Below are 144179 nucleotides of genomic sequence, written 5' to 3' on the forward strand. Positions count from 1 at the left end.
GTTCAGTGTGCACAGACTGAAGAGAAGGAAAGGAGGCTCTGTATGAGCAGCCCCAGCTGTTTCCCCTGTTAATGCCAATGTGAATCTAAAGCAAGTCCATCTGTGTGTGGGGTGTTCTGCATCCCCTTGAATTCACTGCCCTCCCAGTCAAAGTCTGAATGAAAGTCCTGTTGGAGAACAGACTCTCCAGTGTTAAAGGACATCTTAACCAATTGCCTCCCTCAAGTTGTGATGTTTAAATGTTCTTTAACATCCTTCCTGCTGCTGGAAAAGCTTTTCTTGGGCAGTAAAGCTTGCTCTTGTTCTTTTTTAAATGATGCTTAGGATTTCTTTTGAATGGCCACGTGCAATATAAATCATAGCCATGTAGAAATGTTCCTGACCTGCAATAAAATTAAAAAACTATGGATATGAAGAAGTGTAGTATGTAAAATACATATTTCTTTCTTGGATTCAGAACCATTATTTTAAGTTGCTTCATAGTCCATGGTATTGTGGAATTTCCATACCTACATCAATAAATACACTAAGGTAGGTCATTCCTTCATGTATATGTTTGTGAGATATAGATGTGTGGAAAGGAGCAAGAGCAAAGTCTTGTCCCTGTATACTTGATAGAAAAACTCTCATGGATTTATTTATTTGTTTTGAGAACCATGCTTTGATTTCAGTAATTTCACTGAAATTTAGAAGCAGCAGGTCCGTGCTGAGCTGCATACAAGTTTTCAGTGCTTTTCTGTTCTGTTACCTGTCATTGCAGGGTCCTCAGAGACTTTAAGTTATGGAGCTTCCTGTTTTGCAGACTGTCCAGGTGAGTAAAACAAGACTGTATTCAGGCTTTTTATATGATAAGGAAAGAGGAATTTGAAAACTTCCACAGGGATGTTGTATTCTGAGAAGAATGATACTTATGTCTGAGAATCAGCATTCATGGAAGTAGCAGAGAAGTTCCACTAAGGTTTAGCAGGCCCACACCTGCCTGAAGTTTACATTCTGTGAACTCTGAAAAACTCCGAAGCATTAGAGCTGAGCAGAGGACTAAGCCAGTGTGGGACTAAGCCCAGCTATGGGCATGAAGAGCAGATCTATTTCATCTTGCTGTTGTGAAGGTCCTGCTTTGCTGCTCTCTGAAAGGTGTCAAAAGAGCACTGCACTGTAAATGCATTACATTCCTTTTCTGCCCTCGGAAATTAACCTCATGCCTTGAAGGAAATTGTGAGGTTATGTGCTTGGGAGAGGGGGAAGTCTTTTCACCCTCCCTACAGGAGCTATGGCCAGTGTGCAAGGTGCTTTCAGAAACCCAGTTCTTTCAATTTTAAGTCCAAGTGGGAAGGGAACAGTCTGAATATCCAGCCCTTTGCTTAGCTGATTTCAGTGGCTGAAAGATTAAAAGGTAGAAAAAAAATAGAGAGAAGGGAAAGTTTAGTAGGCTAACCCCTCCCCCCTGCTCCTCCCCACCATTTTTTTTTTGTTTGTTTGTTTATTTCCTAGGACACAATGCATCGTACTTCCCCAAAAGAGCTAGATACAGTTACAGGTATTCAGCAGTCACCAACACATTCCTGCAGGGAAATATTTACAAAAGCAGTGGCATCTCTCTGGAGAGCACAGTGATTATTGAAGTATTGGGGAATTGCCAGATGGTTTTGAAAGTAAGTATTGTCATAATTTTCTGAGTGATTGGGATGAGCTGATGTGGAATCATATTTTTCTTTGGGATTATTGCTACATTTAAAACATTTGTTTTTCTTGTAATTAAAAGCCAGTTCAATTCTGGATCTCATCATTAGAGTTGCAGTATTGCTTTGATGCACCACAACTTGAAATTAGGCATTTGCTTGTTTTAAAAGCCAGGTTAAGCAAATAATTGTTTTCTAAGTGGCACAACAGTTTCACTGTTCTGTTGCATGAAGTGCAGAACTGGAGATAAAGCCAGTCCTTGAAAGGAACGTGGTTTATTTTAAAGCACTTCCCAGCAAGCATTATAAAGAGAATTTGAGAAACTTGTATGATGTGTTGGATTGGTGCCATTCCTAGCCCAGTGTAAAATTCAGTCTTGTAACACTCCATTCATCACAACAGGAGATCTGTCTCTCAGTGACAAGAGCAACAGGGCAGTTTCAAGTTGCAGAGCTTCTCCTGGGGTGAGCCCTGTGGTAGGTCATGTGGAGAATTACAGTACTTTAGAACTACAGGGGCAGCAGGGAAAATAAACTTCGCAGCTGCCTGGCTTTTCCTTCAGGTTAACAGAGGGGATGATTCATTGGTTTTGCTGGGGGGGTTGACACATATCTGCTAAATACACATATACCTGAGGCCAACAAAGAATAGGATAGTTATCCTTGTCCTAGGACATGGATAAAAATTAACTGGTCAGTGGTTTGACAATGAAAGGGATATAATAGTGCTGTATAAAATCAGTTTAATAGTAAGTGAAACTTCTTCACAGAAGAAGTTTCTGGAAACTGCCTCAGATATGCCACCTGAAGATGGGGCTAATGCAGTTCTGTTGCAACACCGAGCCTTTGTTCATGGTCTGTGACATTCTGTGTAGATATCCTGATGTGATAAAGTCCACAAGTTCCTCTTAACAATGAAATATATTGCCTATAATCTTTGCTCCTAGGTGAAAGACGTGCAGATTAAGAAAAGTTTTGCATCCAGACTGGAGTCTCTGAAGGAAATGGACAGTCTAAGGTAGAAAACCTCCTAATCTGCCCTGGTTTTTGAGTTTTTTTTAAGCTATATGATTTAGCAGCAGCTTGACTGGACATTGTTCACTCTGCTTCATACTCTGTTTAGTTTTAGGGTTTCTTTTGATTTTTTTTTTTTTTTTTTTAAAGCAAGGATCCAGATACAAGCACCATAAGCAAAAAAGAGAGATATTTGGTCCAAACAGGTTTTTCTTCAACCTAATTGTCATCCCTTTGTATGTAAAACCATTTGGACAGTAGACAGTTCAAATTATTCTGAGTACAAATCACCAGGCCTCTAGCAGCACGTATGGATCACAGCTCTTAGAGCTACAGATGTTACTTCTACAGACTCTTGATTTTTGCAGTACATTTCAGAAGTTCTTGGTTTGGAAGATTCTCATAAGGCAAAACATTGTGGTTTTTTCTTCCAGGATATTTGAATTGCATTTATTTGTCCAATGAGATTTTTGTCCTTTTATGTTTTTGGGTTTAGTAGCTCATTCATAACATATGTCAGTGTGTTTCTCACTGACTTGCCAAGGTATAGTCTCCAGTGTAGATGGCTATACAAAAAGATCTCCTCAAACTATGGAAGTCTGGAATTTTCCCAGAGAGCTGATGCTTCTTGTGTCATCAAAAAAAAAAGCAGTTCTGTTGTCTGATTAAGCTCAGCCTTGTAACCTTCCTCTTTGTCCTGCCACTTGGATTCTCAGCCTTTAAACAACACTGAGAGCTGAGGTAATTGACTCAATTCAAAGAGTCAAAAAGAGCAAGCTTGGAGTAAATGCATTCCTTTTTATATTCATCAGGAAGAACTTTGTGTTCTCTCTATGGACAGTGGTATCAGAGTTCAAATGATTGTACGGGCACATCTTCTGTGAAGTTATTTGTAGGATTTTCATAGCAGTAAGAGCAGTTGTGTATTGTTCTTTGCAGAGAAGCCAAAAGAGAGGTAGCAAAGAAAGCATTCAGTGAGGCTTGGCTATTCAAAATAACTATTCAGACAAGTAAGCCTTATTAGCATTTGCCTCAGCCTATTGTGAATATACAGTAGTCTAGCTTGTCCTCTGAACATGCATGTAATTTCCACAGATAGTAGCAAAACCAGGCACAGTTGCCTAGGAGTTCAGAAACCCTTATCCTATGCGCCCAGTCTCTCCTGGAAAGACTTAATCCAGATGTTGGTGTATTAAAATCTTATCTCTTACTTTGTGACCTGATTGATTAGATGAATAGTTAGCTCCCCAGTTAATGTGCAGATGAACTGACTAGCTCCCTGTATGGGAGCTGACCACTGGGCTACTGCAGAATTCTTCCTTTGGATGGTTTATTTTTCCCCATATAGAGGAAAAATATATGATTAAAGTATGTTATATTAGGAGCAAAAATCAATGTTAAAAAGTGATCTCTTGGAAAGGTAGAAAACGCTGTACTCTCAATCTGGGATAGCAAAAGCAATTAGGAAGTGTAGTGACAGCAGAGATTGAGGAATCAATCTCGGATAGAGCTCTGCACACCTAGCAGAGCAGGAAATTATGGGTTAATTGGAAAGCGGTTGTTCTTGTGTGCATCACAGCTGAAGAGGCATGATGCAGTTACTTTGCAATTCAGACATTCTAAAGGCACCCTGAATCTTTAAATGGAATTTCTCTCTTAATTAAACAAGAATCATTGCCATTAAGTACATTTACTTGTAAATAATCTGCCAGGACTGCTTTTATTAAGTGTTACAGTTATGTTGAGGGTGCTGTGATTATCTTGAGAGGATTTGGTTTTAGGGTTTCACAGGGTTTTTTTAAGGACTTCTTGGGTCAGGGGGAATTTATGAAGAATAGAGGCTTACTATAAAGAGTGGAGATACAGAATTAGATCCATTGTGGAGGAGCAGCTTTGTTGAGGAGAATCTGAGTCTAGTCTTAAAGTGACTTGCACTCTTTAAAGCAAGAAATTATAAACTCTTTTATTGCAGGGAAATACTAGAACAGCATCCTCTTCATTTTTCTTTCCACGATGGGAAAGTTCTAAAGCTCTGTCCTGTGAGGAGTGAACAGACCTGGGCGCTGAACATCAAGCGAGGCATTCTGAGTGTCCTGCAGACAGTGCAAGAATTCCTTGCTGGTGCTGTCGTTGAGGAGGTGAGACTGTCAGTCGTGCTCTGAGGTGACTCTTAGCTCTTTGTACATGTTAAGTCTATTTCATATAAATAAAGGGTTTTGCCACTTGGTTCAGCTGACAGTGGCAGTGATCTGATTGCTTTTTGTAGTAAATGTTCTAAAATTATCTATAACTTGCATTCTTGTTGAGGCTTGGAATCTACTACTTGGTTACCTGAGTTCTACTGCTAGGGCTTTACCTGTTCTCTGGAGGAAATACAATAGTCACAATTCATGATTATTTTTTGTTATTTTTTTCATTAATTTCAGGAGGTTTTAAGATCAGGGTTCTCAGAGCTCTTTGCAATTATTTCAATTAAACTCAATTTCTGCTGTGTTACACTGAAACAATAGTCCAGCATACCCTGCTGTCACCTGTATGTTTGCATGGGTTCAGCTGACACACCTCAGGGGCTGCTGTGAAGACCTGTCTCTAGACTGACCTTCAGCGTGATGTGCACTGCCTCATTCTCAGGCTACTGCTGCATGTCAGTACTTAAAGAGATGTTCTGCAGTAAGGCTTGGCACACCCATTTGTAGTTGAAGTTACTCTGCCTAGTAATGCTCTTCTGAATTAATGCTTCCCTGCATGCCCACAAAATCTTAAATGAAAAAGCATATGTTTGTAAATGATCTGATTCAGAATAACACAGTGAAATTACACAAACCAATAGACCCTGGCTACTATGAAGTTCGACCAAGGTCTTTAAAATTATATGCCTTTTCATGGCTTTGTGGCAAAGCCGGTGTTCTGCAAGGGAGAATTTAGGTCTCTGTTGTTATTACAAAAACAGTAATTATTAAAACTAATTGCAATAACCTATACTACCTCCTTGTATTGTATGTGTGCATGTGTGATTCAAGAGTGTATATTTGTTACTAGGTGGATGTCCTGGGAATATGCCCAACTAGGTATCAGCAAAAGGGGCCCATTCTTGTAAAGACAAAGGACCTAAACCTCTGCTCCCATCGCTCTTCTGGTTTGACTTCTGTGCAGTCGGTTGTTCTTCCTCACGTGTCGGTAAGTTTTGGGGAATGACACTGACTCTTCCACAGGGCCTTTTGACTTATTTGAAAAGTGCATCTGCCCAAACTTGAGTTCTTAGGAAAGAAATGGTGAATATTATTCTCCCTGTTATTCATAGTATCTGTTTTAATTCAAATTTGCTTTGTAGTTGATGATTATATATAGTATATATATATATAAATATATATATATATATTTATAGTATAAATGCAAGAGGTTTTTAGGCACCTGGATTAAACTCATTAAAATATGTTATACAGGTAAACAAAGGTAGACTGTGGGAGGAATAGCGAGATGTGGGTAAGAAAAAATACATGAGGAAAATAAAATTATTATTTGTAGAAAACTTTGGAAAGATAGAAGTTTTGCCAGACTTACAGCTTTCCACTGTTGAGAGCAAATACAGTCAATATTTGTATCTTGTGGTATTTTTTTAGGTGAATATTACCTGTTTCTTGTATTGTACTAGATAGTGGTAATTTACCAGCCTTTTGCTTTTTTCTACTTTGCTTACCAAAGATCTGCATAACATTGAGGCTTTGTGAACTGAAATGAATTGACACTATTTGACTCTGACAGTTAATAACAATTGTTTTTCTGTGATGAAAAACTAGGCCAAAATAAGGAGTGCATTAACCACAGGCTGGGCACTGTCAGAGGAATAGACAAGAGACTTTTCACTGTCCCAGAACTGGATTTGTCTGTGAAGGTGGGAGAGCAAGGATTGGATAGGCTAGCATAGGTCATCAAGAATCTTCCTGAAGTATCTGTTCTTCTCAGTCTGAACAGCAGATCCTGTCTTCCCAGCTGGAATGTGTTCAGAGCATTAAGGATGGAGTCCTGGAGGAGGCCAAATGCACTGAGTCCGACCGTGTGACGCTGTTCCCTCACCAGGGCAGCGGGGCAGAGACACAGACACAGTCTTCTCTCAAACTCTTGCAAGTGCAAACAGAGACACTCTACAATAAAGGTAACTATGTTTCTGCTAAAGCAAAGCAAATTTATTTCCTAGAAAAATGTTGTGGCTTTGTCTTGCCTGTGAGAACTCTTTGCACCTATGATTCGTACCTTTAATGTATTAAATTGTTTTAAAGTAGGTGTTTTTACAGGCTGGGCCGAGCTGTCCCTTCTTCGAGGGCTTGGGCCTGCCATTACAAAACTGTGTGGATCTTCAAAACTGGGTGGGTCTCCAAAAGTGACAATCCGTAATGGCCAGCTCCTGTTTATCTACTTTACATACCTAGTGCCCTTGTATGTAGAGCATCAGCCTTCCCATGTCTGTGGACAATTCCTACTTTTTATACAAATGGAGCCTGAATAATTGCAAGTCCTAATGGAACTAAGGACATGCCTTGTCTGAGAACTGTTTCAATTTTTGCTGCTTCTTTGCTCTGTGTGTTTCTCTAGGAAAACAATTTTACTGAAGTTAACAGGTGGCTTGCCTGAGGAATGATTTCAAAGTTGAACTCTAAATACTGAGAAACATTTTTTTCTTTGTCTGTTTCTAAGTAGTTGTTTGGTTCTTTTTTTAAAGGAACCCCCAAATTTCCAGGACACTTTGTTTATAATTCTACCAACATAAGATGATAGGATTCTTCCTCAGGAAGAGGTTCAGAGCCAAGCCATTTATTTTTCTTGGCACCTAGATCTCCTGTTGATTTTTTGGGTGGTTGAAGTGTGGGACAAGTGATTAGATGACATTGGAAAAGGTGATGAATGTAAAGTAGCAGGGCCATACTGAGAGACATATCGATGGAAAATAGGGCTTTTTTTCATGTGTATCTTTGTCTTGTTTCTGTGACTCTTTCTTTTGGGTCACACTTGTCTTTATCCTGTTATGTTCTTAAATTCAAGCTGACTGCAGGCATTCATATTTATCCCTTGGCTGTACTGAGCCTAGAGAGACTCTTAAAGAGAGAAATAAAGCCTCAGAGAGAAACTTTCCCCTTGCATATAAGGGTGAGCCATAGCAAATGGCCAGCAACCACCAGAGATCTGATTTTTTTCTTTATGTTCCTTTCTCCAGGGGACTCTGAGGATCTGTATGTGACCAATATTCTCTATGAAAGGGAGGTAACTGAGAGGGAGATCACTGGGGGAGAAGTGACTGAACTGGTGTGGAAGCTTTGCTTAGCACACAGTGCAAGTTATGAGGTAAGCTGTACACACAACCTCTGCTTCCTTGTGAGGCTCTGTGGGGGCTGAGAATTCTCCTGCACAGATAAGAGGTGGCCAGGAGAGCAGCAATTTTGAAACACTGAAGCCTTCCATTGTTTTGGGCATTTTAAAATGTGGAATTAGAGAAAATGGTTTGAGGTGTTGTTTTCTTATAAAAGCAGTAAATCACACTGAGGAGTCAAACCATCCTGTAACCCCTGAATATTAGGCAAAAGCAATTTTGAATTATATTCTAAAATAATCTGAAAGAAAATGTCCCAAATTTTTATTTTGCTGTGAAAAAACCAAAAACATAAAAAGTGTCTGGTTTGGGTTGTCACTGGCAGTTTTGATACTTTATTGTAAAACACCATTTTTACAGCTTTAGTGTGAGATACTACTGCTGGTAGTGCTGTTGTTTCCATGCTTATTGGAGTTGTGCTGTCCTTATATTGCCTCATCCCCTCAAAACAGTTTGCATGTGAAACCCTTGCCTCTGGGTCTTGGCTGGTAGGTTCCTTGTGCTTCTGATGGACTCTGCTAATAACCATCATCTTTTCTGGGGATGCTGCTTGAGTCCAGAGGGAATCTCTGCCCCCTAGACCATTTTCATTGATGAAGGCTGCTAAGATAGGGTGGAATCTTCTGGTCATGTGGAACAGGCAGTGGCTTAAATACTTTCTATGATGACCATCATTTTACATGAGGGTCTGCCTGTCTCCTTAGCTCACTTAGGTCTTGTATTTTTTGTTGATACTGGCAGCAACTGAATCAGTAATTGTCACTGTGTTTGAAATGAAGATCCCTATCTCTGTGAAATTCAGAGGTTATCAAGAATACCTGTTATGTGCAATACAGAAAGATCAACAGATGATTGTGCTTAACCATTGTTCACCTGAGATCAACCGAGGGCAAAGAGAGGACACTTCATATCCCATTATCCTTCAAATAGAGTGATTCTTGCTGGTAGTGATGTTCCTACAGAGAAAAATAAGGAAAAAAAAAAAAAGTTCATGTGAAAACAGAACACACTCTTTGAGTGATTTTTGGTCAGGATATTACTAGAAAACAAGTATGGTCTAATGGGAAAGGCACTAAACAGGGCATTGGTGCCTCCATGAATTTGCCACTGATGAGTTTAATCAGCTCATTCCTGATATATTCCCTGTCCTCTGATGTCTTGTTAGATTGTTTGTACTTTGGAGCAAGGTGATTTCCTGTGCAGAGGGGCTGAGATCTCTCCTGTAAATGCACATAGGTACAAGTGATGTTAACAGAACACTTCAGACCCAGCATAGAAGGCACTCACCTTCCTTTGTTTAGATTAAGTCCCATGTCAAAGAACGAAGCTCTGCCTGTCTTTCCCCTGGGCTGTACATAGATACTGGGGGATGGAGTAGAGGCTTTATGGGGACTGCAGAGAAGTGCAGTGCTGGATTCCAGCTCTGCAGTGATATCTTGGGTGTGTTCACCTTTCTCTTAGCATCACCTGTGATTCATGAGCACAGGTGGGCCTTCATGTTTTGTGTGTGAGACTTCAGGGGAAGGCACAGGGTGGAGCAGGATAAGTCACAGCTGCTGAAGCCAGCACCTTCAGTCAGCTGTGATAAATTCCAACCCCCGACTTTACTCCCAATCTGTTAAACCGTGATCGTGATCGTAGTCTGACCTGGTACCACAGCCTGACAAAGGCCTTGGCACCAGGCTGAGGAGAAAGCAGTAGGTGGCCTTTGTGGGTGCTGGAATACTTGGGATAGACTTCTGTCTCTGAGTTATAAGCGGGTCTGCCATTTCTTTTAGCTGCATGCTGTGGGGACTGCAGCTATGGAGGGCTAAGAGAGCCATATAATAATGGTTGGTGCTAATATAGAATAAAAGCGGCCTCTTTGGGAATGATAATTCTTAACTCCATGTGGTTGTCAGTGTTACAGCAGTATGAAATGGCATTTAGGCCCAGGCTAGAGGGCCACATACTGCCTGGAAAATGTTGAAAAAAGAAATTACTGCAGCAGACCTGAGAAACTTTCTCTAAATCCTGCCTTCTATGGAACACTCTTAATTCAGTGTCTTTGAAAGAATGGTAGATGATTTTTCCCAGTAACAGTGGGATGTCACTTCTGCCTCCAAAGAGGCTTACTGGCTTCATGTGTGGGAAATTTGTTTTGTAAATCACTAAGATTAGCACAAGTGGCTGCTGTCTGTGCCACTGCCTAAAAGAGAGGTGAATTATTCATCATGTGCCCATCCCATCCCAGGGTTTGATTGGTTGTCAACCATTTTCACTGTTTCAGGGTGTTCTTTCTGTGTGACAAGACATTTCAAAGAGAATCTTTATCATCCCTCATTTCAACCAGTAAAATGTCCTTTGGGCCAGGAAAGAAGTTATGGGAATGCCCAGAGCGTTGCTTGGGAGACTGCTGCGCTGTTCTGCATGTATAGCTTGTTTGTCCCCTTATTGTTTGACTCTGAATGAGGTGAGATTATGCATTTCTTTCAGGACACAAAACCAAGAATAAATGGAAGGGAAAATCTTCAACTCCAGGGAAAACAGTGAAGGGATGAGAAAATGGAGGTGGAGACTGTGTCATTTCCAAGGAAGCAAAGTTGTTGTTTAATTTTTTAATGCTATTATGAGACAAGATTGAATTTCAATGTGGATGTAGATTAGCTAATGGACCATTAAGTGAACAAGCTGCATACTGACAAAGAATGGAAAAAGGGATGGGGAGAAGGGACCCTCTCTTGAGAGAGGCTGGAGAAAAGCCTGTCACACCACTTCTTCTGGGGCTGCATTTCCAGTGGCTGGTTGGGTTTTGGTGCTTGGTCAGTAGCTCTGGTGAATGTGGCTGTGTATACACTGAGCAATGTGGGCAAGAGTCAGATTTGCTTTGCCTTGCTCCTGAACCCCAGTCTGGCCCAAAAAAAGTTTACTTTCAGGGCATGATCTTTCATGTTTTGGTTGTTTTGTTGTTTTTTTTTTTCTCCTGGCAAGGCATTCTAATTGCTTGCTTCTACCTAGTTGCTTTTTTTAAAATATGGCAGGTCTGCAGGTAGAAGGAAAAGCAAGCTTCTATGTAGAATAAAAGCCAGGCTTTCTTATGTTTCTTTCAGAGGTGGGCATGGAAGTCAGATTTGAATGTAGTTTGTTATTATGATACTCCAAAAGAGGAATTTGCAATGACAGCTCAATTTCAATGCAGCTGACCTTAAAAAAATGAAAACAGCCCACCTGGTCAGACAGTTCATTCTAAAGCTTTATTATTGGAAAGTAAAAATAGCTGTTTCTCTGCAAAATTTTGCACGAAGTTGTTAGATGGGAGCTTGTCTAGTCAGCAGGTGTGAAGCAGAATGAAGTCAGTCTATAGTCTAGAATTGTATCACCTGAAAGAACATCAGTCTGTCAGTTTTATCTTGAACTGTGCTGCAGGCTCCAGCTGATGGGCCACCTGGGCTCAGCAGCAGCTGTACAAACAACTCCTTGTGATGAGATCTGTGAGGGTCCCCAGCCCCCCAGTCATACTGCCCACAGTGGATTTGCCTGTGGAAAAACGCACATAAGGCCCACACTTTAGAAAGGCTTTTAAAAAATTACATAAAGCACAGTTCTCTGAATATTTTATTGACCATAAAATGTAATATATTTCACCAGCTCCATAATGTCCAGGTTTGTAATTTCTTTTTAAAATAGACCTTAATGGTAATGATGGGATGGAGTGGAAGAGAAGGGAATGCATGTGGATCTATCTGAATTTTAGCTATGGAATTATAAATTTTAACAGAATTAATACATAAGTGGGGCTTCACATACGAGAACAAATTTTAATTTGATGAAATTAATGTATTATTTCTAAAAAGAATATAAATCCCAAAAGAATAAAAACATAAACTATATATGTGTTGGATCTGACAAATTACTCCCTCAGCCTGTCAAACAAAACAGTAAGAAATTACTCAGACTTCTTACTGAAAGACAGCTTCTTGTTACTGAAAATGTCTTGGCAGTCTTAAAATCAAATGCTGGCACTGGGTTATTCCATGTTTTCATTGTTTTTGGAGTAGCTCCTGGAAGGAAGGTCAGGAAGTCAAAGCAGGTCTCTCCCCAAACCTTTGGAAATGTGACTTAGTGGAATTGGACTTTGTATGATTTTTACATGAAGAAAAATGTTTTCTTTGGGACCAGAAATTTAGTCCTATATCTAAGCCTTTCACATCTGAGGTGAATAAAGCATTGAAGTGAATCTGACATGGACCATGTTTAAAACTTACACATTATAAAATTTGATTAAAATGAATACACGAGATACTGTATTGAACATTCTGCTAATTTTTCGAGTAATGAGACCTATCTTCTTTCTTGAACTTTGGATCAGGTCTCAGAGGAACACATTAATGTGCTATATAGCCTTTAAAATACCAGGTAAAACAGCTGCTGTATGATGTAGCAGTTCCTCTTAGCGAGAGAGAACAGCTCGTCTGCCTCCATGTTTCCAGCCAGTCTTGTGCTGCCTGCAGAGGTAAGGGCAGTTATCCTGGGCTTTTCTCCAGTAAGATGCAATAATTTCTCACAGCCCAAGGGTTCTCAAGGGAAACTTCTAAGTGTTGCCCAAACTTCAGTGAAATGATCTTTCGCATAAACCTAAGATTAATATACAGTTAGCTTGACTATTGTTTCATTTGCGTCAAAGCCATGTCAGCAGTTCTGGTCATAAATCAGGATCTTGCTATACAAACTCACAGAAGATTATAACTTTCTCTTCTGGATTGTACCCACAGTGTTGCATTTTGGTTTATTATTCATTTGTATGCCAGTGGTGTGCATGGTGGTTGCTGAGCACTCTTGTCTGAGGGACTGACTGACATGTAGAGCAAAAGCCCTTCTCCATATGTGTTTGCAGTCTGGAGAGAAAAGCAAGTGAGGGAAGGAATGTAAAGACATGGTGGAGAAAGGAGGGTTTACTCCCAGGTTACATGGTAAATCAGTGGCAATGCCTGTATAACCTCTTGTGCTCTGTTCTCTGAAGCTGGTTTCTACACAGCAGGAATATTACAGTTGTGCTTGTGCACTTACAGACTGCAGACCTTTTCATGACTCTCGTGTTTGAACTTCGACGTCTTTCTCTTGAGGCCTTAAGAGCACTATGGCAAAGATCTTCATTTAAGTGCAGAGACAACTGGTAAGGCTCCTTTAGTAATTGCATTCAAAAATATACAGGAAAAAAATGTTTTGCAAATATTTAAAATAGTAAATGTTTTAAGTCTGTGCCCAAATGTTGGATTTAAATTTGGAGCATTTTAAAGGAATAATTTGTATTGCAGATCTTGTTTATGTAGCAGAGGGATAATATTGTCTCCTTACGGAATGAATGTTATGTGCAAAATAGACTTTCTTGTCCCATGCCTATTCCCATTGCCAGACTTCCTGTTTCCAAAGCAAAGTGAATGGGAAACCTGAGTCATGGCTTGGATGGAAATCAGTTCTGCTGGTTTTAAGCTTATGTTGCCATTTGTTATGAAGAAGCTTAACCTGGATCTGTACCTTCAATGCCCTTTGTAGTCGTGGATGAGAGGAGACAGATGTTAGGCTGGGAGTATGGATGTGGTGGAGCTGCATCTTTCAGTAGCAGCTGGATCTCAAGGTGGTTTATACCGACTGTAGAACCATGGCTTTAAAGATCAAGGCCCTACTCCTCTGCAGTCAGGAGCAGTTCTGATCCAGTGGTTTGAGACTATCAGAAATACTAATCCAGTATTATTAAAATCAGTACTAAATTTTTCTCCCTTCACAAAAATGAAAACAATGAAACAATTCTTTTACTTGGTTTCAGTACAAAATGTCATCAGCTTGTTTGAAATTAATCTAATGCCAGGTTTTATGTTTGCAACAATATCTTTACTTGATGCAAAAGGGGGAAATTTTGTTTTAGGTTAGGTTTATTCTCATTCTTTGAGAAATAGTCATGCTAATGTTCTTCAGTATTAGACAGTAATTAAACTATTCTTCCTCTTTTATATTAACTTTAGGCTGATTTTACTCAGGACATGGTTGTTAAGTTTAGGAGTGAAAAAGAATCCCATGCAGACTACTCTGTGATGCTTTCATGCCATTTATTTTAACTGCTTTCTAGATAATGCAAAAGTGTCCTTCCATCAGTATAGAAGGCAGGTATAGAATATTTACAGAGGGACTCTTAAGAGCCGAAATGTGTATGGTCTGCTGGTGTAAGCTTTCCCCTTAGATAAGGTCTAAAAAAGCACAGGAAGTAAAAGCTAGGCAATTCTGGTTTAATATTTTAATTTGTTACAGGTGAAATGAAACAAAAAAACCACCTTAATAAAAAATCAGGGCTTTAAGGTACCTCAGTCTTTAGAAGTCAAACCTGGGATATGATGTGGCTTAATTTTCAGAGAAAGCAACTGAGTATTTTCTTGAAAATCTGGTTAGATACAGTTCTTGAAACACCAGTGCACTTCCATCACATCCTGGCTGAGGCATATTTCCGTAAGGCCACTAAACCAAAAGATAATACTGATTTCTGTGAAATCTGGCATTTGCTAAGCCACTGGACTTTTATTTACTTTGAAAGAAGCCCAGCATCAATGTATTTGTTATGTGATTCTTGAGTATTTTGTCATTTTAGATTTGCTGTACTTTTTTCTTGTGTTACAGGCAACCATTAATAGATGCTCTCCCATCTTGTGCTACAGAGGCATGTGTTGTCCTAATGAAAGACCTCATAGCTTCTGCAGAAGTTGAGGAAGACAAAGTAGAATATTTCTTCTGGTCATTTACATTCATTTCTAATCCCACCTCAGGCATGATTGAATCTCTTGCTGTGAGTGGATGTTGCTTTTTCTTTTTTAATTTGTAATGAATCTAGGTGGCTCATAATTTTTGTATTTTACAGTAACAGTCTTTTTCACAGATTCGTACAAAGCTCTGTCCAGGTAATTTTGTTGAGATTGAGTTTTAGTATGTAAATATTTTGATACATTTATTATCTGTGGTATGTTACAATAGTCATTCTCATGACTTTTCTGAAACACCTTGCTCTTTTTGTACTTGTTTACAGCCTTTGCTGAAGTCACCTAGAGCAAGCCAGAGCTGCTTCTTGGGAGTAACTGCTCTTGTACATAGGTTTTGTTCAGCTCACAGCTCCTGTGATCATGTACCTGCTGTGCAGAGTGTGATGAGGACTCTTGGGAAATTTTTGGAAGGAAACTGTACTGTGCAAGATTCAGAACATCTCAGCAAGGTATTGGTTATACAGAAGCATATGATATAGTGCTTTCTGTTCCCTTTATGATCTAGAACGTGTTTGATGAAAATGGTATTAATTGGATTTCCAGAAAGCTATGAATACAAGCTCAGTGAATGAATATTCCTTGCTAGAACAGGCCGATAAAATTTTGTAATCCAACAAGTATGACCTATCAGTATGGGTGTTCTTGTGTGTGGAAATAAGGAAAAGTCTTGGGTTTCCTTATGAAGCAAACTTCATACTGTTGATCAGTATGAAGAACACCCAGCTGTTGACAAATTACCATTTTAATTTAGCTATTGTGTGCAGAACTCCATGTTGAATCACTAAAAGGTCTAAATACCTGTGATCAAAAGGGACAAAATATCAAAGAACTTGAGAAAATTTTCCTGTACATAGAATTTGTGACTTTTTCTTTTCTGTTGCAATGCAGGCTTTTAAAAATGTTTTTTAATTCCCCCAGGTCTAAGTCAGGTTCTTCTCACAAGTGCCACATGGCATTAGAATAGAACAGGGGTCCATATGTGTCTTGTCCTCCCAGTAAAGCCAGAGTATAGGTGGTACAGTAGGGGCTGCAGTAAGCTCTCCAAATGACCAGTAATCATTTTAAACAGAGTTTTGCACAGAAAATGTTAGTGCCATAAAATTCAATGTACAGCAGACAGCACATGGAGAGCTTTCTGTTCTACCTTGATTTGCATTTACAGATGCAGCTGGTGTTGAAAGCCATCGGAAATGCGGGGCTAGCAGCAGCTTCGCTGGCTCCTGCTTTGAGCTCGTGTGCTTCCCTGAAGAGTCATCCCGTGGAAATTCGCCTCGCTGCTGTCCAAGCCTTCCGGCGCATTCCCTGCTCTGTCAGGGTACGTGGTTTACTGCCAGAGGTGACTGATGGCTTCCTGGCACTGCTAGAGATTTGGGAGTTTTGGTATAGTTACAAACCATGCAAACAGATAAGGAACAAGTGTAGACGTGTTCCAGCAGAGCCCCCTCTGCTGTTGGAGAAGAGGGTAGAACCACCCAGATGAGCAGTCCTATAATGTGCTTTGCTGCGGTTGAGGTAACACATCCAGTGACTGGGGCAGTGTTTGTGACTTCCTAATTAGTCACTTCAGCTGGGTGCCTTATGTCTGGGGGCATTATGGCTGAGAACCCACAGGACTTGATTTTTCCCATAGTCTGTTTCACTGTTTCATTCTCTGATATATAAAGTATTAATGTGAGAAGCTTGTTGTGATTTGCAATAACACTGCAATAGTTACAACATTTTGTTAAATGTTTTAATGGAAGAAAGTTCAAAACTTGTTTATCTCTAATACCTTGATGTTTAAAAGAATGGCAAAGCCAGGAGTGCTGGCCGGGGCAAAGCTGACAGAGATGCTCCAGAAGAACAAGAGGCTCCACATGGACTTGCACTTGGAGAAGCATCTCTCTATGGCTTTCTAGAATTTAATTTCAGCATGGATTGGTCACTTGTTCTGCAGTTATGAAGCTTGGTGTTGCTCGTTAGACGTGTTCAAAGTATCAAGTCTCTATGTTGTCATATACCACATCATTGTCTAGCAAATGAACTGCTGAACTGGGTGGACTGGGGTTGCTAAATGCTAATAAAAATGTTCGTAGTGTCAGTCACCAGTTTCTTAATTCCTGGCAGGTCACTAAAAAGTCATCTTTGTTGATACTGGGGAAATATTGAACAGAATAAATTTGTTGCAGTCCTGCTCTTTGATTGAGACCAGAAGTAATGATCTTAATAGCCTGTGAACAAAACCATGGCCATTGTTGTCTGTGTATTGGCTGTGGCACGTGAGAGATATGATAGACAGGTCTCCCCTGTGGTGGAACAAAACCATCCTTAACAGTTGTGCTGGCAAGGGACGCTCTGCATTGCAGAGTCCTGTATCGATTCGTCAGTATAGGGTTCAAGGTCATAAGGACAGTTTGTTCAGGAAATTCGTGGGTAAGGTAGTATAGACAATATGTACATACATTTGTATCCATGTTACACAAAGGGACTTTGTCAGTTATAAGGCAATAGCTGTAAATATAGCAGTAGCTCTTTGAGAACAAAAACCTACCTGGGCCTGAAAGTGCACGTGAGGTATTTTAGGGGAGTAAATCATAATTGTCTTTATATTTTTATCTTTCTCTCTTAGAATGCTGTATTACTTCAGTTGTATCAAGCAACCAGTGAAGATGTGGAAATAAGAATTGCTGCTTATTATATAGCAATGAAATGTCCACATGAAGAGTTATTTAAACAGGTTCAAAAGACTTTGCTGAAAGAAACATCCAGCCAAGGTCAGCCAAGCATCTACTGAAGTCTTACATGTTCCTAACTGATACTTCAATGTGATATTTACTTTGCAGGTGTAATGGTACCAACCTATATCAATTTTTATTTCGTCTCAATGCTTTGTAGATGGTTTCTAAATGATTGTTTGTATGAGTTTTATTTTGAAACTGCAATAGTGTTAGTTTAGCAATAGTCAGTAAGGACTGACTTTTCATAGATTTAATCCCTTCTACTGTCAGCATTTCATTCACTGAAGGCTCTTGAGAAGGATGTATGGAACAGCTTTGATGCTGAGTGCATTAGAAATACAAATGGATAACTGTAAATTGCATTTTGTTAAGGTGAGAAAGAAGCAGGTGGCAGAAAAAAATATTCCCATATTCTAAAATTATTTCACCACGTTCAGTGAAGAATACCTCTAGACTAGTCCTTTGCATTTACATCTGTCAAGAAGAAGCAAACATGAGAAGGGTATCTAGAAGATTGTTTGCAGGCAGATGAAAGCAGGCTCTGTCTGCACTGTGTCTGGATCCTGGCCAGCTCTGACTTGGAGCTGGTACCTGTTTTCCCAGGATGTTATGTCCGGACCAGTGTATCCTGCAGTGATGGTGAGTCCAGGCTCAGCATTGTGTTCGCCTGCTGATGTGGCTTGTGGTTTGGAGGGCACTCGTTCCTCTCTGTTCAGAGTTCAGACACGGAGAAATTGCATGCACCTCCAAAATCCTGTCAAGGTGTACCCTCAGGGATTCTTCCCTGTGACTCCATGCAGAAAATTTAATTTGTCTGATTTATGAAGGAGCTCTATAAGTCCATCCAAAATGTTGTGTATTTTAAACAATTTAACGCAGTACTCCTGAATATTCTTAATTTCTTTCCCTTGTCTTTTGTTGAGGTGGCAGCTAAATAATTTATATAATAAATGTTTGAATAACAAGTGCTTTTGAAGGCATGGGGCACATGTTAGTTTTCAATTCCAACGTTCAGAAAACAAAATTTGAAACAAAGAAATTGTGTTGAGAAAAATGCAGTTACATCCGTATTCGGTATCTGTGCATTGAACTAGCACTGGAGCCTATTACCTTTTATCTTCAGGAGACAACAAAGCTGCTATTTAAGAACCAGACTCCAGAACATATGGGAAATATTTGCCCCCCACAACACAGCACATACATGGCCAAACTGGGACTCCACAGAATGTCATGCAGGAATACTAATTCTGAATCACAATTGTTCAATTGTATGTGCCTTTTTTTTTTGTTTAAAGTGCTGTTGCAGTAGGTGCATCAGACTGATTTTAACCATGCTGAAAATGAATGAATTCTGTTGTGGCCAGGGGAATGGCTTAGAATTAATGGTGGTATAAATAAATAAAAATATTTCCTGCATCTGTTTTTAAAACTCTTGTAATTTTTCTCTGATTTCCAAATGCATTTTTTTGTTGAATTTTAGTGGGCTCCTTTGTTTGGAGTCATCTCTCTCAGCTCCTGGAGACAGATGATCCATTGAAGGAGCATCTTCGAGATTCTATTCCTGATGAAATCCTTAGCAAAGATTTTGACCGGGAGACATGGAAATACTCCTCATATTCTGATGTCACATTTCACTCAGGTATGTGCAGTTTTAGAACTTAATGCTTTGTAGCATAAGGATTATTAAAATCCCACATGGCTTTTCTGACACTTTACGACTTGCTCCAGAGAACTTTGATTTTTATGACTTTAATACTATCCAAATGTAAGCTTGATTCTGCTGTGACCTTAATTGGAGTATATGAAATGTATTTCCAGCAAAGCAGATACCATACACCTTTGCCTCTTGTGAGAGAGGAGACTAAGAACCAATGAACATTTAAGATTATTTTTGTGAGCATCAACATTTAATTCCTTCCTTAGTTAACTTCCTTTGCAGCAACAGGGGATTGGGATGTTTTTTTGTTCTCCTGATTCATGTGCTGTCCTTGGTATAAGAAAAGAGTCAAACTAGTTCCTTCCTGTTTTACTATCTGTTCATTTGTTTTCAGTGAAAATGCTAGATGATGTTTTTCAGAGTCACGTTTTGATTTTCTGTCCATTTCTTCCAGTGCATTTATGTATCTTATGTATTATAAATAGTTTCCTTTTTGATGTTAGTGAAATAATACCCAGTAATATCCAGTAAATACGGAATTCCAGTAAATGGAAGTTACTTACAGTAATGTCTTTGCTGTATTAAAAAGTTAAAGAGTTTCACCTATTGACAATGTTTCATTCACCATCTTCTTATTGAGTGGAGTAACAGTTTTCCAAAGAATTATGAATTTTGCACAGTGTATGAGAACAGCTGATCCCCAGCTGACAGACATCTGGTATTTTCCATTGCAGCTGGTGCAGGTGCAAATATGGAAGCATCAGTGGTCTTTTCTCCTGCATCTTTTCTACCACGATCAGTCATGACAAATTTGACTGTTCACCTTATGGGACAGGCTATAAATCTCCTGGAGGCAAGTTTATGGATTTTTTAATTGTGGGGGTTTTTTATTCCCCTCCTCAAATGACATTTGGTATATTGAAGTACAAAACATTTTCTGTTTTCCTGTTGCAGTTCCTTTAGCAAAGTGTGCTTTTCACTGCTGTAGCACAGTTGCCTCAGACTGGTGAGTCCTCTGTGCAATGGGCTTAGTCAAAATAAAAGCACTGTCATTCTGCTAGTGCCGTGCACTAGGAAAGTGACTTACACTCAGCTCCTGTTGATTCAAATGAAACATTAAAGTCAGTGCTTCCTGAGACACTGCTCTGGCTCCTGTTTAGGATAGTGAGACTCCTTTTCTTGATGTACAGTGGAAAATGGATTGGCTTGGGTACACCATTCCTTTAATACAGGAGACAGACTCATTTGTACTGAGCTGAAGTCACTGTTCTAGTGCCGTTGAGCATCCAGTGCTTGGGATATTTCAATGACCTGCCTGCAACCTCATAATCTTTAGCTGTGCCTCTGCTGTACCAAGGTAACAATGTGCACGTGAAAGAAAGAATTTAACGTAGCCTTCAGATCTCAAGTTTAAGCTTGCAAGAGAACAAAATATTTTTTTCAGTGTCACATACCATGGATATATGTGTGTTAGTAATTCTGTTTTAAGCAAGCTTCCAGACAGAATCTTGTTTCAGAGCATGAAAAGGGTATGTTAGTGTTTTCCAGCCAAAATACTGTTTTTAACATGCCAAAATAGCAGTAGCCCCTTCTGGCCCTTCATGGTGTAAATAAACCACAGTACCTGAATGAAAAAGGATTTTTATTTTGGACTGAGCTTTACATATCTAATTTTTATGGGAAGATCTAATACTGAAGTATCCAGTATTGAATGCTGAAGGAGGTAGAATGCTAAACTTTGTAGACTACTGTGATCTTGCTTGGTAAATCTTTTCTGTTGGTTGCATCTAGTTGTATATTTGATTTTCTGCTTTAGAACTGGCCATGGCCTGTACGTGTCACTGTTAGGCTTTTCACTGCTGTATGCTTTTCACTAGGTTGGTGTGCGATTGGAGAATGCTGAAACCCTCATAGAGAAGGGTTTTGGGCCGAAATCTGCTACTTTCAGTGACTATTTTTTTGGAAATACTAATGAAGAAAACCACAAGTCAGAAACCCCAGTGGAAACAGCAGAGAAAGTCAAGCAGAGGAACTCGAATTTGAAGCGATACAGCCCTGCTGATCATCTTGTGACAAAGTTTGGCAAGCCAAAGCTGAGAAAAACAAACCAAAATTGTCTTGGTAGAAAATACAGTAAGATGAATGAGTTAGTCAAAAAGGTAACTGAACCTGCAGATCTTGGAAAAATTAATGACATTTCCCAGTCAAACACAGGGCCCCATCTCACACTGGACAACTGCTCTGGATTACTGTGACTCCTTTGCATAAGACACATTTAACTCATTCTGCTCACTTGCAGAGAATTTAACAGCTGCAGAAAATACCGAGCAGCAAAGAGCCAGATCTTTAGTATTTTTCAGATTGTTTTATTGTCTCAAAACAATGACATTCAGCCGTGGGATTATGTTGCCTGTGTTTTGGGCTTCCTCTCATTATTTTGAGCTCTGGTCCCTTTATGCTGATGTGCTTTTGTCTATTGACTGCTGTGCCACTGTAAACAGCCACTTGATGTTGAGTTCCTGAGTCCTGTTGTTTGCAGTCTGACTTCCCAGTTTGATGTCAGATGTTACATTGACCCTTTGTGAATTTACCCATTTTTGGAGAGCGCTATGTTTTATGCACACAACAGGAAAGCTCTGAGAATTGACTTCAATTGTTGATGTATTAGCTGGAAAACTCAGGGACTGTGATTCATTTAGTTTGTCTTAGATCATCTCTCTTCTTGGGACTCATCTTCCTAGGGTTTCTTGTTAGAGAGTAAGCTCATGATCATGTTGTGTTGCTGAGGTATTATAGAATCATTAGGAGAGAAAATGTAAAATTTTTACTTCCTAGCAGTTTATTTAGCAATCAAGACATCCCTAATGTTGTTTTGAGATTGTATTTTTAAAAGCTTCCTCTGTTTGTCGGTGTGTATTGCAATACTTCTCCTTTGCCTGCCATCTTAGGACTGGACATGAGCAGTGTTCATAGTGACATCCAGCTTGTGTGATATGGAGCTGAAGTGTAGCTGGAAAGAACAGCTACTAATCCAGGGTCTTAAGTGGTCTCCAAAGTATTTGAATGTCTCTTTATTAATAGCATAGCCTGCATTGAGGAATTGTTTATTTTGAGTTTGAAAGGAAATTATAACACCATTCCCTTTGATTTCTTTCTTTATCATGGCAGTTCACTGAGAGAACAGTAAGAAAGGAGGCACTGAAATGTGAGCTAAGCATGAAAATCTTTGGAAATGAACTTAGTTTCTTAGATTGCGAAGATTTAAGAAAACAGATGAAACATTATTCCTTAAATCTGGCTGAGTTGGCTGTTAGACTTCTGAAGGTAAAAGGAACCTTTTTTCTATTTGAAAGTAAATATCTTGAGAAACTGCTTTCTGACAGATATGTAAAAGATACAAAATATTACTTGTTTTTTCTCTAAAGTGAACTCTAAAAGACTCCACTGTGTATTTGGTTTAAACAGCATTCAGTACATTAGGCAGACTTGTTCTTTTGTCTAATGGTTCTTAACTCTTGCTTCTCTCATTCAAATCCATTCATGCTTAAGTGCAAATTCTTTTTTTAACTGGGGTAGGACTGGTGTCTGACTCCTGCCATGGCCATATGCAGGCTTTGGGCTGCTTTCTTCTTGATATCCCAAATCAGCTCAGGTAAAAACACTTTCACAATAGATAGATGCAGTCAAAAGTTATATCTGGAAAAGTTCTCGAATGCTCGAATTTTGTTATGCAAAATAGAATTCTGGTTTTTGTTTGTGTTTTTTTCACCACAGGGCCAGGAGGTCCAGTTTAATAAAAGGATGAGTTTGGCTGCTGAACAGTTGCAGTTTCCAGCAATTTCAGGCTTTCCTGTTCAGCTGGCAGTCAATGCCTCAGCAGCAATCAACATGAAAATCAAAGGGAATGCAGATTTCAAACAACAGTCCAATTTCTTTCTAAATGGATATATCAAGCCAAGGTAATAAATGCTGCAAATGTGTCCCTTTCACATATTCCTGATGTAAAGTAGCAATTCCTGAAGTGAAAGTTTTGTGTGAATGCCTACTAATTAATTAGGAGATTCCTGAAGAACAAAAGCAGTCATCAGCCTTCTGCTGAATGGTTGCCATGGTGTAAGGGCAGCAGTGCTTTGCTGTCCTTCCTGTCTGATTTTGAACTCTCTTGCTGTGTTATTCCAGTACTGGTTTAAGCTGACTATTCCACTCTATCCCTAAATCAAACTCCTTTAGGAGTCTGCTTGCATGCAGATGCTTTACCTGTTACAAGTGGATTTTTCTCAGGATCAAACATGCTGTTACAGGTTATGGATGTACAAACCAGTGAATGATTTAATGCTGTTTCCTTTCCTGCCTGTTGTAGCTTTTGTATGTGCTGAATACATTGCTAAACTTCACTAAGGGCTGTACAGACAGAGAGAAACTTGCCCTGTGATACTCAGTTCTCATCGCTTTCCCTTTCTTAGTATTTCATGCTGAAGTCTGGGTTCAAATCCCTTCCTTAGGAGATACAGTAAAACTGTACTTTAATTCATGTTAGAGAGTGTGTGTTGGTGTATGTGCAATCTTTTCAGTTATTTCCTGAAACAAAATAGTTCAATTTATCAAAATATATTTTAATCATAGAATATACTGTGTTACAGCATCAAGAGCTGTGTGTTTATTGAAATGGTTTAAATTAAGTGCTTTAAAAAGAAACTGCATTTCATAGAAGGATATGTACATGAATCTTTCAACAGTGCATTTGTCCAGCTTTCTGTCCAAATGGGAACTGTGGGGACGCTGGGACAAGCTGGTCTAAAGTGGTTAACAGGAATGAGGACATCTACTAGTCTTGATGGGGGAATCCAGGTGAAGAAAGGGAAAGAGTTCAAAGTTTTCTTGAACACTCCAGAAGAATCTATGGACATAATTAATTTCAGGTAAGATTAAGCAAGGGAATCTTCTAAACCAGTTACTGTTAACTTTCTTGAATCAGAGCTTAACTAAAAGGTAGATTGATAGACCAGAAATAGATTTTGTCAGAAAACAAGCTGTTTCAGTCTGACTCATAGTCCAAATCTGCCATTCAGAAGAAAAGGAAGGGGAGATTATTCTTTGAATTTTCTATTATTTTGCCATTAAAACATACATTCATATCAAAGCCTTATAACAAAAGATGGAAATGAATTTTTTGTATTACCCTGTTTTTTCCTACTGAACATCAGTGCTGTTTCTGGAACTTCAGTATCCAAAGAATCTAGATCAGGATATTAAAATGGTGGAGGAAAAGTTTAGCTTTGCTTCCAGAGATGGTATTTAGCAAAACACAGGTGTAATTTGGAATATAGTAATAATAAACATGCCCAAACATTTCTGCTTGGTTTTTAGTTAGGTTCCTTAATGTTAGGTAAAGGTTGCATTGTAACATACAACCTCAACAACTGTCAGGTGTTAAGCAGATTAATTGCTTGTATTAATACAATCTAGGCTTTTTATTTCATTTTATTCTGCTGGCTTTCTCTTTCATTTGGACTTTTAGTTCTGATAGAAGTCCAAGAGAAGACACATTGTAAATGACATGTCAGCATGTCTTGGACATGACAGCGGATGAAGTATTTACAGTTTGTGGATTGCTGCTTCTTCGTGTTTCTCTTGATTTGGGACATCATGGTGCCATAGGATATGCAGTTCAGAAAAGTGCTGAAAGTCTCTGGACTTCACATTTAAACCATTCATTCCCTTTGGGCTCTGGGAAACTTACAGATGTAGTTCTGGTTCAGTCAGCTAGGATGGATGACAGACCATAATGAAAGTCAAAATAGTCACTAACCTGTACTGTGCACTGTTTGAACAAAAGCCTGACTGAAGAGTCTGTTAGATGTTGCATTAACTCTCTTGCTCCCATCAAGTGCAGAGACCATGATTTTTGTATCAGCAGTTTAATGAAGTCCTGGAAGAATGTCAAGACTGGAACAAAACTGATGTCCCTACATAGCCTAACGGGGGAAAATGTATCTAGAAGCCAGGAAGTGAGTGGAGTTGCTATAAGCTGACTATACCAAATTGCTCAGAACAGAGAAATCTAATACTGACTGTAAGGAACGGCAGATGAATCTCAAGATAGTGACAGATTAAACATGAAAACTGTGGATAAAAGTCAGTGATAATTAGTACAAATGTAGACTGACCATTGCAGAACTTCATCTTGTTTTTCACATCTGGGAGAAGGTGGCTTATAACTGAGAATTTTGTTTAAATATTACTATAAATTTAGCATAATTGATTTTAAGTTATTGTTCAAAATTTTTGTTTGTAGCTCTAAACTGTACTTCAGAGTGGTGAATGATACAGAAGATATAGATGTCTTCCAAGACCACACAGAAACCAGGTCTTGCACTAGGGAGGACGGTGAGTTCAGCTATTATGTTTGTCTTAGAAATGCATTCTGAAATATCCGCGACAGATCATTTTTATTCAGTAGTTTCTTTTTTCACATGTTATTTCTAAAAGGTCTACAATGCAATGTTAATTTTCATGTTTTCTTTGTTTGCTGTTCTAATTAAATGTTCAACTGTTGTCTTCCCACCAGTATCTGAGATTATTGGCTGGCAGCTGTGTTCTGAAATGTCCTATCCTGACCCAGACAGTGGTTTGGTTTTCCCCCTTAGTGCACCTTTGAGAGTGGCTGTGACATTAGCTAAGCAAGACAGAGGCCTGCAGCAGTACGTGGTGGAAGCTGTCTATAACTACATTGCTCAGGTACCACTGGCACACTGGACTTCGGCTTTTTAGTTGGTTATTCTGGTGACAGAGTGCTGAATCTCAGTACTGCATATTCAACCCTCTGGATTCCAAGGTCTACGTTATTATTAATTCCATTCCCAATATAGGGGGAAGATACGTTGAACAAAAATTACTGATGCTGATAGTAGGTATATACTCTTTTTGTCTATGAAACAGCACACACAATCTGTTGTCTCAGTGTGAGAGATTGTTTTGTAAATGGTGTGCCAATGAATAACGTGCTTATCTTTTCTTTCTTTCAGGATAATTCATGGATCCCAAGTGAAGCTGTCTTTCACTTCTTCATTGGGACTCCAAAGTCAGCGTTGAAAAGAGATGTTGGTGTTGACCTAAGTTTTAGTGTCCCACAGAAGAAATTCAGAATCCAATTTATACAACCTAAGAAAAAAATTGAGATTGATGGTAGGTTTTTCAACTAAGAGCCTGATTGTCAGCTAATATCAGTTAGGAGAACTTTGTTACAATTAACTGAGAAATATCAGTGTATTTCAGTCACTAATCTAATGCTGAAACTACATTATGATGTGATAGCTGTTCAGTTTACTGCTTTAGGTAGCACCCATTCTCAATGGGGTTTGCATCTAGGTTAAGACTATATTTTGCACAGTTACAGGTTCGGTACCTGGTTCATAAAATCACGTTAGAGAAGAAAGCTGTTACCAGGATTGATGAAATGAAGGCTAAAGGACATGGATTGTTCTGACAACTTTTACATATGCTGAACTTGCCTTGCTGTTTCAGTTTGCTGTGTTCTGTTAGTTATGATATGAAGTTATGTGTTGCTAAATCAATTAAGTACTGACTATGATATTGCCATGCATTATAATAAAAAATAACATTTTAATCACAGTTTAATATAGAACACAAAGTCTAGTTGAGGAAATACAAACTGATAAATTCATGGTAATAATATAGACAACATATTTCAGCTTCTTTGGCATGCTGGTCAAGTGATGTTTTGGGCTGATGTATTCTACCATATCACATATTTAGAATTTTCCACTCCATTTTTATTTTTTTTGATCCCGGTTATTTCCAAATGGATTGCAAGGAAGATTTACCCACACTGTGCAAAGCTTTGTGTGCACAGTGTTCTGAGCTCCTGAAATGTCTTCACAGCACAACACAGTTTACAAATTTTAGCACAGGCCTAAAGGAAGTATATAAATCAGTTCCAGAACTAAGCTGTTTTTGTTGGAGACAGCTTCATTGCCTCTTCTCAATTGTTCTCCTTAGAAAATCCTTTCAAAGTTACTAGTTAATTCAGAGGACACTTTGCAATATACCTTTGCAAATTCTGATCCTAACTTTTTAGCTTTGAGCTAATATTTATTATATTTTTACTATCTCTCTATCTATTGTTCATAACAAGAACGAGTATCATTTCAAGTACAGTTTTATGAAGCATCACTGAACAGTAAAGAAAAAGTAAAGAGTTTTCTTTTTCTCCAAGGGAGAATTGAGTTTTCTAAAAGTTCACGAGTTGGACACCTGGAGCTGATAGTGGATGACCAAGATGTGTATTACATTAAGGTATGTTTGTATTCAATGAGCTCTCATTCTAGGGCGAATAGTTACATAAAAGCACAGAAAAGAAAGGCAATGAAAATACAACTATTGAAAAACAGTTTTGTGAGCAATCCATCAGAGAAGTTACCAGTTCTCCTTATTACATATTTTTGAGATAGACTCAGTGCTAAATTTTAACCTAAATCTCTGTGAGACTGCCAATATTTTCAGTAACACCGTATTAATTTCTGGCCTGGTATTGCAATGTTCGTAGTGATTCCAGTCCTAAAACCAGCAGAAGCTGAAGGAAGTAGCATCTTGCACCAGTTCAGTGTAACTGGAAAAACAAATTCATCCTTCCTTCCCATTATTTATGAATGGGGTGTGGAAGGTTTGTTGTTAGATGTATAGAAAAACATACATTTTCTTCTTCCTCTCATCTCGTTCCTGAAATACCCAAGTCTATACTACTGCTTTCTCAAAACTCAATCAACTTGTCTTGTTGAGGGTCTTGGAGTCGGCTTTTTGATTTATTTGTTTATTCTAGGGAATGACAGATTTTCAGATGCTGAATGGAGAGCAGAGATACATGACCCAGCTGGAGGTAAAGCTGATAAAGCAAAGCAGTCCTATCATTCTGTCAGGAAACATGACTAAACAGCTTGGCAAGAAGATAGCTTTTTCAGCATCTCTGAATAATTTGTTGAAGGATGCTGCATTTATTTCAGGTTAGAAGACAGTAAGTATTTGCCATATAAATGCAAGTTCTGGAGCACTTATTTGTTAGGATTGACTGGTTTTGGACACCTAGTCCTAAAATTCCTTTCAAATCCATAAAGACTGCATTTTAAAATTATTATTCTTCATAAATTAATATGAATATATACATTTCAGAATAAAAGAAATTTTTTTAAAAGTCTGTTTTGAATTACTGAAAAAGATGGAGAAAATAAGATATAAGGAATTACTTAACAAAAACATACCAAAACAATAGCACCTGTTTTTCACTTTTGTTAGTACAAAACAATGCAGAGACACATATTTGTAGCTAAATGTCTCTTAAGACCTGTTGTTCTGAACATCTTGAAGACTTTTTTTCTTGCAAATAAGCTGAGGAAAATACAAGAGAAAGTATCAGAAAGAGAGCCTTAATATTTGTATAACATCAATACATTAAAATTAAAATAATACAGTGGAATAAACCCGTAATTTATTTTATCTCATTTTTGACTGAAGTGTCATAGTGTTACACAGTACTTTCAAATAGAACTGACTTTTAAGGAATGCAGAAGATCAGTTTGTCTTTTGGAAGAGGATCTTTTGGTGAAATTTTCATCGTTAGCTTTCACGTGGATTGCCAGTGCCTACATCAAAGCCAGTTCTGGTCTGATTTCAGACTCCTAGCACCTGAGAACTTGGCTGCACCAGTTTTACTGCTGCAAAGCCACAGCCTTGCTCTGACTTTATGTAGAGGTAACCACCCACGTGTTCACACATTAGGCCTTAATTAATTAAAAGGTCTGTATGTCAAATTTATTTCCTTTGAGAAGCAGCTTTGGCTGGATTCATTTCAGTAAGCTTGAAGCAGGTTGTGGGAAGTGTGGTCTGCAGGAGAGAGTCTGAGCATCCAGCTCTGTGTCTTTTTATCTGTTCACTACACAGGGAGTTCATCATGGTGGGAGAGTATGTAGTATTCCTTTGACTAGCTGAAGTAACTTCAAGTTCTACCACTGCATAACCACTTCTATTCTTTCTGTAGCTTTTCTGGAGAAAAAGGTTGATGATAAGCTGAGACAATACTCGCTGGAAGGGGAGACTCACCTTCCAGGTGTTCTTGGAGTTCATGCCGTCGCTCTTCTCCAGCAGCGTGAGGGTTTGTGGGCTCATGGTCTGCAGATAAAATACGGACTCCTAGGTACACTGAAAAACAGGGAAAGTAAAAGTATTCTGTATTACTCATTTTTCCTACAAGATTTGCCTCTGTGTTTAGAACACTATAGAAAGATTTCAGTTCATTTTTAAACTGTGATCTGTAACCTGGGACAAGTTTCTCTTCTCAGTTGGATAAACTTTACTCTTTGAGTCTGCATATCAAAACAATTCGTTTTTAAAATGGGCTTTTCACAAGCATGTCCAACATTTGATTAAAAATCAGTTTTTCAGTGAGAATTGCTCCTCATTAATTTGTGTTTTCAGATGTTTGCATACATACACTTAATAACAATCAAAAGACTTAAACAGTGTCTTATGATGCCTGGCTATAGCTATGTAATTGTGAAATAAGAGACTTGGAGCATAGTTACACTTTGGTATAAACCCAGTTTGACATCTATTCCACACGAAGTCGTCAGCAAATACTTCCTTGGAGAAGTACTGGATTTTTTGTTTTAAAAAGTTATCCTCATTAGTTGGAACTTCAAATTCCTTGTTTTAATTTCCTTCTCAGTCTCCAGAAGGGCTGGAAGTTCATTATTATTTTTTGTTTCAAATGAAATATCGTGTAATGTCATGATGTTGGGAGTAGGTGGTAACAGAAAATCATCAAATATTGTGAGCTATACCAAGAAAGCTGCAAAGGTTGATCAGGATTAGTTTGTAGTGCTTTTACTTCAACCAGGTAAAATTCTGTTTAAGTAATGAAGTTTGTGCTTTCCTTTGCATTTGTAGGATAAATCAACAAGTTATATAGCTGTAAAAATAGACAAATCTAACTTTGATATTTTGCAAAACAGAAGTCTTGAGGCCAGTGTCAGATTTATACTATTAACATTTTGAAAGATTACTTCTGATTTATTTGAATAGGTAACTTTGTGATTTAACTTGAACAGGAGAGGCAAAAACCCCTTGCCACAAGTGCACTACGCAGCAGAAGGTTCAGGTGGAGACGAGTGCACAGGGCTTGTACAGACTGGAGCTGGGGCATGAGTTCCACTGTGTGCAGGCTCCCACCTACAGCCACAGGGTGGGTACAGCCCCAGGCACTCTGTGCTGGATGCCCGTGCCACTTGTACTCGGGGCTGTCAACATGGACAGAAAGCAGAGTTCACAGCAAAAAGGTGATGCTCTCTTCTTTAGGTTCACCTGGAACATGAAGCGAGTGCATCTTGGATTTCCTCCCAGATGGAAGTGAACTATGGGAAACACTGGGATGAAATAAACAACAAGAAGAAACTGCTGATCAGCCAAGCCTTTAAGAACAGTTCCAGTTCATCTGTAGTCAGCTATTTCATGGAGGTAATAGTGATGGTTGAAAAGTAAGACCTCCACTTCAAATATTTAATAGACAAACTAAGAAGAAATTTTGATTTTTTTTTTTTTTTTTTATTATGACCTTTTTTTTTGTAAATATGATATGTACTAATAATATAGGGCAAGTACCCAGACTTAATAATTTTGAGTTAGGTGAGGTCTTAGCCCAGAGACACTGAGATTGCAGACATTTGCTAGAAGACAAATTTTGCAAATACTGGAAAAGTTTGAGTGTAATTTGGTCTGAGGTTTTTGCGCTGTTAACTCATATAAAATGATTGTAGAGATTTACAAAAGCTGCTTTGCTTGACACAATATAGAAGGAGGTTGCAGGTTATAATAACTGAGAATATTACAGTATTTTTCGTTTTGAATCTCCTGTAGTTGTAACAAATGCATCTTAAAGAAACCTCAGTCTGTAATTGGTGAGCACGCATGAAAATCTATACAGTGAATGGCAAATGTGCAAAAGCAGAAGCTGTGACCTTCCTGCTACTGTGTGTGTATTGACTTAGACACTCCTAAAAACGGAATCTTGTTTTTATTTAAATTTGCTTCACTTCTTTTCCAGTTTACCATGCAAGTCCTGGAAAAACAGGTGAATTATAGAACCCAGCTGCAGCACTTGCACACCTCTCAGGTGTATTTGCAGAGCAGCACCAACTTTGAGGTGCAGTATAATGACCATGTACCATTTGTGGCTGGGTTGCAGTGGAAGGATGCATCCAGAAATGGCCTGAAGAAGTGGGAAGGTGAAGTACCACAAACCATTTCCAGTCTGTGATTAGAAAAGCAGGTGTTTGAAGCTGCTGCCAGGTTTTTCTGAGCAGTTTTGCGTGAGTGCAACAGAATGATAAAGATTTTTGTTGGAAGAGAGAGACCCGGAGGTTGTCCAGCCCAGCTTTCTGCTCCAATCAGGACTGTTTCTAGCAGTAGGTCACATCTGTTGTGGATTTGTCTAGCTAAGTTTTTGAAATCTCCAAGCCTAGCTGGCTGGTCTCTTCCAGCAGTTCCATTTACACTAGTGAAGGACATTAATTTCATTATATACCTCCCAGAGATTTTAGCAATTGGAAAAGGTTGATAGTAGCATTTTAGCTTCATTCTGAAACCCCAGGATCTTATCAGCCTTGTTGTGGAGTTAGAATCCAGGTAGCTTGAAATCTCACGTTTCTGTCAGCTTTAATGTATGTCCTTTGCAGGTGGGTTGAATATAGACAGCCCATGGCTCTATCTGTACACAGCTCACAAACTGCATCAGCCTCAGCATTCTGCTTATTTATTGACATCTGAGCTGACAACTGGAAAAGCTCTCTCCATTAAAGACGTTGTACTGGAACTATTCTATAAAGATCAAGGCAATGAGAAGGAAGGAAAAGTTCACATTTACACACCAGCTACCACATACCTGCAGGTTGGTGACAGGGTGCTTCACAGAGTGTATGGCTTTGGGGACAGGGCTCTGTGCCATCACTACGCCCTGAGTCTATGGTTTCTAAGCTTCCTCGTAATTTATTTTAGACTGTGTTATGCAGTAGAGGTTTAAAACTAATTTCATCATGGTTGCTGTGCATTAAGCAATATGGTAGACTTCTGTCATTATGCAATTGTCTAAATCTTTGACTTATGTTTATGATTAAGGTGTTCTTTTATCAGCTTTTCCTCCTTAGGTCACTACTGCTTCAGGCACAGCATGGAGGAATGTGAGAAACATTCTTGAATGAGAAAAAAGGGGTCATCAACTATTTTCTTCTCAACTATTTAGGTCTTTGTCTCTCCTTGTTTAGAGGAGATAAAATGAACTTTGAGCTCTGTATGGCAATTTTGAATATTTTTATAATGGAAAAGGTGGCACACATTTCTAATAGTTCTTGTAAATGATCATTCTGTCACCTCTGTGCTGTGCTGCTGCACAATGGAATGCTGTCTGTCCTAGCTCAGCCTGACTAATGTCTTTGTTTTTCAGGCATCCACATTTAATCATCTTGGGAGGAATGTTCTGCATAGCTATAGTGAAATGATATCTCTGTGGAATCAGCTTGTGAAGAATGAAATTCATTTGGAAAATAATGAACGAGCCAAACTTCTCTGCTTTAAGATTAAAAGTACAAAACAGGAATTTAACTTCACGGCCAGCTATCAGAGTCTGCCAATGGTGAGAAAAAAAAACAAAAGCAATTTTTTTGACTCAGCACTCTCTTCCTGAAAGATGTTATTGCTAGTGTTGAAACTTAAACCCTTCCAGTCCTGCATCTATTTCTGTCTGTTTTGACAGGCTGCAGTGTAAAACTAGGTTCAAAAAGAAAACAAAAACTTGTGTGGCATAGTTTGGAGTACTTCTCACCTATTTTGGAGGCCAGCTACAGATAGTCAGGGAGGAGAGGGTGAACAGAGACTGTGTGACTAGAAAGGGAGCTGGAGATGTGATTACTCACAATTTGATGCAGATATATGACAGGTGTGGAAGATTCTGCTGTCTTGGAGAATCAGAATCTCTTGCCTGCTAGTGAGCATGGTAACAGCCCAGGTTTATATGCTGTTTTAATCTCTACATCCCTTCCAGTCTTAAAATAATTTTTCCTTTGCTTGATGTCTGCAGCAGAGGAAGGGTAATCAGCAGTTTCTCCTTGAAAGAGGTACTTTGATCAGTTACTTTGGTCCATTCATACCTTGCAGGAAGTCTTAAAAAGTATTTTTCTAAACATAGCATTCTATACTTTGAAAATCCAGTTAGGTTTTTCACGTACCAGAGCTTGCTTATGTTGCAAATAGGTGACACTCAAGTGATACATTAGGGGACATTTGTCTTCTGCTGGAGTCAGTTTTCTACTGATGTCACTTTTAATCCCCTGAGAAATTAATGGAGATCTGGACTGAAACTGTAGCAGAAATGGTTTGATCTGTGAAATGACAGCCTTGCTGCATCCTGTTGAACAATATGGTTTCCATATTGATGTTCCTGAATATGAATGCAGTAAATCTGATGCAACTGTCCTTTCCTGTTCTGGTCTCATGATCTGAGTGCAGCCTAAGACGACAAACTTTTCTGTGGAGATTGTATGGAGAGATTATAAGAGTCTGCCTGTCATACTGCAGTGTGAAGGTCAGATAAAAGAGCTGAAGAAGGAGAAGATGCTCTATCAAAAACGTGCAACCCTCCGTTTCAGGTTTAGTATTCTTATTTCTATCTTTTAAGAATGTTTTGGCCTAATTTAATGAGCATCTTGATGCTCTTAGGAAATGTTCTGGGCTTTACAAAGTGAGAGTGCCACATGCACAAAGTCTGTGCTTTGTCCTGCCTGGCTCTCTGAACTTGCTCAAGCACAGCATCTTCCTGGGCTGGTTATTTGCATCCATTAGCTTTTGGTCTCTTTGTTGAAATGACAGTGAACAAAGTTGTCAAAGGCAACAAGTCATGTGTGCTGTGACATATTTGTTGGCAACTCAGTCATATAGCCTCCTTGCATGAAAACAGCAGGATTTATGGTGTATCCAAACTTGGAAGTGGTGAGAAGTTCCAAAATCCAGATCTGATCCTCTGTGCCATCCATGTGCCTTTTTCCTGGTCCTTAGGCATTAGATAGCCGTTCTAAAGCCAAAGGTATCCTCTTAAAACATTTAACAAATGGTCTTGTTTAGATTTTGGAATATGTTTCCATTTTCTGATGAGAAGGAGTGCACTGCTTCTACATATTGGCTGTCCCTGAAATTTCTCTCTTCATTATCCATTACTAAAAAAGGCCTGAAGGCCTTTTTAAAAATATATGCTCAGACTAGAGACATCTGGATCACCTCTGGGGAAATCTCAGCTTTCTTAATGCATAGCAGGATCAACAGGAGTGCACAGGCTGCCTTAGGAGCCACTGTGCAACTCAGAGATAACTAAAACACTGTGAGGTGTCTTTTCAGTAAAAAATTATGTAAATGAAGAGCTGTATCAGATATTCTAACATGTATAAAGGCAGTCCAGTGTCTGAGTTTATAAAAGTTTGTGCATGTTTCCAAGAGGTCTAAGTAAATGTGCAGAAACATCTAATAAAGTCCATAAAACATTGCACTGAAGTAGTAAACCACTCCAAGAGCTGTGTAGTGCTGAACATCTGTTGCACTGGATCCTTGGCATGTAGATTTTTGTTTGTACAAAAAGCATAAAATGTGGATGGGTGAGATTTTCAAACCTGCCAGGAGCTTTTGGGCACTATCCCTGTTTGAACTGAAGTCTTGGTCATGCAGGTATAGAAGGTGTATGTGCTGGTTGTACATGTCAGAATTTTAGAGCAGCACCTCCTCTGCTCTTCCAGGCCTTTAGCAAATTAAGGATGGAAACGCTATCAAAAATTCTGGTAAGTGTGTGGAGTTTTTTTGAAGTTGTAATTATGCTTTGTAGTTTCTTAAACGTCCTGGTCCTATGTGTTTTACTTCTGTACCTGACACCCTGGTCGTAAATGATACATTTGGAGTTCAAGCTGATCTTTGCATGATTTCTTTTTGTAGTTGTCTATTAAGATCTTTTACACTATGTTTCTTTCTTGTTTTTTTTCCAGGCATCCTTTTAAAGTGCCCTTTCTGCAGAGCTTCCTTCTGCAGGAGACATTTACTGTTGACAAAAAGCAAAAGCACTATTTCATGGAAACAAAAGTTTTGATAAATGGGGTGGAGGAAACAGTTCAGACTCTTATACTTGGTTACCAACCTGAAAACCCTTATGTGAGTTATCCAAGAACTTCCTTTAATCTGACATACCAAAACAGCCTGCAAATGAGTGATTTACTGCATATATCTTATGTTCCTTGCATTTCCTCTCAAACTTCTGTTTAGATTTGTGCTGGCTTAACTCATCCTTATAACTACAAGATGTTCCCCAAAGATGTTGAAATGTGCATTTTAACTCTAAGTCATCAAAATGTGAGTAAATTTCCCATTAAATTCAATTAGGAGATGTTAATTACCTGTTTATTTACACTTCACTGTCTTTTCAGACCTAACTTGCTATAGGTCTTTAGTTCCTCACCACGTAGCTGCTGCAACCAAAATGTTCAGAGGTTGATTATGTCCTTGGACCTCCTTAATTTTGTATAATAATATGTTGTGTAGTAATCTATGATAAGAATACTCTATCCATTATTTTTTTAGAATATTATTATGCATGAATGTTATTAATAATAACCAGTACTGGGATAGAATGGACTCAGGGTTCTCACCCTTATCTAGCTGTATCTATTCTTCTTTCTTACCAAATGTAGCTATTTTTTCTGCTTTTCTTGTTTTTCATTCTGAGCCAAAACATAAAATCTTGCAACTCTTTCATTTCTCGTGATGTGTAGGGATGACTTCTGTGATCTTTCATCATGCACAGGGTTAATACTCAATGCAGTTTGCTTACTCCCATTCTTAACACACAGGTGAAGCATGAGCTTGAGACTATCTTAAAGGTGAATAAGGAAGATGTTCTCAGTTTTCTAGGGAGGTATCAGGACAAATCCAGTGAGGCAGATTTTAGACATCTTTTACACATGGATGTGACACAGTCATTCCAGGTATTAGTGGTTTTAATTTTTGGCATTTTATTTTTTATGTCTTGGTGGCTGTTTTACTGTGTTGTCTTTAGAACTGTAATTGATGCTGGTAAGTGTCCTAATCCAATTGAGTCCTGGTCCTGACAAGGAACTGTAGGTATCTCAGCAGGTCCAATTATGGATCAATAACTTGTATCAATAATACCTTATACGACATACATTGACCTTTTGTTTTCATGCTTTTTTTTACTGCATTTGATTTATTTTTCAGTATCTCGGGATAAAATTGGTAACATTTTATACACACATTTGTTTATACTTATTCTCCACTTCATGCTAGAAGTTCAGACATTAAATCACATGAGGCAATTGGTGGGAATGCAATGTTCTGTTCTGATACTTTACTTTGTCAAATAGCTTGAATTTCCACAAGCAATGGGCCTAAGTGGGGAGCTGTTTTCCAGGCAGACTAAACTGGAACACTTTGACTGCGGTGTAAGTGTAAAAGCCATCATCAACAAGAACATGTCTTCACAGGTCAGTCCCCTGGTAATTACAGTCTTGTTGCTTGAACTTGAAGATTTTGCAATTCATACACTCAATGACTGTAGTGGAGAGGTGTAAATTGTTAGGGAAACAGTTAACTCAGAGTTTGTTCTGGCTAGATAGCTGCGTGTGGTTGGTATAGTTGGCTTATGTTTTGGCTGAAATTCAGAAAACTCTTAAAATTGAGTTAAATTGTACTTAAAATTCAATGTAGCTCACATTTTTTTGTTGAAAGCTCTAGCATGGTGACAGGATAAAGACAGGGAGATCACTTACCCATTAACTTCGCAGACAAAACAGACTCAACTTGGGCAATATTAATTTAATTTATTGCTAAATCAAATTAGAGTTAGATGATGAGAAACAAAGATGAGAATTAAAAACTCCTTTCCCCCTTCACTCCCCTCTCTGCTTTTGTCCAGTCCCAACTTGTTGTCTGCAGTCTCATTGCTCAAACTGATGTTTCAGAATTGTGTATTGTAATCTGAGGTCCTTAATGTCCTGCTCTCCTTTTTCTGTATGTGCAGGCCCAGGCAGTCCTGAAGAGTTATGGTGAAAACAGTGTCAATGGCTCTCTTCACCTTCATTCCAATGGACAGGACATCCTGATGCTGGAGGTTGATGTGAACAGTGAAAACAGGAGGAATGCCAGAATTGTTGAGCTGAGGGCTTTTCTCCATCAGACAGTCCTGACAAACCCAGAATCAGTACAGTTCCGGCTCATGGGCAAAATATTTCCATCAAGGTAGAGAAATCAGAATGTTGGTTAATTGAGGAACTGAGGAGTGTTCTGTGATACAAATTTAAATGTAACTGCTTTCATATGGCTGCAGCAAGGCCACTGAGTAAATGCCAGTTCATGTGTTATCCCTGTCATTGAAATACTTCTGCTCCTTATGCTTTCTAAGTTGGTGTAAGTTGTGTTTATGTGTTCTAGTTGCTTTCCTAGGACTTTGTACAGAGAACTTTGAATGAACAGATGGTGAAAGCTATGCCAGTGGAAAAGGGCACTTCCCAGTGTTTATTATAAGGTTTTTAAGATATTGTAGAAAGCTTTGAGGCGGCAGAGGTGGGAAATAGAAATTTGGCCCTCCCAAGTTTCAGCTGATTTTTCAAATTTTACAAATAGGAAGTGTATAGGGAAGAATTTTGTGTCTGCAGAGGTCCCAGTGTTTACAATTGGATGAGATAAGGAAAATGAGGAAATAAGAGTTAAAGAAATCAGAAGTTACTACAATTTAGATGAAGCACATTAGATTTACTAGCAACACTAAAAATAAGACAAAATATTCCAAGAAGGATATTTCATGTGGTTCTGCAGCTTGCTTACGGTTCTGGGCATCCAGTACTGCACTAATTTGTTTAAATACCAGGGTAAGCTGTTCGAGAGTAATTTATTACAGTTCACTTCACAGGAAGGAAAACAGAACACTTAAAATTTTTGGAGCGAGTATTTGTTTAGGATTTGTTTTACAGGGAGAATACAGAGAAAAATAAACTGTTGAATGTTTCTGGGGAACAGCTAAAAGGATGCAGTCTGTACAGACTTCAGTTGCTGACTGATGGAATGAATCTTAATTCCCTGAGCTATTAGTTTTGTTCTTCCCATGGAGTGGATTTTCACTCAGGTTTTACTCATCATCAGTGTTTCAGAGGGTTCCAGTGTCTAGGAGGGAAATCTAACACTATGAAAACTGGAGTAATTGCCTCACTTTTAGGTATTTTGTGTAGTATACTCGAGTCTAGAAAGTCAGATAGTTCAGTGGATAGTTTGTTGAAGGCAATGTGAAAGCTGTCTCAGTCTTAAAACACTGAAAATTGAGCTTTTTGTTGTTCCAGCAGGTTTCCCCAGAAAGCTGTGATGTGTTTCTCTAACACTGTTCAATTCAGGACCAAGATACAAAGAAATATTGTTGGTTCATTTATCAAACTCAAATGATGGTGGCACTTAGAATTATTTTTTTAAGCTGAATTCTTTATGTTGGTTTTAAATCAGCACCAAAGTGATATTTCATATTGTGACAGAGGGGGACTAGTTTCCAACTCAAACTCTGTCCAACTCTTTCTTTTATTAGGAACCATAACAAAAGCATTCAAGAAATTTAAAGAAAAAGTAGTCCGCCAGTCTTTGAAGCTTTACTGAGGAGTTTTAGAAACATCTTGTGAACAGCATGTGCTGACTGCAAGGCATCACAACACTGGAACAAGTGCCCAGAAAGTCTGTGGAGTCTCCATACTTGGAGATACTCTAAACTTGACCACACACACTCCTGAGCACCCTACTCTCATTGATCCTGCTTTGAGTAATGAGGGGTGTCTTGACAATCCTGAATCAACCATAATAATATCTTACTAGCAATTTTTATGTCTGTCTTTTTAGACTTCTGTTGTCTTCTGAGTTGAATCTTAACGAAAATAGGCTTCACATGGATTTCATGGGAGCCAGGGAGCGAAAAGTTGGTTTTGTTTTGTCCCTAAATGGAAGAGTCCAACACACTTTTACTGGATTACAGGCCATACCTCATCTTCTTTCTCTGGATGGATTACTGAAGTGCAAAAACAACAAACATGATGGTACTCTGTTCCTTTGTGTTTTTTTCTAATCTGCAGCTACCTAAGGAAGCTTCTTAATTTTAGTGTAATCCTTCCTGAGCTGCACAATGTATTCAGCTCTGGTGCCCCAACAGAAGAATAACGTGTGCCTGTCAGGGCAAGTCCAGAGCAGACCACAGAGATGATCAGATGGCTGGAGCACCTCTGCTCTGGAGCTGGGCTGGGAGGGCTGGGGTTGTCAGCCTGGAGAAGAGAAGGTTCCCGGGAGACCTTAGAGCCCCTTCCAGTGCCTAACGAGGCTCCAAGAGAGCTGGAGAGGGACCTTGGACAAGGGCCTGGAGTGAAAGGACAACAGGGAATGGCTTCAGACTGACAGAGGGCAGGGTGAGATTGGATACTAGGAAGAAATTCTTCATTATGAGGATGATCGGAAAATGGAACAGGTTGCCCTGAGAAGCTGTGGCTGCTCCATCCCTGGAATTGTTCAAGGCCAGGTTGAATGGGGCTTTGAACAACCTGGTCTGGTGGAAGGTGTCCCTGTCCATAGCAGAGGGGTTGGAACAAGATGGGTTTTAAGGCCTCTTCCAGCCCAAACTATTCTGTGATTCTGTATAATGCAGAGGAGAGTATTTAGCATGCAAAATGAACCTTGGGTCATGGGGTTGAGGGTACTTTTCAGTGAACAAACACAGTTTATAATTTTTCATATTTTCATGGATTGAAGGAAATAGTGGGTGGCCTCTTTCCTCTTCTGAAATGTGGGAGCTGACTTGAAACCCTTACTCCTTTGAATGGCTCCATGGGTGGAGCAGGTCACTGCTGAGCTCTGGAGGGATTGTTTCGCCTGCAATTACACTAGTAATAAGTCACAGTCCCTCTGTAAATTTTCCTTCATAGGGAGTGCAGTATAGTCCATGGTCTAAGGGCACAAGCAGCTTCGTGAATAAAAAGGAACAGCTGCTAGAAATACTATTATGTAATTTGTTTTAAACACAGACACTCACTAGTAGAGAAACCCTCAATGTGAAACTGATTTGCTCTCTTGATTAGGCAAAATTATCTATTATAACAAATGGAAATTCTTCTGCTTCCTCCCAATATTAAATTGATGGTTAATTTATATATTACTTCTAAAACTCTGGTTATTTTTGTCCCAAGAATCTCTCTCCACAGTAATAATTTCTGCCTGTTTCAGGTAACATCAATCTGATGGTCAACAAAAGACTATATGGACTCCATGTCAGGAACAGGCACGTGTTCGGGAATACCACCGTACACAATATCACTGTTGCCATGTTTCAGAATGGCAGTCAGGCAATCCCAGTGGAGGCAAGACTGAAAGGACACCTGGAACTGAGTAAAGAGAAGAAAAGGGGGCTAGCTAGCTTCCAGGTGGATGAGAAGGCTCTTTCTGTAGATTTTTTCAATGTCTTGGATCGTGGGCACAGCAGAGTCAGTGGGACTTTCACACATAATATCAACTTTTTAAAAAATGCAGGTAGGAAGAAAACTCTGACTTGAAGGTGTGGTGTAACAAGGTGAATTTATCTAAATGACTGCTGACCAGTGGAAATAGATGAGTTGTGTTTGCTCACACTAGAACAAAATGTGATCCAGTCTTAGCAGCATTCTTTTTAATGTTGTTGAGAAAATACAGTAAAATGGACACAGAAATAATTCAAAGAGTTTTGAAATACTTCAGAGTAAATTGTTTCTCTTTTGTATATCTGTGCTCCTGCACAGGATCTAAGTTGACCAGTTCCTCTAAGTATAGTTTTATGCCAAGTGTTGTTTCCTAAGCAAAGCAGTGGGTTTTCATGAACTGGAATTATTAGTAATTTTGCATGGGTTCTTTTGGACAGAATAAATCTGTTCTGAATCTTTTGGACAGCTGATTTCTGGAGTTGGACACAATACCAATTGGTAGATATCCTTTATTAAGAAAAGGAAAATCCTTGATTTCCAAAGTGAATGCCACATTTTAATTTAGCAGTCCCATTTCAATACAATTTTCACCTGGTAGATCATGTCCTTCTATAAATATTAGTAAAGTGATCACATTTTTTTATAAAGGTGTATCTTTTCTTACGAAGAACTACAGAAGGCTTCTTTTGATCTGTAATACATATTCTCTGTATTGGATAATGACAACCCGGAAGTGCTGTGTTGATTTTCCTTCCCTCCCTCCCTGTCAATAGGGTTGCCATTGGAAGGCATCCTTACTGCCACATGTGAGCATGGCACAGGAAATCACACCACTGCCATAGCCCTGCAGAGTGGCAGTGAAAGGATTGCTGCTGTGTTTGGACTGGCCACAGAGCCTCCAAAATCCCAGCTATCTGTGAGCTTAGAGCACAACATCTCAAAGATAAAGAAACATGGGATTCCTTTTTTTGTAGAAGCTGCTGCCTATTATGAGGTAAGAAGAGTTCTGCCTGTGAAAATTTCATTTCTGGGATGACAGTTTGTGTATATATAGTAACTCTAGGCTTTTCCTGTGCACTGTGTGTATTTGTTTTAAAAGCTGCTCTGTTTTTGAGATGTACTAAATTACTGTGTGAAAGAAAGGTGTTGTCTGGCTCCTTGTCATACTGTTGACCTGTCATCTGAGCTCTTGGAGCTGAATCTAGACTAAATGAGATACTACATTCAGTTCTCATTTATCTTTCCCTTATAAATGGGATGTGGACCAGCAGGCCTAAGGTGTGCAACCATCAGGTGTCAGCCTCAGGCCTGCATTGCATCTGGTACTGGATTTAACTGGTCCTGATGTCATCCTTTGGATGGCTGCTAAAGAGGAGAAGGGTGGTTAGCACGGCTTTCCCTTTGAAACTTCCTACCCACTGAAGCACTATGGACCATGATTCTTGGTATGGTGTTGCTTTGCCAGTGCTCTCTCTATCTGCATTTCTGCTATAGATCTGTGAACAACATTACAGCTCTTTGGCATTGCAGATTATCTTTCCATGAAAGAATCCTTTGCTATCTCAGACATCAAGTCACTTGCTAATATTTGGCTGGGTTCAACCACTATGGTAGGGTGAGACACACAGGTATGCAGAGAAAGAATTCTAAACTTCCTTTTAGAAAGAATTCTAAAATTCCTTTGCCTTGCTTTTTAGTAGTGTTACTGCTTTAATTGTTTGTGCCTGAGGGCTCAAATCCTTCAGGGTACTGAATGTTCTCAATCTGTTTTGGAGCCAGAAGAATTAGTGGTGCATTGCATTTAGAAGGTCTGGCATAACACTAAAATCTCTATTAGAAATGAGGCTGCCTTGATGAATTTTCACTTTTATTTTACCAGTGCTGGTGCCCTGACACAAGCTGTGATGTTTAAGCACAGTGAAACAGACTCTGCCTTTCCCATTTGTTGCTGGGATGTTGTTGTTTGTTTCTTTCCATGATTTGATTTCTTCTGTGCACAGAATTTCTCCAGAAAGATTGCTGCAGGGATAACAACCACTGTGGAGACAGAGCAGCTCAAAATTGAAATAGAGAAGAAAATCACTGGCACTGCTATGGAAATTTCTCTTTCATTTCACCATGACGTGAGAGGACTGATGGACATTGTTCCACGTGTACTGGAGGTTTGCAGAAATCCTGCCGAATGTTGTAATATATTTAGTGCACTAAACACTGAACTGTTTATCTTTTTGAAACTGAACTTTAACCTTTAATCTTAAATCTGTGTTTTGGAACCTTCATCCATTTGATCCTTAAAGCAGCCCTGTAACTTGCTCCTTTGAATTTTAGTCCTACCTGCTTTTCTTCGTGCTCTGAATGTGCTTTGTTGACAACGTCAACAGGTTGCTTGCAGTGGAGAATCTGCTAACAAACAACTTTCTGGCCTTTGCAATGGTGCAATTGCATTTCATCATTTTGAGGTACTGGCTTAATTTGTAAACTTTGCTCTCAATAACACAATGTCTTAACTACCATGAAGGGAATCTAAGTATTAAAGTGTAGACATTTAGAACTACCTGGAAGTTTTGTGTGCACTTTCAAATATTTTCACTCCCTTAATTGTTGGTTTGGGTTTTCTTCCTGTTATTTCTAATATGGAACTCTAAAGGCTTTAGGCCATTTCTCCATTTGTTTCTGCATTTATAATTATGTAGGATGAATACAAAATGGTGTAGGAGAACAGTTCTCTTCTATTAATATGGGCTTTTAAAAACAGTATGTGACCTGACAGGAAAGCAAACTTGACAACAGTTTTCTGTAATTTTTCAGACTCCAGCAAGAGTTTCACTGAATGGGTCAATATTTACCAGCAACTTTACTGTCATCTTCTTTGGACATGTTTCTTTTCATGACCTGTTTGCCTGCCTGCAACTCTGTGCCACCACTAACACCCAGCCTCATTTAGAAATCGACTTCCAGCATTCTTTGCCTTCACTTCATTCTTTGGGAATTGCCAGAGAGAACCAACTGAAGATGTCAGCCATGATAAGTGACAAGTACAAGGGCATCCTTGGTATTGTCCTTGGGCCTTGCACTTTGGAAGTTGATGGAGAAGTGAGCCTGGCAAGCAATGAGACAGGATGGATACTTGCTCTTAGAAACAAGTGCATCAGTCTAGAGGTAAGCCCAGTTTGTTTTCTGCATGCCCTTCCAGTCTGTGTATTTCACATCACTGACTCACAGAAAGCTGTCTCCTGACACATTTATGGACAGGCCAATTTTGGTCATTAAAATTGTTCTGGCAGAACAATGAGTCAGAGCACTTGCAGGGGGAAGTGTATTTGAAGATGATAATTTGGAGTAATACAATGGTAGATGTTACTGTTGCCATAAAAATGTTGCTTAATAATAGTTTTTTAATTAAAATAAACTTTTTTCCTAAAATCTAGTGAAAAGCATGTCCTTTTGTTTTGTAATTGTGGAGGTTAAGATTTGTTTCTTCTATATTATTTATGAAAAGGCTATTGTAGGATTTATTCTTCTTCCCCACCCCCTGCCCTTTCCTCCCCATTTTTTTTTCAGGTTTTTCACAGAGAAATTTCTGATTTCTCTATGAAACAAGCCTGTCTTGTATGGTCCTTTCCAAAAGCAGATTGTTTCAGAAAGAAGAAATGCTTTCTCTTGAATTAGAAACAAATTAGGAAGACAGTTGCTTTACCTTGTGTGTTTCAAACAGTGTAATCTTTTCTGTTGCAGAGGATGGGATTGCCTCGTGCTGCAGTCTTGGGGGGCTCATTTCGACAGAACATCTGCAACGTGGGCTTGTTAATGAACCTGCAGTGTGATGGCAGAGCAGTGGATGTGCAGATAGACACCTCCTGCAAGCATGAATATACACTCCAAGGGATGCTCAAGCATTCACTTCCCTGGCTCAGCCAGCTTGGGCTGCCTTTTGAAAACTCTGTCTTGTTCTCTGCAGCCACAGACTCCACCACAGAGGGCATTTTCCTGCTGCAGGCTGGCAGATGCACACTGAGGGCTAGAGGGGATTTCTCTATTCAGAATAAAGCTGACTGGACACTGGAAACAGAAACAGACTGTCAACTTCTGCAGGTAGTTCTGGGAAGCTTTTAAAGAGAGTTTTGGGATCAAATGAAGGCCATGTGGCTTTTAGCTTAAATAACAGTGCTGGAGTGTTGGAAAGGCACTGTAAAGGCACACCTGTCTCACAGCATTAGGCAGAGGCAGTGTCTCACGTCCTGCTCACAGGTGCTCTCTGGAGATTAGCTCAGCCTTTGCTGCCTGTTGCCTTCACAGGCCGACACTGCCCTCTAAGGCTGAACAGCAATATTAGCCTGAACTCTGGCAAAAACAAATTCCCTGGTCTGTGTAGATTATATTAAAATAGAATTTCCTTGATTTTTCCAGTTAGCCCCACTGACTACATTAGAAAGAATTACTATGGGAAAATTAGGGTTTTTTTCTAGATGTTCATAGGCATTTATATTTTGCTTTCAAATCCTCAAATTGAGTAACTTTCTCAACTACAACGTGGCAACATAAAAATAAAAATGACAGGAAAGTTGTAGTGAAGAGGGACTGAAAACCCCTTAAACTATTAAAAATAGTAGAATTTTCAGTGCTTTTAGAAATCCTTTGAAAGAATGAGAAGAAACATTTCATTTGGAATATTGCAGAAGACAAGCTGGAAGTTTAATTATTAAAAAAACCAAAGCTTGTACAACCAGATGCAAGAATGTCTGTTAGGCCTATGATTTTTTTGTATATTAATTTGTTTGAAAATTGAGATTGGTGTAGTCTGAATGAAGCATAGAATGTTCAGTAAACTTTGCCAATCTGAAGAAACAGGTATTTTGTATTTTTGTAAATGTAAAACTTTGTAAAGATACAGAAATTGTGAATTCTGCAGGACAGTCCTTAAATCTTCCATCAGGTCCTATTCAGGAAAAATCACCACCTTTCTTGTAGAGAGGGGGAAAAATGGCAGCATGGAGATTGTAGGTTTTGTCTCTGATATTGTATAATGCAATACACACTTGTCTTAAAGTATTTGTATATTTGTCAAGGATTTTTGTTTAATTCTTGATAGGATCTCAGTTTCCCAACTCAGTCACGGCTCACAGGATCCATTCAGAAAGACAAGTGCCAGGCAGAGCTTCTCTCTGTCCTGGAAACAGAAGGCAAAAGTGCCCATCTTGAAGTGAGAGCAGAGTGCAAGCCAAGGATTACTCTGAAAGTTCAATTCAGGCATGATGTCCCCCAGCTGAAGGAAATCCCAAGGGAAAATGAGCTGTCCATCACTGCATGGAAACACTCAAAATATCTTATTGGAATTGGGATGAAATTGGGAGCCTGTGAGATTCAAATGAATGGGGACTTTGACCCTGAAAAGAACCTTCAGTGGAAAATACTTATAGAAAACCAGTGCCAAACAATTCAGGTATGAAAAAGAATTTCCTTCTTTAATGTTGAATTGTACCTGCTAAAGTCAAAAGAGAATAATCTAAGGATTTCAAGGTTGTAGCAGAGAAGTAATAAAAACATTCTCTTTTGATGCTGCATCTTACTTTTGGAGCCAGTCATTCATATGTTTTTTCATATGGCATAAGCCAAATTTTCTGTTAATCAGTACCTGCAGATAATGCACTTGCTTGTACTAGCTCTGATGTGTTTTCTAAAACATGGTTGAGAATTCTGCAGGGTTTTTATATTCAAGAAATAATGATTATTCAAAGTTGTCTTTGGCTGTATCAGCAGTTACAGTCTCTCAGCAGTCTGAGAAACAAACTTTGAAATAGTTTAAAAATATATGAAGTAAATAGATAATCTTCTAAAATACAGTGTATGGAAAGTTTGAGAGACATGTTATCACAGTATGTGATATCACAGATCTGTGAATTCAATGTGCAAGTCAAGGAAAATCTGAGTATACAAAGATGTGATTCATCTGCCCTTTCCCAAAACCAGAACTGCCATAATAACCTTATGTATACTGTCTGGTTTCATTGAATTTATGGATGCATTGGGCCACTGGGACAATGCCAAACATAGAAGATTAACTAACTTTTCATTTAGGTGGGAAGAGCTGCCACATTGCCCAGTGTTATATTTATGCTGACTCATTTATCAAAAATATTCAGACATATTCAAAATAAAAAAGACAAAATTTATAAAATGTATTAAAAAGCTGTCAAGATTTGTGGAACATCCTGTGGCTATGCTGCCTGATATACTTGATTTTACAGCTAGGTGTTATTAAAGCTACTAGTAGGAATTAAAAGTTTCAGGGGTATGATGTATTTGTGGTTAAGTGGTGGTGAATTTTTAAAATTTTTTCCTTCTTTTACAGGATCTTGGAGCACCAATGAAAATTGATGGTTCAGGCTACCTTTTAATGGATAAAATGAACCTAGATTCACAGACATTGATCACTGTTGATAAAAGTAAATTCCGAGGACTCCTTATACTAAAAGTCACTAATGTGAGTACCCTGCAGGCTGTTGGAGTTTGTGTACAAAGTACTGAGTAATGTACTCTAACCTATTTTATTTGGAACAAATAGTCAAGCTTTAGTAATAAATCCTGGAATAAAAATAAAATAACAAAATCTTTGAAAATTTGGCACCTTCAGTGTGCAGTAACCGATGTATAGGATAATAGGATACAGGCTCTGGCACTTCCTGAATCATTTCCTTGTCATGCTCTTTATGTGTAAATTTTTGTTGCTTGTATTGTACTGTTGGATGTTCCTTATATCACTGTGATTTACCCTGCAAAATAATAGGCAGTGATTATTCAGACATAGCTGTTTGTTTATTCAGTGAGACAGCAGCACAGGAAAGGCTGTGAATCTCTGGCTTCTCTTGCCATCAGAGCAGGAGAGTAGAGAACACACACAAGTATCTGTTTCCTCATGATATTTCACTTTCCTGCCACAACTGGTAACTTTTGCATGTTTCTGTGCCATAGACAAACAACGTAGCTAGTGGGAGGTTAATTAATATTAAATGTAGGACAGACAGATTTCTGGTTTGAGCTCTGTATTGCAGCAAGCTTTGGATTCTACACGTGCTTTGCTATCTATGCTGTGAAATATTAACAGGAAAGGCAAGAGTTGGATGTGGTGCTAACCCATAACATTCAAGGAGCTGCTGACATTGGCATTCCCATGAGGGTGTTACTTGATGTGATATCAGAAAAAACCACTGACTTCTATAAAGGATTTATTCATTTCTGTGTGAACAGCAAGCAGGTAAGTGTCTCCTCCATGTCAGTAATATGTGAAATAGAGGTTGAAGTGAGCTAATTGGCTTGCTAAATATTGTTTCTGCAAACAACCCAAAAGCAATACTCTGCTGGGGCTGGTTTGCTTCTAACGACCTTAATTAAATGAAGGCAGTATCTTTCAGCCACTCCTTCTGTGCAACAAATTTGACATCAGCAATGATCCATGACTCCCATTTGTAAATTATATCAAACCTTCCTTATCAGGTATCTTCACTTGGTGCAGCATATTCCCTCTTATAGTACAAAGTTGTGACTTCTAAAAAAATTAGACAATCTTTCACCATAAAGTTTTCACAGTTTTCATAATTTTATTCTAATGTGTAATTAGCCCAATAATTACATTATTCAGAGAAGTCTCCGTATCAGAGATGTGCCACAGTTAACTTTTGTCATATTTACTTGGACTGAGCAGATTACGGAAGAACTGAATTTTGTCCAGAAGTTGGATGTTGTGTCTCTTAACTACAAACTTGCTCATAACATAGAGACATTGAAGACTTTGCAAATAAAAGACAGGATTGAGTTTCAGGTAGGTTATCAATGGCTGGGGAGACATGATTGTGGAGTCATGCCACGCGGGGAGCAGCAGCTGTGGAAGCGAGATGGCGAAGACCAGCGGCTGTAGATGTGACTTTACGCGCTTGGTGTTTTGGTGAAGGGGGAGTCCAGATGCTCCCTTTGCTCTTGAGGGGAGTGCAGAAGCTCAGTTTGTTCTCATGGGAGAATAGCTTAGACCAGGACTTTCCACAGGCCTGGGGTTGGAGCTTGGCTCCCAGTGTGGAGTGAGAGGAGGGCACTGCATTTGTGTGTCTGACAGAGCTGCAATGTCCCCTGGACACACAGGGCAGAGGGGAGCACTGGTGGGATTTCACTGGATCCTTTCCAAATGGTATTTCCCTCCCAGACTACCTGGCACATTTTTTTATCTGAGAAACACAAGACTTCCAAAAAACCACTTACTGTTTATTAACTATGTAGCTGCTTCAATACCACTAAGGCATGGCCATACTGGAGAATATGCGTTAAATGGTTGAAGTCTAAAATAAAAGGGACATTTGTAACTATGTTGTGTTATAAAATGATAAAAGATGCATTTTTGACACATCTTTGAGATGATACTGTCTCAACCAAAGAAAGAATCCTGACCAGCAGGAGCTTTAAGTTTTACAATTCTGTCTTTTCACAATCTACTTTTGTTGCACACAGACTGTCTTGAACCTCAAAGTGACCAGGAGCTTTAGTTTGAAAGTACTTTATGGCACTCACTTAACAACTCTTGAAGGACAAATCCAGGAGTTTGAAACAAGTACCAACATAACAGGGAACTTCCATCACACTTTGCCATGGCTGCTACAAGCCAGAATCCCATCAACTTTACAGGTAGTTTGGTGGTTTTGTTGTTTTGTTTTGGTTTTTTTAAAAATTACAATTATTGTCCTGGATAATGATGTAATTCAAGCCCGTGGCTTGAATGAAAACTACCATTTCATAAGGTACAGGATGGAAGCTGAGATTTTCTGATATTTAAAAACTGTGGATGGCTAAAACCTGAACTACTGAAATGGAAAATTTCTTCTTGACTGCTTTCTGAATGAGGTTCTTCCATTCTGATTAGGGTTAGTAGACTGGGTATTGTTGATACAGTAACTCTACAGGAGAATAGCTTGAGCACATTGCACCAGGGACTGGAATAGTGCTCCTGTGCTCTTTAATGGGAATTTTATACTTAAAGAAGTATTTCCTTGGGTGCTATTTTCAGGGGAGTATTGGAGTACCTACTATCTGATAAATACTGTCAGTAGGTGTAGGTTAAGTATCTTTTATATAAAGGAAGTTGTGTTTGTAGGATAAAAGAGAACCTCATGAGAATTTGATATAGATCAGTGAGGCTGGCATGGCTTGACATTCATTCGGTTGAATGAGCTTCATACTGGAAAGTCAAGGATGATTAATGAAAGGCCAAGATACGTTTTGTTAATGGACAGGTTTTGACATAAGTATAGACTAAAGAATTTTCTTTCACTTCCATTTTCTCCTGTCTCAAGATTAAATAGTATTTAAATATTGTTTTGAGAACTTGTATCTACATGTCATTTTCTAGGTAGATGTGGTTTTTCAAGGGAGAACCACTACTCAAGAGAGATATGTGCACATTGCAGCTGGAGAAACATCAATAACATACGTAATAAACTCCTATTATGTTGGCCACCAAGTGGATATCTTCTGCCAGAGTGTGCACAGCAGTGAGGTTCTCCAAGCATCTGGCTACCCTAAGGCAATCAACTTGATTCTCAGTTTACAGAAATCAGGTGGGTACCTGCCAGGAATTTTTTTATTCTATAATAGCTCTTTGAGGATGTTTTAGCTGTTCCTTCAACAGCTACAAACTAAGATTTCCTGGTAGTACCTAAAAAGAAGTTTTGTCTTGTTTGTAAGTAAAATTGTCATTCTGAAAGTGTATCTGTGATTAGCTGATGAAGCCAGTCTACCCTCAAAGCTTGCCCTGGCATAAATCCTACCTGCATATCCCTCTTACACTGTGATCAGGTACCTTAAATGCCCCCAGGGGAATACATTCATGTTTGAAGAAAACTCAACAACAGTGAGAGCACCAAAGGGCAGGAATTACTGAGGTTAGCAGGCACTGAATCAATACTAGTGTGAGTGGCATCATCTCCTTGCACCCACTCAGAAAAAAAGCAGCAAGATGAGAGGTTGCTCTCAGGACAGCCACAGTCACCATGTGATTGCATTCATTTCTGTGGGTTTTGTCTTATCATAAAGAATTTGGGGGGGTTTCACATCTCTCATCTCATTTTTATCTTTTTAGCAGTCTCATATTTTCGTTTTCAAAAATGAAAAGCTGGTAGGAAAGTGGGGGAAGGCCTTCAGGTCACGCTCTTTGGACATTGTTGAGTTGCTGTAGCTGGAACCAAAGGAGTCAGTGGAGGTCAGAACAGCTCAGAGCTCTTCCCTGGAAGAGGCTGCTACAGGCCAGGGATGCAGTTGGCTGTATGGATTAGTCAGCTCTAGCTGCACAAACACATTCCTGACAGGAAATGACTTGCCACTTAACACTGGATGTGGGTACACAAGCTCTGTTACCACAAGACTTTGTAAGGACAAAATTCAAGGACATCCAGAAAAACTCTGCCCTTCTTCAACCATAGGCCAAAGTTTTTGTAATGCTGAATGATGACTGTCTTGATGAATGTATTAACCCAAAAGCTGGCTGGATTGATTTTATGCAGGCAGTACTGAAATTTCTCAAAAATTAGCTGCTCAAATTGGCACTGTTTTGTCCCTTCTATATAGAAAACAAAGCCAAGACTATCTGTGAAATCCAATATGACGAGAAAGATGTAGCTGTGACTGTGGATGTTGACACAGACTTTGAACTCTTTGGTATATTTGTGTTCATGGCAGAGGTAAAGCACTCAGTATCACTTTTCCATCACCTGGGACTTCCCTTCTTTTTTAAGGTAACGCACCACAGAACTTTTGCTGTGCTTTGATTCAAGCTGTCACTTGAGGTACGTTTGCATTAATCCAGAACACTTCCAGTGGCCTCAGTAAAATTACTCCAGGTTTATGCAAGTGCAGCTGAGAGCTGACCTGGCCCAATTTATCTGAATCCTAGTTTAACTTAAGTACAAAGCTAGTGGTCTGTTTCCAAGGAACCTGGTCAGGTACCTGAAATCCCTGGTTTCAGGGTTAATCTTTTCAGGAAGGCACATGTTTACTGTCACTTTGCAACCAAAAGGGGTCACAAAAGTAGAAAGAACTTTTGGTAGAAAACAGCTGTCCTTCATATCTAGAGAGCTCCTTGGCTTGGTTAAACCACTCGTAGCACAAATACGTAAAATGCTTCAGTGTTGAATAAACAGAAGTAGATGTATATTCCAAACTACTTGATAGGATCAACAAAGGCTGTACCTGTTTATCCCTTGGGAGAAAGAAGTATTAATTGAAATGTTTCCTTCCCTTTTGAAGGGTAGTACACAGAAAAACACTTCCAAATGATCCACCACCTTCTCTTCAAATAACAGGACATGTAGCTAAGGATGCAAGAGTAAAGGTCAACTTTCCTGAACGTAAACATTAGATCAATATTAAACCTGAATATTAAGTATCAGTGTTTCAAAGGAATATTTAATGCTAGCATTTTATTGAAAGGTATAAGACACTTTCACTGCTTCTTTTCCATTAATATTTAGTGAAATGTCTTTTATCCTCTAAATGTTTGAATGAAAAAAAAAAAATAAAAGCAGAGATGGTAATTCTTGAGGTGCCTTATTCATGTATAAGGTATGAGTATAACCAGGGGACTTCAGAAATTAGTGTTCCCACAGACAGTGTTGATATTGAAGTGTTGTAGACGGCCCTCATCTTTCCCAGAGGGATTCTTTAGCATTTTCAGGATAAAGCTGTAGATGATGCAGCAGCTGTGGGAGGAAGAAAATGCCCTGGAGACAAAAAAAATTGTGGAGCCCCATCTGTTTCTTTAAAAAGAAAAAAAAATGAAGGAGAAAAGGCAATTTCTTTCTAGTATATGAAAAATGAGAGCGGGGGAGACGTAAACAAGAACCAGTAGCTTTAGACTTAAACCAGATAAGGGTACATTGAAAGTAACACTAATATTTGTCAATAATGCAAATGAGTAGCTATGGAAAAATACAAAAAAAAAAAAAAAAAAAAAAGGAAAACCTTTCTTGAGGCTTTTGGTTTACATCTAGGAAGCATCCAGAAGGCCTGTCTGGAAGATAAACTTCAGTCAAGATAATGGTTTTAAGTAAGTCAAATGATGGGTAGAAGTTATGGCATGTGATTTGTTTATTTTCCCCCTCCACAGATAACAATTCAAGAAGTCATGACTGAAAATGAAACCGAAGGAGCTCTGAGGCTGACCTATGAACAACACACAAACTTCTCCTTTTCCATCAGTAGAAAAAAAGACCAGCAAGGGTAAAAGGGTCATTCTGAGCACTATAAAAAAATGTCATTAGGCCACTTTGATTCCATGGAAAACAGTTACTGTATTAATCACCAAATCACTGGTGAAATGGATAACAAAACCTGGGTAAAGTGAGTAGTCACACCAAACAGTCTGTAAACCTCAGGGAGTTTCTAAAGGGCTGCAGACAGATTCCTCCCCTCACAGCTTGGGACATGCTTGTCTCTCTGCCTGCCCACACTGCATCCACGGAGCAGACAGTGGAAGAGTCCATAAAACTCTAGGCCTGAGCCAGACAAGTACTTAAAAATGTAACTTAAGTTGACATAATTGATTAAATTGTTTTGGCACAGTTGAAACTTGTAAAATTATGGAGCCTTGGTTTGCTAAGTTGGTATCATTATGGCTGTATCTGCACAAAACTGTAGGCTTTAAAGGATGTTTAATAGGTTGATATTTTCAGCCTTGGGGTATTTCAGATATTTCTTAAGTTTCTAGCAAAAAACCTTTGCATTGAGAGGTGTTGTAAGTTCTGTTAAAATCTCTGAGAATTGTAAATTCTAAGTTTGTAAACCATGACAGTGCTTCCAAAGTCAGATTCCAACATACCTTTCTCATTTTTAAAAAGCTGAGGCATTTGCTATGGCAAAGTAATTTATGCTCCAGTGGGCTACATTTTGTCCCTGGGATGCATACACAGATTTTTTTATTGAGCTCAGAGGTGGTAATTTTGTGTGAATGCGTCAAAAACTGGGAGCTGGCTGTGTTCAATGGAAGGCACTGCCGTTTGTAACTCTAAAAGCTGTGGCAGACTTGGAGCTAACTCAGATGAACTTGTGCTGCCAGCCAGAGTAGACCTTCTGATACAGTGTTGAACAAAAGTTCATTTCTTCCCTTTAGTGAAGAGTTGAATATAAAAGCACTCCAGACTCATCCCTTCTTTCTACCGTACTTCCCCTGTGCAGCAGAACTGTCTTCTAAGGTAACTATCTGCAAGTAATCCATTGCATACATCACTGCAAAGTATTTTAGGAATCAAGCTGCTTTATTTCTAGTACTAAGATCTCTAACATTTTCGTTATTGTTGAGGATGTTCCTGTATTTAAAGATGTTAACAATCCCAGTTTTTTCTTTTTTCTTTTTTTTTTTTTTTTAATTTAATGGGAACATGAAAAGGTAAATTATGATATGAGTGAAGCAAAAGGCAAACTCCACCTCAGGATGGAAAAAAGGGATTTCAATATTTCAGCAAACCTAACTTTCACTGGAGCCAGCTACACTAATGCCATTGAAGTGGCACAGACCATGGCCCAGGTTGGTACCAGCCAATGATGGCAAAGGCAGGCTGTGACAGGAGGGCACTCAGGGGGTGGCTGCCAAGCAGTGAAGGGCAAACGCAGCTCCTGCTGTGTGAGGTGTTCAGCCCTTGATTTCTCCAGTAGCATGAGCAAACATTTGACTGTGGATTAGTTTGAGTTCATATTTGTTTGCTCCTATAGATGGAGCACACATATAGGATTTATAGGGAATAAGAAAAATAATGTGTTACAAACTGAACAATTGCCAGTTTTTATTATACAGGTATCACACATTTCTTTTTCTAAATATGAAAAGATGTCACAATACCTATTGTTGTTTGTGCTGTCTGCTGGATTTATTCTGTAATAGTGGGACTCTTGATGTTGTAAGAATTGTTCTGTGAGATAAAAGAAAAACTGTATAATAATCAGACTGTTGTAAAGGGAATACTCAGTTGTTTATGTACATTCCATCATTTGCAAAGATGACTTTCTGTAGAAATGAAGACAAGTAGAAATGAATAGTTGCTTGTATGAGAATAGTGGGCTTAGAGTATCATTGTACTAGAACCTATAAAAACACATTCCTACAGACTCCACAGGACTTTGGGGTACCAAAATTACACTTAGGTTTTCAACTTCTCAGAGAACTTGGGGTTTAATGTTTTCCCTCTTTTATTTTTAGTTTAAAATTCTTCCAAGGCAACTTGTATTTATGACAATTTACCAAAAAGGCAACAGAACACGTCTGCTGAGGCACATTGCCCTGTGGGATGGCAAAGAGATAAAGCTAACAGGCACTTACACTGGACTCTTCCCAAAGCTGCCTGGAGGTCATGGCATTCAGGGTAGGTTTCTCAATTCTTTTACAAGTATTCAAAGCAGACTATAAAATAAAATAAACTACATAAATCTGATTTCAAAATACATATTCAAAATGCACGTTCAAAGGGTTTCAATCCTGGTTTCAATTTAGGGCTTCTAAGGTCTTATTTGCTTTAAATTCATTATAGGTCTGGCTGTTAGAAATGTCAACTTCAGAACAGTCTTCCTGCTTTGTGAATATGGAACATAAAATTAAAGTACTGGGTACTGCAGGGAGCACTGGTCACACTGGCTGCTACCTTGAGGTTTTAAACCCTTATGTTGAGGCTTTATGATCTGAAAACAGAGAAGATAACTGCACTTACTGGTTTGAGTGTTGTAGGCTGTTCCCCTTCCAATGTGAGGCCATCTCAGTTTTACACAAATTACTTCCCTGGCTGTTGTTGCTGAAGTTGCTCTGGGTGTAGCTGTCAATCTTTTGATTATTGCAGGTAACTCCTGTTTTGCTGGTAAATAGGGAGAAGGTTCCTGTTTTCACTTACATGTTGGGCAGATATCAGCACACTGAAGTCATTGAGGCTGCTGGGTTGGGGGGTGTGTGTGTATGAGCAGAGACCGTGTTTCCCTGGGAACCAAGGGATGTCCTGCTGCCTGTGGGAAAATGTCCTGGGAATGGTCATGATTCCTGGTGGGAAATCTTACTTGTTTGTTTTCCTTGTAGTGGAACTTCTCCATCCTCTCTCCATCCCTTTTCCATGGTATGCCAGGGTCAACTTATATGTGAAACATTCGGCACGCAGTCACCGGGATGATCTTACTGTTGTTTGGAATGAGAAGGACAAGGTACAGTGGCCCAGAGCAAATAAATGTCAGGAGAATGATAGGAATATCAAGAGTTTTGGGGTTTTCTTAATTAAAAAAGGCACTAAGCAAGTCAGGGAATTCAACTATAAGGCAAACTATCCCCCTTCTTGGATATATACAAAGTTGTGACTATGAAAGATGAGCAGCTGATATTCTTGTAGGAATTATTTTCAGGCCATACTATTTTTTTGTTTGCAGTAACCCCACACCTTGCTGCTTAACCAAAGGTAATGAAATGCATAAACTTCAAAGCACTGGGTAAAGGCCTCTGAGAGTAGGTGGAAAGAACAGCACAAATGTCATGCTTAAAGCAGCTTAGGGACAAAGAAAATCTAAGACAAGTGAGCGAGTGTGAGCATTAGTTGAGATCAAAAAGGATAAAGAACTTGTTGCATGGGTATAATACCCCCACAGAATATTTACCCCCACAGAATAATATTTACCCGCGCAGAAGGGAGTACATACCATACACAGACCTTGCTTAGCATTTTCAACTTTACTAATTCAGTCAAAACTCTTTTGTATTTCATTCTTTCACTCTCCTCTTTATTAGCAAGACTGACAAATATGGAACAGTTGAAACCAGTCTTTGTTTTCTTAAAGTAAGTCAGCAGTATTCTTTAAAAATATAAAAGACAGAACTAGAAGAACTTGGGGTAGGTTGATTTCCGGATGTTAAGTGGGGACAGTTTTCTGACTTGCTGCTAACAGCATCTTGGCTGAGTATTACATTATTTTCTGAATAGTGGAAAGATAGAAGACAATGTATAAAATATGCTACCATACATAAACATAAATGTGCCTGCAAAGAGCCCAGAATTTCTTGATTTCTTTAAAAAGTGTTAAAATTCCAAAATTTACTTTAGCAGTAGGGTTTTTTTACTATTACTTAAATTACCACAACTATTTAAATGCCACCACTATCTAAATTACCACAAAAATATTTTGCTCTCAACAACATAACAGAATTTAGTTCCTAATGAACCAAATGTCTTTTTCTTGTGCTTTAACTTTGTAAGCTGTGTTTAATGACTCTGTGGCAGTGCAGCCTGCAGTGCCTAAAGATAAGACCAAAATTAAGCCTCAACAAACTTAAGCATTGTTCGTGATTTTAGTAAAATACAGAGAATAGTTCTGCTTTGAGCTGTGCTATGCAGAGAATTCAAGTAGCAAGAATTGTCCTAGTTTGAACATTAACTTTCCTCACTACTTCAGAAAGGTCTTTATTGTGCACATAATTATTCTGAGGACAAGGTACAGGGAAATCTTACTGGCTGCATGTTTGAAGTCAGTATGTGAGACGTGTTTTATTTCACAAGTTCCTTTTCCATCTGTTGATATTGATCAGATATCAGTGTCGTCTTCTCTGAAGTTTGGAAGACACTGGACAAGCTACAGAGCCACTGCTGTGCACCCATTTAATTACACTCTGAAGCAACTGGAGGTGCATTCTCTGTCAGAAAGAAGGGGCAGAAAGTACAACCAGCAGGTGAGATCATGAGACTGGGCTGCAAAATACACAGCTGTGATGCTGCATTTACTGTGAGTGTGCCTTTCACCCCTGAGAATTGCAGAACCAGATATCATCCTGAAAAATGTAAAGAGCACCAAGTGCTGTTATTGCCTTGTGTCCAAACCACCAGCACCGTTTCCCTTTTTAAGTATAACTGTTCCTAGCTGACAGTCTTGCACTTTCAGCATTGACCCATTTTGGATGGGAGGAACACAGAAGTGCACAGGAACCAGCCAAGCAATGAAAATGAGGCAAATTTGGTCCATAAAGCAATGAACAAACTCCTAGTTTGCACACACAAGAAAAACAACAACAACAACAAAACCTCACAACAAAACCAAACCAGAAACCCTTTGATACCCCTGTGAAGAAAATGTAAATTTTTGGAGGAATGTAGAAGAAATTGCAACACAAATGTGAAAATGTACATGGCTAGAGAGGCTTTAAAATATAGTTGTGAAGTGCACTTGCAAAGCACATGTAGGGAAAAAGAGGAGGAGGAACTCCACAAACCATCCTTCAAGATCAAATACTACAGTATAATTTCCATCTGACTGCACTGTGTGGATCATTGCAGCTGCTGAGGCTGAAGACTTTCAGCAATAAACTGTGCCAGCTGTGAAGTGTTTGTTCATCTGAAGCCCTTTGGTGCTCAGGGGTGTTTGCACAACACTCAGGATGGTTCCAGAATCGTATTCAGAGGAATAAATTCTCTTGTAGGGTCATTATTGCAGTTGTGCCATTAATTGCTTTGCATGACAGACCCCAGGCAGCTTCCAGAGAGGGTAACAAAAGCCTTCCATGGCCTTGGTTGTGGAAGTGTAGCTTCCCTGTGTTTGTCTCAGGTTTGGAGCTTCCAGGCCACAGATTTCCACTGAGTTTTAACATGGATCTGTCACAGCTTTCACTGTGGCTCTGTTTTCTTCCACTGGATGGGGGTCATTCTGCTGGTTCTAGTCTTGCTGCTGGACAAATCTTTCTCTGCTTTCAGCTGCAGGTCTCAGGAAATGCTGGGCAGCCTGCTCACCTCCAGCTGAGCCTGGAGGATAAATCCAGGATGGACATCACTGCCTGGGGTGGCTGTGTGACACTCACTGCAGGTCAGGTATGAGTTTTGCAGCCTTGGAACGGATGAGTGTAGCCAAATTCCTGTGTTCAGTCCTCACAGAATGACTTTTTTTCTGTACTTGTTACCATATGAAAGCCTTGAAGTCAACCATTTTGTGTCTCAGAGGAAGAAAAATAAACCCTGTGAAAAATTCTGTTTCATGTTGTCAGACATGGTTGTACTTGGGCAGCAGCTTTCCCTGAGGACAGACCTGTCAGCCCCTTAGGTTTCTTGGGAGAGACTGAAGCAGTGTTTTATGGATATAGACCATCCAGAGGTTCTCACAGGGTGTGTTTTTGCCCAGGAAACCTATTGCCCTAGGATATACTGAATACTTCTTTTAAAAAATTACTTATATGTGTCAATTTTTTCCACTTTTCCAGCTTCAGAGAATAGTAAGCATGGAACACCTGCATGCATGTGGGTCTCTCGAGCAAAGACCTACATTATTTAATGAATACCTCGATCTGAACTGGGATGACAAAAAATTCAAACACAATTTCACATATGAGGTAAGAGAAGGCAGTTATTTGTATCTGACAGATACTTGTATCTGTTGACTCACCATTTTCATGGAAGCTGTTCTCAGTAGATGAGAAATTATTTTGATTTTAGAGGTAATGTTGAGTGGATTTTAAGAAAGCTTCTGTAGAGCACCATTTTCGGTGAGATACATTATTTCACTTCACCGTTTACATATCTCTCTACACAGGAAGAAAGCTAAATGGAGGATAGTTAAGAAAGAAAGGGTTCTTACAAACTAGAGGCCTCACCTGTGCAGTAAATTTGCAAACCTTGTAGGACAGGGACCAGTAACAAGGCTGATAAGCCAAAACATTGTCAAGTGGAAATGTTGTTTTGGAAATGTTACATTAAAATCCTGAAGCTACTGGAATAACAAAAGCCAGCCTGGGGATGGGATGAGTGGGTTCCAAGGAGTGTCTAAGATCCTGCTGTCATCTTTTAACTTTGTTTTCTTGGTTCATTGCAGAGAAATCAACTCTTGTATCCTGATAAGTTTCAGTTAGAAGCTGTTCTGGAAAATATTTTCCTGACCCCATGTACCAAACAGAAGATTCTGGGTAAAATAGAAACAAACTACTGCTCTTGCCTGGATTACTATACAAGCTTTGAGTTCTGTGACCTTCCAAATGTAAGTCTGACATAAACACATTGAACTTACTTCACTCTAAATGTAATTGCTCATTTGGAGACTTAGTTTTCCTCAGCTGCAACTCTTCACAAGAATTACCATACTTCTGTAACTTAAACAAATAAATAAACAGTGTCTTTTGAGGGACTGAGGCAGAAAGGCTCTGTTTGCCACTGTAGTGTATTCTATAGGTCCTTTTATGGTTGTAAACCTCACTTCCTCCATGTTCTTTCTTTCCTCTTCCTCTTTCAGAAGTCTTTTAATTTCACGTTTCTGGAGAATATCAAAACAGGCTCATAAGTGATCAAAAAGAAAACTAGAGAGGAGTAAAAGTGCTTTCCTTCCCCTGTGGGTAAAAGTTTGCTGGTTTTTATGATTGCTCTGCTGGTAGTTGATGGATTTTTGAACTGTAACATAACCTTATTTTTCTATTATACACATAAACTGAAGGCCCATCTATGATCTTCCTTAGGCGCATGCTGGACCTCAGAGCTGCTTGTAGAGACTCACAACAAACACAGAACTTGGAACTTGCAATAAATGTTTCTCTCGAGTTTCCAGTGGCTGAAACACATCTTGGTTTCCTTATTTACTGTCAGAGCAGGTCACACTTTGTTAGCAACAGGAAAACTTTTTCCCAGACCAAGGTGTGATAGGACCTGCCTATAATGCAAAGAATGTATATGCAAGCCACTCCAGAAGCAGGTGCCTCTGTATTTTTGGACCACCTCTTCAAAGGCATCATGGTTTAGGCCCAGCTGGAAATTAAGCACCACAGACACTCACTCAACCCCCTCTCTCTCTCCTCCCTGTGGAATGGGGAGGACAATCAAAAGTGAAACTTGTATGTTGAGATAAGAACAGTTTAATAATTGAAAACAAAGTAAAATACAATAATAATAGTTAATACTACTACCAGTAGTAGTAGTAGTGGTAATAACAAAAAGGAAAAACACTAAACAAAGTGATGCACAACACAATTGCTCATCACCTGCTGCCTGATGCCAGACCCCCCTTCCCAAACCCAGATTTGCCCCTTCTGGGTAACTCCCCCCAGTTTATGTACTGGACATGATATTCTGTGGTGTGGAATATACCTTTGGCCAGGTTGGGTCACCTGTCCCAGCTGTGCTTTTGTGCACCTCCTCACTGGCAGAGCAGGAGACAAACGCACATCAAAGTCTCCTTGACTTAGGATAAACACAACTGAGCAAAACACTAAATATCTGTGTATAACCAACCCCATTCCCATTCCAAATCCAAAACTCAGCACTGTGCCAGCTATTGAGAAGAAATTAACTCTATCCCAGTTGAAACCAGGACAATATTCACCTCACCTCCCATGCACCCCCAACTTTATCAAAATGTCTGGCTAGAGTAGCTGAGAAATGTAGGAGCAAAAACATTGGACATTTTAACAAAATACAGTTCTCTTGCAACTGTTCCTCTGGTCTTCAGCTGTAATCACAGAACATGCTTTGTTATAGCACAGAAACTGAAGCTGTAATGAAGACAGTGCTGTGAGGAGCAGGAGGATGTGCTGGTTTCTGAAACTACAAGTTTTGTTTGTGCTGTAATTTCATGAGAAATGTTGTCACTGTACAACTTCTCAGTACTCAAAGTAGAGCCCATTTGTCTGGAAGAATTTGGAATCTTTAACACCTTTTTTGTGCATACTTAGGTAATTGTTTTATCTGGAAAGCACCAGCTCAACAAAGATGACATCATTTTGCAGTCAGAGGGCAGATTCCACCTTGCTGGTCACGGGAGAGATGAGGGGTTGATTGGAGTATCCATAAAGAATCAGAGCACTGCTGATGTGAAGAATTATTCTTTGGAAATTGAAGTGAGTTTCTATTTTATTTTACTTGCACTGGGGTTTGGTTTTTAAAGGCCTGCTGCCATCTATCTCCCAAACGGATCAGGTGCAGGCAGTGACTGTAAAACAGCAGGCAACACAAAACACTCCTGGTTTCTTTAGTGCTGTCTCTAAAGCAGCAGTTAGGCAGTGTCCATGTGGTGTGACCGACATACAAAGGAAAGCACCAACATTAGTTCTTTGCAGAGCTGTCACAAATGTAGTAAGCGTGTTTCTAGTGGAGTGTATCAATTTTAAGAGGCTGTGTGCTGTTATAACTCCCCTTCAGCGTAACTGCTCTGTTGTGTGAGGTATGGGGTTTTCACCTTGTCAGAAGAGGGAAACAAAATACAATGCTTACACAAAGCATCATTTGCCAGAAAAAAGAACTGGCAAAAAAAGAACTAAAAAAGGCACAGAACAGCTCATATGATGCTCATTCCGAGAAAAATATCTTCCTTTTTCTCTACCCCCTTCCCCCAATTTTGCATTTGTTTTTAATTTCCTGTGAAATCAATATGGGGGAGAGGCAGATGGAGACAACAGAGTGAGGCAGAAAACTAATGGGGTCAGCACCATCCAAACTCTTCATTAGCAGGAATGTGGATAGTCAGGCACTGAGACAATAGACCACCCCTTAACAAAATTATTATGATGATTTAATCAGTAACAAATACTAAATTATTTTTCCATGTCTCTCTCTTTAGAGAAGAGGAGATGAAACAAGTATCAGCCGCTCTGCATGAGCTTGCTTTATTCTGTGTTTTGGAATAAACGGCACAAATTAGCAACCTCACAGAAAGCTGACTGGGACATCATGTTTCTTTCATTGCTTTCATTAAAAATTTGTCCACAAGCCTTGTGCTATCCAGTCATTCAGCTCCTGGGCCAGTCACTCTGATGCTTGTGCCTCTCTTAGTGTAACTTCGGCATAGTGCACAAGCACTGGGAAACACTTCCCTCACCACTTACCCTTTTGTGGGAAGCACAGATATTTGAGCACCATCTCTGAACCATCATTAATTCTGTATAGTGGCTTTGAATAAATGTTTTTCCTTTATGGCTGCAGTTAAGAGCCTTTGAAGATATTTCGCTAGGCCTGACAGGAACTGCTGCTTCCTCATCTGTCCAGAGCCAAATCCTGGTGGAGGGGATTATTGATCAGAAAGAGAAAGTAAAAATAGCTGCTTCAAAAGACGAGGAGTGTTTTCAGTACTACATGGGCTATCTGAAAGGTACGTATCTCACTGACAATGCTCTCAGCCACAGGACTTAGTTTTAGGTCATCCTGCAAAGAGCAGGGAGCTGGACATGATGATCCTTATGCATCCCTTCCAACTGGAGCTATTTTGTGACTCCCAGCTATGTGTGTCATTGCTATGAAGAGACAGGAAGAAAGGCCCTGTCTCTAGTGCTGAGCTAGCTCAGTTCATTCAAGCTATGGTCTTTCAGATAAAGAAAAGCTGAAGCTTAAAATTTGTTACAAAGGTCAGTTTGGGAGACATTTTCATATGATTACAATAGATGGTAACAAAAGATAGGATTAATTTCCTTTTGGTTTAGCCATCTTAAAGTTGTATGCCTTAAGACAATCATTACATTCCATATTCAATAAAGGAAATGAGAGGAGGCACCTCCCAAGACTGACTGTAGCACATGCTGGAACAGCTGGGATGTGTGAAGTGGGATGTGTGCAACCACTGGCTGCAGGGGATGGTCTCACAGCAGTCAGCTCTGACTGACAACAGAGAGGTAAAAACGGCTGTTGGTTCAAGTTGTGCCTAATTAGTGTTAGTGAGTTAGGTGAAATGAGCTGCAAGAGGTGGGGCTCATCCACATTTCAGCTACATTACAGTTGAGTGCAAACCAAGTAGATTTGGTGGCATCCCAGTTGTCTCAAACTCGTATTGCTGACAATCCCAGCCGTTGTTTCACTTACGGATTTGCCATCCCACACTTCTGCAGGGGAGTTTCTCTCATGTTCATGTCTTCACCTGTAAGTGCTATGAGGTTTTTGAGATTAGGACCATTAGTTTGTGAATCACTGAAGTCAGAAGTCTGTAGAAATGACTCAACTCAGCTCTCTCAACCCAGATTCTATGTGCACTTTGCCAACCATTTGTTTATGCTCATCAGTGCTTCTGTAGAAATTACTTGTGTGTGTGCTGGGTGGAACTGACAGGCCTTCATTTAAGGGCTGAGCAATTTTGAAACATCCGCAACAAGGGACAGTGAAGACTAAAGTAGAAAAAAAGGCCTGTAAATCAGTGTGACTGAGAGATTTAGATTTACATTAATCCAGTGCTTCCTTTGCAATAGCGAATCTGTATTTGTAATTCATTCACAAGCCACACAGAAGAGGTGGATCAGACCCTGACACTGATCTAATTTTCTCCTGTTTATCTCTTGTGTTTTGGTTTTTTTTCCTCCACACTTAACACACTCCAATTCTGATTGATCACCTAAGTAATTAAAAGCTGGCTTTGAAACAATGCCTGTCAGCGTTGTTCCTGTAAATGAAGTGCTCTTTTCATTACCTAAGGGGATTTGGAAGAAGGAATGGAAGTCAGTGCTTGTTCTGATGGGCAACAAATGGCTGTCATTAACACCTATCTCAGCATCAATGGTGAAAGGCAGGAAAACGTCGGACAAGTGGCTCTAGCAGCCGCTAATGGAAGCTTGAGTTTTCTAGCGCATGGATGTGGAGATCCAGTTCTTAAGGCTGAGGTGAGACCCTTGAGTGGCTGTTAACTGCAGCGTGATTTTCCCAGAATATTATTTGATTTTGTCATTTTGGTGGAGCACCTTCCATGTAGGCTTCAGGTGTGAATCTTGGTGAGTAACCAGGAAAAATTATGCAATTTTTAAATTATTCACGTTGATGGTGAGAATTAAGAAGTTCAGCCATGCCTAGAGATAGAAAATACAGGACCTTCTTCTAAAGGGTGGGTCCTCTGAGGAGGGTAAGGAAATAAAGTGAGAGCAGCAGTAACTGCTCAGCGTGTTGGTTACAAAACTAATGATTAGAATCCTGAATGTACTTTCACTTTTAATAGGGTTTCACATACTCTGTTTGGGGGTTGCTTTTTGCTTTTCATGGTTTGACTTTTCTGTTCCCATGTCTATCCACTGCATAATGCAGAAGTTGTTTCCCTTAAGACGAGGCTACTGTGGCTGTTTACTGGCATTTAAACTAGTACAAACTTTGAATGATTTGGATCCAGCACAAGCAATTTTAAGTTAATGAATTCAAGGTTTTAATAATCTTCTCACAGAACAAGCTTAATGAAATTGGGAGCCTTTTGAAAGCCAAACTGATAGAGAAGATAAAGAAGTTTGATGGAAACCTGTGGAGATTCAGGAGATCAGTAAGTATCTGTACATAATCTGTGAAAACACCATGAAGTGTTCATGCAGTGTTAATTAAACATCATTAAACATCGTTATATTGCCTGCGGCTGTTTTGTTTTGCTCAAACATTTCAATGATTACTCCTGTGCTGACCTGTAACTCATACAGAGACAAAAACCATGTTTTATTGTGGAGATCCTGTATCTCTGCACCAACACTGTGGAGTCATAATTGCCTTGCAATGAAGTCAAAGCTTTGCTTGAGATCACTGTGTGTTTTGAAATTGCTTCTTTTTTGGAACCACTGTAGGTGCAGCATGTTGGTTTCCTGTCTGAAGCAGCTGGCTGGCCTTCAGCGGCCTTGCAAAGGGCAGCAGCATTCCTGCACAGTGTGGGTAGAGCTGTCACCCAGGCGTGGAAGCAAAGTGGCATTGGGCACGTTCTGAGAAGAAAGATCCCACTTTATCTGGAGAAAATTCAAGACATTGTCCAGCAAATGCTGAATGAATTACAAAGTAAGCAAAACAGTGCAAAGCAAGAATAGGGGCAATGTCAGTGCAGGGCAAACCAAACTTGACTGTAAACCATGAAACATACTGAACAGCACAAGGTTTTCTATTTTGATTTAGGAAAAAGTGCTGACCTTGGCTCTCAGTGTACAGAGTGTGAGCCTTGATGCAATAAGCTCTAAAAAGGCTCTCTGTGAGCACCTTTCTAATGAAATCAGTGGTGAGGCTTTTTCTTGGTCATAGGAGGCTGAGTTATACATGATGAGAACAGAGCCCTTAATTCCCAAGCTGAAGTATTTCTGCTAACAGTCCCCTGGCAAGCCTTTCCTCCCAAAGGGCTGTTCATATCCATCCTTGAGTTTTTAATGCTTGTACTAATTGGATTTCACTTGATCTGGTTTTTTCCAAGCCTATCCAGTAGCCACTAATTCACTGTTCAGCTGGACTGTGGCCCATATGGAAACTTTTGAGAAAGGTGGTCAGCTGGAATTTAGCTGCAAGAACCTTCATTTCTCACAAGGGTAAAAACTCACTTTGAGCCACTTAGCTTCAGGCACTTCCCACTCAAAGGCTGGATTTAGTTGATACACCACGCTTGAAATCAGTTGTGACCAAACTGTCCTGTTGCTCAGCAGGTGCAGTTTGTGCAGTACAGCTCTGGTGGAGGCACATTGCAGAGCATCCCTTATGTTCCTTTTGGACAGCAGCAATGCATTTGTAAGGGGGTCAGGGTTAGAGCTAAATGCCTCTTTGAGTTCACAGCTGTGCAATGTGCCTGACTGCCTTGGAAACACAGCTGCCTCTTCCATTTTTCTGTGCCCCTCCTGCACTTATGCTGGAAATTGGGTGGAAACAAACAAGCAAACAGCCACTTTGTACCAAACCAGGAAAGGTTTGTCTCATTAACGTGTTTGCTTCAGAGCCATTAGCAACTTTGAAGGACGCCTACTACGATGTAACCTTGAAGCCACTGGATGAAGTCTGGAAAGAGAAGACAGAAGAGCACATGAAGAAAATCCAGGCTTTCTTGCCCAAGATTTTAAAAGATGTGTGGCTAATGGAATCAATCCAGGTGGCATTAAAGGTTGTGAAAGCAAGCTTGGATATGGTTGGTATAACTCAGTTCTCCATTTTTAATGGTTTGAAAGACAAGGCCCACAAATTTAAGTCTCAGATTTGAACTATGGCTACACAGAAAAGTTAACTATTTTTGTTTATTGAAATAGTGTAGTTATCTTGCCACATAATAAGCCTGTGCACAGCTGATTTACTGTTCTTGCAATATTTGTCCCTGCTTTCAAAGAGTACTTTTCCAGCTAGAGGAGAGGTTGTTTTACTAGTTCTGGTTGAAATCACAGTAGCAGTAATCTGTCATCCATGTAGTTTTTACTTTGCTTCAATAGAGAGGAGGAATTGTGATTCCAATAAACTGTACAAATAAATCTGGGCTCTTCTAGTTGAAATGAAAAGCAAAAAAGATATATCATGAGGCAAATGGATATTAATAAAGATACCAGTCTTTTCCAAGCTACTGAAGCACATTAACTTAGTGAAGCATTGGTATACTTTAAGTAATGTTATTTGGGAAGAATATATTTCTGTCCATTATTTGTTGGTGTTGTGACTAGAGTCTGTCCTCTGGATATTAACCTCTACATGACAAGATGCTGGTCGGCAGGTGACAAATGCAAGAGAGACTAAAGCGGAATTTCACATTTATTTAAAACTCACCTGCAAGTACTGACCCTGCCCTGAAGCCATACTGAAATTTGTTTTATAATCTCTTGACTCTTCAACAGGCTACGCAGCAGGTGCTCAGGTGGGCAGAGGCCATGTTTTCCAGAGCTGTGAGCAAGATTCGGAAGCCCTTGCTGAACCTGTACAGTTTTTCACCCAGGTAACTGGTAACTGGTGTTTTTGCAGGATCCCTGCTCTGGGCAGTGTTCTAAATGGGTATGTGCACAGTTAGTCTTCCTGTCAGTCTGCAGCTGAGGGTTCTGGACAGCCACCCAACCACTCTTTGCTTTGGGCACATCACATCCTAATGTTTATTTCTGTTGGCTGCCAGGCCCTACTGGGCAGCAAACAGGCTATCAGTAACTGATAAGTGGCCTGAGATGGCCTGGGGCAGTGCAGCTCTTGGCCAGAGTAGGGTTGTGTTTTGCTGTTCTAAGCAGACTACAGTTCTTATGAATATTTCACTTCCACATTTCTAATAATAATGCAATAGCATTTCATCAGTTCAGCAGGTAAGGGGTGTTCTCTTCGTATTCTACAGGAACTGTTCCGTGGCAGGAAAACTGCCAGTACTGCCTAAAGCAGACCTGTCCCTGCAGCTGGCAAATGTTACTACTTACCTCATTGGAGAAAAACTAATGAGGCCTCTGCAAGACCTCTACAATCTCAACATCCTTGCAGAGTACTATAGATTCAAACGGAGGATGATGGAGAGCCCCTTTGAACGTAAGCCCTTTCAAAGTGCTGCTTTGTTTTGTACCTGGGTCTATTTCCACTTAATTCTTTATTTTAAAAATCATATTTGGAATAGTAGTTTACATAGAGATGGTTATTAATAATTTTCCTATAAACTTACATAGTCTTTCTTGTAAGACAGTGATGGTATGTGTAAGAGCAACACTCTGGGCAAAGCTGACATGCAGTAACACTGCTCTACTTAATATTCATGCAAATTTTGCAACTTCTTACACTTCTACTCTTGAGACTAGAAGTCAGCAAGTGTCATTTATTGCCTTATCCATATGCTTCTGTGAGTTGATACTACAGTTCAGTGCCAGTCATACCTGTTGGCTCTGTGTCCTGGCAGAGAAGCTTGGAAACTGGTGCCTTGACCTCTGCTGCCTTTAGGATGAGCAAGCTCAGCCCTACCAAAACTTCAGAGACAGTACTGCCTGTAAAAGTATTGCTAAAAGCTAAAGGAATGCACTAACAGTCCCAACTGTCCCTTAAAGAGAATGGCTTTTCCAGAAAACCCTTTTTAATGGTTTCCTCCCCAGAGACAGAGACACAACAGCAGGCTGTGAGAGTAGGTCCTAGTGACCAAATCAGGGGAGTGATGATCAGCAGAATTTCCTGGACTGCAGCTGTTTGATGCACTGTTTTGGAAGGGTCGTTTTTGGAGACAATATTCTTGTTTTTTTCTGCATAAGAATGTATAGTGTGTGTGTTTATAAATATGACTATCAAGTCGTATAATGATAAATCAAGATGAGCTTTGAATCCCAATTCAAGTTTATCGAAGTTTTACAGCACTCAGGTAAATCTATAACAAAAAATAAATAATGAAATTGCTTTGTTTCTGAGAAAGTTTTGTTGCAGAGCAACTACAGTGTAACTAATTAAAATGTAAGTGTAGTAATGTTGGTGTAATAATAAGTTGAGAAATTATTTTAAGAATATGCCAGCAAGAAGCTGTGTGTGTTGCAGTATGCACAGCATTTACTGCTCTGTGGAAAACTCACTGATGTTTCTTCTGAAATGCCATTCTCCAGATCATGCTATGTTAGTGGGGACCAAGCATCTTGTGACTTTTGATGGGAAAATGTATGATTTGGCATCAAAGTGCAGTGTACTTCTTGCCAAGGATTTTGTTCACAATGCTTTCACTGTAATACTAAATGAGGAAACTAGGAACTCAAGATCACTGTATGTGAAGATGAACCAGACTGTGATGAGTATCTACCCACGACTAAAGGTAGGAAGAGCAAGTCAAACATTTTTTATTTTTGGCAGAAATTTTCTTCAACTGACAAAAAAGAAGTTTTTAAAATATTAATTCTCAAAACATAGATCAGAAGCACTCTCAGACAAGGGCTTTAAAGTAACCACTTCTTAAAAAGAAAATACCTCGTCAAAGCAAAACCCTTAACTCAAGGGCTGCCTCTTTGCTCTCTGTGTATGAAAGAAACTTTTCAACTTTCCTCTGACATGGCCTAAAAGAATGGCAGTGAGGGAGGCTTTGTGCTTTCTGCTCTTTTGGAAGTTTAACACAACCCCGTTCTTATTCCCATAATTCTGGACTAAGTTGGCCTCATCCCACATGCAAATCCAGACTGTGTTTGCCTGTGACTTAACTTACACTATGACAGATTTGAAATTGCATTTTCATTTTAAAACAGATATCCAAGATGTATAACTTCTCCTTTACGGAAGAGAACTGCCAAGTACTGGATCAATCCCTTGAAAATAGTACCATGAATTCAAGGCGAGGAACCAACAAAATAGAAATATCTGATCACAAAGGAGTTTCTGTTTCTTGTGACTTTCAGTATGATCTCTGTACTGTCACTCTGGCTGGGTGGCACCACGGTGAGTATCAATCATACAGCTGTTCATAATTTTTGCTATCTCTGAATTATCTGTATGATCAGTAGTACCAGCATCTGTGCAGTCCTTCACTTGTTTTTCTCCATTTATACACACCCTGGAAATGGCCCTAGGCATTCCCAGTAATTGCCATCTAGAGCATGGAACGCACTATTCCAGTAAGAACAACAAGTTCTATTTTACTGTTGATTCAATGCAATAAAGCAGACAGAAAGCAGAGGCAGAGGTACTGCAGTCAGCCCAGCCCCAAACCCCGGCTGAGAGATCTGCTCTAGAGCAGGCTTAGCTTGCCAGACCTGCAAGACAGCTACAGAGGGACGCCCAAAACCTCACAGGCCTTTTGGTATACTTGGAATGCATTCCTATCCATGTACCCCACACTATTCTAAAACTCACCCCCCAAAGATTACCAGAGAATGGATCTGATGTCTTGGTATGCTCAGGAGAAGCCCATGACCAGCTGAGACATGAGATGGCAATGCAGGCTGGGCAGCTTCCCCTCTTCCACACTAGAGCTGAGCCCTGCTGGACAGAATAATCAGAGCCCAGAGACAGCTGCTGTAATTCTCCTGCACCTACTCTGGACAACTCCTATTTTATTCCATTTTAATTTCCTCCCAGGTATTTCAGCTGGGCTTTTTGGTACCAATGATAATGAAGCTGGAAATGAATGGATGGTGCCTAATGGTTCCTTCACTGACAATGTGCAGGAGTTCACACACAGCTGGCAGGTAATGAACTGAGGGGCTTCTGTGTGCAGAGCTCCTGAGCACAGAGGGCAATGTCTGACACACTTGGTTGGCTTAGATGAACTAAAGCTCGATAGTGAAAACAGCAGCACACTGTATTTGTTTTGTGTCTAACCAGGGAAGAGGTTGCACAAATTTGCTAAAAACTGTTCAAGAATTCCCCATAAATAGGCATTGAATATTTTTGGCCTAGGTGGTAAGGTAAAACACAGAGGTGGCTCCTGCTGCTGCTTTCACAAGAAACTGAAGTTGGAGCCAAGTATCTTTGATGTTTTCCTCCTTAAAGCACCTCTTCCTGGAATGCAGGGACGGTGCTATCAGGTCTCGGCCAAATCTGTATGTTCATCACTCAGGCCACAATTTGAAGTTTTCTTTAGAGCTGTTAGTTCTAGGTGGGTATGCTGAGCCTCTTTGTTTTGCTGTAACAATTTTATACCAGTAACATTATACCTCTGCTTACTTCATGTACTCTGTCATCAGCTGAAGATAATCTAAATACACAAACGTGCAGTTGTACAGAACCATTTGTGAATGCAACCAACCAAGAAAAGTAGCCTTAACGTGCTCTCAAGCCATGTTGACAGGATCCTCTAAATCCCTTGTACAAATCTATTACCAAAAAGAAAAGGAAGCAGCATCTTATTACCACAAAGATTTTGTGACTGTTCCATTTATCCTGTTTCACAGAAGATGTCCGAGTTCTGGGAACAGAAATCTCATTTTCTGCTTTATGTCAGTGCTTTACTGTAAAAGAGAGAATTGCTTCAAGTATCTTGTACTACTTCTTGCTGTAGCAGAGATACAGTTCATGAGCTTGCAGCCTATGTTTATGTTAATAATGAGGCAGGATCACAATGTGACTGACCATAGCCACAATTTTCTTAATTGCTAGAAATATTAATTTCTAATACATTCCTAAAAATGGAAAAGTTCCCCAGAGACATTGAACAAAATAGTCCATTAAAAGCAATACATAAGAAATTTAGTGTCATAAAGAAGCAGGGCAGTCCTGAGTGCCCTTCGTTAGGGGCAGAATGGCTGCACTTGCACTACTGATTGGAAGGGTTTACACTGAACTGTAAACTCTGACTGGCTCCTAGGAGCTTTATCCCAGCCTTTGTCACACAGTGACCTTGCAAAGGACATCAGCAGAGCTCCACCATCACAAGGCCAGGGCTGCACAACAGAAGGGGACTGAGTGTCTCACTTCTGCAGGATGAGGGTTAGCACAGATTAAACGGTCAGTTCATTTTCCTTAGTAACTAAAGTAACTACAATTTACACTTGCTTAAAACTTTTTGGTGGTGTAGTTTTGTTGTTTTTTTTTTTTAAAGCCACCTTTACCTTTGACCAACCCAACAAGGATCTGAAGTTTTTTTTCTCCATCAGAAAGAGCTAGTAAAAGCACAACTTTGAAAAGAGAACTAGCCAACTGCCTTCTAAGTCAGCAATTACACAGCAAAATCCTTCAGCGAGTAACAGAATCAATAGGAAAAGGAAACTGGATAATCTGCAAAGTGCCTCTCAACAGTAATGAACAATAAACATTAGAGCACAGTACTGAGCTGCCCATATCTTTCTTCAAACCAGCTCACACTGGATATCTGAAGAACTTGTCCAACCCTGATGTATGTAAAAAAACCCCCAAATCCACCAACTTCCGTAATTCTGTTTTCTCAGGTGAACAAGTGCAGTCTTGCACCAAAGAAAGAGAAGCCATGTCCAATTACAGAGAAGCAAAACATCTGTAAAGTGTTTTTTGAAGAACCACATTCACTTCTTAGGAACTGCTTCAAAGTTGTAAGTAGAACTTCAGCTAGAAGCACTGTCTTAATTATGTGTCATTCTTCCAAGGAAGACACATAACCATTGCAAGGATATAGAAGTTTAGTTGCAGAGAACTTTAGAAGTAATCAAAACAGCAATCCAGATAGAAAAAAAGGTGGTTTTATCATCATAAATATAAAGGGAAGTTTTTGACATCCACAGAGTAGTGGCATGACTGCACTACTCTTTAGGATATAGGTCTAGAATATGGAAACAGAAATAACCTCCTCACTGCTAGGAAGGGAATAAAGGTTTATGAATGGTCCTAAGTAGGCAGGAGCAAGGGGACACAACCCCAACCTCTGGATTTACCTGTAGGTCCCTCTGCTCCCCTAACTCATCCCTTTTTGCCCAGGTGGAGCCCGAGCCATTCTACACCATGTGTACACAGGACACCTGTGACTCCCCAGCCTTGGGGGCTGCCTGCACCATAGCAGCAGCTTTTGTTCATTTGTGCAACCGGAATTTTGTCCCTGTGGAAATCCCTCCACAGTGGTAAGTTTCATTTCTGACTGCATTGCTCCAGTACTTGCATGTCTGCAATTCAAGAACACATGCGAAAACAAAGCTAATGAATGTGACTGTGGGCATGAGCAAAACTGATCCTATTCCCAGAAATGTTCTTCTTGGCTACCTCCCCTTCCTGCTGTTCACTCAGCAGCACACCAGAGCCCAACCACTGCACATTCTGTACTGCCTTTCTTACTTCATCCCAATCTGCTGTGTAAAAGAGGCAGAAGGATACCTGCAGAATACTGTGTGATGTCCCTAGGAGCTTCTCCTCTTGGATACTATTTCTGGTTCCATCTTTTTTTGGTCTGAATAATGCATTTGGGAGTCACATTAACAACAATACATATTATACAGACACAAAATACTCAGAGACATTTTTGTACTTTTCAGCTTCTAATAATGAAATTTGTCTATGTTTTCAACCTCGAATACTCAGATTATCAATACTTGTGTTTTAACGCAGCTGTCAGCCAGACTGCAGTTTTAAGTGGATTCCCAGAATACAGCTAAGGAAGATGAAAAGCCTGAATGGAGCAGTAGCAGTTGCTTCAAATTTTTGTCATTACAATCCTTGCCCACATCTGTAGTTATTGTGCAAATTCATTACAGAGCCTCACGTTTCAGTGAAAGTGCACACACTGCTGCACTGCACATCGCTGCAGAACAGCACAGTTCCTTCTCCAAAAGTCACTGGAGCCATGTGTGCTGCTAACTGGAGTTGCATTATTGATACTCTTGCCCAAGTAGTAACTTACCATATTTTCCATACTTTTACAAGACTGCAGTGGGAACATTTACACCAAATAAATGGCAGGATCATGCAGAAGAGCCAATTATGCTTTTGCTTGAAATGAAGCACTTCTGTGTTTACTCCTTTTATGCTCCATGCTAAGACTTAGCATTATTTATTTGCATTTGTAAACACTACTATCTCAAAAGAGTGAGCTGATGCCTACAAACCCATTTGTAGTATGCCTTAAAAATCTACAATTATTAGCTGATTTCTTACCCATTGAGGAAGGGAGTAGTATTTGTAGATGGGTTTGTTGGCCATAAAATAAAAACCTAAAAAAAGAACACTCACTGTATGTGTAAGTGCATCACATCACACTCCCACATGCTGCAACAACGCCGCATGTCAGTATCTGCCTGAGCTGTTCAGTTCACTCAGCTCCTAAGCAGTAGATGATCAGGACATTTCTGGGTAGCATCCTGTAGGCAGTGAGTGGTTTTAGCTCTCAACATATAAATATGAAATACAGAGACAAATTTTGTTAAATGTGAATCAACACAATATTCAGTATTCAGACAATAAGGTTTGGGAATAGCCTGGTAGCTGAATGATTGAAGTCAGCTAATGCTGCCAGTTTACATTATCTCATTTCTGAGGAAAAAGATTGGAATGAAGGTGGATTACAAGCTCAGTTAATGAGAACACACTATTAAAGAAGCAAAGTACATTGGGGATGTACATGTGAATAAACATATTTGAGAAATACTTCTTCTCTATCTAGCTTATTTTATGTATCCAGTTTTGGACATCATGTTTTACTTAAATTGTGAACGAGTTGAGAACAGTCCTGGGGAAAAAATGGAAGGGCTGAGGAAAGACATGAGTTAAGTCTCTAAATATGTAAACACTCTAAAGAGAAGGAAGTTGAACAGACCAAACTAAGGGAGAATTAGTTTTGACACAGGGAAAGAGTCTGTAATGGTTGGGTTACTCATGCACAGTAACTGATAACCAGCTACGGTGATGAGAGCAAAACAGAAAGTGGCTGTCAGCAGAAATTTCCTTTGCACTATTTCTTAGAAATTCATGCTTATCAAGGATGTTCCACTGAATAGCTGAACTACCCAGACCTCATAAACTTTAGAAATAATGCTGCCCTTTTCCTCCTAAATGTGAATTTATCAAATATGAGAGAACCTCACATCTTTATTTCAGTTTAGCGATCTAAGATAAAACCATATCTAAAAATGCTGGAGTACTTTCCCCACAGTTTTTTGATATCATAAATATATCTGATGCTATTTTCCCTTCATAGATTTTTTGCATTTCATTGTAATGAGAGGTTGCATTACACATGACTTGTACTTTATTTACCTGGACTTCATCTCTTCTTCATTTTCAGCTCGAGCCAGTTCTGAATAGCAGATACCAGCTCGGAAGATGGAAGAACCCTTTCAGCACCCAAAGCAGAACAGTTATTTTAGGTAGACAAGCTAGAGGCAAGAATAGAGAGAGAACAGTAGAAGTGGGAATGCATTAGTGTTAACTGTAAATATCATAAAGTATATATAGTATAAAAGGAAAGCCTTCCACCCAGAACCCCTGAGGGCAAGAGCAATTATTTCAGTACAGAAACTATAATCAACCAAAACAAACTGGACATGAAAGTATCAGTTACTCTAAAAGAATTCTCCCATTCAGTGGCAAAACTGCCTCTCCACAAGCCTTGAACCATAGCACAAATACACTGAAAAGCTGAGACAAGCTCTCTTCCAGCTCAGATTAGTACAAGTGGACTACTTTGTAAAAGCAGCATTATCAGCTTTGAGTCAGCAGAGATGCTGACTTCTTTTTTCTCCAGAAATGAAACTCCACTGTTCAGTGGTTCTGGAGAAAGTTACATTTTTTTTTTTTTTTCCAAGTGCTCCAACGCTTAAGAAGGCTAAGATAGAAATAAGATGGTTAAATAATGGAAAGCAGTTAATAATTTTCTCATTTTTATGCTGGTTGATTTTTCCCTTATTAATGTATACACTGTTAAATGAGAAACAGCCTTCTTGGTTTCTGTGCACCAGTTTCACATGTTCCCTTTGTGTCTTTAGAACCCCCTTGTCAGCAGTCAGTTGATGTGTTGGGAAAAGCTGACCAATACCTACCCCACCCATAAAGTAACATTAAGGTGTTACAGCCATCTCATCTGTCAAATCACTTTCTGTACTGTAGGTCACTTGATCAAAAAATTGCATTACCTTTCTCCACACAGTGCCTGCAATGCAGCTATTCCTTGATAAAAGGTAACACTGCAAAATCCATCCAATGTCTTTGCATAATATGCAAACATTGAAATAACGGTGTTCTGAACTATGACATCATGCTAATAAACATTTGACTGCCTTATTTTTATGCTGGAACACATTTTTATTGATTATTCGTAATAACAAAGTTGTACTGACCTGGAGAGTTGGAACTGGCTGGGTTTGAATGGCTCACAGACAAAATCAGCAGCTGCCTCTTGCCTCATGTACACTGCTTGCAGCTGCACTCACTTTCTGAACACTCACTCTCTAGCTTGATACAAATTAAAACACGATTCCTACACTAGTCAGGAAAAAATCCTGCCATTTTTAGGATTCCCACACACATCAGATGGTGCTGTATAAAACACAGTAGAAATCAAGTCTTCCTCTGTAATAATTTTATACCTGCGCCCTTGTAATGAAACCAAAATTGTATGAAATATTCCTAAAATATTTCATATATTTCTATAATTTATAAAAATATTTATACCAGTTACTGATTAAAAAACCACATTTTCTCTCCAGTCACTGAATGTCACTTCACTGCCCAACTAAGCACACCAAACACCTCTGAAAAGTCTTGAGGTGACAGCTTCAGGAACAAAGAAAAACATCAGCAAGTAGAGGAAAGGATTCAGAAGAGCTCAGTCAGCAATATAGAAATACAGGAATTAATACTGCAGACAGCAACACTGAGCTGGATGCAGACACCAGGTCTCCTACAAGCTGCATATAACTTATCACTGGTGATAAGGAAGCCATTTAACTACGAATAAACATTTTAAACTACAGCCACTTCGCTCAGCCCAGTTGTTCCATCTCTCTGAGCTGTTCCCAGGTTCTGGATGTGCATAGTTCCTGTCTAGATACTCCAGAGAGGCAAGAACTTTAACAGGCCCCCAGACACACCTGAAGTCCTGAAGCTCTGCAGGGGCCAGACCCAGCCCCACTCCTACCCTGGAGCCATGAGCCAGCTGGAGACCCTGCTGACCCTGTGGGCCAGCCCAGACACCCTGCGGATGCAGGGCACCTGCCTGCATACAGGGCATGCACAAGGCACCACTTACATGGAGCAGGGCTAACAGAGCCACCCCTGGGGGCCAGGGAGGAAAAAAACCCCACCAACCCCATAGTTAAATGAAGTGTTCAACATCATGTTCATAATTGGAATTTAGCACTGATTTATAGCTGCCATGAACAAGGTCTTACCTCCATGTTTCTGCACTGGCAGCTGTGCCTTTGCTCCCTGCCAGACTGCTGCTGTTAATGTAAAGGCTAGTGCTCTGTCACAGTTGTTCACCCAATACCTGCCCACAACCACAGCAGTGTCACAGGCCACAGGGTTCTTCAACTGAACTGTGTAAAACCTTTAATGAACCAATGAAACGATCCAGCCAAACAATTTTTAAGTGTGTCTTATTTACTGCATGGTAATGTCTCATCTTGGGAATTAAAAACTGGAGCTAACATATCACCCTCCCACCTAACAGAGGAGAGATGGCAGCTCCTATCAGCAAACACAACAGCCAAGTGACAGACAGGGATGTGGGGAAGCCCATTCCAGATGTACCTGGAGGGAGGGACAGCAGTCTCCCTGCAGGGCACTGTGCCAGCTGTACACAAAACATCCCTCAGGCTGACTGAGACCTTTGTGATTTCTCATGGATGTGAACCTCTGGAAAAGAAACAGCCTGAAAGTATCTGACTGAAGCATTTATCAGGTCAGTCCATCAGCTTCTGTATTTCAAAACTGGCTTTTTTCTCTGCACTAGCCCTGGCTTTATCAGGGCTAAACTTCTAGTACATAACTACTGACAATGCAGCACATTATTGAAGTAATCCAACATGTTTATGCCTCAGATGCAGGTAATGCAGTATATAAACTATGCTGTCATATGGCAAATACATAATGTCCATTTCACGTATCAGGATCTCCCATCACACAACACACAGGAATTTCTCCCTCTGTAACTCCTGCTGTAAGAGCACTTTGAACATACCAGCCCACATCAGCTGTCCTCGCAGAGCACAGGTAAGTTCAGTCATTCTTCCCAGTGTAGTTTTAGTGCCTTCAACTCACCTCCAACATGTTCTTTATACAGAACCCCCAAGGTCTATAAAGTTCACAGAATTTCTGCATACTACACCAAATTAACCCCAAAACAGATGTAACAAGAGCCCAGCTTTGACTTCTTCCTCCTCAACACAGGGCTAGAGAGGCCCCTTATCCTGTAACTTCTCAGTTACATGCTCTGCTGTACAATAGCAACAAAAATCACAAACCCAAGCTCTACTGCAGAAGTTGAGATACAAGGTGAGGAAAAGGGAGAATTTCCAGTACGCAGTAGAGCCCTACAATGCCAAACTGTGGAAATCCAGAGAGAAGACCCTTCAGCCCAGCCTTAAACAGCCACCAACATCCATAAGCAGCCTCTCATTAGGTGAAGCACAGCTGAGCTGTGAGTCAAAGCCATCTCCAGCAGTCTTTTGTTTAGAGCACAACACTCACCCCAGTTACAAGTGTCTTTTGCTTTGAATTCCTAGGAAAATAATTTTTAATATGAACCAGCTGCCAACCAATATGCTGAACACATGGATTATTTCTGAAAGGCTACAGCACTCCACAAGTGGATTTTTTCCAGAACACATTAACCCAGACTACCAAAATTCTTTATCCCTGTATGTTTTGGCATTTCATCAGCAGGATCTCAGAGCACAGGATTTCCACTACCCAGCTGTCTGTGATGTGGTCTGGTTTGGAATACCAAAGTCAAGACTGGAATTGTACTCTGAAATCCAGTCTTTAGTCTGCAATCTTTAAAGGACACTAGCTAGTTTCCACATGCTTTGAAAACCTAATCCCACAATCAAAAAATTGAATTACCACCATGTGATTCTCATCTTAATCTCTGACTGAATGATCTACAATTCATCTCCCCTTCCAATATGCATTCCTAATTAACATAACGCTATTGCTGGACAATACAGTCCCTAATCACAAAGTCATTCCACAGAGATAATGCCAATGCATTCGTCAGGACCCAAATTCTCTTTAGACAAGATAGAAAATAAACAGTAGTAACCTTTCTACTTTTTATAGGTTTCTTGATGTGATTTCATTGTTTGTTTTTTCAGAGGAGAAGGAAAGAAAGATAAGAATAGAATATAATTTAGAATTATTTAAACCGTTAAAAATAGCATACATTAGAAGAAGAAAACCTTCAAAGAGAAAAATGCACTTAGGGACAGAATTCTTGCTTCTGCAGGTAAAAAGTATTTGCATCTTGCACCTGGAGAACCTGTTCCAAGGAATCCTGCATCACATCTTTTCATTAACTTCACTTCACTGGAACAAAGGGGTCATTACCATACCGCTTTCAGTATTTCAGAAACTAGAGAGATATTTTAAGTACAAGACACTGCTAACTGTTACCAAGAAACACCTGTCTTACAAGTAGTTTACAGACACAGTGATTACTGAAAGAAAATACAGGTGAAAACGATTACTTCCAACCACAGTCCAAACGGATTGAAACACGTTTTGCCTTCATGCCACGTTACTGAGTTCACCCTGGTAACACGAGTCCTGTGCAGCCCTTGCTGCCATGAATACATTGCTGTAAAACAACTGCCTCAACACGTGCTCCCACAAACAGCAGCTACACACACAGAAACATACAGCATTTTTAATAGTGTGGAGATCTTACTTAAAACATCAAATAGGTGTTTCTCAAATATGTTGGTATAAAAAGAGACTGTAAGATACGAACACTGTGATTATTATGAGATAAGCACTGGTCCCCACACTTAACTGAGCCCAACTTCTCACTTTGGTTTACTCCAGGAGTGGTTACACAGAATAGTCCAATGTTCTGCACCAAAAAGCAAAAGAAAGCAAATTCTCAGTTCTTCTAGGCAGAAAGTAAAAGTATTAGGGGATGACTCTGTGCAAATCCTCCACTTCAAGGTCCCACATATTCTTATGGACGGGGTTTTCAGAGAGATCTGTCATCTTTACTGCTCGAAGAACGGGCTCAGGACTGCAGGACCGCACCACACCCATGACCATTACATACTTCCCTAAAAAACAAGTAAGCGTTAAATTTAATTAACCTTTGCATTGTCATTTAAATTAATAAACCAGATTACTAAAACCGAGTAAACAGTGTGAATTGAAGATACCAATACTTGTAACACAACTCAAGGAATGAAACTTGCTTAGAACTAAATTTCAGAAAAAGACGTAATTATCTGTACAGCCACTTTCATGGCATATTTAACTACATTGTCACATACGGTAATAGCCAAACAAATACAAGTTTGTCCTGCTGTTTAAGCGGATTGAGGATAGGTCAAAAGACTGAAAATTTAAGCAATGTGCCTATTTTGTACCACAGTTTCTGCAATTCTGCAGACCAACACTTCTCCGTTTGAACTGGCAGTTGTGGTGAAGGGGAGAGAAGGAAAGAAAGAAGGAAAAACAGAAAAGAGAAACAGGAATAGAATCCGTCTCCTTGTTCCGGGCCTCCCGCGCGGGGCCCGGCACGGCCGCCGGGCCTGGCCGGACGGAGGGGATGTGCCGAACCGCGTTAGAGCGGCCACGGGCAGGGACAGAGCCTGCTGCCCGCGGGGATTCCGCCGCCCCACGGTACCTGCGCTCAGGCACGGCCGGCCCTGCGGCACCTGCTCCACGCCCAGCACCGTGAAGGCGCCGCTGCCGTCTTGCAGCCGGGCCGAGCCGCCTTCGGCGCCGCGCTGTACCTCGAGCACGGTGCCCTGCATCCACACGGCCCGCAGGGACAGCGACGCCCGGCCCGCCGCGGTCCGCCGCAGCTCCCACGTCCCGCCCGCGCCTCGCTGCGCCCGCCGCAGTTGCGCCGCCAGCACTTTCACCGGCGGGCCCGGCGCCGGCCCGGCCATGCTGAGGCGCCCGCGGCTGAGGGCGCGCCGCCGCTGGGGGCCGGAAGCGCTCGCCCCGCCCCGCCCCGGCAGCGCCTCGGCGGCAGCGCCTCGGCGGCAGCGCTACAGCTGCGGAGCGGCCGACGGTGAACGGGATGTGCTGTGCGGGCGTGCGGCCCGTGCACGGCAGGGTTGTGTCGGTGCAGATCACAGGCAGTGCCCCCCAGCTGGTTCACCCACCCCATAGCGCTCGACTGCCCAGCGGCTGCACCGTGCACCGGCCCCCCTAGCCACCGCCCCTCACCTGGACAAGGGACCCACAGCCCGGCTGGCCCTTATTTTACCTGATTTCAGTTCAGGATCGGCCCCTTCACGTGCAAAAGACAGTGTGAGATGTCACTGGTGGTGTGTCACAGCGGAGGGTGCTGCTGGCAGTGGCTCGGCCCCACCCCGGCCGCCCGGCCTGCAGGGCCGCCGCTGCGCTCTGCCCCGCTCTGCCTCTGCCCCGCTCTGCCCCTGCCTCTGCCCCGCTCTGCCTCTGCCCCGCTCTGCCTCTGCCCCGCTCTGCCCCTGCCCCGCTCTGCCCCTGCCTCTGCCCCGCTCTGCCCCTGCCCCGCTCTGCCCCTGCCCCGCTCTGCCCCTGCCCCTGCCCCGCTCTGCCTCTGCCCCGCTCTGCCCCTGCCCCGCTCTGCCTCTGCCCCGCTCTGCCCCTGCCCCGCTCTGCCCCTGCCTCTGCCCCGCTCTGCCCCTGCCTCTGCCCCGCTCTGCCTCTGCCCCGCTCTGCCTCTGCCCCGCTCTGCCTCTGCCCCGCTCTGCCCCTGCCTCTGCCCCGCTCTGCCTCTGCCCCGCTCTGCCCCTGCCCCGCTCTGCCCCTGCCCCGCTCTGCCCCTGCCTCTTCCCCGCTCTGCCCCTGCCCCGCTCTGCCCCTGCCCCGCTCTGCCCCTGCCCCTGCCCCGCTCTGCCCCTGCCCCGCGCCCCCGCTGCTGGAACCACCCCGGGCTCCCACCCTGCTTAGCGAGAAAGGGTGCTTGGTGTTTACTTGGAGTTGGTGAAGCTCCTCCGGTTCCGTGACAAAACAGGGAAATGCACATGATGATTTTCCCAGGGATGCTCTTACGGGGAAATCCGGAGATTAATGCACTGAAAGCATGGGCAGATTTAAGATGGGAGACTTTAATTCCAAGGGCTTTACGAATTTATTTGCTGTCTGTTTATAATACAGACAGGCTACTTCACTTCGGTGCAGTCTGAAATTCTTGAAATGTTATGGTTTCTTTTGGGTGGGTGGGTTGACATTTCATTTAGAAAATAAGCCAAGAAATAAGCTAATGAAAAAACGGGAGGATGGAACAAACAAAAGAATCAGGAAAACCAAGGGGATGGGTTCATTACTTTACAAATCCTATTACCAACAAAAGTGCAGAATGGGTAAAAATACACTGACTGCAATCATTCTTCTTTAGAAAAGCTTTTGTTCTCTGTTAAAATAAGCAGTTGCTTTGTTTTAAAAATCTGGTTTTGTCTTGAGTAGCAAAATACATCAAAAGACCTTTTTTTCTACTCACCCATCATGTTGTGAATTATTTATTCAGTATATCTTTTTTTTTCCCAGAGATATTTTCTGTTTAGAGACATTCTGTAAATGGGACTGTATTCTTTTTAGAGTGTAAGGAAGCAGTTAACTTTTTGTTACCACTTACAGTAAGAATAAAACATAATATTGGTAATAACAATAAAAACACTGACATCTAAGCACAATACAGAACCATGTAATCTGGCAATCAAATCATATGGCTTACAGGAATAGAAAGACATTAGATGGTTACTGTATATGAATGCAAGATTTGAGCGAGGCTCACAGGAGAATATTTGTAATTTATGCCCCTAAGCTGCAGTCACTTGACAGCATCAATATTTAGTTTCACATAAAAAAAATTAATTGTGCCAAATATTGATAAAAGTATTGTATTCCTTTTTGTTACTGCATAATAGGAGGGTCTAATGCTTATTAAGCCATTAAATCTACAGATCAAGGCAAGACCCCTACAAGAGTGTAATCTTTAGGAGAGACTAAAAGGTTCCTTGTAAAAGATTTGCCTTCAAGAAACTGTGTTGTAAGAAGGGCAGAAGCACTGGCAACATCAAGAAATGGATTTGTCTTCCTAAACCAGAAAATCCTTGTCTTTCAGTAAAACGCAAAGTTATACTGAATTATCTGCAAAGCTCTTACCCAAGACCTGGTGCAGCTCAGCACAGAGACAGATTCTGCAGCTGCAGGACAAATGTCTGATGCCTCAACAGACTGTTCTGGAGGTGACCCCACAGCAATCATCCTCTGATTTAAGAGTAGGAGAGGAAGCTCAGCACACAGCTGGAAAAGGCACTGAGTTGGTGGCTGCCAGGCTCTAAATTACACTGGATTAGACATGAGCAGATTTTTTGAGATCACGCTGGATGAGAGAGTTTTGGGTTGCATGGACTAAAAAAGAAGGAATCAATCTTCTTCTGCCTGCCACTACAATATGCACCTCACTTCAAAGCAATCTTCAAGGACATTATTCGTCAGGCTGACATGCATGTGAGAGATCACACTGTGGGTAAAAAAATGTCAAGCCGCACCTAGATAACACAGTCCAGATGATAGCAGGAGTCAGGGCTCCCTCCATTAGAAGGGCTCCCTCAATTGCACTGGGACTGTTTTCTTGGTATGATGCCAAGAGAGCTTAGAAAAGAATTCGACCCCAGATCTCTGTGAAAAGAGATTTGCAAAGAAGCAGCAACTTGAAATTTTCTGTCCAGCTCGGACCTCTTCACGCTCCCACTGACAATACTACTTAAAATGGAAGTAATTTCCTGCTTCTCTCCCTAATTTTGGTAAAAGGCTGATAATACACAAGCAGAAAAATCCTTCTTTCCCTTGGTCAGGAAGTCTGATCTTTTACAGCCTTTCATCCTACCCAAAAGAGTTTAACAAAATATCTTCTTTCCAGTCCATTGCCAGTGTGTACAAAGCAGGTTCTTCAATTTTATTTCTGTTTCTCTTTCCTAGTACTGAGAAGTTATGAACTGGATTTCAAACAAATTTTTAATTTTTTTTCCTAAGATTTGGAATCCAAGTAATCATGGGGGTTTTTTTTTAAATTTTATTTTTAGTATTTTTGCAAGCACTTGCTTTAGAAATAGGGCTACCTGGGACCTCCACAGCTGACTGCAAGAGAAGTCACAAAGTGTGGAGCTGAAAAAAATACATGGATCATAATGGTTATGTCTGAATGGCCCACAAATGTGCATAAAACAGATACATTAAAAAACCCCTTGTCTCTGGCAGCCCAGAAACTCAGAGGATTCAACTGTGATGGGGACAGGCCAACATCTCCTCTATTCTGGCATCTCCACCAACACTGGCTGCCCACAGTCACAGAGTAAAGGGATATGATTGAGCCTTTCATATTCTCCTTCAGCAGAAGCAAGCAGCACATGGGAGCTCAGCATCACAGAAGAAAGTTGTGGAAACAATCCTTTGCAATAATGCATTACTCTCTAAGTGATGGGTCTGAGACTGTTTTCCTTTCCCTGGTATTCATATGAAACTTTAACGGAGGACAATTTTTAGCACAACCAGCATCAGGTTTGACCTTCAAGAGATCTGTCCTAATTTAGAGTTATTTTCTTACATTGAACACAGAACTATATGACACAAACAAAAAAAAATTATAAAACTCGATTGTTCCTGGTGTTTGTTTTGTACTGCATAAAAGATGCAATGTGGACATGCATCTGAAGTCTGGAAAAACATCTTCATCCTTCAAGGTTTTTTTTTAGACCACCTCATCATCACTGAATTTAATTAATGATTTGAAATTAATGGATCAATGAGTTGGAATTAATGGATTGGAAGTCAGTCATATTTACATCCCTAACATGAGCTTCAGCTGCTCATAATTTATGCTTTTGGACTGAGCAGTCTGGCAGAGGGATACTAAATTGTGTTCAACCAGGAATTTCTAAAGACCTGGAGCCAGCAAAGTCATCTGCTGGAACAGGAAAACTCTAGGTGCAACCTGCCAAGGTTTTAATTAGGAGGTAGCTCTGAATAAGTGGTATTTTAGATGTGACTGGCCAGGGCAGGTAAATGTAAGTGACAGACATCAGAATTCCACTACTTACAACAAGAAGAAGAATCTGGCCTCTCCCATAGTGTCATCCAGCCAAAACTGCACAGGAGTCACTCTAAGATACGGAGACCTAACTTCTGTGGTAAATACCATCAACTAAAGTGTTAGCAAGGCACCCCCCAGTCCTCTTTTTCCTTGAGACCTAATACAGATGCTCTACATGGCAAGTGAGCTTATGCTTAGTGGAATCAGTAGAGGATTATGGCAAGAGCCTTCCTGCAGCTGCCAGGAGATGCCAGCTGGATCCAGCGTGTGGAAAAGAAAAACAGCATCTCCTCAGAGAGTGGGAAAACCTCAGCTTGGTACAGCCAGCGTTAGCATGAGAAATTATTTCACTGCTCCCACCAGCATGCAAGCTTACTCAGTTCCTGTCACTCACCACACATCCCTGCCACGGAGCCTGCAGGCTGTGAAAAGGGTGATGCTGTCCTGCTTAGCTGACTCATTTCACTTACAAAGAATACTTAGAGAACTCCAGTTGTGTTCTGCAGAAGTGGGTGTCACCTGTTTGTTTCTTCCCATGGTATAAATATGCTGGCATGTAAATCAAATAAATCAGTGTTCTATGGGATAGGACTACGACATGATTAAAGAAAAGAATTAACTAATCAGAGTCTTTACCAGTACTGCTTGCTGCTCTGGAAACAGTCTGCAGAGCTGGCTTCCCGGTGGGCTTATTCAAACTCCTGCACAAGAAAAAAAGAACTCTTTAAACAGGAAATATGAATGGCATCCAAAACATTAGATCTTCATCCTGACTGAAGTCAAGCCAGTAGCTAGGAGAGTTCAGTCACTCAGCCTTTGCGACTGAGTTTCACTTTATAAAAGAATTGAGTATTTAGCAAAAGCTTAACAAGACTGGAGAGTCCCTACAACCAGTCCCTACAGATCACAGTGCCTTCCCTTGACAGCTGCTGCCTTTGCATAAATACACTCTGATTAGCATGGTCAGCATCCCGTTCAGTGATGTGACAGAAGAATAATTTTCCAAAAGAACAGTAAGCAGAAGAGTGGAATTTTACTGCCAAAACCTTAAAATATCAGATATTGTCAAATATCAGACATCTACATAGAAACCAGTAAGGCTGAGAAGGTACAGCCATTCCAGGGCATACATTGGCAGGATTCTGCAATATTCAAGGCCTCTTCAAATATTAATAAAATAAATTTCTGGTGCTTAGTAGGGACAGGCTTTTACTAATAGTCCCATTTTCATGCACACAAGATCTTTCTCAGGTCCAATCAAAAAGACCGTATCTCCTTATGAACCTTATATTGTTTTAACTAAAAATGTCACAGCTACAGCACCACCCAAGGTAATTTCAAATTAATAAAGTGTTAGAACAGAATTGAAAGGAATCCAGAATTTTAATATAACTCAAGAACTTTACACCAGTCTCACATTCAGCACACACATGCATTAATTTAGGAAAAAGCTTTTGGAAGTTAGCATCAAGCTACTTGAAGAGGAAAGTTTGAAGTGAGCATCCAAGAGTTACAGGGAGCCAGAGAGGAGAAAGCCCACACCTCTGTTACTGTGTGAGGTGCTACTCTGCAGTCTTCAGGAGACACACATTTAGGCAGGTTTGGTGGCAGCTGCAGGTTGCACAGCCAAGCAGACCAGACAGCTGTTTCTAATCACTGATAATTCATGTGTAAAGTGAATTGTCCTCACTACTCCCTGTGCTTTGGCCAATGTTTGTTACCTGTATTCCCATGTATTCCCACGTGTCGTGACTGTCCGTAACTAACCAAAGTTTGCTCTGAGATCAGAGGATCTTCACGTAAAATGGCTGCACTTAGTCCTCCATGAAGCTGTGACTAAAGCTTTGTCCATGTGATTGCCCAGTGATGCAGACAAAAAGGATCCTGGACTGGACACAGGGCACCAGCAGCACTGGCATCTTCTTCAGAAAGTGCTTGTGAGCAATGGTGTCCTGACTCACGTGGTGCTGGCAGTAACACGGGAGGGGAGAGGAATGGCCTTGGAGGGGAGGATGCTGCCAAGGGCTCAGTGGGAAGGCCCTGGAACTTGTACTTCAGAAAGCAAAAGCAAAAATCACAGCTGGAGGAACAGCTGGCCTTGTGCTGCTCGGCAGGGGGACACCGGGCATGGATTCACAACAGCTGAATGACTGAAAAAGCAACAACAATATAAAGAGGAAATCAACAGCAGTGAAACTTTGTTTAAAGCTTCTCAACAATAGCACTTACATGTTTTCGTGTACGCAGGTGGACTGGGACCTAAAGGAGCTTGAGTTGTCAGTTGCTTACATTATGGTGTGCATTCTGTAAAGCAAGGTTCAGACCTAGAAGTACTTACAAGCCTGGATCTAGAATGCATTTATTGCCATAGCCCCTACAAATAGCAGCCTGCTCCCCAACTACTGGCATGAGTGAATGAATGGATGAATAAATGTTGGCGTATTAATAGCGGTAATTTTGGATGGAAGTCACATTAGTGTATGGATATACAAGGCCTACCTATCTGTTAGTAGGTCTAAGAGAAGATAGGAAATGTCATGTTAAATCACAGAGTTCTTCCTAAATCAGAACATTCAATGTATAATTGAAGGTGTTTTCACATTCTTAGGTTTCTTTAATTTATTTAAAAAGTCAAAAGACACAAGGTTGCATGAATCAATGGGGAGACATCTCATCAGTTCATTTTAGAAAGACCTCTACAACCCACATGGAAATGTCAAATTTTAAAATACAATTTGACATTAAAATGTCACAAACTGCCTCCACCTCTTCATTTAAGTAATTTTAATCACAGGTTTTAGTTTGTAGTTTGTACGGCACCTTATGCTAAGCACTATGTTGAAACTCTCTAATTTAGACCCATCTCTTTCCACTAAGCCCAGAATATGCAAGGTCCAATATGAATTTAATGGAATGAAGGTCAGAGTCTTATTGCTGGCATTATTGCTGGCATTCACTGTCTTGAACAGCCATCACTGACAACTGATCCATGAGCATCTCAGTACTCAGCTTTTGTTAAGGTAAATACACCTACTGGTGCTCCAAGATTTTAATCAGCTCATTCCAGTGAGACTTTAGAACCTCATGACGGTATGAACTGAACAGGAAAACAACACAAACCAGAGGAACATAGAAAGAAATTGCAAAAAGGATCTACTTCAAGGAAAAATAGTAAAATAACTTTTTATGGACAGGTAAGCTGACCTTTCTACTGAACTAATGGTTGTGTGAAGTCTGCAGTGAGGCAACTGTAAGAACATTTATTTACCTGAATATATTTAAATAGATACTAATGACTGATACAAAAATATTTGATTTTTATAGAAGGCTAGAAGATTGCACATAGCTGTGCAACACAATGGTTGTTTCTGAATGTAGCTCTATTTGGGGGCAGCCCTCCAAACTAAACGAAACTTGGACTTGAAATTCAAATACAACCAAAAAAATGACTCATCAGGGATCCAAAAATATTGGACCCAAAAACTTAGTAAGCTTTCAGCTTGTCATGAAAAGCAGCAATAAATGATAAATGCAGACCCAGTAAACCTTATTTTCAAAACCTGACAAGCCCACAAAACCAGACTTGCAGTAGTGCACTCTATTGCAAAAGCCATCAGTGCTTGTTTGTTCAAAATAGAAACTGTCAATACTTTAAGAGCCAACCAGGAGACATCAGTTCAGTGCAGATGGTGCCTCAGATTCATGCAAATGTCACATAGCACAGAGTGGCTGTGCAGAGCTGGCAGGACACTGTGTGCACATTTTTGGTTGCACCTTTGGAGTTTTGACGTTCCAAACATCAAGCACTTACATGCAAGTAATTTCAAATCTTACACAGGAGCATTTGAAGAGCTGTAGCTCTGCTACAATTTGAACAAATACAAATTTCAGACAACAGACACTTGAGAACGGAAAAGGGCAGCACACAACCTTGAATTTGCAAGGCAAAGCTTGTCAGATCTTGGGCTCCGTTGCCGGTCACAGCTTCATTTATGAGAAATCGTGTAGGATGAAAGTGAAAGGCACATACAAGTTTCTTTTTCTTACCTACAGATATCTCTAGTTTGCCAATGCGTTATCTAGACTCCAAAAGATAACACTGTGATTACTAATAACCATAACAGATGTGGGTTAGGTATTTTCATTTTTGTTGTTTTCATAGATTTTTAAGGCAGAGGGAGACTTAACAGTTGACCCCACTATTTGACACAGACCATTGGTTTATTTGCATTCTGGTACCTCTGGCTCTTCCTTTGCTGGGAACTCAGTGGTGTTTGAGTCCACCCCAGACCACAAGAGCTTCCAGCACTCACCAGTGGAGCTAAGGAGGCTGAAGCACACTCACTATTGCATTTATGCTGCCATTTAATGCAATTGGTTTTACATTCATTTCTGCCAAATGAAATACTTGAGTGAGTATCTGAGGATAGCAAAAATATTCTCCAGGTCCCTTCTTTCCCTCCATCCAGGGTTGTGAACAACAGTTAATCATATTGATGAAGGAATTAATACATTTGGGCAGACATTTTTCAAATGCAACTGGGCTGGCTCCAATCACTCTCCAGTTCCAGTGCTCTTCCCTGCCCGGTAAAATTTAGCATTCAGGTATCTAGGTTAGATTCAGAATATATAATGCGGATAGTTCACAAAACACTGGCTGACCCAGTTAAATAACAGTATATACAGCTCATAAAACCAGTGCTGCTCAGTATCAATCACTGATTCTTCTGTCTGAAGGCTGTATTCCTTGTTTTGAAGGGTACACAGTGCCTTCTGAAAAATGCTACACACCTCAGGCTCCTGTGGTATCAGCCCAAGTAATGGTCACTAGCAACTTACAAAATCAAGGCTGGGAGGAACAGTCCTTATTAAGAAAATCTTTGAAGTTTACAGTCACAGGAGTGTTCATTTAAATAGTGCCACATTTTACTCAAAGCTGGCAGTGTTTGGTGAATGCCCCTTTTGCTTGTGGCAACTTTCCCTTCTGTTTCTTAGAAATGTCATTGTACTACCCTGGGTTCTGGCTGGACACATGATTGTCTGGGGAAACAGAAATTCCAGCCAAAGGAAACAGAACTGAAAGTAACTGGAGAATCTTTCTCATTCATTATTTGATCTGTACAATAGATAGATGCATTTCCTTCTAAAGGCTGCATTTCCCAGATGTAAAACAGTAAAGGTCCTTCCACCGATACTTCCGCAATCTCTGTCACACAGCTGTGGAGTATTGCGAACTCATAACATTTGTAAAGAGTACTTGTCAAGTCAGAAAAGGAGCAGTGCCATGAAATTCTTACTCATAAACTGTGGGGGAAGTTTCTGTCCTTGAATTCCAAGCAATTTTCATGTTTTGCAATGTCCTCAAATTATAGTTTATGGTCTGTAACCTTACACTAAGCTTGGTAAATTCCTGGTACATGAGTGGGAAAGAGTGTGCTATTGTTTATTTTTTCATCAGAAAAGTCACAGATGGATGCCCTAGGAGCAATGCTTTCATCTTTCCTGGTAACTGGCTCTTGCAGGTTCACACTGAAGAACAAGTTTCCATCATGGTTTTCATTTTGCTGGTTTTCATTCACACATTTATATTATCTGTAAATGGCTGGATATATAATGCCTCAACTCAATAGCTCTAAAGTTGTATCTTCATGTTGCAGCTCTGCCTAAATGGGCAGACTGTGCATTTCAGATGGTAAGAAATGAACAGGCTCTGCATGAAAAGGCCTCTGGAAAGAGACACGTTGTGTCCTGGGTCAGTCCTTGTCCTACATCCCACTGAGTGGCAGGAGGGAACGTCTGCTTGTTTTTCCAGCACTTATTACTAAGTGCTACAGCTTGGTTGGGCAGAGTTTGGCCTCTGGAAGCAGTTTAGCTCTGATCATACAAGCACCAGAGCCCTGTGAAGGTGGGATGAGACCCCTAGACTGCAGACTTAGAAACTCTGAGGTGTACCTAAGCATGTCCAAATGCCTCAGCAGGATGGTGCTCCTCCTGTTGCAGAGCTGACTCTGGTTACTGACTGCTTGGGACTGAAGCACTTACTGATACCTTCCCCCCCCCTTCCTCTCTTCTTCCTTCAGTGTGCACAGATCCTGCAATAAAACCTTCTCATTCAGAAGGAGAGGGACCTCTTTATTGCACTGAAATGATAAAGCAACAGATGACTTACACCTGGGAGGTACTGCAGCTGCATTTCACCAGCCAGGAAATGTTGCACAGTCACAAAATGTTGCATACAGGAGAACTGAGACTACTTGTTTTTAACCCTCTGCCCTGTTGGGCATCAGTTTCCAAAGATGGGCTGGGTTCTCTAACTTCCCTAGAACTCAGGGCTAGTTAGATTTCTTTCTGGTTCAAACCTGTTGTTAACTTTAACATTTATTTGGCTACTGCAGCTAAGGCTGAATACTCATTTAACCTCACATGTTGTGCTTACAGTATATTCTAGGAAACTTTAATTAGTTCATGTTTTCATCTGAAATACAATCACATTTTTTAAAACGATATTTTTTAACATAAACCACCAATTCAGTATGGTTTTCCTTACCTCAGTGTTGCTGGTTTCATGTTTGTGGAACAATTGTCACTATATTTTCGAACTGAATTAAATAATAGAGGTTTGAAGTACTTCTCATCCCTTCAGAGACTTCATTAAAAACACTTTCCTAAAGGGGTATTATTATCTTTTTAACCTCCTCAGTTTTATCCAGCAGTTTACTAGTGAGATCTTTTGTGGGAATGTGGGTGCTTCCGGCATAAATTTGGGAAATCAGGCTCAAACCCTTTCCTGGCATGGACTTGAGGACAGGCTTGTCAAGCTTATTTTGAAATTACAAAGGACCTCAGACCATAGAAGGAAACATTCTCTGGTCTTTCTGTGAACTTGCTTAAGAGTTCACAGAAAGGCTTTCAAGAGCCATTGACCTACAGAAAGAATGGGCCTTGCCTTTAGGCCTGCAGGTTGGGGCATTGATTTGACAGAGGTGAGCCACTGAATTCTGTCTCAGCTTAAGTAGCTTATCTAATAACTGATTAATGTAAGTAAGTAACAGCACTCAGAAGACTCACCAGAATCCAGTGTTTCCCATCCCTGAGTGACTGCTCTAGCTGTTAAGTTCCCAAATACTTAACAAATACTCCTCATTCCCTCTCAATGACAGGAGACTGCTACTTACTTGTTAGGACAACTGCAAGAAAAGGGAGAAACTGAAGTTTGATTGCTCTCCTGCCAAGCAGGGACATAAGCCTCACTTTTCCACATTCTGAGGAGGTCTAAGTACTAATCAGCTGCCTCAGCAATGTTCTCTTGGCTTGCTCCATTTTTAAGACTGCCATTCTTCAGAGACTGATTTTTGAACAATCTTAAGAGGGGAAAAGCTTCAGCTCTGTAGGCAATAGTTCCTTGCTGGCTGCTTGCATGACACACTGGCTGCTTTGGATCTCCTCTCGAAGAAACTCAGTGCTCTCAGTGTACACCACAGAGGACCATAAACAGGTCCAGCACTTTATCTCAGACACTTCCAACTTTTGTTGGCAATGCTCAATGTTGTGACACACTTCTTTTCTGGCTTTTGGCCCAATTAACTAGAACAAGGCAGTGTGTTTCAGAGCAGGGCTGAAATCCATGTCTTCATTCAATGCTGAAGCTATTGGATTGTCTTTCCTTGGTGTGCCTATTTCCTAATCTGTAAATGTAAAGCTGGTCCTTCCAAAATGGTTTGTCATACACAAATGATGAGTGTGGTTTAACCAGCACATTGTCTTGTCTTTCACCCAGTGGCTGCTCTTGTCACACTTGAGAGACAAGCAAAGCACACCTTTGCAGTTTGAATTGCCTTGGAAAAGTATGTGGCTTCTTGCAGTCAGATTTTTCCTGTTTGCTGTGAGTTCACTCTGTGTGTAATGATTGCTGACAAAGGATGTAAATAATACATACAAGATATAGCAGGAGGATGAAGATGGTGGACACTACTGAAAATAACTTGGATGATAAAAGAACCAATTGAGAAGATGAATTTTCAACACACTGACTCATTCAGAAGGAAAAATTTGAACCAATTTGCAGTGATCATCCAGACTATTCTCTAGAGCACAACTCATGACTGATAAGGATAGATAATAATAGAAATCTAGTAAAGCTCTTGTGAACTCTGAGCCTTTAATTACTTGCACAGTAATAAGCTGGAATGCTTTTACTAGATGTCTTCAGCATGCAGGGATGAAAACATGGTTTTTTCCTCCAGCAGAGGGGGCTTGGCAGTTAAGTTTTCTAAACACAAAACGGAATGATTTCTTCAGAAATTGAGTAATACCAAAATTAAACTGACTTTTGTAGGAACTTGCATAGTATTATAGGTAAAAAAAAGAACTTCCTCCAAACAAGAGATTCAAATATAAACAGACACAATTCTGTGTGTGTTGTTCTGGTTATCTTTGTTTCCCTTATTTCTCAGTGTGGTTTTCTATTTCAGCAGATAGCCCTTGCAGTTACACCTGGCAGGCATAGTATGCAAGTAAAGGTTTTGCTCCTAATCCCTTCGAAAAGCTGAGTCCAAGTTCCTGTTAAATCTGTTCCTGTAGACTACTTCAATGTATGTACAAGAGAAAAAACAGAGAAGACACTGAGGTGAAGTCCTGGTGGAAAGTTTTCCAAGCCACAGCAAAGGTCAGTATTTGAAGGCAGAGCACGCCCTCTGAGTACTCCAGGAGTTTACAGTACAGTTATTTGAGGTCATAAAGAATTGACATAAATCTGGAGGGCCAAAAGAGACACTGGCAACCTCACAGTACGGGTGAGACCAAAATGGTGGATGTAATCCAAGGTGGTACAAAAACCAATTTGAAGCTAATGCTTAGTGTTAAGCTGCGCACAGTGTTATGTAAAGACAAAAGAGTGACACACCATTTCCCTTTAAATTAAAACAGGCTTGCTAGTCATCTGGTAAATTCCTCTTTTTCATGGTTAATTGGATTTGTCCCCCAAGTACTGTTTCCTTGCTCAATTTCTACTCTAATGGGGAAAAGTATACAGGCAGGTGCATTTGAATACCTGGAATTATATTCTCTTTACTATTTCTGATGAATAGTCTTACTCCACATGTGACTACTTGAAAATGGCACTGTTCAGTGCTGTTCAAAACCTAATTCTTTTACTTCTAATGAGAACTAGCTGTCAGTTTTAATGACAGATTCTGGTAAATGTAATTTCACTTCTGTGGCTCCAGCTTCTGGTGAAGGAAATATTGAAAATAATGATGCACAGGAGTAACTCAAAATGAAATTCATGCCAGATGTAGCAGAAGGTGCAAATGAATCACCATGATCAGTAAGGGTGCAGCACTTTCCCTCCCTGATGTGGGCACGGGCTGTCCTGTCACAGCCACAGTCAGCAGTCACCTTGCAGGATGCTGGGAGGTGCAGCACTCCCAGCACTGGGCTCTGCCCACTCACTGCCCTCACTGGTCATTCTGGAGAGCTCTTCTCAGAAGGCAGGATCTCAGCACCCACTCCGTGTTTGTGGGGCACCACCCACGTAGCCCCATAATTTTCTTTAAGTACTAATACTTAAAATAAGAATATGTGGGGGAGGAAGAGGAGGAGGAGGAGGAGAGTTCTGGTCACCTGGTGAAATAAAATTATCATTTAGCGTGGATATCGGATTGATCAGATTGTCTGTCAAACCTTCTATTTGGAAGTGGATGTACTATGTACTGACACTATTTCTAGTATTTCTGGTAGAAGAAAAAGGGGTTTAGGACAGTTCATTTGGGAGGAAGGGGGATGGGGCAGGTCACTGTGTGTCCTCAGTCCCCAAGCCAGAATCTCAGCTGATGGCACCAGCTCTGATAGATGGTGAGCCCCAGCCCCTCCTGCCTTTGAGTCCCCTCATCCAGGCCACATCTCCAGCACTTCCACCCACTGATACCAGCTCCCCCTGTCCTTGGACCTGGCGTCCTCTGCATCCCTCACCCCCCACCTCCAGTGCCAGGTCCTCAGTGCCAGCCACCCCTCAGTTCCCTCTGGCCTCTGCAATAATCTGAGCTCCTTCCTGGCACCAGCTCCTCGGGTATCCTCTCCTCGGGTGCACTTGGGGAAAACCCTGACTCCTGCTTTTCAGACTGGAGGGTTGCGAAACACACCAAGTCCTCCACCATTCACCACTGTGGCCTTGGCTGAGGGAAAACAACTGGGTGTCAGCTTTGATAAGGCTATGCCCCGGCAGAACACTGCTGTGGGGGGCACTGAAGGGGTTTGGGGAAGAGAAAAGAGAAGAAAGGTGGGCAGTTATAGGAATTTGAAAGAAAAAGAAGAATGTACTTCGATGTTAATGACTTGAGTCAGAATACAAGGAGGCTGAACTTCCCAGAAAGGAAGTTCACTAACAAGGAACCACAGATAACCTTCAGATGCCAAACTGAAAACTCTGGAGAAAGTAGACAATTCTCAGAAGAAAAAAAAAAGCCCTGTACAAGGTATACTTAATATAACAGACAGAAAGCAAAAGACAGACAGGATCTTGAAACTAAAAGAGATATTAAACAGAAATAAAAGGTTCTCTTAGATAACATCGGGCTGAAAAGCAGAAAAAAACAGATTTGAGTAAATTTTCAACCTGGGACATTGGTATTTGTTCACATGGAGAAAGGTCAGATGGGACAAAGTCTCAGCATTATTATGGAGGAAGCCAATAAGGAGTTAGCTGGGACCAGCACAGAGGGAATACAATAAATTTAAAAAAAATAAGAAAAAGGACTGTGGAGGAGAAGAGACAAGGTAGGAACAGAAGAGTAAAGAAAGAAGCAGCAGAATAAATATTGTATGGGATAAAGAAGGAAAAAAGAACAGAACAGCCCCTTCTAGGTCAGCTCATAGAAACCTGCAGATCTCCCAAACCTGTTTTATTAATTCCCAATGCCAAATTTAAAGCTGTGTGCGTACAGAACTTTTCACATGGAAAGCCAACTATCTGTGCAAATTCAAAATGGACCAGGGTAAGCATTATCTCAATGGCAAAGGATGTTCCAAAACCACGAGCCCAGAGGAGTAAATTGACATCTGACTGCTTCAGACATAAAATAATCTAGTGCAAGTGAGACTGGATGCTGCTGATCTAAAAGCTACTAGACATTGCTACTGCTGTTATTTTAATAAGGGCTTCTTCCAGCTCAGTTCATCTTTCCATAGGTGCTAATTCTTTGAAAGAACAGTAGGTACATTAGAAAATGTATTTTAAGTAAATACGTAATTGTCTCCCATTCAGCATATTTACACACATACGCTTTAAAAAAAAAAAGAAAAAGAAAAAAGGAAAGGTAATTTCTGAGAATTCCTGCACTTGAAATGAAAGCAACAAAAATTATAGTATTTTTAGGCCATCAAGAGATGCATGTAAGAGCCCAGTAAAAGTATGTGAATAAAAGTCCCAAGACCTTTCACGTGAAAGATCCAAGCAGGCACATCATTTTGCAGGTGTGGGTGGGGTCACTACTAACCAGACAAGAAGTCTGAACAGTCCTGTTGGGTCTACTGTGAGATCATTACCTTAAGACACTAAAAAGTAATGGGTCATATTTGTCAATTCAATTCTTCCAGAGATGAATGGAGCCCCTCTTGGAAGAATGCAAAAAGAGAAGTAAAACCACCCAACTAGAAAAGGGTGTCTGTGCTGAGTTCCCAGTGACTGCAACGGCTGAGTCACAGTGGGTTCTTGGACATGCAGGGGAGTTTTAGCAGGAAACCGCCTACCATTTTATTTACAGCTCTCCTTCAGCTCTGCCATTCGACTCAGCTCGGTAGGTGATTTTATCACTCTGCATGTTGTGGATGCAGTTGCACAGAGACACTTTCCAAAAGGCCACATATGTTTAGCGTTGGTTTTTCATGAAGTTTCAATACATTCACTTCAGATGGAAGAAATACTGCCCCTTCTGCCTCCTTCTCTCCATCGACTCGGATTTGAGTCATCCCTGACCTGCACAGATGCTTTGCATTGCTCAGCTCATCTGTTTAGAAACCAGCACACTGGCAGTGTGTACCTTGTGAGCACAGGCAGATGCAGTAGCACAAAGGCACTTATCTTCAAAATTTGAACACTTCTGGTGTCTCGTGATTAATTTTAAGGAAGGCAAGAGCTCCAAAGTCCAGAAAAGCTGGGGGAACCCCAGTTCTGCCAGCCTATCCCGCCTCAACTCAGTGATTTCCATGTTCAGCACCTGCGAGAGTCCTTCTCTCCCACGTGCAGCACATTATCTTTTTGGCAATTAACATAATTAAAACAACAGTAAGTTAGTATAAAGAACCCCATTCTAGAATGCTAGCAAAGTTTCTTCTTTGTAAAACACAGAATTATCTACAGGAAACTGTATTTAAAAAAATCTGGTTGTTTGCAAATTTCAGCCCTTAAAATTAAGACAGGGCCTTCCTTGTGTTTCCTGCCAACTCTGTCCTAGTTTTTTACAGTTGAGATCACACTTTTCCCCAGCACCCCTGTGTCAGTCAGTGCACACATGTGTCAGTGGGCAGATTTCAGGCTGCACATGCAAATATAAATCTGATATTGCCCAGTTTTTCAGATTTTGGCTTTGTAACCAAATACTATCGGTGTGGCGTGTGTAAGAGGGTACAGGATGGCAGGAAGCCTGTGGTATGTGCTCTACTAAAGTGCAAACTCCTGATTAGGAGAACAGAAAAGGAAATGGGGTAATGGTTCTCTGGAAGAGTGATGGGCTCTCTGCACAGCCTCATGACTGCACTGAAATCCCATTTTCAGAAAGGAATGGCAAGTAAATCCCCGGTGATGAGGACTTGTCTCCAGTCATGGAGTGCTCCTCAGCATGGTAAACACAGTGGAGAAAAATGCACAGAGGCTCCCAAATCTGCTTCTGCCTACAGAGGCATTTGTTATATGTCCCCAGCCCTGAGAAGAGGGGTGGGAGGAGATAAGGGAAGAAGCAAAAACCAAGAAGATACCATTTCTGTCTGCATATAGCAGTATGCAGAATAGTTTATGTAAATTAGAATCAGCCACAGGACTTCTGGGAAGTTGGCAGTGACACTGTCAGTGTGTCAAAGTTAACGTATGAGTGAAATTAAGAGAGGGAAATCTCTTAAAGCTGTTTCTAAATAACCAGTACAAACATGCAGTTCATCCAAAATGAATTGCTTTGGCAAGCTATGTTGGCAACTTCAGACAGTCAGGATCACTTTCTCTTTTTTATGCTGCACAAAACTCTGCTGGTTTTTTAAAGCCAGATTCAGCTTTAGCCCTGCCTTTCAAGGTCACATTAGAGAGATCATCATAGGCAGGGCAGAGAAAGGATGCTGCATGAATCATGAGAGATGATCTGTTTGCCAAAGCCCTGCAGCATTTTGTGCAGCACCTCTGTCACATGAAGAGGATTCATTCATGACCTGAAACAACTCAGTGAGCGCGACTCCCCAATAGCAATGGGTTTTACCTCCCCAGGCTCCAACCCAGTGTTTCCCTCTCCCCTCAGATCACACCCCTCCTACTCTTCCCCCATCACAACCACGTGTTGGTACAAAATGAACAGGAAATAGCCACACTCAGATCTGCCTGCCACCCCGCTGGCAGAAACTGGGAAGAGAGGAGAGAGGAGAGAGGAGAGAGGAGAGAGGAGAGAGGAGAGAGGAGAGAGGAGAGAGGAGAGAGGAGAGGAGAGGAGAGGAGAGGAGAGGAGAGGAGAGGAGAGGAGAGGAGAGGAGAGGAGAGGAGAGGAGAGGAGAGGAGAGGAGAGGAGAGGAGAGGAGAGGGAAAAGAAAACCCCACAGCCTTTCAGGGAGATCAGAAACCAGTTTCAGGAAACATTACCAACTTTGATGGTAAATGCAGCCACTGGGAGTAAATGCATTTTTTTTGTATGTGTGTATTGGACCAAGTTTTTTATTGAATTTCCTAGAAACACAGGAGTAAAAGTGTGGAATGCTATGACTTATTGCTGGAATACCACAATGCACCCGTATCAGTGGTGAGCTATTTTTAGTATGGCCCATGAGCAAGCAAGAAGTGAGGACTTCTTTGAACCAGGCAAGCTGCTTTTTCCAGCCCTGACACCTGGAACCCTCCAGTGCAGGGATCTCTTGGCAGCCTCTGCCTGAGGCTCCTCTTGTTTGTGGCCCAATGGTCAATGACTGTCCTGAGGAAAATGGGACACTAAGAAAGTAAGGATAAAATAGGCAAGGAATAAAAAGCCAGAATTAACCAGGAGGGATTAGGCACTATCCTTTCAGATAATTCAAAATTTGTAATGGCAAGTGTATCTAGAAGAGAGCTTTGAATGTCTTTGTCCTTAATCTCTTCAAAAATAGGCTATTTTTAGCAGTAGAGCTAAGGTCAGGACTACTCTATTGTGGATGCGATCCTGCTTTTCCATTTTGCTAAAAACATCTACTTGGAGAGCTCTGCCCAACTGCCACTGGCAGCATTTTGGATGCAGAGGTCAAGTCTGCACATGAAGTCATGCTTGCATTCTCCTATAGCCACGGCACATCCATCACATTCCTATTAAAGCAACAGCAGCAACTACAGAACAAAATGTTCACCTTGCACAAAAAAAGAAAAAGATTCCTGAGACACTTCCTAAGAATGCAGACTGGAATGCGAAATCTTCTGAAGGGCTCTGATTAAACTCCTGTCAAGTCTTTAGCAAAGAAGTCTAAACTCACAGAAATGCCCTCCTGACCAGAGCACAGACTCTGAGCATGGACTTGGGAAGATACTGGGACATTTTTAACCTACCCAGAAATTCTGGGTGTCTGGCTGGCCTCTGAAGCTCAGCAAACCTCTCAGGATGTGCAGGATGTTGTCTGTAGCCTGCTCCACCTTTGCCATGGGTAAGGACAGCACTGTATGAGGATTACAAAGGGTCTAACTGCAAAAGTACTCCCTGTTAGTAATTTAACCTTTCTTACAGACTCAGGAAGAGAGTATATAAACATATTTATATGGGAAATTAGGAGAGAGAGCACAGTATTTAAATTTACATTAAATTTACATTCATATGTTTATTGGTATTTCTTGGTAGTATTGTAGTAGGTGCTTAACTGCATCTATTTTCCTGTAAAAGTTCTACAGGGAAAAAGCCCCAACACTTGGCATGGGAAGAATTGTATCTGCTTTTTCTTTACAAGTTATCACACAGCTAATTTGAATTTTTAAACTGGTGATTAGAGAAATCTAATTAAGGAACTTCAGCTTAGATATGTACTAAATCAGCAACTACCTGAAGGCTATATTTTATGTTGGATGAGGCTGCAATGTCAGGAATATACAGATCATTTTGTTTAGAAGTAAATCCTGAAGGTCACAGACAGAGTTTTGGTACTACTGCAAAAACTGAGAGGTAACTCAGTCCATACTCCAGTGGTATATGACAGAGCCAGTACAGACAGCTGGAGCAAAGAACTAAGGAGAAATACAAATTTAAACTGTTCCCCTGTACAAATAGCTCCAGTTACCTTTCCAAAAGGCTTTTCTGTGAGTAAAGGTGTATCAGAATTACCTGTGGTTTCTGGCCACATGTCACTACCCACATGTCCAGTAAGTTTTTGACAGTCATTTTGCCAAGCTCAATTCAGTTTATGTGACTAAGGTTAAGTCTTCCTCTAGACTCATTATCACACATTTTCCCAGTATTTTCTTTTGATGTTATTGTGAACTGAAATAGATCTGCAATTGAAATACAGCGCAGCACAGCATTTCCAGTTTAACATAAGTGACAATAGGACTTCTTGCACTCTCAGAGGACAAAGTGGCCCTGGAAAAGTGAGTCACCACAGACAGAAAACCTCCCTACAACAGCAACTCAGTGAGATCTCTCCAGAACTCCTACAGGAAATCCTCCAGGCTGGGCATTCTTCCCACTTTCATATTCTTAATTATCTAATTTACTGATAGGGGACATCAAGGCCTGCATGCTAAGCTACACTAATTTTACATAACATAATATTTCTTCTTAAATAATCCAAACGTGTGTGTGGTGAGGTCTGTATCTAACTAATAAAGATCTTTCTAAAATTAGAAAATGCTTCATTAATATTCTTGGATGATGTTTCTTTAACATCAGATGCCAAAAGTTCTACATTTAAAGGACTTTTTATCTTTCGTTAGAAACTGTCAGCTTATTCTCCTGATTCCTAGAAATTTTCCTGGAGCTGGCATATGGTGAAGCTAATCTATTTTGAACTCAGCTTGTTGAGGTCACATGTAAAATTGGCTGAGGTTTGCAATAAATCTGGAGAGGGAAAATGTCTGAAGAAAAAAATCCAATTCTTTTTCCACAAGAGCAATTATGGTGGAGTTTTTTTCCTTTTCTTTTCTTGACAAATGAGGAATTAATATTTGTACTCTGAAGAAAACTATTGACCCACCTATCAGGACCTATCCTTTCTCCAGGGATAGAGGAGGAACAGAAATCTGGATTATTTCTCAATACTTTGAAGACCACAAGCCAATAATAAAATCTAGATTGGATCTATCTGTACAGTAGAATAAAAGGCGCACATTCAGTAGTTTCTATTTGTTGGGTATAGGAGTTATTAGATACTGCAGAACCTAATGTATTCCATCATCAAAAGAGTTTGGTGGTTTATGATTTGGGATTTGACATTTGACTGCAACTGTAAAAAGGATCTGTCAATTAAGGTAAATTACATGCACAGTAGGAAGACAGAGGTCAGCATATCATGCCCATGGAAGATCTTTTCCCTGAGTATTCATAATGATTTATTCAGATTTAGTCATCCAGGCTTGATGGCTTCAAGTTTTACAAATCCAACCAAATAATCTGAAAGTGTCTTAGTGAATTGTGAAAGAAATAAGACTGTCCACCTGGATCTGGCTGACAAGCTGAAAAACACTGCTTTGCCATCACCTTCTGATTTCTCAACTTCCAGTGTGCTACTTCTGTCTTCTGGAACAGTACCACATCAGTCTTTGTTCACCTTAAGAACAAGACCACTTTTTTCCTTTTAATTTGGACTATAGTATCTCTCTACATTCAAAGAGATGGAACTGAGATTTGCATCCATTTGACCATATTAAGAATGAATTTTAATCAGTTTCTGTGGACTGAAAACCAAAGGTGAGGGAACACTTGAATAATTTCCTCTACCTCACCTCAACCATAAAAAATCTGCTCATGTGTTGATTATGCCCAAGAATAAAATGCATCAGAAACTGATTCCACAATCCTTGACTTACTACAGTAGAAGCTCAGCGTTTGCCTCTGGAATTGTGGGACCACCAGAAAGAGCATCAACACTATCCATCTGCAGCAGCAAATGAAAATTTGTAGTCATGCAAACCATTTAGGACAATCTAAACTGGCACTGAAAAGGAGAAGTGGTGGAAAATGCCTGAAAGAATGGGAAACTATAAAAGCAGAGAGTGAAGATACCTTTGAAATAGCAATAAAAATACACCGGAGACCTTTTTGGATTGTTAATTGATATTTTGCTTGTTATCCTCAAGGTTCCCACTCAAAAATAATTTTTTCCGAAAGCTCACGACCTCTCCTGTTCACTCTTTACAGTCAGAATCCCCTTCCCATATTTCATGGATCTGTATCTGCCTGAGGACTCCAACTGCATATGCAAACAATACCCTCGGCTCCAAAACCCACAGCACAGTTCAGCACCTCAGCTGATTTTCCTGTGTCAAGTTACCACTCTCCTTTCACAGGCTTGGGATCTGAAAAGACACGAGAACAGGGAGCTGGAGAGAAACAGAGTGTGGCTTCAAGCAAGGGAGGGAGTACTGGGGAGCAAGGGAAGCAGTGGAAAGGCAGCAGAGCTCTGTATTGTCTCATTTTGGAAAGGATCACTCCAGTGTTTTATTTCAGCCAGACTGGAATAAAGTTAGCAACTGGCTCTGAATTCAGGATCTGTGTTCCTCCACCCAGCACTGAAAGCTCTGTAGGTGTATCTGGAAGCCAAACTAGCTTTATATGCTTCTGCTTTACAGTGTCCAGCCCAGTATTTATTGCTGCAGTTCCCCTGAATAGCACCCTGCTACCTCTGCAATTAGCACCAACATTATTTTTAGGGACCTAAAGTTCCTTCATCAGTTTTGGATTATGCACATACAGACACACACACACAATCCAACACGACAAATTTGTCATTTGGATGAAAAAACAGCAGAAAGCAGGCTGCCCTTTCACAATATTTTTACCAACAATTTGAGACTTTCCCTTTTTTCCCCCCACTCAACTAATTACCAAGAAGGATGTCTAAACTACTGAAATGCTGAAAGCCTAAACCACATTTTTGTGTGGTTAAGCGCTCAGCATTTGAATTCATGAGACTAATGCGAATCTTGATTTGACTTAGTATCAACAAGGAACTTCCACTGAACATCAGACAGGATCCATTTAGTCTGGGCTCAGGGAAACCACCATTAACTACCCCTGAAAAAGTAATTAACAGCATTTAAAATAAACAAACAGCCAGCTGAAAAAGAAACTTCCCTCATAGCCTCAGACAGTTTAATTTATTGCTTATTTGAAAAATAGCAGTTTATACCTCTTACAGTGAAATATTTCAAACATGGACTATTCAAAGGAACTTAAAGGACAGAGAGGCTCAGCTGTTATTCAGCCTTAGTCCACAAGTCCTGTGCAGGGCCAGGAGCTGGACTTGGCAATCCTTGTGAGTCCCTTCCACTCAACTTATTCTGTGATTCTGTGTAATTAAGCTTAATTTGCTTAACTTCCAAACCCCACAGTTCTCCATTCTAGCCAGACGTGCACTTTCTAACAACGAAAACAGTGATCGTTTTTAGAAGACAAAACCACAAATTCCTCTCATCCATCCTACCTGGATGGGATCTGACTTGTACATTCTCTGCAGAACAGCACAAATTCCAGATCAGACAGAATTTATTAATGCTGTACCAACTGGCTTGCCCTTGTCTAGGTAGATGCTTATCAAGGCTTGGTGACATCCTCAAAATGTATTTTGTTCTTGGCATAATGACGAATTTGCTGTGACTGACATCCTGGCCAGACACGCATTGTTCTTCAGTGATACCTAGCATGATAACTAAGTGTAAAGTGAGTCACATCTGTAGCTGTTTTACCTGGAAGAGTTGACTAAAAGGATAAGAGGATGACCTGCATTCATCAGGCCCACTTTACTACCTCTTAACTTAGAAAATGATTGACTGGATAGTATGGGAATGGAGATGTGTGAGGAAATCTCTCATCACAATAGCTGCATCTCTTGGACACACGTCCTGTTTAAATACAGCAAACTCTAACCCAAATACCTCACCAAAGTGGGTGACAGAGGTTCACACTTGGCTCAGTGCTTCTGGTTTCACTGCGTCTGAAAGCAGACTCAGAGACAGTGTGGTGTCTAATTTACTTGCAAAATCAAAGAATTCCGATTTCAAGGGTTTCGTTTAAATGAAAATTCAGATTCTGGAGAAGAAAACAAAACCCACTAAAACAGGAAGGATGGTATTGTGGTTAAGTTTCTAGTGTAGGGCTGCGAAGACCTGAATTATGTTCCATTCCTAGCCCTTCTGCAGAATATCTCACCCTCTGACTTCAAGCAAATCACTGAATCTCTTGGTGCTTCAGTTCCCTTTTTCTCAAGATGGTGTTGGTGATTTGATCAGTTTAGATACTGAACACATTCACATAAGAGCTACCATGTACAGTATCAGCACAAGAGAGGCTCTAACCTCAAAAGACTAATAGTAAAATATGTGACCCTATTTACTGAACTGTTCTTGCAAGAAAATAGCAATTCTATATTAATTCCCACACTGATCACCCACTTACTGTACCAAACTCTAAACAACATGCTGTCCCACAGACACACTGGCCTGCCAATTACTCCAGATTCATAACAGAATCAGTGTCTGCTTCTATTCTCAAAAGTTAGGAAAAAGCTAAAATGGGGAGTGCCTGCTGATTTCCTAAGCCTTTCAGGTTTTTTGATTTTTTTTTCCCACAGGACTGTCCCTGCAGTGGGGATGAATTCAGCAGGGTGTGGAGTGCCCCATTATGGAATTTATACTGGGGAACACCATACATGGTATCACAACCTCCTCCCTCCCGGTGGTTTCAGAGGGTGAGGAAAGGCTTGGAGCACAAATAGAGGAAGCTCTGCCTGTTCTACTCTGCTGTTAGTTGGGCTAAGAGTGTGGAGTTTAGAAAACTAACCAACAGGCAAATGTCTCACGTATTCCCAACAGATACAGTACTCTCCTACCTTCAAAACCACCTTCAGAACCATGTTTTTTCTCTTGCTGCCTCCTGGCAGACCTTACCTGGCATCCCTATTCCCAGTGCTTTCTGAACAGATTCCTTGTTGCCTTTGCCCTGTTTCTAGCCAGTGAGCCATGCTCCTGCTGCATAAATGCCCAGCAATTCTTCTTAATTTTCTGTCATTTTCCAAAACAATATCTACAAAATAGGGCTAAGGACTCTTATTTTTAGCAAAAGCTGAGTTTGTTCTTTATCCTGGCTTTTGGAGGTTTACTGATACAAACCTTCAGAGCAAAAGCATTTACTTTCCTGCTCTGGAAACAAGAGAGAAAGGAAGATGGGATAATATCTCCCAATAATTTTCTCTCCAGATTTTGCTTTTCTTTTCTGAGATCATCAGCAGGGAAGAATGGGAACACAATTTGTTCCTCCACATGAAAAAGATAAAAATAGGCATTTCACGTGGAAGGCTTTACTTATCAAACAGATTCTAAGTCTAATTCACTTCGCAAAAAGCAGCAAGTGCTCATTAAGCTGCCAGACCACGGATCAGAATCACCTGGACTGGCAGCAGTGCTTTCACCTTCAGCCCTTTATCTAGAGACGTTTCCCCATGTGCTCTGTCCAGCAGCTCTGCCTCGGTTCCCATTTCTGCACTGCCCTCTACTGGGTACAGTGACCCCATCCTGCCGGATCCTGCTGGCACGGAGCTCTTCCCAAGGCACACACTGCCGGGGGCTTAAGTCGAGGGAGAGGATGCAGGAAAGGCAACGAAAGGATGGGAATGGAGGATTGCAAAAACGAAACATGAGTGGGTAAAACTGAAGATTTCTCAAGAAAGCTTAACTTGTGCAACCCTCACATTAAACCCTCAACTCCTATCACAAAAACTTCACTCACTCTGAAAATCTTCACATACTACAGCTGAAGCCCACTTCTCCTGGGCAAGCCTTTCTAAGGCACTTCATGGAGCACCCCGGACCACTCTCACTTTGATTCACATAGGGATGGTGTCAAACTCCATAAGCAGCAGCCTAACACACTTGGCTTCTGGTGTCCGAGCTGGCAGGTTCACTCCATTACTTTCCTCTGTGACTGGGGAGTTCACCTACCCACTCGAGCCTTGCCAAGCTCTGGAGCTTTGCAACTGAATATTATTACCACATTCCTGCTCAATGAAGACGACTTTTTGGACAGACACTTTGTCAGCTGCACTACTCAGTCCATGGCAGACAGGCTGCATGTGCACCTGCAGGATCTCTCTTTCCCCTGTGATCTTACAAAATTAAAAATTACATGAGAGTGAAACAGCTTTCCTGGCACATCTACAGCAACCTTCAGCCAACTCCATCTCATGTGAGAAACATGCACCCCACTGTGCTGCATTACAGCCATGCGGTGCTCTGCTCCTTAAAGCCACAACGATGGCAGGAGAAGGCTGCAGCAGCAGGGAGGGAGGAGTTAAGAGAATCTGAGCTGTACTTTTGGTTCTGATTTACCTTATCTTGACAGAGTTAAACACTTCAAAACCCTTTTCTTTGAAGGGTGGGCGGGGAGGAAGGGGACTTTGTCTTGGCTAAGTAGACTTTAAGCTGTTAAGGGCAAGGCCTCTCTGTACTACCTGTGTGAACACCAACAGTGCCATATCCAAACCAGCCATGGAATCTATTCCTGCACGGAGCACACTATGCCAAAGCGAACAGTGGCGATATTGCATGTTCAAATTCTAAGGGAAGTTTCAGTTCCACCATTCCTTCATGCTTTTGCTTTACACAGCAAAGCAGATTAGCTTCCCCCAGCTGCTTACACCAAACCTTGACTAAAGCTGTGTTGCTCAAAACTTGAGAGAGCAGTCTGCAAAGTGATAAAGTGAATCTCTGTGCCAGGTCTTAAAATTAATGGCACACTACTTCTCCAAAATCATGACAACTATGCTCTTGCACGACAGAACATGAGCAGTAAATTTTGGTGGCTAAAGCATCATCAGAAATTTCCAGGTTCACCTGGAACACTGGCTGCACATCACTGTAAGGTGCTGTATTGCCATCAGGTAAAGTCAGTCTGTGACCACACTGGATTTTGACAAGAATATTTAGTCTCAAAGCAGGAAATACATTCCCTCAACTTCATCCCAAAGGACAACTCACAAGGCCTTGCCAGCCCCTCTCCCCTTAATCATTTGATAGAGACATTTCCTTTTCATTGTCACATAACATCATGTTAACTGCAGGGAAACTTCTTGGCCTTTAAAACGTGTTGGTTATTATTTTAAGGAACATCCTCGTTGGAAGAAAGCACACTTTACTGGGCCTGCTTAAGGGAGCACAGAAGACACTGGTGTGGTACTTAAGGTTTCAAATCTCCTGGGTGAGCAGAACAGCATTCCAAGTCTCCTGCACTGGCTGCTGGCAAAGCTATAAATACAGCTGCGATTTAAACAGTTACTTTTAATTCTGATTACTCTGCAGAAAACCCCAGGGAAATTCTGCTTTGAAAACTCAAACCCCAATTTATCATCTTTAAAGTCTTCTCAGTGGAGGGATCATGAGCTTCTCTGAATGCTTTTCTCGCTTTGTGATTATTGGTCTAATATTTTGTCCTTTCTTGGACATTCAAGTTATACATTAAGTCCTCTCACCTCTTCTGTCCACGCTGACCTGTTAGCTCTGAGGAGAGCAGCTATTTTCACGTTAAACCTCCCCCCATTAGTCTCTTGCTTGCTTTTCTTGCCGTCTCCCCCCCGCCCCCGCCACGTTTTGAGGTAGCTGCCAGTCAGAGCCTCATCCATCACCTACCTCTAGTGTCCCCTCGCCTCCCTGGGGCCTCAGAGCGCTCCGTGCTCGTATTTCCCCCGCAGCACCTCTCGGCCGTGCCCGCGGCCACCGCCTGCTCCGCCGGGGCTGTCCGAAAAAATAAAGCAAGAAAAGAGTAAACCCAGACGTAGTCGGACATGAGAAGAGAGGTCGAAGAGCATCCCCAGCGGCGGGGCGGGGAGCCCGCGGGGCGTTCTCCGGGGCCGGTGGTACTGCTGGCTCAGTGCCACCAAACTCTTTGGGAAAGCGAAAGTGAACAGAGGCCGCGTGTTTTCCGAGAATGCGGGGGAGGAGCCGAGCTGAGCTCCGCCGCCTTAAATACAAGCCGGGACGATGTGCAGCCCCAGAGCGCTGGAAGTGCCGCTCGCCCGCCCCCCCGCCCGCCCCGCGGCAGCCCCGGCTCGCCGCGGCGCCAGGCAGGGCCCCCGCCGGAGGATGCTCGGCCGGCCGCCGGGGCCAGGACCAGGACTAGCAGCAGGATTGGGACTGGCAGCGTGTGCTGCCCTCCGGGGACGGCCCCCACTCGCGGCGCCCCGAGGTAAGGGAGGGTCTCTTTCCCGGGGGGTCCTCGCGAACCGCGACGTGCACCGAAAGGCTCGGGCGCCGCAGTCCGATGAGATCAGATTTAGGAGGAGCCCTGACAGATGTGCAAGAGCGTGGTGATTTCGGGGGTCTTTGCCCTTTAAATTCTTTTTTTTTTTAAGTATTTTTTCCCCCTCCTTTTTGGCTCAATGTCCGTGCTCAGACAGACCTGTCGTGCCTGGTGTAAAACAGTGGGATAAGCACTAAACCGAACACGCAGCGGGGCTTGCAGGGCCCCACGCCGGCGGTGGGAGCCGGGGCAGCCCCGGGCCCGCAGTGCCCGCACGGCCCCGCCGCCGCCGGGACCAGCCGGGTCGAACCGGGCCGGGCCCCGGACCCCGCCGAAGGCTCCGCTCCGCCTCAGTCTGGCACCCTTGCCCCAGATTCCTGCGCTGGTTTTCGGGCTCCGAAGACTTGCATGTCCCCTGTTTGTTCTGTGCCCTTTGGAAAGGCACTGCAAGCTCTCGCTTGGCTCCCTACGGCTTCTGCTAGAGAGCCCTTTGATTTTTAGATCTCGGGCTTAGTGCTTATTTCTCCCCAGGGTGTCCTGAAACTGAATTTTTAACTTTAAATACTGGGTGATAATCCTGGCCCAGTAATTGGAAAAACTGGCATCAGTTTCCTTCTGCTGCGCAAAGCAAGCCCAATGCTACTTTCAGCCTGTTTCTTGCCAGCTTAAGGATTTTATAACCCTCGTAGCTGCTTGAGGAGGTAATAAGACCTAAATGAAACCAAACATCAAATTGTTAAATTAGCACAGACAGGAATCCGGCGGCATGCTTTCTTTGAAATCCTCATTAGCATGTTACCCTGAACTGTGAGACGGCTGAGGGATTAATTTCTGAGAATCCTTCAAGGTTTCTCAACAAGCTGCTGCTGCAGATCTATATCTGACTATAGGGATAAATCCTAAAATCTATGCTTGCCAGTAAGGTCAAGGCAACCAGCGGAGATGTATTGAACCACACTGTCAGAGGCAGACATTTCAGGCCAAACTCATTCCTGGTGCAGCACTGCTAATTCCTTTGAAGTAACACGAGGGATGAATTTAGTCCCTCATGCTGAAAGATATATCAATAGGAAGCAATTTAGATTGGACCACTTAAAGTGCATGTAATACAAAAGAGAGAGAGAGAGACTGCGGAGTAATGCTTTAAGGGTTCACAGAGGTTGATTTGTATAAGCTAGTAGGTTGTAGCATTGCTGTCCCGAGGGAAACTTGGGGGAATGGAAATTGCCTTTTATGGCTGAGCCTCAGGTTAACAGGAGAGAGGAAAGAAGTTTTGGGATTACTGTGTAAATTGACCGTGTTACAGGCTGCCTCTACAAGTTACACTTCAGTCGTACAATGGCACCTCACCTCACTCTCTTCCCCAATTATCTGGAAACACAGCCTTCACCCACTTTCTTTTTTTAACACAATGCAACAAATAACAACATTGTCTGCTGAGTTCTGACATCATAGTTGGGGAAAGAAAAATTGATAATTCAGTTGTAAAACCTTGTTGATTTCTTCTGTAAAAACTTGAGAATGGGAGACAGTGTACATGAGAACTTCTCATAAAGCAGTCGTTTGAGTTGCTTGGCCCTGAAAGTGGCTCACAGAAGGGAAACTGTATTATCTTCTGTAGCTGTTAACGATCCCTGCTAAATATTTTTGGAGCTTTGGACTTTGCCATAGTTGATAGACTGCTAATCTTGTCAGAAAGCGAGCAGTTGTTTACCTGGTGTAAATTGGAAAATGAATATTTTATTATTTTATAATGGGTGGGAGGTGTATCAATGGAAGAGTTGGTCATTCAGCGATTGCAGCCGTTTGTTCCTGGGGATTTGTCTCACATGGTGTCTCTCCTTGGCATTTCAGAATAGCTGCTGGAAGGCCGCCCTGCCGTAGCTGCTGACGCTATGGAAGACCGCATCCGCTGCTCTCGGCTGTAGGATGGTAGCGCACAGCAAGGTGTCAGCAGATAATGCACTTGGAGCAGACCCAAGACGGCTTCTTGACCCTCCTGCACGAGATCACTCACAGGCACGAGGCTTCCAGGGCCCCGGCCGGCCCGGCACTGTGCAGGCACAGGGCAACACACACTTCCGAACCTTTCGCTCCCAAGCGGATTTCAGTAGCATCACTCGAGCCAGCAGCCTGTTGGATGCCTGTGGCTTCTACTGGGGGCCTCTGACTGTCAGTGCTGCCCACGAGAAGCTGAAGTCTGAGCCCGAGGGTACCTTCCTCATCAGGGACAGCACACAAAAGAATTGCTTCTTTGCTATCAGTGTTAAGACTGCAACTGGGCCCACCAGTATCCGGATTAACTTTCAGACTGGGCGTTTCAGCCTGGATGGCAGCAAAGAGACTTTTGACTGTCTTTTTAAGCTGCTGGAACATTACGTAAGCTCCCCGAGGAAGGTACTGGTTACCCCCCTGCGCAAAGTCCGGGTGCAGCCACTGCAGGAGCTCTGCCGGAAAAGCATCGTGAAGACTTTTGGAAGAGAGAACTTAAATCAGATTCCACTCAATCCTGTTTTAAAAGACTATCTGAAATCCTTCCCATTTCAGATATAAGTGCAGCATTAACTGTATAGGGAACCATTAGAGATGTGTAACGAAATCCAGCTTCCTGGGTTTTTAAATATGTTTGACAGTGAGCAAACTTATTTTTGTAGCAATTTACTGTATTTTGTGATGGAACCTGAACACTTGACTTCTTATGTTTACAAAAACTGTTTGCACAAACCTGGGGTTTTAAAACCCTGGCATAATTTTTCTGCCAAGCAGAATATTTTATTATTTTATAATATTTTTAATGATATTAACATAATAAACTTTATTGTCACAGTTTTTAAAAAAAATAGCATCTCTGGTTTTAGTTTAAAGGCTCTGGCACCTATCCTGCTGACAGTCAAATTGCGTAACTGAGTGTGTAATTGCAGACAGGTCTCCACGTGGTCCTGCTTCTTTGCCCTATCAAATTCGTCTTAGTGCTAGTCCAGCAGGCAGGGGATTCCTGCCTGCAAAAGCCTACAACAGAAAGGTACAAGCAGTAGAAAATATACTCAGGGTGAATCTGCCCAGGAATCCATCTCTCTCCTAAATCCATGAGAGCAGGGACAATGTATTGAGACTGCAGTGATGCATAGTTTTTGATAGAGTAAATCAAACCTTTGGCTGAGCAAACTGCACCAACTATGGTTTGACTTACTTCTGTTGAAAGGTACAAAGCCCTAAGCTAGAAGAGGTTGCTGTCTGACATAACCAAACCCTATGAACCTCGGTGGGGAAAAATAAAACTATCCAGAAATGCTCTTCACACACTTTAAAAGTCTGTGAACACTGTATCATTGTGGTGCATTGGGGAAAGGATAGCTTAGTTCTCTTTGAAAATTGGCATACACAAAAGGACAAAGGTGTAGACATCCTCAGACCTAAAAAGATGTTTCTCATCTTAAATTCCTCCTGATCTACAGAGCACAATTTGACATGTTAAAAGAGTCTATGACTTAGCTCCATGACAGGATCCAGAGAGCATAAGCCTCTACATTTGCAGCTGTAATTTCTAGTGGCTAAACTGCATTCAGAGAAAGCTAAACTACATTAGACTGTTCTGTTTCCATCTGCTCATGAAATGCAGAAACAGTGCCTCCAGAACTGCAACTGTGAATGACTTGAGATGCCTGATTTGGCAAAATGTCACCTGCATTATGAGAAAGTGATTCTCCCCTCCCTCGAGCATTTCCTGAAATCCATGAAAAGCTGACTTAGAAAACCAGCTGAACCAAATCACTTCAAAGAAGGCACAGAGTCTTTCACAGAAATGTACTCTATCAGCTCAGATCTACAGTGCTTACAGGAACTGCAAGCAGTAAATGAAGTAATCTTCAGAGTCTGGGAGATAAAAGGTCTCTCCCCCTGCTGTAATTCACATTCCTTTTAAAGATTAAGCCACTACTTTTAGGCAACACTGAGTGTATGTTCTGTAGTGATCCTTACCGAATCATTTGTTTAATATTTACCAAATCAGCTCTTACTTCATTGATGTTTCTTTGGAATAAGTAGGTTTCCTCCTCAGACATGACTAAGGATCACTCAGTGGACTGGACATTGTGAAAAAAGGGAAAAAGAACACACAGGCAGTATCATGTGAGTTTCTGGTGTGTTGTTTCCCTAAAAATGCTCTTTGGATCAGTCCTAAAACAGCAGACAGCATTTCTGCTTAATTCTAAAGCTGGAATTAGTTGCCAAATGATGCATTTTCCCACAGAAGCTGCAAGGATATAAATTTGGGAGGTAGTGAATGCTGTTCTATGCAGCAGATAGAAGACAGGAGCAAAGCTGCTGCCTGAATGTGAATAGCACTCTTAAATTGGAAAAAAAAGTCTTTGTAGGGTGAAGGCTGCCAAACTGGTTTGCTGTCAGCAGAGATTTTTATCCCTTTCCCATATTGTTTTTTTTCCAGCTCCCCACTAATATCTTTTAACCCTTCAGGCCCCAAATTAATGGCTCTTGCCCTGCTACACAGAAGACTGTCCACATGACAGCATTAGTGGTAGAACAAGCACAATGTAATAATTTAGGAGGTTCTCTGCTACCTCTGGTAAAACCAAGCAAAACTAGATCTAGATATACAGGAAGGGGCTTCCACTGAGAGGCCTGGAATGAAAAACGTAAGGGTTGAGCCCATTTCATTTTCTTCCTGGCAGAAACAAACCTATTTCCTTTCTCTCTCTCTTCTATTGCTTTAGAATAAGTTTAGCAGAAATAAGCCATATCCTCCCACATGAGATGCCTAAGTATCTTCATTTTGTCTTTAATATGAAATGCAAATACGGAATAGCTCAGAAAAAAATATAACCAAAACTATTAATAAGGACAAGAAGGTCAGAATTCTATAAAATGTCTCTTAAGTAAAGAGGAGACAAAGCTGACTTGTATTTTTAAATTACATTATCTTTACCTGCCTTATTTTTCTTCCCCTTCCTTTCCTTCTCTTTCTCTCTCTCCCCAGCATACAATACAGTGGCCAGGCAGATCCTCCTTCTAGTAGATATATGTAGGTTGCTCCAAAGCAACAAGGAAATCCTAACCACAGTATGTGTGTTCACAATGTCACTCTGAATTTCCCTCTGTAAGAGCAAATGAAGGGCTCTCTAAAATGTCAGTTCACCTGTGTACACTGATTTAAGGGTGGTGTCACATCTGAAGAGCACAGCAGGAATCTCCTGAAGATTTTTGTAGTAATTTCAGCTGTCAAATCTCTCATCCTCAGCTTTATTAAAGCACCAGCAAGGTCAAACAGGGAATTCGCAGTACTCTGCCCCTAAAGCAATAGAAACACACAAGAGATTTTAATCCCTCCTGCTAAACAGTACATGAAGAGTGGTGATTCCAGTCCCTTCCCCTCTCGCCCAGCTCCTTCCTCTGACCTTTTGACTGCGGCCGAAAAGTGAAGTAAACAGCCAATCTGTTAAAGGACTATGGGAGAATTTGAGCCATTCTGAGGAGCACAGCAAAGCCCCATTTTTGAAAAGGCTGCAATATTTACAGTGGGGACGGGACAGCTTTAAAATAATACCATTTGCAGCATGGCTGTATCATCCACAGGACCCTGTGTCCCCCAGAGCAGCAGGGTGGGCTCTGAGCAGGGCCCTGCTGGACCCAACCCTGCTCCTGGGACTCCACAGGCCGAAGGGCTTGAGGCCTCCTCGCCTTTCAGACTGAAACACCTTTACTGTCAGAGTAGGTTAAATTACATACAATGCAGCAGCTGTAAAGCACTTGCTAACGAGCAGAGCCAATTAATAGACCTGTAGATGTTCAGAAAGCTGCTTATTTAAGCTGTGGAGAGCTACTGAATGCTCAGGAGGAGGAGCTTGTTGAACGCGAAGCAGGGCCGTCCCGCTCTGAGGCTGTGGTCACACTAATTCTGTTATGATTGAAGTCATTTACAAGAAGTGAGGCTTCAGCTGCAGTCAGCACTGATGCTATTTTCAACAGACAAGAAAAAAAGTGTCCCCTAGGGCAATATGCTGCCCGTATCTAGCCATCAATACTCTTCACCCAGTTCATACTGAATCCTCTGCTGAACAGCACATCCATCTCCTGAACCTTTTCCTCAGATCCAGGGTCAGCTCTTTCTCTTGTGCTGGGCTGGCATTCAGGCCCTGACTCTCCTGCCCTCTCCATTCACAGTGCCAATAGCTGTGTGAGCAATGCATGTATTCATTGATTCCACTGACTTGAGACAAAGGCAGAGTAACAGGGATTTAATTTGGACTCTACATGGCTTTCGGTGCAAAGTGTAAGCTGACAACTGCCCATGTCATCGCCTCTGACTTGTCTGTTGTCATACTTCTGCATAACTCAGATCCTGTCACTGGATCTGTAGTTTTCCTCCACAGCTGTTTCCCAGTACAGCAGCAAAATTTGCAACACCCTAGTCCAATTTGCTCCTTGTGTCACCATGGAATAACAGAAACACGGACCAGCAGGAAGCATAAAGAGAAGCCCAACTTCTCCCACACAAACCACTGCTCAAGTAGGGCAAAGCAGGAAAGGCCAAAGAGTGAGAATATAAACTGACTGACAGATGGCTGAGTTAGCCACATACCAGAAGTATTTCCCCTCTGTCTGCAGCTCAGTGACATGCTTTGGATGTAGCTATTGAAGACAAGAATCATAGATGATTGTGCATAGCAAAACAATTACTCTATAGTCTTCAGCTATGAGAGGAGCAGATACACTGTGAAGATGGAATACAAGGCAAACAGAATAAAGCAAATAACTGTGCCACAATCCCCATTTGCCCAGTTTCTTTCATTCTGTTCTTCTTCACAATATTAGCAACGCAAAGTAGGATCACCTTTCTGTTGTCATTTTAGTCTCAGTTACTCTTAATTTCAGTTATTCTTTGTAGCTCCCAGTCACATAGAAGAATGGTAAATCCAGTCATCAGTCTTAAAGAGATACAGAGGATACCGCAGACCCATTATTTCTCTCAGTAAATCTGTTCTGGTCACATTTACACTTATTGTGGAAAAAAATGAAATTGTGACCATATTAGATTGCATATCAGAACATCCAAACATCTGTAGTAAAAATTTTAGCTCCACTGAAATCAATTTCCAGGGGAAAGATTGACTTTTCTACAGACAGTTTTATTAAATAACAGTAATTATCTTTTTAAAATTAAATGCAAGAGCTATAATTGCATCACAAAGATCTCTTACTTGATAAAGCCCCAACAAACTCGAAGGCTGAGGGTGCTCTGTTTTGATGCTGTGTCTACACAAGGTTCTGGGCAATTTCCTACCCCCATTCCTTGCAGCTCTGCAGAGCACGTGCAAATCAACCCTGTGCCCCGCAAACTGAAACTGGTAACCGTGTTCCATTTTCACCCAAACCAAACTTTCCCCAAATCAACTTCCCTACAGCAGAAACTAATTATTACTGGAATTTGAGTCAGATTGAACTTTCAGGCTGAGATTTTAGGTATCCTCTCTGGGATTTGAACAACTTCTGGTTCCCAAACTGAGCACTGAAAACAGAAACGAACATAAAATATTGTCCCCAAAACGTTACAACAGAGACTCGACTGAGGCTTACTGATTTTGTAACACTCAGTGTAATAGTCTTATTTGGTTATTTCTTGACTTGCCTGTGTACCATCAGTGTTCAGACAGTCCAGAGAGATCTGGAGATGGAACTGGTATATCCTAGAGACTCATGAAACTGAAGTAGGATAGGTATTTCTCTAACATTATCATTGGGATGAATTTGGGAGATACATCTGCTACACAACCAGTAAGATTAGTAGCTACTTTCTTAGCTCTGCCCAGATAAAAAACAATAAACCTTCTTGCTAGACTTTTCTGGCATCTATTCTGCATACACAATCTGTTCAGAAATAGCTTTGACAAATGTTTCAGAAATTATTTTTTTTTCTATCACTCTTACATTCCCATTTGCTCTCACCAGGTAAGTTGTTCACACCAGCTAATTTAAACAGCTGAATAAGATGAAAATCAGAAGCTTTCAGAAAATTGCATAACTGCCAGGACCTGCCAACTAGGTGCCTAAAAGACATTGTGTGAACCTTTCTCCACATTTCTCCCTAGTTCCCAGCAAGGCCAGCTGTACGAAGTAAAATGAAATGAGCTGTGAAAGCTTTATGAATATTATATACAACTGCTTTCTGTTTAAAATAAACTGAAACTACATTTCAGTACCTCAAGCCTTTTTCAGCTTGAGATAGGATCTTCCCTTTACAAGTACAGAATCTTCTTTATCTAATCTCTCACAGTCAGTCAACAATTACGTGATTAACGGTAAATCCATCGCTGGCCTAAGACTAAATGTGTTGTGTAATTCACTATCTTATGCAAATGCAGGTCTTTTTGTTTTGAAAAAGCAGAAAACATTGTTTCTGTAGGAAAAGGAGAAAATTCTTGTCAATGTCTGTAAAACTGGCAGCCAACAGAAGTTTTTCACAGACATTACAACAGCACAGTAGTCCTGAGCACAAGTACACTCTTGTAGCCCAAGCTCTGCAACGTATCACGTACCTGTTAACTGTTGTATGTGTTCAGCATGCACCATATTTGTGTAATTATATGCAAAGTAGATGGTGCCTTTCTTAAAGAAAAATTTTCAGTTCCAGTATTCTCAGGCCAGTACATTTGGCAATGTAATTTCGATTTTCATACCAGGTTTTCTGGCTGCTGTAAATTTTCTCATTACTGTTGATGCACAGAACAAGCTGAGGCTGTGTCAGGCTGAGCTGTGATAAAAGAACGTGCCATCAACCTGCTGTTCAACCTGAGTTTGCTACAGTTTTCCTTTCTATGGATGCTAATTACAAAGGTTCCGGTGTACAATGGCATTTACAACCAATATTGTTCTTCTAATTTGTCAGCTATGCTGACAATGATTCCTCTGAGTTTACGGTCAGTAAAGAAAAGGAAAAAAGGCTGCAATGACAGAAGTCTCTGACCCGACAGAGAAATCACTACTGGCCCAGGAGGCAGAGCTATCTAAAGCACCCCAAGGCTCATGTAGGGTATTGGAGCACTGCTGTGCTGCAGTCTCAACAACTGAGATGTGCACGTGCTGCTGTAACTCCTCACCCCTCAGAACAAAGCACTTCACTCCCTTCTGGAGTGGATAACTGAGACAACAAGAGTCTAGAAGGATGCTCAGAGATGAAATGAGTGTTTGCATACAGGGACAGTGATTCCTCCATCTTCCTCTAAAGCCTGAGAAGCCAGACACCGTAAACACTTCATGGGCTGGTGTGGGTGACCTTCTCAGCTACCCTGTTTGTCTTTAGGGCCATGACTGTCATGGTCCAGGTCACATTGCCATTTAGGGATGTTGTTAAGGGATTTCTCAGCAGGCTGCAGTGTCACTTGTCCTTGGGAACTAAATAAGAACATCTCACATAATTTGTGTGTTGCAGCTGTAAAGGTCTCAAGCACTGGTGAGACTAAATGTCTTCAACTTTGTGCCAGGGACAGCACAGTTCTGAGGACTTTCAGCTTCGTTCAGAGCACACCTGGAACACTTGCTAAGTTCTAATATGCAAAGTTGAAAGAATAGCCTACATACCACTCTGGCTGTGAATTTTAGGAATAGGAGCCATGTACATACTGGTCAGAGGGATTTTCTCTGGAGAACATGCAAATAAAATGCAAATAAAGGAGGCCAGGTTTTCTTCCAGGAGCAGAGAGTGAAAAGGAATGTGAAACATCAGGGCCTGCTGAAGCTGTAAGGCACAAAGGATGATCCACTTAGGCACACAAGTACTTGGGATAGGAAAAGAAAATAGGAAAGAATGGAAATCCAGCCCTTGGGTGAAGTGCTACTGAAATGAGGCTTAGGACTCTGAACTCCAAACAAGGAAATTTTCTTTTGCCCTGTGATTCTGGAATCTTGCATTATATAGTTTGAGTTTCATTGTGGACTCTGCCAGCAAATTATTCTATATGTCATACTACTTTACTTTGTAATCTCCCCCCAGCTTTTAAATGTATGGGTAATTTAGATTGATTTTCACAGCACATAACAGAGTATGTACCATCTTTTTTTTTTTTTTTGACCATTAGACAGCACTACAAGTGTCTCAGTAATAGAGTACTCAGTAAAGAGAGGTTTGGCTTATTTTTTAGTTCATTAAGGCCTATTCTCTTTCTAGTCCTTTTACAGCTGCCCTGCTGAAACAACAACAAACTTCACATCTTTTTGACAGTGGAATAAAAGTCTCTTGATACAAACTCTGAGACTATAAACCTCCCCATGCATTCACTTCCTTATCAGTGCATGCTCAAGTCCTGGAAGTCTTACTGTAATACACAAATGTATTTAGGAAGAGTCTTTAGGGACTAGAAGTACAAAGGCCTAGCTAGGTATCAAGAAATACTTGCTGATTATTTTCTCATGTATCCAAGTATTATTTTATATCTACCCTTAAAGCAAATATGTCTGATGAGGAAGACACTATCCTTGTGAGCTGCACAGCCTGCACTGTGTATCTTTTTATTATGCTTTGGAACTAATTAAACCTAGGTAATCTTTCTTCCTGATAAGTGTAATTTATGCACTGTGTGCAAGACCATACTCAACCTCACTGCCAAGGTGAACACAATGACAATTTCAATCACTGATACTGAACTAGCTTAGAACTTCCAAACCTGCATTAAAAGACACAAGTGAAGAGTACAGGTAAGGCTGTGTCTGTGTACTAAGTATCAACTGAGGATACACAGTCCAGGGCTGCCTTTCTCAGCCATATTATCTTCTCCTCGCTCTCCTACATATCTCATTTCCTTTGTAATTTCAATATAGGTTTAAGAAGACAGTGATTTTAATATGAAGCACATTTTACATCATCCCAAAATATGCTTTGGGCCTGGAAGCTCAGATGGGTTTTAGCAGTGACATTTCTAGTGGGGAAGAACAATCTCTTCTGACCCCCTGGAGTTTAAAATACTACAGTTTATCTGCCAGACACGAACTTCTGATTCATGATGGGGAAGAGCTGACTGCTGCACACAGTCTGCAGTACATCAACTATTATCTGTTAATGTTGAATACAACCCCAGCTGAAGCCCAAGGGCAATTGCATATAAATGCTAAACACAACCCACGGACACATTCCAAGCTGGTATAAATAGGCTTTGAGTGAATTTATGGGTGCATGTGTAATTCCATGAATGTTGTATCTTGAGTGTTGGCCATTGGGGGAACAAAAAAAATAACTGCAGGGCTAGCTTGAAGCAAATGCCAGGTTTAATTTACAGCCAGTGGACTTCAGGGCCTAATTAAAGGGGCCTAATTCAATCTCTAGTGAAATCAACAGACCTGAGCTGAAAAGTAACTTTGGAAGAAAATCTCTTCTTTCTAAAGAAAAATTATGTGTGAAATATGGGACGACTGTAGCATGCCAGAGAAAATCCATTTCTTCCATTCTGGAAGACTGTGAAATTTTGTGTGTATTTATGTGAAATGTAGTGTATTTGAGAGAGCCAGAGAAACTATGAGCTGGGTTTTGAAAGAATTGCACAGGGAATAAAAACTGCAAGAGGATACAGGTGGTTCTCACAAGTTCTCATGCCAGCTCTAATCTCCATTACAAAAATGGAGTCTCAGGTGCAGAACAGTTCTACACCAAATTTAGAGCTTCTAAGATTCAGGCCTCTTATGTAATCCAGCATAGTCCAAAACTGCTCTGCTTCCACTGACAACAGTGAAGGCCTGAGCCTTTATTAAGGACTTGAAGAAGCCAATTATTTTCCATACAATTTATGCTACTGTTAGTCCAATTTTTTTTGTTGGACTTTATTATTTTATTGGACTAAATTATTTTATTTATAAAACTGACTGCAAGTCAGTTTTAACAGCATCCAGTGCTTGAGCTGAAATGAATGTAATCCCTTTTACTCAAGTTTAATCCACAATGTACAATTAAGATAATGTGCTGATTGAAGAGGGAAAAAAGAAGAAAGCGACACCTTTTAAGCACCTTCATAAGGCATAAATAACCATTAGCAAAGTATTTATGAAACTCCCCCAGTCTGAGTCATAAAGTGTTTATGTAGCAGGCAGATTATGGAAGTAGCTTGGTCTCAGTAGTTCTAAAATATACAGAACTGGCTGAATTTTAACTACTCTCTGTTGGGTTATGTGACCATTTGTCCATTTGTACTAGGACAGCTTTGGCCAAGTGTAGCTGAGGAAGTTCTTTAAAATGGCACCTTGAAATTTTGTTCAGAATCTAGAGGCTTGACCTGTGGAGACCACATGGCACCATATCAAAACTGATTAGGAGAAAAGAAACTGAATTCCAAGTAAGAATAGGTACAGTCCATTCACTCTAATTTTCTGCAGGTTTTTCTTTTGCCTAGTTGCATAATAAGAAGTAAAGATTGTACAGTAAATCACATGGCACTAACATCCAAACACAAGGAAAACAAATCCCTTCCTTTTAATTCAAGTCCATCCGGCTTCCCATGATTTCCTGTTCTCCAGTACAGTTCAGTTCCTAGGAAAAGTTGCACAATACAAATATACTCTTGCCTGTGCTAACAAAATAATTGACCTGCCATGAAAAAGCTGGCATAAATATTATCTCCTCTTGGTAACTACTAACAGCTAAATCATATGTGGTAATCCTGTTTGCTATTAATGTCATTTTAAACAGACATAATGGTTAAAAATCTAAACAGAACAAACAATGGCATTCCATGCAGGATGTACAATAAATGACACATTTATTGTAAAACAACTACACCAGCACTACCACAGTTAAAGAACATATCTCACAGTCACAGCCATCTAAATTTGCTGGTCAGATATGATCCTCCAGGAAATTAAGGGCTGAGAAGGGAAAGAGAATCATCAAAAAATAAGTTTCTAATGTTATTGTTATGGGGGGGGAGGGGAGCAACCATCTTTCCACTGAACTCAGTTTCTGCTTTGTTAATCAATTCATGCTTTCTGCTCTGTATAGTTCAATACAAAGAGATCTGAGGAGGATGAACTAGCCAATATTTGAAATCTGGTCCAGTTTTACTAATTTTATCGTAAGTCTAAGTGAAGGAAATATATGATCAACTTAGAGCTCAGACTTGCAAACACTAGTCCTGCTTTGGAAATACTCCAGTCTGTGACCTTTGGCTCAGCCACTTTAGGAAATAGAGCTGATAACCCAGGAGTAAGTCCAGGAAAATAAATAAAGCATCTGGAAACTGCATAGGAGTGTGCATAGGAGATGGAATACGGATTTAACAGTGAACAAATAAAATTCAGAAATATTTCTGGAGCAATGACTAAATCACAGGATTTCTCAGGCACAGAAGCAACTGGAGCAGCAGCTTGCAGACCTCCCCTGCTCTCTTCTGCTCAGCCAGAGATGCCCTAGGGATACCCCACTATTGCACAGCCTTCACAGGCCATAGTGCCATCCCCTCTGCCACAGAAGCCTGTGTAGTGCAGGACCTTCACCTCTGAGGGAGGCAGCAAGGACTGAAACCAAATCCACTCCTGGCACTGGATCTGTTTGGCTGCTGGGGGAAGGAGAAGTCTTGGCAAATACAACTACTACATCAGGACTTTCATGTTACACACAATCAAGAGCCTTGATTTCAGTACAAAGATTCACTCTGTGACCCATCACATAACATCACCTGGCCTGCACCAGTCAGTTCTACCTGAGTAGCTCTGACAGTAACAGAAGCAGGGTGTTAGTACTGACAGAAAATTCAGGTGCTGGAGTACAAGAAAGTTCGGAATGCGTCCTCGCCAATTCTTCTTGCACAGACAGAAAGTGCATGGCCTAATTCAGGAGAAACAGTCTGAAGACCAGAACATTAGTCTTCCATTTGCCACCTCACCAGTGACAAACTTGAATGTGGTGGCTGTTATATTTCAGGAGCTTGCCAGTGCTCAGATGCTTAGAGGCTCTGTTCTGATTTTTAGCACTTGATATGAGTAACACTGAGATTTCATGTCAGGATTTTGTTCTTTCTTTTGTTTTATTTTGACAAGTCCAAAGGACATAGCTAAAAACCATAGTAATATCTGGGTCAAGATTTGCACATCTGATTATTGAATCTCTTGGAAAAATTATTTGCCTGGGAATCAGAGAAAAATTTGTGTATTAATTTCCACTAATATAGCATAATTCTAATAGCCGGATTTTTGATCAATATCTAGCTACAGTTCCTGCAGAAAGGGGCCCAGTTGCTCTACATGAAAAAACAAGGCTTTGCAGAGAACTTTCTACAGAGGCAACACAGGGAAATCATGTCACAACCCCACTCTCTCTTCTCCACCATTTGGCTTCTCTTCAACCCAATGACAATTACAGAGTATTTGTCACAGACAATCTGGAGGATGGGAGTCCTCTTAAAAAAACCTCTGCTGGCTTCAGAAGCCTTGTAAAACTCCTACATTGCAACCAGGCTGCAAGTAAGCAAGGAAGAGACAGGAAAAAGTGACAAGGGTGGCTGTCCTGACTCCTTCACCCTCAAAAAGCTGGAAAATACAGTGGTAGGGGAAGGGGATCATGCCCTCACCTGTAAGTAAAAGTGGAGGATTTCTCTCCTCTTCCCAAGAAGAGCTCTATAAGGAAACTATTATGGCTTTGCCCTGTGTCTCTCCTCCTGTGTCTCTCCTCCTGTGTGAAATCTGCCCTGTCCCTTCCTAGTGGGAAGGGGCAAGCACAGACTTGCTGGAGCTGGATGACAGCAAAGGACAGGGGTAGGCAGACTTTCTCACCCTGTGCCTATACTGGCACGAATAAGAAGTTCTGTAGTACAGGAGGAGCTGGTTCTGAGCCAACCTACTCAGGCTCTCAGCAGGCATTAGTCATTTTGATAATGGTCTAAATGCAGCAACCCAGTTACTGCCTGGCAAGCTTGAATCTTTGTGCCATGAACAAGCTGATAGAAAGAGTCCCGGGGGCACCCGTATCAGCTGAAACATACGCTGCTAGTGGCTAGGGGAAAGCAAAACAGAGGAGGTGGGTGTGGTGTGAGCACACAAAGACGTGTGTTGGGCCAATGAATATACTCAGGTAAGTGAGAACCAAAGCAGAGACTGCTGGACGGTTTGAAAGTAATGATGGAAACAGTTACCATTGGGAAAGTGGTGCCCATGCACTCATTATGATGTTGCCATGTGAAATTTCCATGATTTTCCTTAAAATGGTGATTTGTTATACTTTGAAGCCCTTACTTGGTAGGCCAAATGCATTTACTCATGGAAAGTGAAAAAGGAACTCATTTCATCCAAGGACCTGTAAGGTAATTCCTTTAACCGTTCACACATGGCAGATCCTACTCCTCTTTCTAGCTGGAGCAGATAATTCTTTCCACTTCCCACACAAACACTGCAGTGCCCTCGGTCTGTTCTTGTAACTGAGTGGTTGATCCTCCAAGCTGAAACTGGTAAGCAGGTTAAAAAAAGCTCTGAAAAAGCACACTCATCCATACTGTTTATGTTGTCCCCACCTTTGAAAGAGTTAAAGGTAACCTTAAGGACTTAGTCCAAGTAGCTGGGACCCTCAACAGCCAGTATAACCTTTCTTTGAGTTGCTCTAAATCAAAACTGCTCAAGTCTGGTAAAGTAAAACCAGTCCCAATGCATATTTTGAATTCCTGAAAGTGAAATTTTTCTCTATAATTTTATCTTTTTTTTTTTTTTTTTGGTGACCCAGAAACTAGAAGGCTGCTGGCTGTGTATTTTTCATGACAGAAACAATGTAGACAGTGTTTTCTAAACAACTCAAGAGTGTGGTGTCATACACAGCTGAGACAATCCAGCAGCTTCCCCCCTAACCTGGCCTTTCTCCATTCCTGCTCCTGGGCCATGGAATCCTATGGTGGATCCTTTATGGTGGCTCTTGGACTCCTCTAAAGCCAAAACAGCTTGCTGTTTTAGGGGGGGAAAAAAATCCAGTCATGTCACAGTAAGGAGAAAAAATGGCTAAGAAGAAGTGTCCAAGAAATGTGAGAACTGGTGCAAAGCAGAAGCAGGAGCACGTGGCTGGGATGGGCCAGCTCCTGTTTGTGTACCAAAACTGGCAAACCCATCATGCAGAACATCAATAAATGACAAACTTCTCATTCCAGACCAGAGTCACTGGACAACTGTTGCAGGAACCTGCTGTTGAGTTTGGCAGAATCAGACTGGAAATAAAATGCTGAACTGAAAACACATATCCCATAGCTGAGAGAAATCATTCAGAGTCTATTAATAATGTGACACGTAGGATCCAAAAAACATGTAAAGTGATTGATTTTGCTAATTCTGTTGCAGAAAGTACCTTACTGATATGAAAATCCCGAAGAAAAACTTGAGTACAAATGTCCTACCTCTTAATTCTCCAGAAGGGGAAAGTTAAAACTTTAAATACTAAATTTAGATTTCATAGCAAAAGAAAAACCCCAAAACACCAACCAACAATCCCAAAATAAAACAAAATAGCTGTAATTAAAGCTGAATACTTACGGAGTAAAATGAAAGACTGCCCAAGAGAAAAAACACATCACTGACTAATCAAAAAATATTTCAAAGCAGGCAAAATTCTCACTGAATTTACTGCAGAAAGTTGACAGTGACCACAAAACTGATTTTCAAAGAAATCTCAAAAAAATTTGAGTTCTTCCTAAAACACAAAAAATTTCTTTTGTGCAAAAACTAATTGAGGGGCTGGAGAAAACCAGCCAGTTTTATTTGGGTAACTACACCTTCTGCATCGGGTCAGATTTAATTTGTGATTTCACGGGTAGGGCCATCAAATGTTAGCTTTGCACAAACCACACTCTCCTCAGGGGAGAGCTGCAGCTGAATAAGAGCCTGAGTGTCTGATCCAAAAGCGATTGGCGATGGAGAGAATGTTTCCAATGATCTGTGGAGGTTTAGACCTCAGAAGAGGAAGAAATAGCAGAGAGTTTTCTGAGTGCACAAAGAACCAAAGCCTGTTGGCCAACAGCAGGCACATGCAGGGACTACGACAAGGCTTCCTTTGGATGACTGGTACATGCACATCATCACTGCTTCAAAGAAGGCATACAAGACAACACTGAGTTCTTGGAAAAATGGGAAGAGGAAGGAAAAAAGGAGGGGAAAAGACAACAGTAATTTTTAACTTACTGGAATCCAAAATCATTTCCACAGAAAATGTGGTTGGTTACTGTAATTTGGAAAATGATTGTTGCAATCTGCCTGTTGGTAATTCCCTGAAAAGAAAGAGCAGGCTTTAGGCCAGTACACTTATTTTCTTGCATTGGAGTTGTTACGTCCTTTCATCTTGCTGCAGAATACTTTTTAAAAACTTTTTCATACCTGAGGCAAGAGGGTAGCTCTGTGAGAGGAACCCCTCAGGGCAGTAGTTAGTTTCTCCCTGGAGGATGTCCTTCCCACGCAGGGAAGCAGCAGGGACTGTGGGCTAAGGCTGGGTGCTGAGTCTGCTGTGCTTTGGTTACTCCTTCTGGCTGGAGAACATGGCATGGATTTAATGAGGGCTAGAGGGGGAACAAAAAGGGCCATAAACCAACTGCTCTGCCACAACACGGTCTCACCTCAACTCAACGCAACAGAATCAGCCCTTGGCAGGGCTGGGTCAGGACAAATTAACTTTTTCACTGTTCACTGACCAGAAATGCACATCTGTGCCACAGAGATCCCTTCCAGGGTCATACATGTGCCTCTTTCTGCCTGTAGCAGAACTTGGCACACCTGTGCTTTCTGAAGGTGCTTCAGATGTAGCATGCACAGCACCAAAGAACTCAGGTGTCCTAGGAAACACTGAAGGAATACACAACAGGGATTTATTTGTTCCCACACAAAAAATGGCAGCTCAATCTGCACTAGAAGCAAGAGATGACCTACAAATCTGAAATGAAAGAGTATATTACGGTGTACATCAACAAAATGTTCCCAGGCACAGTTCTGGAGAAATGACTACTCAGCTAGTAAAAGTATTTTAACTGGATTTGCATAACTCTTGTCAAATAGGCTCAAAAATGTTTGCAGAGAAACATTCAGTGTGGCACATGCATGTTGACATCAGTTCCAGTGGCATGCTCCCTGCACACTTGAATCGTCCTGACAGTACTTTAGTAGCAAAGGCTGCTAAAATAGTTGTTTTTAAAAGAAGTACAGGAGGTCAGCTCAACATGAGAAGTGACTGTAACTTTCAGTAAAGTGCCCGTTTAGTGAACTGAGTCTGGGAGAGTTGTGCTTTTGTAGTTCAAAGGGAGCGTCTCTCTACATGTTTGGCTTTTAACACCATCCCTCCATGTGATTAAAGAAAGCCACAAGAAAGAGGTTTCTACATTATTATCTCTTCCTGGAAAACAAACCTGTCTGTTTCCCCGAAGTTTGCTGGTACAGAATTATGCAGCTTTAAAGGCAGCCAGACATTTTGGCTGCCCATCCACTTGCTTTCCTTGCAGCTGTCATTATCTCTGTTTTACTTTACCTGAACTTAACAACCCCTCACTCCCTTTCCTCCTCGGTTTCAGTAACTCTTCAAAATGAAAATCAATAGCACTCCTTTTACTCCAAAGTACAGCCTTTCAGATAATCACGTCATATCATGAAGCAGCTGCTTGGAGCCTGTGCAGCAGAAATAGCCCTTGGATGAAGGGTTTCCAGTAAAGAAGCTGCCTTTTTCTAGCATTTCACTCTTAACTTGTAACATTGGTTTAGATCAACATTGGGTTTTTATCAAGGGATTCAAGTTAGTGGCATGGCTAAGAAAACTCAGAAAGCTTTTTAAAAATTATTTCCTCTAAGAGACTAAATGAACACATATCTGAGTCTATGGATTTCATTCCTGTCAAATGGTCATTGAATTAAAACAAAGTTACCTCAAACCTCTCATTAACAGAATTGCATGTGTAATTTCAGTTTCTGTTTTGCTTTTAACAGGCTTGTAAATGGGTTATAGTAATCCTACTCCTTTTTAAGAAACCTGTCCTCATGACAGATACATGAAAGGCCTCGGGAAACCCCCCTCCCTCTTCCTCTAGAAGTGTCAGGTTTGTGAGGAAGAGTTGGCATTGCAAAAGTCTGGACATCACTGAACGAATTTTCCCAGCAGACAGGGCCAGAGCCTCACACACTGAAGATCCAGGGCAGTCTCCCTGGTACTGCCGGAGCTGTGCAGATGGGTGGCCTGGTACCTCCCTGGAAGGGAACAGCACAAACTCAAAGACCTGAGCACTGAAAGTGAATGTGCTACAGCTGATAGTTTTCATAATCCAAGTTATCTGAAATACCAAATCACCTTGGAGACAAGCCAGGTTTCTGTTAGTACTGCAGAGAAGCTGACATATAAAGCTCTAAGGAGTTCACAGTATAAGTGTCACATGGAAAAGCTGAAAGTGGCCTATTCTGAGAAATACATTGACAGGGTTGTGAGCAAAGGACTGCAGCAAGGCAAATTTTTGCATTTATTTTATCTTGGGTCTTTTTTTTTAAAAAAATTTTAGTTCTTCTGTCTTTGGAATATTTTATATTTTTATATATATATATATATATATATATATGCTACAAATGGAGATGACTTTGTGATGAATTGTGGTACCATAATATAAATGTAACTAGTTGCCCTTCTGCTTTATCCTTGTAAGATAGAGGTGGACATAACTGTCCCTCTGGCCTGTCTATGGGACAAAAGTCACCCTGCTAAATATTTCTTTTTCCCCCCCACCATCAGCTAGGGTGGACTGTCTCCTTAAGTTTTATTTGCCTCATCTGTTGTAATCACAGGGTGAACTCTCAAGAGCAGAAATAGCAGCTAAAGACAGATGTTTTAGTCTGAAAAAAGATCCAAAACTTTCCTTTAAGAGACTCATCTCTTTTAGTAAGAATAACTGAATTTAACACTGCCACAACATAATTTATGATTAAACTATTTTTAGTTAAAGTTAAAAGATTTCTAAGAGGAAATTGTTTTAACTTTCCTTTTCCCTCAGACTCTTGTGCTGTTGTATAGAGGAAACTTGGGTTTATAAGCAGAGCGCTGAAAAAACAAAGAGCAAAACCAATCAAAATTTACAAGTGTGCAGTTTGGCTAAGAGGCTGCCTTGTGACAGTCACCACAAAATCTTCACCATCATTCCCAGGGTAAAAAATGCTCTCACTGAAGAACCTGTACTGTAAAGAGTCCTGAACACAACTTTATTTACAAGGAGGGTCCCAAACCCCAGTGAAACTCGTCCATATTGGGGCATTTCAGGATGTCACGTAATTTCAATGAAACCAAGGCCTGGTGAGAACTTGGTTGCAGATTTATACATGGCTGTCTCTCTGTCAGGTCTGTAGGGTTGGTAAATAAGGAAAAAATACATATTAATCTTGGTCAGAGAAGTGGCACAAGGGCTTCCTTTTCCTGTAGAGACAGTGGTGTCCTATAGGAACACTGCAGCTGAGGGTGTGTGAAAGCTTTGCTGCAGCTGCATGGTGACCTCTTTATAACTTTCTTTACTGCCTGCATGAAGGACCAGTCAGCAGCTGTGTCACTCAGTTTGGATTTTAAGATTTCTTCCTCTATACAACCCCAGCCAGGTTTTCCCCCCATTCCAGAGAACTGCACCTGGCTTTGTCCCAACTCCCTCCTCCTCACAGCTCTTTCCTGTACAAGCAGACACCCTCATCATGATGGCACTGTCAAACAGCAGCAGCTGTGATTACACTACATGGGCTGCATTGGCTTCCTTCCTTCCTTCTTTCCCTCCCTCCCTGTGGCAGGCACAAGCACCCTGGTTCTCTCTCTCTCTCCCCTATTATGGTGCTGCCTGGCTGCCCAGGTAATACCTGGTATTTTATTGGGTTTGCAATATCTTCTATGGGAAGAAATGACAGACCAGAAGCAAGTGTCCTGCAGGCTAAAGCTGACTCACAAGTGCCTTTGCTAGTGTAGTAATGTTTCCTTAAGTCTAGAGAAATGAAGCTGAATTCCAGATGGGGTGTTCAGGGAGAGTACAGACACTTCAACTCGTCTTTGTCAACCAGAGGGGAGAAGGTTCAGGGTTAAAACAAGAGGAAGAAACAGCAAACTTCTCTTTAGCCTACACACAGGCTGATCGTATGATCTGATATCAGAAATATACATAGAGACAGATGGTGCAGTAAGTCACTTAGCTGGGTGTCTGTTCATTCAAACCAGAATTACTCTACAGTGCCCACAATCCATTAGAGACAGAGTGCCTTAATTGAAAATAATCTGGTGAGAGAATTATTTAGCCCAGACATGTGTGGATGATGAGCAGGAGTTCCAGGTCCCAAAATAGCTCCATTAAAGCTCAGCAAACTAAGCAAGCATCACTCTGTTGATTTCTGCCAAAAGCAGGACCCTAAAGCCACCTCATCTGGCAGCCTTCCAGAACTGATGTTCACTGAGAGCAATGATTCGTATTTACACTGTTCTTCCTCAGAATACAGGGGGATTTTGAAGCATATCCAGACACATGAAACTTTTCTTTAAGCAATAATCTCATTGCAAAGTATTTATATGCTGAGAATTCCCCCCTACTTCTGGAGGTAACTGCAACAGAGAAAGTAACAAAATGCATCGCAGTATTGTGCAGCCCAGTCTGACTGGGGCAGAGCTGAAATGTTTCTTGCTGGAAGATTTTAAGATATAGATTCTAAGATGAAGTCTTTAACCAGGACTCGAGTCCAGTTATTTTCAGCCCACATCCAAAATTCATGCCTCACCGAATGCCATGCAGTGTTTCAAAGACAAGCATTTTAAGTGCCATCTTCACTAATGTTAAAAAAGTAGTTTATTTTTGACTCACATTTTACTTTCTACCTGTATTCAAATCCCCGGTTCTTATCACCATTTCCAGTTAACCCTTACCCATTTCTGGAGATACATATGTTCACTAGTTGGAGAGAGGAAACTCTGGACTTAAGCACCAGAATTACTCAGTAATGAAACAAGGGGTTTTTTTATGACCAAAAAAAGCTAGACTGGAAAAAATGTATCCTCTGTGGTCCTGACTCAGTGTGATGAAAAGTGGCAGATGATACTATTGATAGTATTGTTCTTCTCAGGTTGTCACCTGACAGGCTCCTTCAGTGCTGCAGTACGAATTACAGGAATTGGCAACAGCCAGACACACAATCCACATCTCAGCAGCAATAATAAGGTTCAAAGGTGGATTACACATATGTTGATTATGGGAAGAAGAAAACTGATTCATTGTTAGAGGATGGAGCATTTTATGCAAGCTCTGTTACCAGGAATATTCAGAAATGCTGCAATTCATTGCTGCAGTCCCATCAGAACTCATGTCACTCACCTATTCTGGAACAGGAGGTCAATGACCTCAGGTTTTACCTCATGCACACACATCCTGTCTCCCATGCAAGCCATTCAGCCAGGTGGGTACTCACAGCACCCATCAGCCATTCAGCCACACCACTTTGGTGAGATGCCTGGTGGTGGTGCTGGTTCTGGCTGGCTGCTCATTCAGATGTGCATCCCCCAGCTGGGGGTTGAAACTCCCCTTGACTACTGAGGCCCTTCCTCTCCTGAACAAAGACTCCTGCTGTAGTAAATATGAACCAACAACCAGGATGAGTGGTCTGGAGGGGACATTGAAGAGCAACAGAAGAGTAGGCAAAGAAGAATTCAACATCACCAAAGGAAAATACAGTTTAATATCACTGAGCTTAACTAGTTCAGGAAAATATCCCAGAAGAACCCTTATTTGGTAGTTAAAATTATTGGGAAAAACATCAGGAAGCATGATGAACAGAAGGGGAAATCCTGCTGCTATGCCATAGACAAGTTGAACATAGTTTATATTTTCACTCTAGGTTGTGCTCTGTGCCACTCACTCCTACTGACAAAAAACACACACCTGCAGTTAGTATCAAGATCACATTGAGCAGAAAACCTGCACAAAGTCTAGCTCTGATAAATCACAAAATGAAAATACTCACATGGTAAATATTCCAATTCACAGTTTCCTGATGCTGTTTAATATAGGTGAATATTTATACTTCTATCTGACAGATCTCAATTTCTTAGATTGTTTATACTTCCTTTGGAAAAAGCTATATTTATAACAGCTTTTTATAGAGCATAGTCAATGAAACTAATGTACAGTACTTTTAGTGAACTTATATCTTAAAGGACACTGCTTTAATGATTTAAGAGCAGGAGAAATACACATAGGTCCAGAGAAGCAAAAAAGAAATGTTTGAAGATAAAAAAAGGGAAGATGTGAGATTATAATGTCTGCAGTGAATCCCAGAGCAAAAGGCCAGAGGGGACTGAAAGAAAATATCAACCCTATATGGCCAAAATAGGGGCAAGAAGGAAATAAGAAAGAAGGTGCAGAAAAAATTAAAGTCCACAGATAAGGAAGAAGTGGCTTACAGGAACACAGTCATTGTAAAGCTATTATCCCTAGTTTACTTTGGCATCTTTACTAGATATGGTTTGGTCTGAGATGGGATGAAATCCTGTATTAGTTTAAAAACACTCAATAAAATGTCCCATCTATGAACCACACAAGGATTCCCTTTCTTCATATATTTTAGAATAAACATTTTCTAATTCTATTATTCTATTATTTTATTATTAAAAATGTGCTTTATTTGTTTTAGTATAAAAGAAAAATGTATACTGCAGAGTCCTGAAGAGGATTAACAGAACAAATCTGTCACTGGGGCCCAAACTTAAAAGGGCACAGGGACTTGAGCTGCCTTAAACTTCAGCTGGGTATTAGGTAAGTGACATATAAAAGATTTTGATGGAGAAAATATATCAGAGTGTAGTTAAATGGATTTCTGGAATGCTATACTGGGTTGCTGTGAACTGTGTCAGAAGAAAAGTGTATACCTGTAGCAGGATTTTAAAGCACAATTTCACCCAGCAGCCTGCTGAGGTTAACTCCGTGACATCTGCTGAACAAGCTAGCAAAACATTTTCTTCTCCTTTTAGACATTTCTCTTTTCAAGAGCCAACCTTCAAAATTGCATGTAGAGAGGGGATTCTGAGCTCCAGCTCTAAGCATAAAAAACATTTTGACACAATTTTGATTACATGCTAGAGATAACATGTGGCTCCAAATCCAGTTCCTAAATTGCTGCTAGGGAGAGCAGAACACAGCAGAGCTTGTGAGCAAGTGCAAACCATGAATGGCTCCCACAGCAGCTGTGGGCTGGCTCAGCTCGTGGCCTCACTGCAGTGCCCACTGCTTCCCTGCTCCGGTGCAGTGACAGGAACACAGTGCCTGCAGCCCTTCACCTGCCATCAGGACTAGGATCAATAAACACAGGCAGCAGCTGCTTGGTGCAGGGACACCCAGCTTGTGTGGTGAGGAGAATCCTGTGTTTGACAGCAGAGCCAGATCTTCAGAGGCACAGTGCTAACGACCTGTTTTAGGCTAAAACTAATGACACCAGCAAACAATCCACTGTTTATAGAGCTTATCCTCTTTTGTTGATACTAGGTATGGAGAGCAGGCTTTAGACCTCCCATAGTGAAGATCAAAGTTGTTATGAAAGGGTTCACATATCCCAGGACCTTAAGTCTTACCCTCAAGCCAAACTGCTCCTTTAATAACAAGGCTGTCAGCTAGCAAATGGAGAGTCAGAGATTTGGTTGTGGGTGAAAAGAGAGAGACTTTAGCACAAACTTGTCATTCACGTGGGATACTCTCTTCATCTTCCTGCTCTCAGCTTTGTCTCCTAACAGCTTTGAATCTCTTACCTGTGTTAGGCTTTAACCCCAGCATGAACCTTATGAGTTGGCTGTTCAGAAAGACAACTGTGCAGGAACCAAGAGCTGAAGCACAAACTGTGCTACAGGGTCTGCCACTACTAATGAATTTCCACACTAACTTTTGGTCTAATCAAGCCTGGTTTTACTCTGCTAAAATTACTTGGTCGGTTATACCAGAATATGCCCCAGTATAAAGTTCACTCTCCACTCCCATAGGAATTACCTTAATTAGCCTAAGGCACCTCCAACTCAGTGCATTTCTAATCATCTGATGCTGCTGGACTCCATTATAACCCTACAGTCATGAACAAGGACTTCTGCCTTTAGAGAGATAATGGTCTCTATTCTAGTACAAGATGTAGAAACCAAAAGGAGTTACAGCTTCATACTTCTTGTAAATACCTCCTCTTATGCAAGCATGCTTCTGCCTGAGAACAGCTTTTTCCTTTTAACTTTTGGTACCAATTTGTTTAAACTACAAAGCAAGGGCTTTATACTTGCAGAATTAAAGATAGATGCAATCTTTAGAAAAAAAGCCACATTTATTTTCCCACATCCTGGGCAGCTGCAAAATCCTTTGCATGTTATTTATGACCTTTCTTTGTACTTCAGACTCAACCACTCTGGGAGAATACTTTAACTGGTTACCTGAAGCCCGAATTTTTCACAAGACTTCTTACTCCTGTGTTCTACTCCTAACTGTGGCAGGGACTGTCATTCAAAGAACATTTTCTTCACTGCCTGCAGGGATGTGTATCTGCATCTTTCTCTTAATGATTTATGGTATCAATTCAAAGCTATTTTCACATCTGTTTATAACTGCATTCCATACATCCTCTTGAAGATCCAGGAACAAAAAAAAGCACTGGGTTGCCACCAGCTGTCCTAGTGGCATGGATGTTCCAGGGCATAAGTGCCTTTGAGGCACATGAAGCAGGTTCTGACTACAGGAAACACAGATTGTTCCCAAGTTACACAGAGCTCAGCTGATGTTAACAAGAATTTCAAGCAAATGAGTACATTCTGTGCAGGCAACAGCAGCTCACTAGATACGAGAACACTCTGAAGAGATAAGGTAAAAGATACCATATGCACTGTGTGCTAAATGATTTAGCCAAATGTCTTGCAGGAAAATGTTGATATATTCTATTCCAGGAATGTTTCCTGGGAAAAACAGCTGGCGATTCAGGACAGAAGATTTCAAGGCTGCCTCCATATGCCAGCTGCAGCTAGTAGCACAGAGTAGGAGTTAACTTATATTCATAGTTAGGGTATGTTTCCACATAATTAAACAGGAAAGAGGAAAGGCATTTATCAGTATGAGCAGAGTAAAATACACAGGCAGAACTAACTACTACGGTTTAAAACTGGACCCACAAACTCAAATGTAACTGGAGAAAGCACTAACAGACACAGCCTGTCCTGATGCCCACTCCCAAATGATACATGGGAAACTCAGTCACTTTGCTACCTCAAATTTAGGCAGTCTTTGCTGGTTTCAGACTATGTCCTCTTCCTTCATATATATTTTTAGTGCGTGTAACTGCCAAAAATCTAAGAATATAGAAAACATCTTCTGCATCAGCTTCTCCTTTAGCTCCAGTAGGAAGAACTGCTAGTCAGCTGAGCTAGAACTTGTGCTGGTTTTTACTAGTTAGCTAGTATGGGGCTGTGTTTTCAATTTGTGCTGAAAATAGTGTTAATAATTCAAGGATGTTTTTGTTATTGCCGAGCAGTGCTTACACAGAGCCAAGGCCTTTTCTGCTCCTCACCCCACCCAACCAGCCAGGAGACTGGGGGTGTGCAGGAACTTGGAAGGGGCACAACCAGGGCAGCTGACCCCAAGTGACCCACAAGACATCCAAGACCATATGGGTGTTATGCTCAGCATATAAATCTAGAGAAGAAAGGGGGGATGTTTAGAATGAGAGTGTTTTCTTCTCAAGTAACAGGCATGGCAGAACCCTGCTTTCCTGGCATGGCTGAACACCTGCCTGCCCATGGCAAGTGGTGAATTAATCCTTTGTTTTGCTTTGCTTTGCTTCTGCATGGGGCTTTTGCATTTCCTATTAGACTGTCTTTACTCAACCCACGGGTTTTTGCACTTTTACTCTCTCAACTCCCTCCCACTGGGAGGGAGTGAGCAAGGGGCTGTGGGGGGCTCAGTTGCCAACAACAGAACTATGGGCAGCTTCTCTGTGCTACAATTGCTTTTGTGGTCCTTGCTGTTCTTGCTTGCTTTTTGCTCAGGTGGTGAGGAGGAAGTAAAAGGAGAGAAGACGTAACCAAAGGGGTTTGCATCAAGAAGCTGTTCTTTCTCATGCAATTTTTTTTCACACCATCACAGCATGAGATTTTTCTGGCAGCACACTTTGAAAGTTGTAAATCTTGAGGGTAACAAGGGTCAAAGGTCCTGCAGATCTAACTAACAAGCTGAGAAGTGCTATCCCACTGCACAACATCAGAACCATCCTGTCTTATTTAAATGCTGATGCTCTCACAGGTGAAGGCCACTTTCATGCATGTGGTCCAACATACAACAGCTAGATAGCACCGTGGTAAAACAGCACAGCACCTGTGGACTGTGGGCATCAAACTGCACAAACTTGCCTTTTGGGGAGAAGTGAAAGAACAGGGAGTCCTTGCAGATGCCTCCACAGAGGGCAGATGGAGGAAGCTGTCACCATAATGATGGCTGAGCAAAGCCGTTCCCTTGGGTACATCCTGTACCAAAAGCCAGAAGTGTTTAAGAAAACTAATAACCGGATATCCTGTTATTTTATCTGTCATGCATGGAACTGAACATGCAGGGGTTTTTTTTTCAAGGACATGACCAGCACCTTAACCTGCAGAACCTGTGAACCCAACCTGCAAAGGATGAAGAGATGGATGAATTGTCCTCCCCTTTATAAGTCAAGATGTTCCTGTGAGGAAATCATGTATGGTAGAAACAAACCTAGCAGAGAACTGCATGGTAAAGCTGTGGAATATAAAAATGAAGAATATTAATGTTGTTGGGTAAAAATCAGCATGGATGAAAATAGCAGAATGGTTTCAATTGTGCTGATGTGCAGTTCATTAATTGTGCAAAAGCAAGCAGAGCTGCTTATGGTGACTTCAGATTTGAAATGCAGTTAAAAATGGGATAAAGCAGGGAGTGAGACAGAAAATATCATGGGGTGCCCTTGATATGTCTTAATACCACAGAGAATAGAGGAAGCACAGGGATGCTCAACATCTGTGAATTGGACCCTAGAAATTGATAGCATTGAATAAAATTGTGCAACTTCACAATTAACTTTGGATCCTGCTGGTTAACAGTTTTTTTTTTTTTGGCTTGGACTTCATGGTTTATACTTGCCATTTGTTTCTCCTTGACAAAAACTTGGTTTTGTTTGGGGATTTGTTTGCTTTTGAAAACAGACTGAGAATTTTATATCACTAAATATTATGAATCCATAATGAAACTGAGAGACCTGGTAAGGCTGCCACAGCCACTGCATCAGGCACGTTTTCTGCTGAGCCTTCTGCTCAGCCCTTCACCCATGGCTTGTGCTTTGTCTGAGTTCAGGTACTCTGTGACCTGCAGATGCTTCCACCTGTCCTATCCCCACCTTCCCCCAAGGAGACAGGAACAGAGGGGCAGATCCTGGCCTTTTGCTGCCTCCACCTGTCACAGGTTGGAGGGCTGTTTTGATGCAGCAAACCTTTCTAGTGCTACCATGTAGCCAGGACAAGAAACTGCTCCTAAACAAAGAGGACGGTGTTCAACATTCTTTCTTGCTCTCTTCCCCAAAACAGCAGCAGCCCTCTGGAAAGAGATGGGTTAGCTGCTCTCTGGACAGAGGAGCCCTGGCCTGTAAGAGAGGGGTCTTAAACTCCAGCTCTGATCTCTGAGCCTGCAGATGTTGGGCCAGCCCTTGCCAATTAAAGAAATGACACAACTTCCTATTGCAAAAGAGTCCAAAGGTTAAAAAAAAGGCAAAAGTAATATAGGATAACAGCACTGCACAAAGCCAAATCCATCTGTAGCCAAAGTAAAACTTAACCAAGTTATAGTCTTCAGTAAAATCGCAATATTATTCTGTTTACAGGTTGGTGACTTGCCCAAGTCATTCACTATGTCAGTAACTGACTCTAAGAGTGGGGTTAAATATAAATACAATTAAATGTACTCATGTCCCTGATTGATTTGGACACTAAAGAATCTAGACATGTTTCAGCCTAAAGCATTATCTAACACACTTCAGGGCATTTCTGCCCTAAAAATGCTCATTTCTCTCCACTGACTCCGAAGAGAGCGAGGGGATGCCACCCCCATTCTCCTGCATGCCAGAGGCAGGCACTGTGTGGTGATGCCAGCTCTTTCAGCTGCACTTTTTGAGAAGGAAAAGAGAAAGAGGGTAAAAAAAAAATATGGAGGTAGGAAAAGTGAGGCCATTTCCAAGAAGAAAACAAAGAATCAATCAATGCAATTGAAGAAAAAAGCAAAGAAAAAGTAGCCTTAGGAAAACTTGGCCTCTGAAAAACAATGGACTGAGATGAAGAAGAAAAACATGGATAGGAGAGGCATGTGGTGTACTTCAGCTTTTGTGTTAGAACATGTGATTAACAGGAATTTGAATCTCCTTTCCAGGGAAACTGCTATTGCTAACACTGCTTTCACTTCTGAAAGGTTTTCTGAGCTCATGGCAAAGATGTGTCAATGTCCCACTCCTTAGGTGGCCCCTCCAGACACTGATGATCCCTTGTTTTCCTTGGAAAACCATTAACAGGTACACCTGGCACACACAAACATCCCTTCAGGCAATCTGATCAGCTCCTGGCTAAATGATAACCCAACCGATCCTCAGCAGCTCATCTTTGTATTTTGGGAAGGCGGGAAGATTATTTTGTTTCTACAGGGACTAAAACTGACATCTGGAATGCCAAATGCAGCTCCCTTTTCCTAAAACTCGAGGTCTCCGTGGCATATCAGTTATGAGGGCACTGGGCCCCAAGAGGAGGGCTAGAAATAGGCCACCCTGAGTGGGAAGATGCATGACTGGGACACCAGCACAGCTGGTAGTGCTCTGCAAGGAAATCCTCCCTGGACGCTGCTGGAACATTGCAAAACATGGCATGAGCAACTGAGGGGCCTCCTGCTGCTGGCACTACCAAAGGATGCCGCTCCAGTAATTAGCTGGAAGCAGTTTAATCCCTGCCCAGTAGCATGCTGCTGTGGGTGTCTGCTCAGTCACACATTACCTTCACTGATCATGTGCACAGGCAGGCTTAAGAAAGACAGAGGATGTTGTAAACCTCCTGTTCCTTTCCAAGCTTGTTTGCTGTGTGTATCCTGCTCTCTGCATCTTGGGGCACTCCTGCTTTCACAATTATTGCTCATTTAGTGTTTACAATGTCAGTTATCTCTTAATTCTTACTTTAAAAAAAAATTTAACTGAAAAAGGAAATAAGTGAAAAGAGTGCTGCACAGATAGCCCTCAAACTGCTGTGCATGAATTCATCTGATGGAGCTTTGTAGCTGTTCCAACTCAGGTGATTGGGATGCAAAAAATGTACCACAGATCAACACTCTTACAGTGTGACAATACACCCACACTCAAAGCCTGTCTCAGCCCTTTTCTCTCCAGAGAAAGGCAAAGCCTTGGCAACCTCCAGCACAGTTATGACACATGTAAATGATTTTATGAATGTTATTTATAAAAGGCTCATCACAGTCTCTGTGTCCTTAAATTACGAATTAAGGGTGGGGATGTTATTTCATTAGAAGATAAATCACATGTTCTAACATGATGGCAGTTTTTAAAAAGAAACCACCCTACAGCAGTTGGACCAGCTGATTAGATATTTTGCTCCTGAGTTTACAGGCTGGCCCCAGACAAGAAGCTGCTGAGCAGAACTGAGCCCATGCCAAGTCATTGTTATGCCTGGACAAACATTGAATTATTCTCCCTGGCCCTGACATAACATATCCTTGCACAAACTTCAGCTGCTTTGCAAGTCCCTTCTCACCCAAGAGAAAATCCTGAAAAAGCTGGGATCTCTATCATCAGGGTATCAAGCCTTTTTCACTCACATGACAGGAGATCTGTGCCTGTGTTGGGGGGTGGGGAATGACAAAGCCTCCTCTTTCTCCTGCAAGAGAGATTTCTTTAGCTGACTGGTAAAACATGCTTTGAAATCTAAACAATATATTTTTTTCAGACGAAGTCATTCATGCTCATACCACCTGAATTTCAGCTGATTCTGTTTTCATTCCTGTGGATGAGGTTTGGAGCACATAAATATGCTTGTTAAAAATAAGGAAGAGGCCACAGTCTTTTGGGATTGAGTATCACAAAGGACCACTACTGCATTGTTCCTACTGTTATTTGTGGTCAGTGGGTAAAATCTTGGTCAGAATTCTTCATTTGTTTGGCTTGGATTCATTAAAAAAAAAAAAAAAGGGATGTGGATTTTTAATCTGAAATAGGAGGGGGGAGTTTTTGATCTTTTCTGCATCTGCTGCAGATGAAGCATTCCTTGCAGACTGCAGCCAAAGCACAGGGAAACCAAGACCATCCTGTGCCCTGTCCCAGACATTGCACTTGGGCAGGAATTGTGACTGGCAGTCGAGGCCAGTGATTTCCTTGCTCAGAAGAGGTCCCAATAGGGGTCAAAGCCTTGAGCCAGTGAGAAAAGCAGAGAGTATGTTGTTGGTATGGGAGATCCATAAGAGTATAATAGTAAGATGAGGAAAAATTATTCAAAGCGTTATGTGTACACCCCTCAACATGAAAACTCTAACTTGTCAAGTGTGGAGGAAGTGAAGCCTCATTAATCCTGGAAATGCTTGATCCATTGTGTCTGGGAAAGGGATCACTTTCAGCCTCACAACATTAAGGAAAAAGGCCCCATCCCAATATTCCCTTCTTCTTCCCTCACCTCCCTATTTCCCCATCCTTAAACCTGATGTTCAGCTCTGCCAGGTACACTGCTGTCAGACTTGTCCTTGAATAACTCCAGTACACTGAAGTAGATCAGAGCAGGAATAAATCTAACTTGCTGGCCTGGTAAACCAACATAGCTCCAACATTTGTGTTTGGATGACGTTTCCAGATGGGAGTAGCTAGGCTAAGCACTGGTTTGACACACTTCTAGCAAACATTCCCAGCTCCCAGGGGAGGGACTGAGTCAGTGCTGGCCCCGTCACACAACGGAGGGGGGGGGGGGACCTGCAGCCCTCACACAGCTGCTTTCTTCAGATGAAGTTGTCTTTTGCTCTGACCTCCCTCTGCAGCTACACTTTGAGAGAAGCAGCACAAGAATTAAAGGACTTGCTGTACAATCTTTGTTTAACCTGTGCTCCGCAGTGTCTCAACACGACTGACATTGCTGCCTTCTTTCTGCTGCAAGGAGGGCAGCAGGGAGGGATTAATGCACTGCTTCTCACTACATCCCAAGTTACTGTTACATCGCAAACCACAGACACTGCAGGCCAGGCAGTCATTGAATGAATCATCAGACTTTTGCTCCTCAGGAACCTTTACTGTACGAATCAGTGGGAAAACACGATTAAAGCCCCAGATTTATCCTTGGTTCAGCCTGTTTGTTCAGAGCCTCTGCTCGCTATTTCCAGGATTTCCCCTCTACCACCCTGCTTAATTTCTCAATTAAGCTGTCACATATCCCTTGTTTCTGGAGGCAGAAGGCTCACTCATAGGCCATCAGCAATTTTTGACACCAACAGAGACATCACAGCTTATCCTACACGTACCACAATAAACCACTAGTCACTGAGATATAACTAAATGTACCGAAAAGGTACCATACAATACCAATAAAATCCAAGTAAGTATTTTAGATTTTGACCTAATGTATCTCTTTTCAGCATTGGAGTAAACTCCTTAGTGCCAATTCTCTAGTAATTGGCTAGAGCTCCTCTGGATGTATTTACACTTTCCAGTATAATCTATGTTTAGATGCACAGAATTTACCAGTTTTTGGGTGTAGGATGTTAAAAAAATTTCTCCATTGAGTTCAGAAAGTTTCATTCACAAACAAAATGTTTCAGGTTTCACATTTGAGCTGCTATAAAGCAAATCATGGCAAGAAGCCTTGTGAAATGCTTGTTTTGTGTGATGCAACTCAACACAAGGTGGTGTTCCCATGGCTGTGCAATGCTCTGTCCTTACAGCCCTGCATGGCTACGGTGGCTACACTGATGCTGCACCATACCAGTAATGTAAATGAAAAGCATTTTTGTAATTCAGTTTCATTTCACAGAGTAATCAGAATTTTCTATGGTTCCTTCAAATTCTTCTTAAAAACCAACAATGGTTTTAATAGAAATGTGGCCATCTTACTAATATTTGACTGAAGCAGGTGCTCTCTGATACCATGAGCAAGCAGTGGGGAAAGGGAAAGTGGAAGATGAGGACACCAGGGTGAAGGAGAGTAATGTGGCCATGCAGGCGGCAGGCAAAGGGCAGCACTGATTGCTAATGCCGAAGAGCTAAGGACAAAAAATCTGTCTCCTGTTGCTGCATTGGGAGGAGAAAAATGCTGCCTCCTGCAGGAAAACCAGCCAGGGTTCTGTGATTTCCAAAGGTTCTAAGCAATTTGAGTCGTAGTTTCCTCAATTTGAGGATAAAGGCATAAAAATCCCCTTTGTTTTCTTTAGAGACCACAACCCTTTTTGGCACTGTGTTGTGTGACTTTTATCATGAAGCAGATGAAGGCAGCATTCAGTAGATGAAGACAACCGATTTAACAGGATGGCAGCACCCAGCAGTCACTCAGGAGACATAAAAAGCCCTGGTGAGTTGGGTCTCACACCACTTTTAGTGCAATATGTAACACGAAACACACTTACAGGCTGGAGTCTCTTGGGGTGGTAGGACATGACACCTCTCCATCTGCTATACACTACTATGTTACAAAGATGTCTGAATTGCAGGGAAATTTCTTCTTCCCAGAGAATGAGGACTCATTTCAGTGATATGATGAACTATAAAGAAGTAAGAAAGATGCTAAGAATGAAAAGAGTTTGCCTGAGACAAAGTTATCCTGAGATAACTTCAGTAAAGGTGGATCTAATGGAGAGTACTGAGGGTGTTGTATACCTCCAGGCTTGCCCTAGGTAGTTCTCTCTTATTAGAGACAGACAGAGATAATGTAAGGAACCAATTCATCATGGACTGCTTTGATTTCCCAAACAACTGCCATACAAAAAAATGCTTCCAGCAGTGACAGATGCCAAATATTTTTTTATGGTACACTTATTAGTCAATAGAGTTTTGGACTTGTTTTGGTAACTGTAAATCTTCTGCCACTTTCAGTGTGGTATTTCTGGGCACCCTGCATCCTGGGGGTGGTCTCACACAGTCATTTTAAGCAACAGTTTGTCTGTCTTATGACAATTCCACCCCCCCCCCCCCCCGTTTTTTTTTTTTTAAACCTGCCCCACAGCCTTTTGTCTCCCTGATTTGGCTTGGTACAGAATTTTAGCTTTGGATCCTAAGATCTGCATCACACCCAGTCTGTTTTTCTATTCTGTTCCATAGCATTCATGGCAGGCTGCCTGGGAGTGTATCCTGCTCTGCATCTCACCGGGATAAATATGACATAACCATGCTAATTCCAAAAGAAAGCACCTGTAAGCAGCCTGATATGGGGACTATTTAAACAGGATGGTAATGCCTACAGACACAATTCCAGCAGAGCAGATGCCCGTGCATGTTAACATACACCCATATCACATCACAAAGTGTTTTATCTCCTGCTTTTATGTATGGTGGTGCCAAAGTTTCTATCAAGCTTCTCAAAAAACTGCTGTACTCCCAACAAAAGCTTAGAGAGCCAAAAAATGCAATTACTTTTAGAATGAACTTATGTTAAAATACTTACGGGTACTGTCAAGGCTGAGAACCCAAAAATATGTAAATAGAGATATCTTATAGATATCCATGAATGTTTGGATAGCAAGCTTGTATTAGTTTCCAGGGGAATTTCATCCATCTGCTAATTTTTTTTATCAGGGAAACACCTCTGCAACAAAAGTAGGTTATTGGGAATGCAGGGATCCCTTACAGTGTGCTGTGTGGCAGCAGGAAGGTGTGAGGCAGCAGCTGGCTAAGGATGCAACATCCACTTGTCTCCTTAGAACACTTTCTGATTGAAGTGCCGCATGATCAGCACTCTATAACAATGGCACAATGGCTCTTTGGAGTTGTCTGGACAGTCTCCTGTTTTTTAGTCAATAACTTAATAAAGGACTAACTGCAGAGGATGGCTGCGGACTGAATGGTTTTGGGGCAAGTTAATAGATCAGCTGTAGGATAAAAGAGTCTTAGGATTATCAAGCTGCTGGGTGGTAGAGAAGCAGAACTAATTTACTGAGCAGGGTGCTGAACACAAGCATGGGCTGGGTGGGGAAGCCCCATGGTCAGCACAGATAACTTCCCAGCTATCTCGGCTTAGTGTGATCTGCACAGTTTGCACTGATTTCTTTAACAAGGTATTGGAGCTCCCACTTAGGGGAAGTAACTCCTGTTGAATTCACAGGACTTCCCTCAGATACTTAACAATGTTCAGTATAACCGAAAGTAGAGCTAGGTGGGAAATGTTCTGTGGACTTTAACAGAAGCAGCTGCTGCCAGGTTAAAGGCTCCTTCCTGATAAACAATTCAACATGATATAGAATATCAAGTTTACAGTATACAGCCTGCTTACAACAAGCTGCCCACTGACTTTGCTTAGTAGTTTATATCCACCAATTTCT

At 41.1% G+C, this 144179-nt stretch overlaps 3 protein-coding genes and 1 long non-coding RNA gene across 4 annotated transcripts; 2 read left to right on the forward strand and 2 right to left on the reverse strand.

Annotated features, from left to right (window-relative positions):
- The first annotated feature begins 766 nt into the window (after positions 1-766).
- On the forward strand, positions 767-76765 carry LOC125334418. Its single transcript, XM_048321236.1, has 72 exons — positions 767-811; positions 1492-1652; positions 2627-2697; positions 4666-4831; positions 5733-5870; positions 6657-6846; positions 7903-8030; positions 13104-13207; positions 14701-14866; positions 15104-15286; positions 16000-16152; positions 17446-17590; positions 19035-19193; positions 19946-20064; positions 21089-21370; positions 22380-22535; positions 22986-23170; positions 23948-24130; positions 25507-25598; positions 25780-25949; positions 26237-26396; positions 27448-27527; positions 28051-28231; positions 29263-29418; positions 30332-30465; positions 30579-30737; positions 31324-31504; positions 31955-32166; positions 32719-32907; positions 33780-33919; positions 35297-35459; positions 35571-35657; positions 36155-36289; positions 36686-36805; positions 37342-37559; positions 39195-39388; positions 40563-40865; positions 41566-41786; positions 42793-42954; positions 43174-43251; positions 43601-43951; positions 44528-44884; positions 45882-46232; positions 47142-47273; positions 47895-48044; positions 48492-48608; positions 49286-49459; positions 50181-50388; positions 51395-51561; positions 52932-53044; positions 53934-54015; positions 54210-54347; positions 55017-55179; positions 55878-55999; positions 57369-57509; positions 58525-58638; positions 59025-59153; positions 59633-59794; positions 61476-61640; positions 62722-62887; positions 64195-64379; positions 64928-65020; positions 65313-65517; positions 66432-66619; positions 67311-67408; positions 67790-67974; positions 69021-69223; positions 69648-69837; positions 70477-70586; positions 72285-72404; positions 72787-72926; positions 75080-76765. Exons 2-72 carry the CDS (start codon positions 1641-1643, stop codon positions 75093-75095), a joined length of 11310 nt encoding a protein of 3769 aa, XP_048177193.1. The 5' UTR covers positions 767-811; positions 1492-1640; the 3' UTR covers positions 75096-76765.
- Positions 76766-79644: 2879 nt separating this feature from the next.
- RMI2 (RecQ mediated genome instability 2) lies at positions 79645-80921 on the reverse strand. Its single transcript, XM_048320516.1, has 2 exons — positions 80627-80921; positions 79645-80054 (listed from the first exon to the last, which is right to left on the reverse strand). Exons 1-2 carry the CDS (start codon positions 80892-80894, stop codon positions 79906-79908), a joined length of 417 nt encoding a protein of 138 aa, XP_048176473.1. The 5' UTR covers positions 80895-80921; the 3' UTR covers positions 79645-79905.
- A 953-nt stretch (positions 80922-81874) lies between these two features.
- LOC125334071 lies at positions 81875-108404 on the reverse strand. Its single transcript, XR_007207069.1, has 3 exons — positions 108066-108404; positions 85670-85734; positions 81875-82013 (listed from the first exon to the last, which is right to left on the reverse strand). It is a non-coding gene; the product is annotated as an uncharacterized LOC125334071 (long non-coding RNA).
- A 62-nt stretch (positions 108405-108466) lies between these two features.
- Positions 108467-111523, forward strand: SOCS1 (suppressor of cytokine signaling 1). The gene is made up of 2 exons (XM_048321394.1): positions 108467-108621; positions 110530-111523. Exon 2 carries the CDS (start codon positions 110605-110607, stop codon positions 111226-111228), a length of 624 nt encoding a protein of 207 aa, XP_048177351.1. The 5' UTR covers positions 108467-108621; positions 110530-110604; the 3' UTR covers positions 111229-111523.
- The last annotated feature ends 32656 nt before the right edge of the window (positions 111524-144179 follow it).

The sequence above is a fragment of the Corvus hawaiiensis genome, chromosome 16 (assembly GCF_020740725.1).
Source record: "Corvus hawaiiensis isolate bCorHaw1 chromosome 16, bCorHaw1.pri.cur, whole genome shotgun sequence".
Classification (NCBI taxonomy): Eukaryota; Metazoa; Chordata; class Aves; order Passeriformes; family Corvidae; genus Corvus; species Corvus hawaiiensis.

Bases quoted from the DNA above. Each gene is read 5' to 3' on its own strand.
- RMI2 (XM_048320516.1), bottom strand. From the start codon at position 80,894: ATGGCCGGGCCGGCGCCGGGCCCGCCGGTGAAAGTGCTGGCGGCGCAA. The intron at 80,055-80,626 runs GTACCGTGGGGC...CTTGTTTTTTAG, and splicing joins CCGGCCGTGCCTGAGCGCAG to GGAAGTATGTAATGGTCATG.
- SOCS1 (XM_048321394.1), top strand. From the start codon at position 110,605: ATGGTAGCGCACAGCAAGGTGTCAGCAGATAATGCACTTGGAGCAGAC.
- LOC125334418 (XM_048321236.1), top strand. The intron at 6,847-7,902 runs GTAACTATGTTT...TCCTTTCTCCAG, and splicing joins AGAGACACTCTACAATAAAG to GGGACTCTGAGGATCTGTAT. The intron at 48,609-49,285 runs GTAGGTTATCAA...TGTTGCACACAG, and splicing joins AAGACAGGATTGAGTTTCAG to ACTGTCTTGAACCTCAAAGT.